Raw genomic sequence first — 144,179 nt, 5'->3', positions numbered from 1 at the left:
GTCCTATCTGAGAGGGTGTTCAGTGCAGCCGGTGGCATCATCACTGACAAGCGCACCCGTCTGTCAGCTGAGAGTGCCGACCGGCTCACTTTGATAAAAATGAACCACCACTGGATAGAGCCTTCATTTTTGTGCCCACCTGTGTAAAGCACCCCAACATGAAACTCCATGTCTGTACTCAACCTCTCCAATTCCTCCGCATCCTCATACTCATCCACCATAAGCGTTGCACAATTCTGCTAATACTAGGCTCCCTCCAACATGATTTCCCCCAACTCTGCTGGTTAGAGGCTCCCTCCACCCTGATTTCCACCAACTCTGCTGGTTAGAGGCTCCCTCCACCCTGCTTTCCCACAACTCTGCTGGTTAGAGGCTCCCTCCACCATGAATTTGCCCAAACTGGGCTGTTTAGAGGCTCCCTCCACCATGAATTGGTCCAAACTGGGTTTTTTAGAGGCTCCCTCCACCATGAATTGGTCCAAACTGGGCTGTTTAGAGGCTCCCTCCACCATGAATTTGCCCAAACTGGGCTGTTTAGCGGCTCCCTCCACCATTAATTGGTCCAAACTGGGCTGGTTAGAGGCTCCCTCCACCATGAATTTGCCCAAACTGGGCTGTTTAGAGGCTCCCTCCACCATGAATTTGCCCAAACTGGGCTGGTTAGAGGCTCCCTCCACCATGAATTGGTCCAAACTGGGTTTTTTAGAGGCTCCCTCCACCATGAATTGGTCCAAACTGGGGTTTTTAGAGGCTCCCTCCACCATGAATTGGTCCAAACTTGGCTGTTTAGAGGCTCCCTCCACCATTAATTGGTCCAAACTGGGCTGGTTAGAGGCTCCCTCCACCATGAATTGGTCCAAACTGGGTTTTTTAGAGGCTCCCTCCACCATGAATTGGTCCAAACTGGGGTTTTTAGAGGCTCCCTCCACCATGAATTGGTCCAAACTGGGCTGTTTAGCGGCTCCCTCCACCATTAATTGGTCCAAACTGGGCTGGTTAGAGGCTCCCTCCACCATGAATTTCCCAAAACTTGGCTGTTTAGAGGCTCCCTCCACCATGAATTTGCCCAAACTGGGCTGGTTAGAGGCTCCCTCCACCATGAATTGGTCCAAACTGGGGTTTTTAGAGGCTCCCTCCACCATGAATTGGTCCAAACTTGGCTGTTTAGAGGCTCCCTCCACCATTAATTGGTCCAAACTGGGCTGGTTAGAGGCTCCCTCCACCATGAATTGGTCCAAACTGGGTTTTTTAGAGGCTCCCTCCACCATGAATTTGCCCAAACTGGGCTGTTTAGAGGCTCCCTCCACCATGAATTGGTCCAAACTGGGCTGGTTAGAGGCTCCCTCCACCATGAATTTCCCAAAACTTGGCTGTTTAGAGGCTCCCTCCACCATTAATTGGTCCAAACTGGGCTGGTTAGAGGCTCCCTCCACCATGAATTTGCCCAAACTGGGCTGTTTAGAGGCTCCCTCCACCATGAATTTGCCCAAACTGGGCTGTTTAGAGGCTCCCTCCACCATGAATTGGTCCAAACTGGGTTTTTTAGAGGCTCCCTCCACCATGAATTGGTCCAAACTGGGCTGTTTAGAGGCTCCCTCCACCATGAATTTGCCCAAACTGGGCTGTTTAGCGGCTCCCTCCACCATTAATTGGTCCAAACTGGGCTGGTTAGAGGCTCCCTCCACCATGAATTTGCCCAAACTGGGCTGTTTAGAGGCTCCCTCCACCATGAATTGGTCCAAACTGGGCTGGTTAGAGGCTCCCTCCACCATGAATTTCCCAAAACTTGGCTGTTTAGAGGCTCCCTCCACCATGAATTGGTCCAAACTGGGCTGGTTAGAGGCTCCCTCCACCATGAATTTGCCCAAACTGGGCTGTTTAGAGGCTCCCTCCACCATGAATTGGTCCAAACTGGGTTTTTTAGAGGCTCCCTCCACCATGAATTGGTCCAAACTGGGCTGTTTAGAGGCTCCCTCCACCATGAATTTGCCCAAACTGGGCTGGTTAGAGGCTCCCTCCACCATGAATTGGTCCAAACTGGGCTGGTTAGAGGCTCCCTCCACCATGAATTGGTCCAAACTGGGTTTTTTAGAGGCTCCCTCCACCATGAATTTGCCCAAACTGGGCTGTTTAGAGGCTCCCTCCACCATGAATTGGTCCAAACTGGGCTGGTTAGAGGCTCCCTCCACCATGAATTTCCCAAAACTTGGCTGTTTAGAGGCTCCCTCCACCATGAATTGGTCCAAACTGGGCTGGTTAGAGGCTCCCTCCACCATGAATTTGCCCAAACTGGGCTGTTTAGAGGCTCCCTCCACCATGAATTGGTCCAAACTTGGCTGTTTAGAGGCTCCCTCCACCATGAATTTGCCCAAACTGGGCTGTTTAGCGGCTCCCTCCACCATTAATTGGTCCAAACTGGGCTGGTTAGAGGCTCCCTCCACCATGAATTTGCCCAAACTGGGCTGTTTAGAGGCTCCCTCCACCATGAATTGGTCCAAACTGGGCTGGTTAGAGGCTCCCTCCACCATGAATTTCCCAAAACTTGGCTGTTTAGAGGCTCCCTCCACCATGAATTGGTCCAAACTGGGCTGGTTAGAGGCTCCCTCCACCATGAATTTGCCCAAACTGGGCTGTTTAGAGGCTCCCTCCACCATGAATTGGTCCAAACTGGGTTTTTTAGAGGCTCCCTCCACCATGAATTGGTCCAAACTGGGCTGTTTAGAGGCTCCCTCCACCATGAATTTGCCCAAACTGGGCTGGTTAGAGGCTCCCTCCACCATTAATTGGTCCAAACTGGGCTGGTTAGAGGCTCCCTCCACCATGAATTTGCCCAAACTGGGCTGTTTAGAGGCTCCCTCCACCATGAATTTGCCCAAACTGGGCTGTTTAGAGGCTCCCTCCACCATGAATTTGCCCAAACTGGGCTGTTTAGAGGCTCCCTCCACCATGAATTGGTCCAAACTGGGTTTTTTAGAGGCTCCCTCCACCATGAATTTGCCCAAACTGGGCTGGTTAGAGGCTCCCTCCACCATGAATTGGTCCAAACTGGGCTGTATAGAGGCTCCCTCCACCATGAATTTGCCCAAACTGGGCTGGTTAGAGGCTCCCTCCACCATGAATTGGTCCAAACTGGGGTTTTTAGAGGCTCCCTCCACCATGAATTGGTCCAAACTTGGCTGTTTAGAGGCTCCCTCCACCATTAATTGGTCCAAACTGGGCTGGTTAGAGGCTCCCTCCACCATGAATCGGTCCAAACTGGGTTTTTTAGAGGCTCCCTCCACCATGAATTGGTCCAAACTGGGGTTTTTAGAGGCTCCCTCCACCATGAATTGGTCCAAACTGGGCTGTTTAGCGGCTCCCTCCACCATTAATTGGTCCAAACTGGGCTGGTTAGAGGCTCCCTCCACCATGAATGTGCCCAAACTGGGCTGTTTAGAGGCTCCCTCCACCATGAATTTGCCCAAACTGGGCTGGTTAGAGGCTCCCTCCACCATGAATTGGTCCAAACTGGGGTTTTTAGAGGCTCCCTCCACCATGAATTGGTCCAAACTTGGCTGTTTAGAGGCTCCCTCCACCATTAATTGGTCTAAACTGGGCTGGTTAGAGGCTCCCTCCACCATGAATTTGCCCAAACTGGGCTGGTTAGAGGCTCCCTCCACCATGAATTGGTCCAAACTGGGGTTTTTAGAGGCTCCCTCCACCATGAATTGGTCCAAACTTGGCTGTTTAGAGGCTCCCTCCACCATTAATTGGTCCAAACTGGGCTGTTTAGAGGCTCCCTCCACCATGAATTGGTCCAAACTGGGTTTTTTAGAGGCTCCCTCCACCATGAATTTGCCCAAACTGGGCTGTTTAGAGGCTCCCTCCACCATGAATTGGTCCAAACTGGGCTGGTTAGAGGCTCCCTCCACCATGAATTTCCCAAAACTTGGCTGTTTAGAGGCTCCCTCCACCATGAATTGGTCCAAACTGGGCTGGTTAGAGGCTCCCTCCACCATGAATTTGCCCAAACTGGGCTGTTTAGAGGCTCCCTCCACCATGAATTGGTCCAAACTGGGTTTTTTAGAGGCTCCCTCCACCATGAATTGGTCCAAACTGGGCTGTTTAGAGGCTCCCTCCACCATGAATTTGCCCAAACTGGGCTGGTTAGAGGCTCCCTCCACCATGAATTGGTCCAAACTGGGCTGGTTAGAGGCTCCCTCCACCATGAATTTGCCCAAACTGGGCTGTTTAGAGGCTCCCTCCACCATGAATTGGTCCAAACTGGGTTTTTTAGAGGCTCCCTCCACCATGAATTGGTCCAAACTGGGCTGTTTAGAGGCTCCCTCCACCATGAATTTGCCCAAACTGGGCTGGTTAGAGGCTCCCTCCACCATTAATTGGTCCAAACTGGGCTGGTTAGAGGCTCCCTCCACCATGAATTTGCCCAAACTGGGCTGTTTAGAGGCTCCCTCCACCATGAATTTGCCCAAACTGGGCTGTTTAGAGGCTCCCTCCACCATGAATTTGCCCAAACTGGGCTGGTTAGAGGCTCCCTCCACCATGAATTGGTCCAAACTGGGTTTTTTAGAGGCTCCCTCCACCATGAATTTGCCCAAACTGGACTGGTTAGAGGCTCCCTCCACCATGAATTGGTCCAAACTGGGTTTTTTAGAGGCTCCCTCCACCATGAATTTGCCCAAACTGGGCTGGTTAGAGGCTCCCTCCATCATGAATTGGTCCAAACTGGGTTTTTTAGAGGCTCCCTCCACCATGAATTTGCCCACACTGGGCTGGTTAGAGGCTCCCTCCACCATGAATTGGTCCAAACTGGGGTTTTTAGAGGCTCCCTCCACCATGAATTTGCCCAAACTGGGGTGTTTAGAGGCTCCCTCCACCATGAATTTGCCCAAACTCTGCTGGTTAGAGGCTCAATCCACCCTGATTTTCAAAACAAATGTTGGTGCCAACCTCAACTTACTACAAGGGCCAAATTCACTGCTGGTGACAAGCTCTCCTCACTGCAAGTGCCAAATACACATGTTTCAAGGTGTTTTCCTACTGTCAGAGAGGTGGTATTGAGTGTGTAAAGTGTGTAGTTGTTAGGCTGTGATGTTGGGGTAATAGAGGGTCTTTGGTGTGTTAGATGCCCCCAGACATGCTTCCCCTGCTGTCCCAGTGTCATTCCAGAGGTGTTGGCATCATTTCCTGGGGTGTCATAGTGGACTTGGTGACCCTCCAGACACGGATTTGGGTTTCCCCCTTAACGAGTATCTGTTCCCCATAGACTATAATGGGGTTCGAAACCCGTTCGAACACGCGAACATTGAGCGGCTGTTCGAATCGAATTTCGAACCTCGAACATTTTAGTGTTCGCTCATCTCTACTGAAGACAAATCAGCAGCATAAAAATCAGCAGCCCGAGCCTGTATTGATGATGTATAATGTACGTGCTGGTGTCCTGAGTTTACTGAGTGCAGCATGTATTAAATCTATCAGTACACTGGAAAACTTTGTGACAGCTACGACAGCTACAAAACCTTGATGGTTTTGGAAAGCACACAGAAACAATTTCTGTTTCCCTATATATATATATATATATATATATATATATATATATATATATATATATATATATATATAATAGAAGGAGAGTCCACAGAGGAAAGCTTTGCAGAATTTCAGTGAAAAGTGCTGCAGGAAAAAACGCAATACATTGCTGTCGTGGTTTCTCCCACCGCACTTTTTTTTGCTGCAGCCCGCTACATGCGGCCTTAGCCTAAAGCTTTACATATCTAAAATACTACTTTTCTCTAAAATACTGACATCTATGCAGATTATGTTCATAGTTATTGCATACAAGTTGACACTTCAACTCCCTACTTACTGATATTTAAGCATTACATTTTTTTATTTTTTATAAATATTTTTTGTAATTAGAATGTATAACATCAATATAATATAATTAGATATCTGTCTTATTTTGCAGTGGCAGTAAAATAACACTGTGTTATTCGACAATATATGACTAGTGTACCAACAATCTAAACTATTGTAGAATCACTGACTTTCAAGACTATCTTACCGCTGTTTGTATAGTAGAGAAATAAAGTATGGATATTTCTGATTTTCCAGTATTTACAATATTTTTGCTCCCAATATTTCAGCCTTTTAAGCATTAACCATACGCATTCAGTAAATCCAAACTTATAGATTTTGGTAGGATCACTAGATTAGAATTTCTTTGTTACTATGGGAAATAAACTTATGGCAGCTTATTATTACCCTTTCCCAATGAAAAATGTATACACGTCTAGAGTCTAGACAAAATTGTGGATTACTGTATATGGCTGGTTTAAGACCATCATGACTTTGATGGGTCAGAGATTAACTACAGGAACACCTGAATGTTGTTGTTTAAAGTAGATTATACATTAAAGGGGCTCTATCAGCAAAATTCTGCTGTATGAGCCCCACATATGCGTGAATAGCCTTTAAAAATGAATAGCCTTTAAAAAGGCTATTCAGGCACCAGTAATCTTATTTAAAACCCCTGTCCCGTTTTAAACTAAAACTATAAAAACATATATGTAAATCATAACTGAACGTGCACGGTGGGCGGTCGTGCACGATCCGACGTCATCTTCTGGCATGCCTACCTCTTCTTTCTTCTTGCAGCGACGCCCTCTGGTCCTGGCTCTTCCACACCTTCAGCGTCCTCTTCTTCCGGCGTGATGGCTTCAAATCCCGCGCCTGCGTAGTAGTGCTTCCCTCCGGGCACCATTTTTAGCAATGGCAGTTCACGAGCGTACTGCGCATGCACAGTACGTTCGTGAAGTTGTAAAGGGAACTGAGCATCCTGAGTGCCGAAGCCTCCAGAGGGAAGCACTACTACGCAGAAGCGAGATTTGAAGTAATCACGCCGGAAGAAGAGGACGCTGAAGGCGAGTAAGAGCCTGCAAGAAGAAAGAAGAGGTAGGCATGCCAGAAGATGACGTCGGATCGTGCACGACCACCCACCTTGCACTTTCAGGTATGATTTACATATATGTTTTTATAGTTTTATTTTAAAACGGAACGGGGGGTTAAAATAAGATTTTTAAAGGCTATTCAAACATATGTGGGGCTCACATAGCAAAATTTTGCTGATAGAGCGCCTTTAAGGCTGAGGTTTGCTGCAGATTTTGCTCCCTTTTTTAGACCCAAAGCCAGGAGTGGATTAAGCAGAGGTATAAATACTTCCTATATACTTCCTTTTCGTTGGCTTTGGGCTAAAAACAAAAATCAAAATCTGCAACAAAAAAAGCTGCGTTTCCGCAAGGTAAGGCCTCAGCCTAAGTACTGTTTTTGCCCACAGACATTATTGCTATATAACTAGGCAAAGTGTGAAAATATTAATTTTCATTATACTTATGGGGGTCTGCATGTACAATCTTCAACTGAATGTGCTACAACAAAACAATTGCACACAGTTACTGCACTTGAAGGTATTGTCCCCAACCATAACTTATCAGATATTCACTGGATAGGTGATAAGAGGAAGTCCTCTGTCTTTTGATTGAATAAAGATGACCACCTCATTCAAAGCAAAGTCTCTGCTACTAAAGATAGCTGAGTGATATAATCCTCAGTCCCTATCAGTCCCATGAAGAATGAATAGAATGGCACCACCATTGTTTCTGCACTCAAATTGAGGACACAATGCCTTCTTATTGATTGGGGTCCCAGAGGTGGAGCCACTTATCACATGGACAAATATAAGGATTTTGGGTTGGTTTGGCAAGTTTTTTGGCAAGGTGGTATTTATTTATAAATACATTGACTGTGCAGAACATGAAAATATATCTTGAAGGAATAGGCCAGAAAAATCCAGTTCATAAAAACCAAGTTAAAAAACATATCAATATAAAACAATGGTTGATGAAAGATCGTGTACCATAAATTAAAATGGGCAATACCCTATTTCCAAGCATTTCTGCCTTGTTGAGTGAGCGTGCTGATTCTTCAGAGGCAGTAATGAAAGCAGAGGTAAAGAACTGCTCCTACAGACATCTGGTGTTGCTTATAGCATCTTAGGGAAACAATGATACTGGCTATGAAAAGTCAACCCAAGCATGTATTGGGTTAGGTTATCTGCCTGACTCAATAGTATGGTAGGGAGTATGGTCATATATTATGTCAGCAGTCTGTACAACATCAGCTCATATGAGCCGCCTTCATAATATCTTAGTTGGCTAGAGTCAATAAAATATGACACAATATATTTATACTTCATTCTAGCTAATATAATTTATGTCATATCTAGTGTTTTATGCTTATTACAGGCACATGTAAACCAATGCACAATAACAGCGAGAAGTTGCCCATGACAAATAATGAAGTCACTGATCTTGTCTTCCAACCGCTTTCAAATGATCAAAACTGTAATCTAATTGGTTGGTAAGTGGGCGACTAGCTTATATACTGTACATATAAATATATTTATAGCATATTTGTGAGCTGGCACTTAGGAAGTCATGTACAAGTTAGGATTGCTCATGTGTATTTTTGGCAGCACAGATTTTGGCACCGTGATAAGAAGCTTAGGCAGAGCATGTGTTTAGAGTGCGGCTGTTGTTAGATCATTCCTGGCATACGCTTGTACTAGAATTTATATATGTATGTTTTTTATGTCTGGGTTACCTGTCTCTTTAGTAAGTCATCTGTCCTATTGTTTCTACCATTTAGACCAGATATGTCCATGTCATCATTATTATGTGGCTACTCTGGATCATTAGCTAATAGCCAATCCAATATGAGGTTATTGTTGTGTGCTAGAGCCCTAATTTAGTTTTCATTAACTTAAAGGGGTATTCCCATCACAAAACTTTTTTTTTATGGGTGAATCATTGATTAACTAGGTCACTTAAAGGGATTATCCAAATGAAAACTATAACTTGCCTATTCTAAGCCTAGGCCAACAATATCAGATCAGTGGGAGTTTGACACCCCCACCAGCAACAACATCAGTTGTTCTCAGTATCTGATACTGAAAGAATGGAGCAGGATGCAGACAGCTCGATTCTCTGTGCAGTGTAGTCTGAAGACCCCATAGTATGATAAAAAGAGTCCAAGGGGAGGGGAGTAAATATAACAGGACATCCAGGACATCCTCCCTCCGTCCAGTTCTCTATAGCATCCCCTTTGGGTTCCTCCTGCCTGTGACTGATGTCACACTGCCCAGGGATCAGAACTGGGGCCAATAATTGGGCCCCAATGTTCATGTGGAGCACGCTGATGTCATTACACTAGCATGCCCCATGTGACTGGCCTAATCACAGGACCCAGGGATGACCCCTAGAACTCATCACATCATTTGCAGGCTGGAAGAGCCCTGAAGAGCAAACTGAGAACTGCTGAAAGCCCAGGAGAGGACAGTATAAGTATTTGTTATTTTTACTCACCTCCCCCTGGACTTCAGTTGGAAAGTCCATTAACGGCGCTGTCCACAGGCAGCAGAGATGAGTGACGACCTTTGCTGCCAAGATGTATGAAACCAGGCTTTCCCCGAATGCTATCATGGTCCATTGCAGTGCCTTGTATTAGTGATCAAGCCTCTAGGTCCATGATGGTGAACCTATGGCATGCGTGTTAGGGGTGGCACTCAGAGCCCTCTCTGTGGGAACCCATCTGTGGAACAGATTATACTGTGTGGTACCAGTTTGCAGCAGATTACAATGTATGGGGGTTACTGTGTAGTGTATATCAGCCACTGTGGAGCAGATTGTACTGTGTGGAGGCCCTTCACTATTTTTATAACATAGTATCTGTTTTATAGCAGACAAGTGATATTATTACAGACCATCCATAACTGTCCACAATTGTGGATCCCCACAGTATTGAGGTTAAATTGTCATGTTGGCACTTTGTGATAAATTAGTGGGTTTTGGGTTGCAGTTTGGGCACTCGGTCTCTAAAAGGTTCGCCAACACTGCACTAGGTGTTCTAAAAATAACAGTATAAAATATAGCAATACAATTTAAATGAACTAAAAGTTCAAATCAACCCCCCTTTCTCTAGAAAACATATATAAATAAAGTAAAACATATATACATTAGGTATCCCCACATCTGAAAATGCCCAAAGTACAAAGTTTTCAAATTTATAAAAATGTGATTATTTTTCCTATATGGTAAATGCTCTAGTGGGAAAAGAAATCATAGGAGCCAAATCACTGTTTTTTCGCTGTTTTACCTCCTATATAAATTTGAATAAAAAGTGATCAAAACATCAGATATTCCTTAAAATGATATCAATACTACAGCCCCATACTTGGAAATATAAAAATTTTTTAGATTTTTTTGAAAATATTACATTTTTTTTCAAAGTTTTGAATTTCTTTTAAGATGTTAAAAGATAACTAAAACTAAATAAATAGTCCAACCCATGGACTATAGCTTACATGTCACATTGGTTGCACAGTGAACGCTCTTGAAATAAACCCTTAGGAAAGTGGCGCAATTGCAGATTTTCTCTAATTTCAGCCTATTTTGAATTTTTTTCCAGCTTTCTAACACATCATATGGAACATTAAAAGATACCATTACAAAGAACAATTTGTCCCACAAAAAATAAGGCCTCGTATGGCTCTTGTGAACAGAAAAATAAAAATGTTATAGCTTTCGTGGGAAGTAAAATTTTAATCCGTACTCTGGCCAATCAGCACTGGCTAATGCATTGTATTGGCATGATGAAGCAGTGCTGAATGTGTGTGTTTAGCTCAACTACACCGGTGGAGTAGTTGAGCTAAGCACACAGATTCAGCTCTGCTTCAATCAGCGCTGGCCAATGCATTCTATTAGCTTGATGAAGCAGAGTGTGCACAAGGGTTCAAGCGCACACTCGGCTCTGATGTAGCAGAGCCGAGGCTGCACAAGGGTTCAAGCGCACCATCAACTCTGATGTAGCAGAGCCAAGTGTGCACAAGGGTTCAAGTGCACCCTTGGCTCTGATGTAGCAGAGCCGAGGGTGCACAAGGGTTCAAGTGCACCCTCGGCTCTGCTACATCAGAGCCGAGGGTGCGCTTGAACCCTTGTGCAGCCTCGGCTCTGCTACATCAGAGCCGAGTGTGCGCTTGAACCCTTGTGCACACTCTGCTTCATCAAGCTAATAGAATGCATTGGCCAGCGCTGATTGAAGCAGAGCTGAATCTGTGTGCTTAGCTCAACTACTCCACCGGTGTAGTTGAGCTAAACACACACATTCAGCACTGCTTCATCATGCCAATAGAATGCATTGGCCAGCACTGATTGGCCAGAGTACGGAATTCGGCCAATCAGCGCTGGCTCTGCTGGAGGAGGCGGAGTCTAAGGTCGGACCAGAATGGAGACTGGTGTGGAGCGATCTTAGACTCCGCCTCCTCCAGCAGAGCCAGCGCTGATTGGTCGAGTTCCGTACTCTGGCCAATCAGCGCTGGCCAATGCATTCTATTAGCCCGATTGGCCAATCAGCGCTGGCCAATGCATTCTATTAGCGTGAACTGAGTTTGCACAGGGGTTCTAGTGCACCCTCGGCTCTGCTACATCAGATTGCTACATCTGATGTAGCAGTGCCGAGTGTGCATCAGATGTGTAGTTGAGCAGAACTGGCTCAGCACTGCTAAGTCTCTGCATTCGCATAGGAATGCATTGGCCAGCCTTCGGCCAATCAGCGCTGGCTCTGCCGGAGGAGGCGGAGTCTAAGGTCGGACCTGAATGGAGACTGGTGTGGAGCGATCTTAGACTCCGCCTCCTCCAGCAGAGCCAGCGCTGATTGGTCGAGTTCCGTACTCTGGCCAATCAGCACTGGCCAATGCATTTCTATGGGGAAAAGTTAGCTTGCGAAAATCGCAAACTGACAGGGATTTCCATGAAATAAAGTGACTTTTATGCCCCCAGACATGCTTCCCCTGCTGTCCCAGTGTCATTCCAGGGTGTTGGTATCATTTCCTGGGGTGTCATAGTGGACTTGGTGACCCTCCAGACACGGATTTGGGTTTCCCCCTTAACGAGTATACAGTCCTATGAAAAAGTTTGGGCACCCCTATTAATCTTAATCATTTTTAGTTCTAAATATTTTGGTATTTGCAACAGCCATTTCAGTTTGATATATCTAATAACTGATGGACACAGTAATATTTCAGGATTGAAATGAGGTTTATTGTACTAACAGAAAATGTGCAATATGCATTAAACCAAAATTTGACCAGTGCAAAAGTATGGGCACCTCAACAGAAAAGTGACATTAATATTTAGTAGATCCTCCTTTTGCAAAGATAACAGCATCTAGTCGCTTCCTGTAGCTTTTAATCAGTTCCTGGATCCTGGATAAAGGTATTTTGGACAAACAATTCAAGTTCAGTTAAGTTAGATGGTCGCCGAGCATGGACAGCCCACTTCAAATTATCCCACAGATGTTCAATGATATTCAGGTCTGGGGACTGGGATGGCCATTCCAGAACATTGTAATTGTTCCTCTGCATGAATGCCTGAGGATTTGGAGCGGTGTTCTGGATCATTGTCTTGCTGAAATATCCATCCCCGGCGTAACTTCAACTTCGTCACTGATTCTTGAACATTATTCTCAAGAATCTGCTGATACTGAGTGGAATCCATGCGACTCTCAACTTTAACAAGATTCCCGATGCCGGCATTGGCCACACAGCCCCAAAGCATGATGGAACCTCCACCAAATTTTACAGTGGGTAGCATGTGTTTTTCTTGGAATGCTGTTTCTTTTTGGACGCCATGCATAACGCCTTTTTTTAAAACCAAACAACTCAATTTTTGTTTCCAAAATGAAGCTGCCTTGTCCAAATGTGCTTTTTCATACCTCAGGCAACTCTATTTGTGGCGTACGTGCAGAAACGGCTTCTTTCTCATCACTCTCCCATACAGCTTCTCCTTGTGCAAAGTGCGCTGTATAGTTGACCGATGCACAGTGACACCATCTGCAGCAAGATGATGCTGCAGCTCTTTGGAGGTGGTCTGTGGACTGTCCTTGACTGTTCTCACCATTCTTCTTCTCTTCCTTTCTGATATTTTTCTTGGCCTGCCACTTCTGGGCTTAACAAGAACTGTCCCTGTGGTCTTCCATTTCCTTACTATGTTCCTCACAGTGGAAACTGACAGGTTAAATCTCTGAGACAACGTTTTGTATCCTTCCCCTGAACAACTATGTTGAACAATCTTTGTTTTCAGATCATTTGAGAGCGGGCTGTCCATGTTCGGCGACCATCAAACTTAACTGAACTTGAATTGTTTTGTAGAAAGAAATGGTCCAAAATACCTTCATCCAGGATCCAGGAACTGATTAAAAGCTACAGGAAGCGACTCGAGGCTGTTATCTTTGCAAAAGGAGGATGTACTAAATATTAATGTCACTTTTCTGTTGAGGTGCCCATATTTTTGCACCGGTCAAATTTTGGTTTAATGCATATTGCGCATTTTCTGTTAGTACAATAAACCTCATTTCAATCCTGAAATATTACTGTGTCCATCAGTTATTAGATATATCAAACTGAAATGGCTGTTGCAAACACCAAAATATTTAGAACTAAAAATGATTAAGATTAATACGGGTGCCCAAACTTTTTCAAAGGACTGTATGTTCCCCATAGACTATAATGGGGTTCGAAACCCATTCGAACACTCGAACAGTGAGCGGCTGTTCGAATCGAATTTCGAACCTCGAACATTTTAGTGTTCGCTCATCTCTAGTAACAACCCTAGTTAACGGTGAAAAAAAGTAATGTCAAAATGCTCCTTATGGAAGACATAATAATGAAACCCAACGTATCACCCAAAAAAACCTATTTGAATAGCATGCACAATAAAAAAAGTTATAGCTTTCAACACCACGGGCAAAAAAAACAAACGTGTGTCTGATCATTGACTAAGGAAAAAGGCATGGTCATGAAGTGGTTAACTGTATCTTAATATAATAGTATTATCAATGATTTCTTATTTTCTAGAGGCACAGTTAATAGAATACAGCACTGCTTTTAGGAGCCTGAACTCGGCCAATGCAATGTTGAAAGAGACTGTTGGATCAGCAAGTGGACTTCAAGTACTTGCATAGTAATCCAGGAAACACCACTATGCACGAACTAGGGCACAACTTTAAACATAGCCATCTCTAATGTCAGATTGGATTTAACTTTGACAGCTTCTATACTGGGCAGACGTAAGAGGTACCAAAAAAAAAGAAAGCAAATACTATTAAAACATGAATTTCCCATGAGTTCATGTAAGTTTTGAACACTTTATCCTCACGAACACATGATAAAGTTTTCAGCAACTCCCCGACGATCTTCTTAATTCTTGTTGTTTATAGTATGATGGAAGACTTAAGGCCTGTTGCACTTCTTCATTATACCGACACTCTCAGCCAGAAAGCATTTTGTTTCAAGGATTTACATTTATTTGGCACACAACGTGCATGCAAAGAGATCATGTAGAAATATCCTCACTTTTATGTTTGGAAAGTGTGTCCTTTACTTCGGAGATGACGCAAGTCCGCATTACGCTAATGGAGAGTCTTTGCAGAACTAGTTTTCACACTACATAGTAATATTACATATTACATCATAGTTCATAGTCTTTGGGACATACTTATAAATACCGTTGATCTTTGTACTTTCTAAAACTACAATCCCAATCATAATTCGGTCTCATGGATCTTCAAAAATTTGGTGGGCCAAAACTCTGTCTCATTTTCTGATGTGCCAAAATTCTGTCTCACTTTCTTACCACACAAGAACAACAAATCTAATATTATCAGGAATATTTAATTAAAGAGAATATTTTAGAAATTGAGGACAGCAGTGAGGGAAGATCATTGCAATGCATGAGCACTACTCTGGGTACGTAGTGTACTGTGTAGGGGCCGCAAGGGTACGTTTCAATGTTCTGAGGTACAAGCTGACATTACACTATGTTATGGGCCAGTATTGGGAACTTTATATTGCATATTTATAGTAGCTATGGTATAACTCTATAGTATAATATCTTTCATATGACGTATACAGTATATACAGTATAAGTATATATCTATGTATATAGAGTGATCTATCTAATATCTATCTATATACACATAAAAAAGTGAGACAACACAAATTGGATAAAAAAGGCCAATTTATTCCATAAGTGGGACTTATGGAATAAATCCACCCTTTGCATTTTTTCATCCACTTTGACTGCTGCCTCACTTTTTTGTGTGTATATAGATATCAGATATATTACTTTCTATATATATATATTTGATGTGCACCACAAATTTTGGCACAAATGAATAGAAAACTGTCAAACTGTCATTTGTAAAGGTTTTGCACAAGCAGACAAAGACGAAAACATCTACATGTACTATTTCTAAACTATGCAGAGCTGTATCACTGGGACTACACCCAAGATTAAGCTATAATATCAATGGATTCTTCAATGTTGGGCAAGTACATTTTCAGAGGAATTTAAAGATAAGTTAATTACATCAATAATTCTAAAAAACAAAGTTCTGATGCCAAAATGTAATGTTGCTAGGATCCACAAATCCCCCCCCCCCACACTTAATTATTTGACCATAATCATTTCACAATTCTATATACAGATATAGCAGTGTTAACCCAGATTTCTGCAATTGGTTAAACTACTGCAGCATGATATCTTATCACAGAAGACAACAAAACCCAATGAAAACTCATTGCAAAATGTTTTTCCAATGGCTCATCATTGTGTAAGGGAATTGCTAGAGAAGCAATTCCCCAGTAGCTGCTGGTGAATCCCGTGGGGAGGGGCATAGAGACAGCGAGCCTTGAGCTGAAACCCCTCACTGTCCCTTCCTGCTTGCCGGTCCTCTCCTAGGTAATAAGCGGCAACTGGGCAACGGGCCCTTTCCTATATACGTGAAAACACAAAACGCAGACAAGACAAACAACAACAAAGGGAGGTCAGCTAGTCTAGGGTCCAATAAACAGTTGAGCAACGCAGTACAGAATCCAAATCCAAGGGTCAACACAGTGGCTCAGTGCTTAGCACTGCAGCCTTGCAGCGCTGGAGTCCTTCGAATCTCACCAGGAACAACATCTGCAAGGAGTTTGTATGTTCTCCCCGTGTTTGCGTGGATTTCCTCCCACTCTACAAAGACATACTGATAGGAAAAAAAGTACATTGTGATCCCTATATGGGGCTCACAATCTTCATTAAAAAAAAAAAAAAATCAAGAGAGTAGTCAAAGGGAAAGCCAGAGGTCAGAGGTAAGCCATACAATAGTAGCAGAAGGGGAGCTTAGCAGGGACAATGTCACAGGACAGAGTCTCAATAGCCAGCAAGGCTGTGTTGGCTAATGGCTTGTATATAGGAAGCCCAAGATCCACCCTAGGCTGGATTGGACGACAGTCTGTCAATTGCACAGGCAAGACTAGAATTAACCATTTCATGAACAGAGGGAACCAAGGTACAGGAGATGGGTGTGGTGGAAATTCAATACAGAGATAGACAGAGCAGTATTCACACAGCGCAACGAAAAACACTTAGCAAGGAATCAAACTGAACTCGCCTCCTGCGCCTCAGCGTGAGAGCAGAGGGTGGCGCAGGGATGTTACACATTGTTTTTTGTTTTCTTCTGTGATACGACATCAGGCTGCAATACTATAACCAGCTGTAGAAGCTCAGTTTAACTCTGCTACATCTGTATATATATATTCAATATCTACTATGTATAGTACTGTGCAAATGTTTTACGCAAGTTTAATAGTTTATATTTGTCACAAACTGCAAAGCAAAGGAACAAAAGACAAATCTAACTCAAATCAATACTTGGCATGATCAGCCTTTGCCTACAAAGAGGCAACGATTCTTCTAGATCATTTGTAAGGAACCTCCGCTGTGACTCACTGTTGCCTGCAGACATTCTTTATTGTAACACTCTCCAGCCATTTGGCAAACAAACTGCCTTTTGTTACAGCCAAATATTGAGTACATTTTGACTAATCAGTCCAGGGTACCTGCTGCCATTTTACTGTACCTCAAGTTTGGCAGTTTTTTGCTCATAGTTGAATCACTAGGGCTTGTTTCCACATTGAGGGTGTATTCACATGAAGGAAAATGGTGAATGGGAGGCTTTTTTTTCAGCGCTGAAATTCCACACGAAATTCCTCAGCATTTTCCTCCGTGTGAATGGACCCTTAGGCTGAGGCCCCACATTGCAGAAACGCAGCTTTATTTGTTCAATGGGAGCCGGTCAGTTCTTTTTTCTGGGAGTAGTTTGTTCCAGTTCCCGGAAAAAAGAAGCGACATGCTCATTCTTCAGGCGGATTCGCCTCGCGACATCTGCCTGAAGACACTTCCTCCTCCCGACTAGGCCCTTTCATTTGGGCCTAATCCGGAGCGGAGTGCCGCGACTGGATGCCGGTGCACTGTACTAGCATCCAGTCACTGCTACCTGTTTTTCGGACCAGAATCTGAGGCGGCCTCCTCGTTAAATTCTGGTCCAAAACACCCCATGTGAACACGGCCTAAATATACATATACTGTGGCATCATTCTTTACTCTGACATCACTACATTAATTATGCACATACTCTGAAGTTATAGTGTTTATTGCTTCGGTACAGTGAGATCATTGTGTGCACTATCCTTGTACTCTCATTACATTTATAATTCCCGTGCTGTGACATCTGCAATAGTTTTCAATGGGCTGAAATTCCTTGTTCTCATTACCTCTGTGCTGTGACATCATTGTGTGCATTATCACTATTTTTCCCATCCCTATGTAGGTACATTAATATATACCTCTGATGGGATTGCAGTTTGTGTATTTTCATGGAAATAGTATGAGACAAAAGATGCAGTTGCATCTGGGAACCAGTGACTCAAGCTCATAAGAGGATGCAAGTACTTTGAGGCTGGGTTCACACAAAGTATTTTGGTCAGGCTTTTGACGCAGAATCCGCCTCAAAATCAGCCTCCAAAAAAAGCCTCCCAATAGAACTCTATTGGGAGGCTTTTTTTGGAGGCTGATTTTGAGGTGGATTTGACGTCAAAAAAGTCTGTGCGCACTGACCCTCACAGTAGAGTCCTATGTAATGCACAAGTGGTTTTTTCCCGCTAGCAGAAAAAAGAAGCGACATGACCTTCTTCAGGCAGATTCCGCCTGAAAAAAACAACGGGAGTCAATGGAAGATGGAAAAATCGCTAGCAGTTTTTTCAAGGTCCATACACTGTGTTGGAGGAAAAAAACAAAAACTAAAAATGCCTCAAAAAACACTCCAAAAAGTGCCTCGTGTAAAAAAAAAAAAAAAAAAAAAAAAAAATCACTTAAAAAAACCCATTTCCTAATTCCTAAAGCAGAATTTTTCCTCTCCAAAATCCTCGCCAGAAAACTCTCTGTGAACCCAGCCCAAACTGCAAACTGCACAGGGGTTTGGGGTGATATTGCAAATTAAATGAGCGCCTTTTTTTGTGTTTTACACATTCTACATGACTACTATACTTTGCAGTGTATAAAAAAAGTTACAAGGCTAAACTGAGTTGCCAAATACTCTCTATTTAGTGGCATAAAATACTAGTGTAAATGTAGAGTACTCCAGAAATATGGAGGCATCAGGAACAGAAACGTAGCTAACATTCCTAGTAGTTGCACTATTTTGACAAATATGGCACAGATTGTACCATGTTTTACGGCGTAGCAGGAAAAAGAGTCAAAAGTGCCAAACCGCCGTTTTTTCACTGTTTTGATTCTGATAAAAATTTGAATAAAAAGTGATCAAAGCAAAAACATTTCCCGAAAATGGTAGAACTAAAAAGTACACCCGGACCAGCAAAAAACGACGCCCTATGCATCCCCGTACATGGACGTATAAAAAGTTATAGCTGTCAGAATATGGCGACTTTTAGAAAAAAAATTTTTTAACACAGTTTGGGATTTTTTTTAAGGGGTTAAAATGTAAATAAAACCATATAAAATTGGTATCCCCGGAATTGTACCGAAACACAGAATACAGGGGACATGTCATTTTGGCTGCACAGTGAACGCCGTAAAACCAAAGTCTGTAAGAAAGTCGCAGAAATGCATTTTTTCTTCAAATTCACCCCATTCTGAAATTTTTTCCAACTTCCCAGTACATTATACAGAATAATTCATGGTGGCATCATGAAGAAAAATTTGTTCTGCAAAGATTAAGATCTCATATGGCTCTGGGAGCGGAGAAATAAAAAAGTTATGGGGTTTAGAAGGAGGGGAGTCAAAAACCGAAAAATAAAAATCAAAAAATGCCATCGGCGGGAAGGGGTTAAGGCTAAGGCCACATGTACAGAAGCGTAGCTAAAAAAAACTCTGCGGAAAAACAGCAGCAAAATCGTGTGCTTTTCATTTTTACATCCTCCAGGTCTGTGTTTCTGCAAGTAAAATAACATGATGCATCGTTTTACAGGGTCTGTGAGGTGTTTTTTTTTTTACATGGTAGGAGTAAAGTGCATCCTGTTGTATATGTAATTCTTATTTCTTCATCTCCAGGTCGCAGTAGATGCTACTCAGCAGTGGCGTAACTAGGAATGGCGGGGCCCCGTGGCGAACTTTTGACATGCCCCCCCCCCATCCGACACCGAAGACCTCAACCGACCCCCTCCTACGCATTTCTGCGCATTCTATTATGCCCCATAGTGGCCCCTTAACACAGTATTATGCCCCTTAGTGGCCCCTGCACACAGTATTATCCCCCATAGTGACCCCTGCACACAGTATTATGTCCCTTACTGGCCACTGCACACAGTATTATGTCCCTTACTGGCCCCTGCACACAGTATTATGTCCCTTAGTGGCCCCTGCTCACAGTATTATGTCCCATAGTGGCTCCTACACACAGTACTATGTCCCACTGTGGACACCCATAAACAATTATTATACTCTGGGGTCTTTCCTATGCGGTCTTCTCCGCTGCCGTCCTTCTGAAATGACGTCAGACGTCACATGACCCGGTACGCAGGCCGAGTTCATGTGACGTCAGAAAGGACGTCAGGAAGGAGGCCTGGCAGGATTGTGGAGCGGTAAGTAACAGTGTTTTTTATGTTTCTTACCTCTCCCGGGCCTCCGATCATTATACTCGGGGGACTGCAAAGACCCGGGCCCTGTGGCAGCTGCCTCCGCTGCTATGGCGGTAGTTACGCCACTGCTACTCAGGTCTTCAGCTCAGTATTCTGGGCAATAGTCTTATATTACTTATAATCCTTATTATTCGCCAAGGTCATCTAATGTGTCCAGAATAAAACCTTGGTTGCCTTTGCGTTTTGGATGCTTATCCTAGAAAAAAAAAATTGGCAAGCCTGAATGTAACTTTGATAAGCCCCTATGCTAGAGACACTGCATCTAATGCCATCTATATGCAGAATAAACTGGCATTCACCTCATGTACAGGAATTTAAGTGAGTTATAAAAAAACTTGTATGAGAAAACAATTGCTGCTGCTGTATTGTTTAGCAGTGAGCACAGTTTGTGAGGTAATACAAGGCGCAGCAGGCTGGGGACACCCGACCCCGCTCCATGCTGTGACTGCCTCTAGTGCCTGCAGTGATGTCACTCGGTGTGCAGTTCAGGCTTCCAGCTCGGTATAAGACCATCCGTATTGACTATTCCTACCAATGGACAGCTCCTTCCCCTTCATCCATCTGTATGTGACCGTAAACCATAACTACAGACAAGCCATCTTTGTGGGGTCACCACAGCTTTATTATTTAAAACATTTATTGTGGTGTGTGGCCCCCGTGTGCCAGCCACCTCCTGGTAGGCACACGTTGGATTTGTCTCCAGTGGGGCACGTCTATGGTCCTCTTTATCGCTGAGAAAGGGGGCCAATGCTATATGCCACCAGATCTCAGTGTAAGCCTACAATGAGGTCCGACTACAAACCCCCACTTCCTAGCAGGAACAGCACCCTTTCTACTCCACACAAAAACCAGAGCAATAAAGGTATCAAAATGGGTGTGAGGTTTTTTGTTTTTTTTTTATTTATAATCAGGCCGTGCCTTAACATAGCGCCTGTAGCAATTGGAACGCCATCGGCCAATGCACTTTACTTCCTCCTCTGGTAGACCTGCTGCATCGGCCGCTGTTGCAGCACCGATCCGGAAGGAATGGGTACAAAATTCTACTGGCGGTACCCCAATGGCCGTTAGGTGCCTTTTGAACAGTGTCTCAAACTGATACTTTGTCAGGGGGGAACCATCCTTGTGGGCTAAGAACTGGCTGGTGGCTAGTTAGGATGCCGCATAGTTTGTAACCTTCTGACCGGGCTGTTCAGGTTTGCTATTGATAACCATATCCCTTGTCCATAGATGTCGGTCTTGGACCAGCGGACCTTAAGCCTTAGCAATTAGGGGAGGATAACTAAGTCCCCTGCTGCTAGACCTGTTGCTGCATTTTGTGTTCTTGCTACTAGCTCCCCGATCCTCAGCACTCCAAAAAATTCTAAAACTAAGGCACAAGACATAAGTCCTGCTTCGTATGGTGTCATGCAGACTGTCTCGGTTGCGCCCACTTGGTACCACAATAGGAAGAATGACACCGGGCGCCGGTGATCATTTCTTCTGCTTGCTTTCTTTAGTCCCTTAAAGATCAACTGAAGGGGGAACTCTCTTGTCACATCGGGGATTCCCTTTAACTTAGTCCAAACGCCATGCCAGATAGGCGCCTTGCTGCGGTTGCCACAGACACCACTGCTGATGCTAGCCTGGACACGTAACTGTAAGTTAAATCCCTGCAACCTTCTATATCTATTGCCCTGTCTGGGGAGCCCAAGGATAACCACTCTTTCCCCGATTTCTTAAGGTCTGCCCAGGTAGAAGCTGATTGCACCTCCTTCAGCAGCCATGTCAGTTCCGGAACGCCATGTCCCACAGAAAGTGTGGGTACAGGGAGCCCACCAACTCAGCCTTTGGATGGTAATCTCTGAAGCATTCCCACTGGAAACAAGAAAGAGAGTCAGCAACAATGTTGTCAACACCAGGAACATGTCTCGCTTTAAACACTATGTTAAATTGTAGGCAGCCTACAACAGAGCTAGGACTGGTAGAGAGCTGGATGATAAATGGTTTTCAGCCAGGACCATGCTCTCATTGTCGCACCAAAACAAAATGCGCTTGTTGGTCATGGTTGACCCCCATAATTCTACTGAGACCACTATGGGGAACAGTTCCAGGAGCATCATGTTCTTATTTGCACCACCTGTTATCAAGTTCTGTGGCCATGGGGCCGCTGACCAGCGCTCACCGAACACTGCACCATAACCTGTTGTTCTGGCCACATCAGTAAAAGGCTGGAGGTCCGAATTGGACAACTCCTCCTTTGAGAAGCATGATACACCTGCATAGTCAATCAAGAATGATTTCCAGAACTTTAGGTCATCCCGCAGGACTTTGGTTATTCGGACATAGTGGTGGGACAGCTTTTTTTCCAGCAGTGGTCATGGCCAAATACAGGCAGAAACCCTGCCCATGGGAAATATTCTACATACGAAGGTCAATTGTCCCAGTAGCGACTGCAACCGGACCAATGGAACTTTCTTTAATTTGTGAGACATGTCTATGTCCTGTTTTAACCTGTGAAGCTTGTCCTGCGGGGGCTGTAGTACCATTCGGTCAGTATCGATCAAGATTCCCAGGAAGCAACAGCATGATGCAGCGCACTCAGTTTTTTAACTGTTTGCGCTGCTTGACTATCTTTCTTTTAAGGGTGCGCGCAGGAGCCTTAACCCTGCTGCGTGGAGGAGGGGGGCTTGGGGAGAGCCTGGCCATCCTAACGTGGGCTCTGCCGGCTTGGGGGGAACGCTGGGCTGGTGTCCCGCTCTCCTGGAGCAGGGACTCCAGCCAGGCTGTCCCTTTCTAGCTTACTTTTAGTAGCAGCTGCTCTAAGAGCAGCTGGTGATGCTGCTGCTGCTCCTCTTGCCTTCTCATTATGGCGTGGCAAGCAAGGGTTAACTGCAGAGGAAGGAGGGGTCCAGCAGCCAGTCTCCGAGAGTTGCTTCCTGGTTGATCTCTGCTACTGAGCCTGAAGCTTCAGGAGAGACAACAGACAACTGCAGCTGCTTCCAAAGCTGCTTCTATTGCAGAGAGATAGGAGGGGTTGAGCAGCCGGACCAAGCAAGCTTCTTTCTGGGTGATGTCTGCTACTAAGTGCAGGGCTTCAGGAGAGACACGTGCAAGAAGCTGCTTTCTGGGCTTCCCGCACTGCATATGCTGGAGGGAGGCCTCGCCCCATCCTCGACACCAGCCAATGAATGTTAGCCCAGCGAAGGGGGCGGGAGCTCCCTACACACGGCCGGTCAATATCTGGCCAGCTTATGCAGCCGGCTGGCTCGCATAATGCAGTGTGAGATGCTACAGGCAGTGAAGTGAGGCAGAGAGCGGAGACTGTCACTCACCTCAGCACCAGTTGTGTCACTCACTCTTGTTTACCCTGGAATACTTCCTACCCCTGCCTGCTAGACCGAGGACTTACTGTACATCATGGACATCTCCCGGACCTGTCTGCTCATGTGCTCCCTTATGTGCACCCTGCAGCTCCTTAGTGCGGCCAGGCTGGGGAAGCAGCAGCAGCATCAGAGCTGTCCCAGCTCTTGCCTGTGTGAACAGGACGGGATGATGATGCGAGTGGACTGCTCAGACCGAGGGCTCACTGCGGTGCCAGCTAACCTTAGCATCTTCACGTCCTACCTGTAAGTGGCACATGTGCCCACTCCTCAATGACTTCCAGCCTTTCAGGGGTGTCCTAATGTTACTGCTGTTATGACTGTATCATTGTGCTTATTATTAGGGGCTTCTGAACATTGTTAGTGATGCCTGCCTAGTCCATGGTGCAGTACAAATCTGGGTATTATAGGATGTAGTGCCCAGGGTATCCCTGCATCTTGCCTTATACATCACATGATACACACATCCTTATGGATCACCCAAAAAGTTCAATCTAAAATTAGACTCACATAGAATTGGCTCTTTCTTGATCGGTACCACTAATCTTGGGTACTTATTTATAAAGTTCCATCTTCTGGTCTGAAGTGATATGGTTGGAATAGGTCATTGCTCCCTTTAAATTGTACAGTGCTGTGGAATATGTTGGCACTATATAAATAAAATGTATTATTATCATATTATTATATACTTATAAAGTGTATACAGATGTATGAATTGATTTGGTAGATGTGAATCAGAATCATCACGTCTAGTACTGGAGTAATGGGGTCACTTTACTTATTATAGGACTTTACAGGTGGGTACCACTTTATGCTTTACATCCAAAAACTCAATAATTGCCCGATGAAACAACATTCTATATTGACACCAAAGACATCATCATAAATCAAGGAGGCATATTTACTGCGCCCAGCTGCCCCCACTATAAGTCAGGGATCACAGCCCAGAAAAAGGGAGGACTATCCGATTATAGCAGGAATCGGAGCAGGAGCAGCCCGGTTGTAAATCAGGGATGAGCTCCCTGTGTAAATCAGTGATCAGAAGGAAGATCAGAAGAATCCTGGTGTCTGCGTATGAGCCAGATAAATCAGATAGTCACATGAAATGGTAGTAAATAGGTACGTTACTAATCCGAGGTCAAGTTCAGTAGCAGACCATGTGTGAAAAACAAAGGGTGAGTAGAAAACAACAGTGGAAACATTACAAGTTTATTATATTAGTATACTATTTCAGTAGTGAACTACTACTATGGAGAACAGTCTGTCAGGAACCAATATAGACCTTGGGATTGCAGAATAAATTGGGTCATGGTGGTGTAACCCCATAAATTGAGGTTCTCAAAAAGTGCTACGTCTTCTAGACAGTTTTGTGGTGAATCGATAAATGTACATGATATATGAATTTATCGACCACCGCTCCTGTACCAATGGGTGTTATCTGTGAATATACAATGCTTTGCTGTACTCCTGCCAATCTAGAGCCATTTGGCAGCCACAAGCCAAGAATATTGTAAATACGTTCCTTATCGCATGGTGTTAAGAAAACAAGATCCTAGACTGATTTCTCAGAGGAGTTGTATTGATCTTTAATAGTTACACCTTTGTGAGATATTTCTTATGCAATCGTGGGGCTTGACTGTTAAAAGTTACACATAGCCTGTAAAAAGCGGCCATATCTGAGATCACTATAATAATGGAGTAAACATCCACAGAGAAATCTCAAGATGCCAAGTGAAGGCGGCATATCTCATAACATAACTACAGGTTCTACTTTCAGGAATTATTCTTTTTGGAGGGGGTCGATTTGGACTTCTTCCTGGAGTTATCCAGTAATATGCTCTTACCAAAATTTTCCTTGCACCTTTCAACCTGTTACCTTACTGGACATCCAGTGTCTTACAGTCATGTAAAGGGTTACTCCGCTTGGGGAAGGGGGGCTGTAATATTATTTGCTTTACTAATATTGATACAGTGTGAACTTTCAGATGATCCACAATGCAGTCTCTCTCCTAGTCAGGTCTATTGCAAGTGAGCCAAGGGGAAATGTTGATTACAGTTGCAAAACCTTTATCTCTACCTTTGGTTTATGAGACGTCTTTGAAGTGTGCAAGTAATCTTTAACTGTGATATTAAGACAAAGGAGACAAATGAAGTTGCTGTACAGGAAAACGCGCTGAGCGATCTGAATGTTAAGAATGATTGTCACATACTCAATATATATAATGCAGAGGCTGCAGGTGGCTTATAGCACCTTTAAAAATGGGAACCCTTGCTCAACGACCATGCTAAAATGCGTGCAATGTGGAGCATGCCATTCAGTACAATTCATCATGATATCATGGAGTCTTATCAATGAGTTAGCAAAGAAATGAGGGTCTGTAACATACATTTTCTGATACTCAAGAGTTCAGTGACAAATCCAGCTCCAGTACACGTGTACAGACCACAATACCATCGAGTGATATCATCTACATATTTACATGATGCTGGAAGTATACAGAAATCTCAGGCTATTTGTCAATAGGAGCCTGTGCTCAGAAAATAATATTGGATAATAAAAGTCAAATTTAGTTTATATACGTCCAGTAAGAACTGCTATAGAATACGGGTTATGTAATGTAATGCAATGCATTAAAATCTGTGCTCTCTTTCGTATCTCCGTGGCGTTGTCTCTTATCTGTTGCATGTGTATCTGTCGGTCGGTGTATGTACAGTATCTTTCTAGCATTTGTTTTAGAGGATGTTTGTTGATATTATTATAAAGAAAACCGTCGAGAACTGTGTGGGGTCAGTGTGTTCTAGCCTGTATTTGTCACTAGCATTGGATTGTAGTCATACTGCTGGTCATATGGCTGACAGTAAATTGTTATTTGGGGCTACCCATGGTGTTTATTATGTTTCTGAAGAATCTTCATAGTCTGCGTTGTTTCATGGTTTATGTGTCTGAGGATATGGCTCTGTTATGAAGAAGAGCTTCTTCTCTATGCTTGTGTGGTCGCTCCCAACATCCTGCTTTAATGTGATGTGTTTGTTTTGATGCCCTAATCCCTGGGTTCTGTTTTCTTGTGTGAAGAACGTTGAATCTTCCAGATGCACTGAATTGCCGTTGTTTTATTTCATTTCTGCTCGGATTCCTTGCTACAGATGAGGTGCTATTAAAGCTGGGGAAGGTGGGAATGGCTTGAGTAAATATGATACCTTTGTCTGGTAACTTCTATATACATCAAAGACGCTTCTTAGACCACTCAGGTGTCTCCTTAGAAATTCAGCTTTGCTATTTTACGTGATAATGAACGTATTGTGCAAATGTGATTATTCTGCTCCCACAAGCAAGAAAGGCTCTAAATATTATTTTGTGCCGGCTGGATAATAGAATGTATTTATTGCTAATATGACCTTCTGAGAAGTAATCCTCTAGGTGTAATCCTACAGCATGTACAAATTAATTTACGCTGCCTGAAGCATTTCAGGATAATGAGACTTGCCAAAGATGACAAGAGGCTGACTGGGATTGAAATGAAATAATCCTACCAATAGACAAACTATTTTCAAGGGTTTTAATGTGATATCCCCTTTCATAGCGCAAGTCTGTGGCCTTCAAAGCTTGTTTGTGATGTAAGAGGAGTCATCGGATAGTTTACTCACTCAAATTCCATTAAGAATATGGAATCGTCTCCTAGACGGTAACTTTTTCCATTCTACCGACCCCTTCAAAATGTAGCCATACTATCTAGAATGTAGCAGCTATCCCAAAGAGAGCGGATCCGAGGAATGTTGTAGGTGAAATAGTTGCTACCCTGGTGTGACTTTCATATATGACAACAAGAGCTCCAGAATATACAAGGTTGTTATACCAGTAAAAATACACTATCTACATCTTTAGCTACTAAATCATTGTCAATAACGTCTACTAATACGAATTGCTGCCAAATTCAACGGGACGAGTATCGGTTTTGCAAGGATTACACAATAACTTGCATTTCTGTTTGTTCACAGTCTGATGTCAAATAGTTTGGGGTATTTTAAGCTGTCAATTCCTTCTCACATAGGTGCTACATTTTGAAAGTATGATATCACCAACTCCTCAGGCTTTAGTACAGGATAAATATTTATTCATGCGAAAAGGAGAATTTATTTACTTATTATCATTTTTTTTTAATGTAGATTGTGAGCCCCATATAGAGATCACAATGTAGATTTTTTTCCTATCAGTATGTCTTTGTAGAATGGGAGGAAATCCATGCAAACATGGGGATTACATACAAACTCCTTGCAGATGTTGTTCCTGGAAGGATTTGAACCTCAGACTCTAGCGCTGCAAGGCTGCAGTGCTAACCACTGAGCCACTGTGTTGTTCCTTTATTTACTTATTATCTATAGTGACTGTAAATGTGGATTTAGTTATTAGAGATGTCTTTATCACCTACGTGATATGGGGGAGATTTATCACACCCAGCACTCCAGAATTCTGTTTGAGAGATTTGTGACTTTTTCAGCTTATTTCCACAATATTTTGTAACATTTTACACATTTTACACCACTCACTCCAATTTTGAAAGTGTCAAATATTTTTAAAAAGGCGCAAAATAGTTGCAGGAAATTTTCACCAAATTTAACAATCAACATGCGATATTTATTTCATTTGCCACAATTTAGGGCAATGTAAACTCCAGCAAAAGTGACCTTAAAAATTCCCCCCATTGTCACTTCCAACATTCCTGCAGCTCACCAATGTCTTCTCACTACAATGTTTAGTGGATTAACTTACTCTCTTTGAATGAGCCCAAATGTAGCAGAGAAAACTCCCCTTCACTTTCTCATACTGTAAAAAGCCAGAAAAGGTTTGAACATCGGAGGAACAATAACTTCCAGCATTAGCGTTATGTGATAACACTTCAAAAGGTAGAAAATAGGAAATATCAGTGTGACAGCTTTTGTGTAGTGCACACACCTTTTAGCAGTCCTGCTCTTGTTCCAGCCTATTCCCGCTAGGTATGCTGCTCTATTTATTTCCGTGCCACTATCAGGATTCATAGTAAGTGAGTTGCATAATCATTTACTTTGTAGTATTTTCCTATGAGTAAGGAGAGGTTGTCGCAGTTAATCATCATCCTGGAGCCGTACACACCGCTGTTAATGAATGACACTTTACTGCTTCATATAAAAGCATTTTTGATGTAGTATGCAACACAATAGTAGAGCGCACTTTTCTCTTTTCACATGCTCCTGGGAGTCAGTGTAATAGTGTAAACATGTGTGAAATAAGCCGCGTGGATTCTGACGACAAGGCATTTAAGCTGCAGCAATATTGTTATGTTCAATGGACACATTGTTTCCTTTTATGATGTTGTAAAGACTCTTCTTGTAAAAATTTGTATATAAGGTATAACATAAAGATATGAGTCTAGGCCCTATGTAAAATAGTTGAATATCAAGCTCATCCGTGTTAATGTTTTGAAATGATTTTTGTTATTCTGGCAATTTTAGTAGGGACAGTAGAAAAGTAATTTATACTCAGGCCTCAGAAAAGTTGTATATACCTATGGAATAATAGTACACAGTGCAACACAATATTTTTACTGTATTACAATGTAAAGAAAAAAAATAGTTAAACGTTAACGCCATCAAGAAAATGAGAAGTCAGTGTTTTGCTTGGGTTTTACCACTTTCCAGATCCTCAAATTTCTTTAAAAGTGGGTAGTCTGCCTTGTACTGCGCAGACCTGGCAGCTCTACGCGCAGAGAATGTAGAAAGCATTCTGTAAAATCTGTTTTATACACGGGACAGGGTTGCGGGCAGGTTTATGGAATTGGTTGGCCAAACCACCGCCTCCAGTTGCACTATTTCTCTACAGCCCTCTCCTCTAATTCATTGAATTGAATTCCTATAAAAGTAAAAATGCCGCAAACTCTGCAACAAATTAATTATTAAATATTAATAATTGTATTATATCATTGATAATAATGAATGCCCATGACACAAAAAGCTTTCAAACTGCTATGAGAGCAAGAATCAGATAAGGTAAGTGTTATGGAATTGCTAGGACAGCAATTCCCCAGTAGCTGCTGGAAACCCTGGGAAGGGGCACAAGAGACAGTGAGCCCTAAGTTGAAGCCCCCCACTGTCCCTTCCTGCTTGCCTGGTCCTAGCCTATGTAATAGGTGACAACTGGGCGACGGGCCCTTCCTATATACATGAAACACAAAACGCAGACAAGACAAACAACAACAAAGGGAAGTCAGCTAGCCAGTGTTCGGTCATAGTCAAGCTATGCAGTGCCAAATCAAAATCCAAAGAATAGTCAATAGGGAAAGCCAGAGGTCGGAAGTCAATAATATAATAGTGGAAGAAGAGAAGCTTAACAGAGACAAATTCAATAGCCAGCACGTCTATGTGGGCTGATGACCTGAATATAGGAAGCCAAAAACCAGCCCTAAGCTTGATTGGAGGAAAGGCCATCAGCCACACGGCAAAACCAGAATCAACCACTTCATGAACAGATGCAAACATAGTGCAGGAGACGGGTGTGGTGGAAATTAAATTATAGAAATAGAGCCGTGTTCACACAGTGTAACCAAAAACTCTAAGAAAGGAATCAAACTGTATAGGCCTCCTGCAGCGCAGCATGTGAGCAGAGGGTGGCGCAGTGACCCAAACAGGCGTTACAGTACGAACACAATACTGAGCAAAACTCTCTTGTAGACCTCAATGAACATTTCCAGACTATACTGTCTATGATACATGAGGCTGCTGTAAAGCATACCTCTGTTATTTAACTGCACCATAATCAATTACAGAAAGCGGAATAAAAAATCCTCAATCAAAAAATTCAGACTGTTTAGAAAATAAGTTGTTTACCTATCTGGTTTGAAACGAATTCTCTCAGCTCCAAAATGCCTTCCAAACTAAAATGGGCATTTAATACGATGAGACATACAACTGTTGCCAGAACCTGATGAAGCAATGCAGTAATAATCATCTTTTATGGACATGTAAATTAGCCTGCAAGGGCATCAAAGATGGACCCGATTTGCCGACAGACAGACATGATACCAGCAAAGTTTGAAAATGTGAACCATGGGTGATGGGTGATCATTACATCAAATCAGGTGATGGTTCAGAGGTGACTTGTGACTGTCTGTAGGCACCTGGTAAATCAGGCCCGGCCCCTGTGAGCCTTCATTTAGAAAAAAGATGATTATCTCTGTATGGCATAAGCGGTTTATGGCACAAAGGTATGTTCCTGCTCCGTAAATAAACCCCTGCACTCTAGTATTATTGTCATTTTGGACATGGTCACTCCCTTTAATTAGTTATAAAAATATATAGATGATACATTCCCTTTAAGGACTAATGGACTAATCAGGCTGTTTTGATGGACTAATCTATGTTTTATGTAATTTATGTACCAATGTATTGTATTTATTACTTACATAATGTACTTATGTACTAACATACACAGCTGTAATACAGTATCTATAAAAGTCTATGGGGAAGACAGATTTTTCTGTAAAGGGTTTGAGTGTGACAGAAAGGAAAAATTGTGACTTGCTCCATTGTCATCCATGCTATACTAAAGAGACATTGCTTCTAGTGAAGAACAACCCTGTGATATAGTGCCATGAAATACTCGGAGTACCTACAGGTTTGTAAGGAACCATAGGGCAATATGTATATGTGTTTCCCATCATGCTCACCTACCCTGCCATTTTTACTACCCAAAATAATTTAATACAATTTTTATATTCAAGAAACTGATCAGGGTGTACAATTTTACTATTGCATTTTTATTTGTAGTAAGTTTTTTTTTTATTTATATTCAGAACGTCTATGAGAACCTCCTCTCTCCCCAGAAGATACTTGTATTATATGTTGTTTCTAGATTTATAAATAGTATCTCCCCTTCTTGGTAATACTTGATATTTAGAAAGGTCTTAAAATGCTAATCCTTTCATATCAGTATAAAGTTACACATAGACATTGTGTTAGCCTCTGACAATGTACTAATTTCACCTTCTCCAAGTTGACATTTGTTATAGAATAACTTGTACTATCCTATATTTGCTTATTTGTCATTAGATACATACTATCCTAGTGGACTGGTCAGTAGGGTCCTATGCCTTATCTAAGCCTCAGGATAACACAATATAGGAAATAATACTGATGATAACTCTGTATATTAACTTGAAGAGTTTGCATGACAAAGTCTCTCCAAATCTGTTTTCGGTCCTGAAGTGCGGAGGACAATTGTCCTGGCATAGGGAGCCTGTTTCCAGCTGTTAACGCGTGCACCAAGCTGACCTCTTCAGTCTACACGCCAACCTAGATTAGAGTCTCCTCAAGTGTTCCTTATTAACCTAGCGTCACTTCCCTATGGTAAGCCACTATTTTACATCTTCCCTGGCTTCTTGGATGAAGGTTATGCCAGCGATTTCATTCCTCTCTGGAAAGATGGATTTTAATTGCAGTTGTGCCCTTTATATGATAAAAGTGTAAAACCAGAGTGCTAAAATGTAATTGGGTTAGCCAATAAATTGAGAATAGGGATATTTTAGAATTTCATAAAATGTCATATGACCAATTCCTGGCTGCATATTACTTAATAATAGTTTTAATTTTGTGTCCTCTTGTGTCCTATGCTCTTATATTCTGCTTATATATGCGGACTATCCACAGGAAAGGAGATGTTACTTATTGTGGGTGACCCACAATCATAACAATGGAGAACCCCAGGTTCCCTGTGTAAGTAGAGCATCTGTCTGTGATAATGATAACATTCATTATTATATGACTGCCAGAGATAGCTCAGTACAGTGCTCAGTCCCATGTATGTGATTGTCCTTTCATATTATAGCATCTGAGTTAAGCTGATCGGGATATGCTTCACAAGGCAAGTAGTCTCTGCTGGTCAAGTAGTCTCACTAGTAACCAGCAGAAATATGAGCATTGAAAATAATGATCAGCAGTAGAGATGAGCGAGTACTGTTCGGATCAGCCGATCCGAACAGCACGCTCTATAGAAATGAATGGATGCACCTGGTACTTCCGCTTTGACGGCGGCCGGCCGCTTAACCCCTCGCGTGCCGGCTACGTCCATTCATTTGTATGCGAGCGTGCTGTTCGGATCGGCTGATCCGAACAGTACTTGCTCATCTCTAATCAGCAGACGATAATTAACCCTTTCCCTAGGATGGTGGCTGCAGCGGAGTAACCTCCATAGCCGCTGAGTTTCTGCTATATTGCACAGTGGAGACCTCGATCTAATGCCCGCGATCAGAGTTCACTCTGATTGTCATAGCAATATATTCGTATTGCAGTCTATGGGACAGTCAATCAAAATGTAATTGAACAAAAGAATTTTTAAAAATATAAAACCACTAAGATTGATATCAACCCTTTTCCCTAGATTTGAAATAAAAATTAACAAAAAATTTAAAAAAAGATACATCCTCGCATCTGAAAACATCCATCTGCAAACACATAGAAATATTTTTCCCCTGCAGCAAACGCTGTAGGGGAAAAAGAGAGCAAGAGCCAACCATTTTTTTTCTCCATTTTGCCTCCCATAAAAATTTTAATAAAAAGTGACCAAAACATCAGATATCCCCAAAACTAAAATGCACATACTTGAACATGTTCATATAAAAAGTTACGGGTGTCAGATTATAGCAACTTTCAAGAATTTTTTTAATTTTTTTTTTTTTTAAGGGGCTAAAACATAAAAAAAAAAAACTTCATAAATGTAATATACTTGGAATTGTACTGATCCATAGAATACAGATGACATATAATTTTAGCTGCCCAGTGAACGCCGTAAAAACAAAGCCTGTAAAAAAAAGTTGCACAAATATAGTTTTTCTCTATTTTCACCCCATTGTGAATTTTTTGCCAGCTTCCCAATACATTGTACAGAATAAAAAATGGTACCATTGCAAAGTACAATTTGTCCCACATACATTAAGCCTTCACATTCCTCTGTGAACAAAAAATAAAAAAGTTATGGGATTTGGTAGTCAGGGAATCAAAAGTTAAAATCTAAGATTGAAAAATGTTCTGCGGCGTGAAGGGGTTAATACAATGGGCCAGATTTTTATTAAACTATTTAAAAGCAAAGCTGTCTTACTTGTCCATAGCATCTAATGCAGCTTTTATTTTTATTTTCCTCCTAAGAATTAAAGCTGCTTAATGATTGGTTGCTATGGGTAACTAAGAAATTTTTGCCTTTTTTTGCATTTTAATAAATCTGCCCCAAATTTACTTACATTTGCATATACTATATTTTTCTGTGTTGTGTGTACTGAAGTATTTTAACCAATACATTGCTTTATCCATCTTGGTCTGTTTGTCAGATACAGATAAAAATTCCTCCCCAATATTTCAGTTCAGTTTCAGTGGGAATGATGATTCAATCCCAGTCTTGGCTGTCTATCCTCTTCATTCCCTCTTTCTGCATAAAGCTTTCAGTTTTTAAGCCTTGATAAGGCCTAGTCAAGTTTCATGGAGAAGTGTCGTGTTATCTCTGTATGTAAATCCAGAGACAACTGTGCTGTTCATAACTGGCAGGAGCTTTGTGCAAGAATGAGCTGAAAACAGGGAAGTGGAATAGAGAGGAATAGGGTTCAGCGATCAGGATCGGAAAAGAACGGATCTCGATCGGCGATCGAGTTAATTTCACGATCGCGATCGGGTTCCAATCCTGCCTAAAGAAGATCGGAAACGGAATTCCGATCCCGATCGCACAACTTACCTGCACAGAAGCACTGCTGCTGCCACTCCCCGTTGTACTCACTCCTCTTCTCTCTACTTCACATACCTACAGAGCACCGTATGCGCCCCTGCCTCCCAGGCTAGTGTTAGAGATGCTGGGAGAAGAGGGGCTTATGGCTTAGGAGAGTGTGGGCGGGTACTGGGAGGGGAGACGTGAGTGATGCACTCACATCTCGCCGCCCTTTAGCCACCCACACTCTCCTAAGCCACAACAAGCCCCGCCTACTCCCAGCAACACTAGCCTGGGAGGCAGGGGCGTGCACGGCACTCTGCAGGCATGTGAACTAGAGAGAAGCAGTGCTTCTGTGCAGGTAAGTGAAGGGGACTACGTAGCCTGGGGATTTCTTAATCACTACACAGCGTGGAGTCCAAAAATTGAAGCCTTCACTTTTTGAACTCCACGCTGTGTAGTGCACAGGATCGTTTTTAAAATCCGATTTTCAATCATTAAAAAATCCCATTGACTTACATTAGGATCGGAATTGGGATCGGGATTGGGTTCGGATGGAAAATGATCAGAAATCGGATTTTAAAAACGATCCTGAAATCTCAAGATCGGCTCAACCCTAGAGAGGAAACAGGAGGGCAGCTGAAATGTAGAGATGTTTCCCTTGTAACTGAGTCCCAGCAACTCATTCATTTTTCATCCCCTGGTAGTCATGTGACCGCAGGGCCGGAAGTGATTCACCTCCCATAGCTGTGTATATAGCGATTAGGAAATAAATGGTAATAAACCAGGGTTAAGAGTGGACCGCCCAGACATATGTAGTCAATGGACGCCCCAGAAACAGTTAATATATTTTATATATATATATATATTTGTATTTCTCTGATAGTTTTATCCATGTTGTGTATGGCGACCATTATATATGTAATTACCGTATTTTTCGGACTATAAGACGCACTTTTTTTCCCCAAAATTTTTGGGGAAAAGAAGGGTGCGTCTTATAGTCTGAAGGTGGCGCCTGGCATCCGCTGTAATAGAGAGGCGGAAGCCGGCAAGTGATAGACGCCATTACAGGTGCCGGGGCCTGAGACATCGCTGCACTCCTCTGCCCTGCATGAAGCCAGCAGCGGCAGGGGCTCCTCCGTGCCCCCGCCGCTGGCTTCATCCAGGGCAGAGGATCGTAGCGATGTCTCAGGCCCCGGCGTCTATCCCTCCCCGGCATCCGCCTCTCTAGTACAGCGGATGCCGGGTCAGTATCCGTGGCCCCTTCTCCCCCGGGGCCGGTCCCCACCGGCCCCGTACCTCTGAAGTTGCAGGCCGGCTCCTGCGCGGCGATATCGCAGGAGCCGACCTGTTCGGGTGACAGCCGGGAGCCTAATGAGGCTCCCCGGCCTGTCACGGCTATATTAGTATTGCGGCTGGTCTCTATGACCAGCCGTAATACTAATAGACAGAATGTCCCATAGACAGCAATACAGTTGTATTGCCGTCTATGGGACTTGCGATCAAGTGACCGCAGGTTCAAGCCCCCGGGGGGGAATAAAATAGTAAAAAAAAAAAAAAAAAAAGCTTTAAAAATATGAAATAAATAAAAGTTCTAAATCACCTCCTGTTTTTTTTTCAATACAAGGTGATCTAAGCAATAGATATCCCCCAAAATGGTATAACTAAAAATTACAGCCATTACAGGTGCCATTACCCGGCATCCGCTGTACTAGAGAGGCGGATGCCGGGGAGGGATAGACGCCGGGGCCTGAGACATCGCTACGATCCTCTGCCCTGGATGAACGCTCTATGCGTCCCCGTACAGCTGCAGGGTCACCTGTCAATGTGGCCTTGCAGCTGTTGCAAAACTACAACTCCCATATATTAAATATTTTACCAGTTTTTGCTTCAAAATTTTTTTTCCCTATTTTCCTACTCTAAAACCTAGGTGCGTCTTATAGTCCGAAAAATACGGTATATTTACATGTGTTTAGGAGCACCTTTTAATCTGGCTCGATGGGTTTTTTGGTTTTGTATGACTGTTTATCTTGTCCTTACACTGCTATTATGCCATGTGGGCAGTAAACATAGCAACTGTGGAGTTTACTTCTTTCCCACTATTTGCTTTGTAACTAGGGTACTTGGTCATAGAAAGCCTTAGATGATGTTGTGATAAAACAAGGATACTGTTGGTTCTACCCAATTAATTCTAAGCCAAACATTTTACTATAGATCAGATTGGGTTTACTTCTCATGGTACGGGGATTATTATATGCTGGGACTTCTTTGCATCTAGAATCTGGCCTTTCAAGTATATCAACACTGTATTACTGTTTGTGGACCAGGTATATTTATGGTAAGTTATCACAGCAGAAACTAAATTCTCACCCTCCAGCTTCCCGCAGTAAGATCGAGCAGGACATTTATTTTTTGTCCTGCTTTGCTCTCTGCCTCCATTTGAATACATTGGAAGGCTGATTCAGAACAGATTCCGGTACTGATTTTTGATTCCTTAATGGAATCTGCCATTTCATTAAGGGTTCGTTCCCATCTGCATTGCTCTTTCCATTGTTCTGACCCATAATAGGAGCAGAACAGTGAAAATACTGGCAGTTTTGGATGATGGGCACTAATGGCACCCAATAGACTCTATAGAGTCTGTTATATTAATGGAATCTGCAGGATTTTATATGGAATCTGCCAAGGAGGCTTCTAAAGTAACCTCTAAAATATACTGGAATCCTCTGTATGGAATAGTATACACACTATATACTGTCATATACCAACATCTCTCATAACTGTACTCTTTGTGTGGACTATGACAGGAGTACAAAAGCTGAACGGTTTTTGTTCAGTAGTACCCGTGACTTCTACGGGTTGGCGGTGATGATGAGCCACTTATATTTAGCCAATCGCTGTCGCTTGTGATTCGTGGTTCGCACATGTGCCTACCCCTGCGCACCTCTGGCCCCCATTGCCCCTCGCTTGGCACCGCAGTCTCTCTACCTACCGCCTGCCTCTGGCTCCCCCTCTGTGCACGTGCCCCCTTCGACTCCCGGGCTGATGTACCTTCCCACCCTGGTGACCCCGTCCTCCCTCTGTCTTGCATGGGCCGGGCCCACCCCCACCGCTGTGTCCCCATGGCAACCCCAACCTTGCAGGGCCCCCCATCTCTTCTGCTGCACCCCGGCTCTCCCTCCTCAGCCCCTCTGTCCCGTGGCACCACCCTTAATCTCCCGCAGCCCCCACCCGGCTGCCACCCCCAACCCCCCCAAGCAATCCCCCCCTTCCCAAACCCGGATCCCTAACCCCCCTCCCCAGCGACACCCCCAACCACCCCCCTCTATCCAGAAACCCCCCTCCCCCCACAAAATCCCCTGCCATGCCAACCCCACTCCCACAGATGAATGACGCGCCGTACTTACCAAAGCTTGGCCTGCGACAGTGTGTGCAATTGCAGACAGAGGCTGCATGGTTGGTACATGCTGGAGTGTGTGGCAGACTGTATAGGCTGCAGTACAGCCAGCCAATGCGAGGTTCCCGACAGTGGCGCAGGCGAGCACTTCCCCGGCCGTGGCGGAGCATGTCTGTTCCCCCACGTGCGCATAGAGCCAGCACCGCTGAACCTCCTCTTGCGGCTCCACAGTACGGCCGCTAGTTCGGTACACTCCGGAGCGTTGACAGCTGCCATGTTATTTTGCTTGGTGGCCGGCTGATCGCTCCGCCCACACAGTCTCGCCAGCCAACCAAGGAGCGCAGCTCATGGTCTGTGATGATGTCATCTAAGGTCCTTGAGCGAATTTCGGAGTGCAAATCGCCGTTAGCGCCCGTGAACTCTGGTGGTCTACGGTGATATTAAGTAGCCTATGTTTCAATCCAGTACCCACGGTATGTATGTGTGAAATTTGAGGCAAATCCTTTCAGCCTTTAGGCGTGATTGAGGAACAAACATACAAACACACAAACCCACAAACATCCAAACACACATACTTTCACAGTTATAATATTAGTAGGATTTTCTGTTGCTTACGTAGCAAAATCATTTTATCTTTGTACCGTATCAGCCAGTGGATATGAAATATAAAGATTGAGAGTCCTCAGTAGTTGATACCTTTTTTAATGGCTAACAATAATGACAGATTGCAAACTTTTGAGACTACTCAGGTCTCTTCATCAGATATAAATGTGCTTGCCTTCAGATATTGTATTATACCAGCCTGATGAAGAGACCTGAGTAGTCTTGAAAGCTTGCAATCTGTTATCATTTTTTGTTAGCCATTAAAAAAGGTATCAACTACTGAGGACTCTCAATGTTTATGTGGCAAAATCAAGCAGTATTGTATGGAGATTGCCACCATTCACAGTGTCCTGTCTCCAGTTAGACTTTCTTATTTCCCAGACATACTCACCTGACTGGATACTCACTAGGGCCTATTTATAGAAAAACAATTGTCACTATGTTTTTTGGGTGTGGGAGGAACTACTTCAGGTGACCTTGGTTGGATTGAAACCCATGAACCCAACGCTACAAGGCAACAGTGCGTTCTGTATTCCTTTATATCCTTGCTCTGAATACACTTTAATTACTCTAAATGTTAGATTTTTCTAAACTAGTGAATATTTGTACATATAGTCATACAGAATATGTTTTCCAAATGACAGTAGCAGCTTCTATTGAAGGTAGCAGGAGACTTTGTAGAATTTAACAAGTGTAAAGGGAATATTTTAAGTACAGGGACTCATGTAGAAAAATAGTAATTTTCAGTACAGAAATAAACCCACAAATACTATAATTTATCTCCAAATATAACCAGCCATAGTCAACGACACTGGATACTCCATGGATTTCTTCCTAATGCTGTCTAGCAAAACTATTTTTATTATCACTGGAAAACTTTCCTTTTTTTACACTCTGTGTATTCACTAGCTGTTTATATTTCCTTAACATGCTCATCTTTATTGAATATTATGTTTTTGGGTTTTTGTTTATTAATTTATGATCAACTTTCATTATCTTATCCTTTGAAATGACCTACAATATAAGGTTGAAATAACATATAATGGAGCTGATATATATATATATATACAGTCCTATGAAAAAGTTTGGGCACCCCTATTAATCTTAATCATTTTTTGTTCTAAATATTTTGGTGTTTGCAACAGCCATTTCAGTTTGATATATCTAATAACTGATGGACACAGTAATATTTCAGGATTGAAATGAGGTTTATTGTACTAACAGAAAATGTGCAATATGCATTAAACCAAAATTTGACCAGTGCAAAAGTATGGGCACCCTTATCATTTTATTGATTTGAATTCCCCTAACTACTTTTTACTGACTTAATGAAGCACAAAATTGGTTTTGTAACCTCAGTGAGCTTTGAACTTCATAGCCAGATGTATCCAATCATAAGAAAAGGTATTTAAGGTGGCCAATTGCAAGTTGATCTCCTATTTGAATCTCCTCTGAAGAGTGGCATCATGGGCTACTCAAAACAACTCTCAAATGATCTGAAAACAAAGATTGTTCAACATAGTTGTTCAGGGGAAGGATACAAAAAGTTGTCTCAGAGATTTAACCTGTCAGTTTCCACTGTGAGGAACATAGTAAGGAAATGGAAGACCACAGGGACAGTTCTTGTTAAGCCCAGAAGTGGCAGGCCAAGAAAAATATCAGAAAGGCAGAGAAGAAGAATGGTGAGAACAGTCAAGGACAATCCACAGACCACCTCCAAAGAGCTGCAGCATCATCTTGCTGCAGATGGTGTCACTGTGCATCGGTCAACTATACAGCGCACTTTGCACAAGGAGAAGCTGTATGGGAGAGTGATGAGAAAGAAGCCGTTTCTGCACGTACGCCACAAATACAGTTGCCTGAGGTATGAAAAAGCACATTTGGACAAGGCAGCTTCATTTTGGAAACAAAAATTGAGTTGTTTGGTTATAAAAAAAAGGCGTTATGCATGGCGTCCAAAAAGAAACAGCATTCCAAGAAAAACACATGCTACCCACTGTAAAATTTGGTGGAGGTTCCATCATGCTTTGGGGCTGTGTGGCCAATGCCGGCATCGGGAATCTTGTTAAAGTTGAGAGTCGCATGGATTCCACTCAGTATCAGCAGATTCTTGAGAATAATGTTCAAGAATCAGTGACGAAGTTGAAGTTACGCCGGGGATGGATATTTCAGCAAGACAATGATCCAAAACACCGCTCCAAATCCTCAGGCATTCATGCAGAGGAACAATTACAATGTTCTGGAATGGCCATCCCAGTCCCCAGACCTGAATATCATTGAACATCTGTGCAATGATTTGAAGCGGGCTGTCCATGCTCGGCGACCATCTAACTTAACTGAACTTGAATTGTTTGTCCAAAATACCTTTATCCAGGATCCAGGAACTGATTAAAAGCTACAGGAAGCGACTAGAGGCTGTTATCTTTGCAAAAGGAGGATCTACTAAATATTAATGTCACTTTTCTGTTGAGGTGCCCATACTTTTGCACCGGTCAAATTTTGGTTTAATGCATATTGCGCATTTTCTGTTAGTACAATAAACCTCATTTCAATCCTGAAATATTACTGTGTCCATCAGTTATTAGATATATCAAACTGAAATGGCTGTTGCAAATACCAAAATATTTAGAACTAAAAATGATTAAAATTAATAGGGGTGCCCAAACTTTTTCATAGGACTGTATATATATATATATATATATATATATATATATTTTATTTTTTTTTAAACATAGATTGTGAGCCCCATATAGGGATCACAATGTACTTTTTTTTTTTCCTATCAGCATGTCTTTGTAGAATGGGAGGAAACCCAGGCAAACACGGGGAGAACATACAAACTCCTTGCAGATGTTGTTCCTGGTAGGATTCAAGCTCAGGACTCCTGTTCTGCAAGTCTGCAGTGCTAACCACTGAGCAACCGTGTTGCCCCTAATGGAGTATGTTATAGCATACAAGTCATGAAAAAGTGGCAATATGTTTGCATAAAAATTGCAGCTTTTCAAAAAGTGGGCAAGTGGCAATCTAGGTGGGCCAGGACGGGGACATTTCTGGCTGTCAGATTTACTATAACTTACGCTAGAAAACTGGAGTGTGTTATACCAGAAATCTACACCAATCTCTGCTTGTTGTAGATTTCATTTGGCATGATGGACGTCCCACGATGTGCCTGTGGCCAGAAAATACATTAATGTCCACAGTAAGACATTGAAGTCTACAAAAGACAGAGAGCGAAGACCCAACAGATGAAGTGCTCATAAAGCCTTTTTTAGCATAAGAATAAAATCCTGATTTTCGTGAAAGTGGAGCTGCAATACAGAGTAAGGCCCCGACTGTGGTTTAGTTGACTATGCTATCCCGGTTTTTGATTAAATGGGATCCGCAGAAGTATGGACATGGTTATGTGCAACCAGCATAAGAAAGCCATCATTGGAAAGTGTAGAAACAACCCTTGAAGGTACTGTCATAAGTTTGATACCAATTTCACTGCTGGCAGATTCCTTTTAAGTAGGTGGTACAGCACTGCCTGCCATCTTATTGACTGGTTGCTAAAAAGGATAATCCAATAGCTGAAGCTCCTGAACTCTACAGTAGTTTGTCCATCCATCTAGTACTAAAAGTGTTATCACATGAAAGTCATTTAAGTAGCTATGGTGTGGAAAATGACGCATCTTATTTTTCAAGCCTTCATCTTCATTTTTTGCACATTTTATTGGGGGTTTCTAGTCATATTAAAATAGCAAGTGAACTGCTAGGAAAAAATGCCTGTATAATGAAACCAGTAATAAAATTGTGGCCTCATTTACTTGCTAATTTTCTTTATCTGTAAATGAATTGTTGGTGACATTCCTTTATTACCATTGTATGCCTAAAAGAAACACATGCATTGACCTAATGAGGCGCCATTTAGCTCCAGTGACAAATTCCCCTTCCTGCCCACCACCATACAGAGAACATGAGTGACACTCTTAGCAGGTCCTGCCAGCCGCACATTATATCAAGTAACAGAAACCAGCAATGGGTTTTAATGGGGGAGTTAGTGAAGGCAGATTGAGCATTTTCAATGTACACGTTTTCTCTTTTAATCTTAATGGTGGAGGATTTGGAACAATTAAGAAGCGTCTGGACCTCTTGGATAAAGATGTCATTTCAGGAATTAGTGGAAGGAATCTTGCAATTAAATCAATGAGAGCAAAGTCAACCACAGAATCTGTTTCCAAGTGTTTTATGGATGAGTAGAACTGTAGTAAACATGGGAAAGCACTAAATATACTGTCTTATTCCAAGCTAGCCATTGCAAGTCATCTAATGTATCGGACATCAGGCTCTATCATGAAGCAAATCTTATTCTATACGTTTTAGACCTTCTTCCAGCCTTGTAATATTTTATAAGGGTAGCTGAATTGTGGCCCTACAGACCCACATTATTATTCTCATAGATGTGTGCTTTGTTAAAGCATTGTTGTTGCTAATATGGCAACAATTGAGCATAGAAGGACTTGGACTTGGACTAAGCAATGCTCTATCCTATTATTCTGACAGTGTAGCACATTTAGCTACATTGGGGAAGATTTATGAATAGAAGTGTTAGTAATGCCTGCCTTCATAGCACTGGAGCTGGTGGAGGGTGTACCTCAAATAATACGAGATGCACACCTCCTGATAAATGTGGTGCATCCTATGCCAGGCTGTGTACCTTGGAGGTAATATATGCCAACTCGTAGCTGACGTACATTACCCACGTCACTTGCGCAAGATTACTGGAATAAATAATGGTAAATTTGGTGGAGTCATAGGCCCCTCCCCTGCACATATTTCTCAATCCCCCTTTTAAGGAAAGTGGCAAAGGTAGTACAGCTTTTTAAAAGTTGTTATTTCTCTGCACCCATTTTAATGCCTTATATGCCAAAAAACAGAAGTTCAAGGCATCATAAATCTGGGCCATTTTTTTTTTTTTGCTACTATGAAGCCATGGAAGCACTAGCTCAGCTGGGCTACGTTGTTTTCAGAATTTCATTTAACTTCATAGGAATTACGGGAACATTGCAGAGCAGTAGCATGGTGGTCAGGACTTGTGAGCATTCTGAGAGGGGAATAACACTTTAAAGTGTCATAGTCTTCCCTAGCTACATTGTTGCTGTAGAAGAATGTTTGGTTCAGAGGTACTCAAATTAGGGCTCACACATAGACCCCTTGCTAGTACACGTGTCATAAGTGCGTCTCTCATGCCTCTCTGGTGATGTATATATAACTTGCACTGACTTTAACATGACAGCAGCATTTTACTTTTGCTGAGAGGTTTTCTGCCACTGGTAAGTTGGGGACAGATTTGCTTATTTCTGACAAGTATTCATCTTAGTTCAGTACATAACATTTGACAAGGCTGCGGTATTTTCTGCACTAGTTTGCTTGTTTGTTCTCCAGCGCTGACTGCCGTCAGTGCCAGTCATTTTCTTCTGAGCAGTAATCCATTTGGCACATCTCTATACGTGGATATAGACATGTACATTCACTTAACAATGTCTAGTAAAGTTTAACAAGTCTCTTTGTTATTATTTGGAACAGACATTACCTACCTCAGAGTTATTATATTCATGACATTTTCTATCCTTCTCATTTATTTCACATCCTTTTACTACACACCATGATCCTAGATATTAGGGATTAGAGGTTCAGTGGGCAGAGCAGTTAGGGTCAGTGCACACACAGTTTTTTGGTCAGGATTTTGACGCAGAATCTGCATCAGAATCCACCTCCAAAAACCGTTTCAAAATAGAGTCCTATGTAATCTGCTAGTGCTTTTTTCCGTAGCGACATGACCTTTCAATGGGAGGCGGAAAACCTGCTAGCGATTTTTGACGTGGTTTTTTCAAGGTCCATACACTGTGTTGGAGGGAAAAAAAACAAAAACTAAAAACACCTCAAAAAACACTACAAAAAAGCCTCATGTGAAAAACTGCTTCAAAAAAACATTTCCTAATTCCTGAAGGTCCATTCACACAGTTTTTTGGTGAGGATTTTGGCGCTGAAAATCTATGTGGAAAAAAAGTCTCCCATTGACTTCAATGGGTTCCATTTTCCGCTAGTGGAATCCACGTGGATTTTCAGTGCCAAAATCCTTGCCAAAAAACTCTGTGTGAATGGACCCTGAAGTGGATTTTTTCCTCTCCAAAATCTCGTCAAAAACTCAGAGTGAACCCAGCCTTAGGGCTCGTTCACATGGAGTAAACGCGCGTGTATTTTGGAAAATTACACATGTAAAAAATACACGTGTAAAAATAAGACATATTGACTTCAATGAAATTTTACACATGTATTTTGACGTGTATTTTGACGTGTTTTTTTACATGTGTAAAAAAATGTCATTGAAGTCAATGGGAGTCTTATTTTTACACATGTATTTTGCCAAAATACATGCACGTTTACTCTGTGTGAACGGGCCCTTACTTTACTGTCCTGTTTTGGGCTGGAATTTGACATGGAATCCGCGTCAGAATCTGGCTCAAAAAATTGCCTCCCATTGAAATGAGCCGGTCATTTCCTTTTTCCACAAGCAACATGCCCTTTCTTCAGGCAGATTCCGCGGCTGATTCAGCCGTGGACGTCCGCCTCGCGACACTCCCTACCAACTAGGCTTATTCACTTGGGCCTAATCCAGAGCCCAATGCCGCGACTGGATGCCGGTGCACTGTATGTATTTTTGGACTGGATTCTGAGGCGGCCACCGCGTCAAAATCTGGTCCAAACAACCCCATGTGAACCTGGAATTTGGGTGTTTTTTTCCTCTCAGGTAACTTTTGATTTCTTCCCACACACTCAAGACATACTGATAGGTGAGTGAAATTGACTCTAGCTTGTGTGCAGGTCCACTTGGGGTATGTGGTAGTGTGCAGTCTGTAAATAGGGTTGCTATATTATATTAACATTATATAATAAATAAGTCTATTAAGTGCACATTTCCTACAATATAGCGTCACTTTAGTCTTTGACCACTCTATAATAGTAATAACGGAACACCCTGACACATGTGATGGTTGTGTAAACCTGTTTATACAGATTAGTGATCTGCATCAAATTTTGCTGGCTGTTATATAGTGGAAAAATACAACAATTGGAAACATATTGCTGTAGTCTGCAATCATATTTCCCCAAATAAGAAGAAAGAAATAAGCCAGACATATTGCTCAGTTCCCAAGTTGGTGTTAACATAAAATTACAAAAACATGGGAAAACAAGCTTCGCATGTGTGGTCCTTTTCATCTCCACTTCTGGGTCAGCCTGGGAGTTAACAATGGATCAACAGGTGACAAAAGCAAGGACAGAAGACATGACTGAAACCAGTTACATCTCTTGTTCTCTGCTCTATAGAGGAATGTTACGGCTTTTCATTCATATTTTTCCGAGGCCTCGTTACTCTCTCTTCTTCAATCATTTACTTTGCACTTTAAGTACTTTTATTTCATTTATGACGATTCCCACTTTTTCTCATAAGGCAAAAGTAAACTAATTGTCAGACGTAAGTGAATCTATTTAAAGCTTCAATTCTTTGCTGCGAAATAAAAAAAATACTTTTAAGGCCGGGGTCACACACAGACTTTTTGTGGCAGGTTTTGATGCTGCTATGTAAATGCCTAAATAGATATAAAGATATAACATAAGTATAAGGATATAACAGAAGTTGAAATCTTTCCTTTATACTCCTCCATTTTTTTGGGGATCCACTCCTGGTTTTGACTCTATATGGTGGAACAAGACTATTTGTGACTCCAGTCTTAGGCCTCATTCACATCTGTGTCAGTAATCTGTTTGGGGGGGTTCCCATGCGGAATACCAAACACAGATAGCAAGCGGTGTACAGTGAAAGTACACGGATCCCCATAGACTATAATGGGGTCCGTGTGCTTGTTGCGAGATCTCCGCAGGGAACATGCGGAGAGGAAAGTACTTCACAATCTACTTTCCTGTCCATGTGACTCATGTGGGCAGTGCTCGGCAAGCACACGGACCCAATTATAATCTATGGCGTTCGTGTACTTTCACTGCACACCGCTTGCAAATGCATTCGGTAATCCGTTGCGGACTCCCCGAACGGATTACCAAGGGTTAGGGCCTTTTTTTTTTCTCTTGTAAGTGCCAGACATTAGAGTCATGGTTGGATATTTGGAGTATGCTTTTAACATATGAAACTTTAGATCAAGTTCATATATGGCAGTTTATTGACATTGATGGTCCATGTATAATTACACAATGGCACCTATTTTGCATAGTCTTCAATATTCAAAAAAATAACCTCTACATCTCTGTCCTTATTTTGTTGGACAGGAAAACGTAGTCTGCCACATTATCCTGTCTTACAAAAAACGGAAAGCAAAATACACTTTTTTTTTTTTTTTTTTTAAGCGTTGTCTGTGTAAAACACATGACCTTCCAGGCAATATTTTTCTGCCTAATGTATTTTAAGGTGTGCTTACTGAGGTCCCCAATCACCGGGCCACGGTCCAGTAGAGGGCCATGGATCACCTGGTACTGGGTCACATGATGTTTTTTCTAGTTCTGGGCAGCTCTCAGTGAGTGTAGTTGCGTGCGGAGAGCAGCAGCCAATGAGTATCGCCCTGGGAGGTATCCTACATTAGTTAGTTCCCAGTCAGGGTGCTACAAATTGGTTGCCACGCCCCGCATACACTACTCACTGGAAGCTGTATTTTCACACTACCAAGTTTCGGATGTGAGAATTGGTCCATGTGAATGGCGGACTTTCCAGCCGGTACATTATACTGGGCCCCTGGCGCAGTAGTGTGAAAGTTCTCAGCAGAAAGCCACTGAGACCACAACACTGATCGCCCTGCCTCACAAACCCCAGCACCTAGCTAAAGGGTAGTTCCATGCACAACAATTTTCTCACGAACACCTCCCCTCCCCCTGCCAGGGCCATGCAAAAATTGTCTTGCTTGAAACTGGTCCATGGAGCAAGGAAGGTTGGGGACTGATGCTTACATACAAGAGTAAGACTACATTCACACAACTGGGTGCTTCATCTTGCAGCTGAGGTGCACCCATTTTCAGGCATCCCCCATGCATTTTGAGCGTAAGGAGGGGTCCGTGAAAATGAACAAAAATAGGACATGACCAATATTTTGACAATCCATTACTGCGTGACGTGAGTAAAAAAAATGGATGTCACATGGCCTTTATTCAGTGTCATGTGAATATACATAAACTTGTCCAAACTCTCCCAACGATCAACTTTCTCATGTCTATGGGGATGTTCCAATTCTTCCCCAAAAGATGACGTTAAGGGAAGAAAGGACTGAATGTATTGAATTTTATCATGGCTGATTCTTTGTTCTCACAGGAAATAAGCTGGCGCCAGAAGTGTAGAGAGGAATAGCTGTCAGCCAAAAGAGTGTTTGGTTGATGAGTATCAGCTTTAGATATAGTTGTGGTAGTCTGTCCATCAACCATTGCGGTAATACATTGAAAGCAATAGGGAAAAAAGCCTCCCATTGATTTCAATGGGGAGCGCACGTATGCCGGCACCAATTCAAGTCAATGGGAGCTGCCTTTTACGCGTTCATTCTGAATGTGTTTTTACGTTCAGAATGAGCGCAGCGTAACTCTGTGTGTAGGCTCCTTAAGGAGAGATTTCTTGTGTCCCATTAGTTACAATACAGAGAGTAATTTACAGTACCGTGTATAGCCATTGTATGTATATATCTTATTAAAGGGGTTATATAAAATTAGAACGAGTCTTCTTGTTTTTAGAAACAATGCCGTTCTTGTTTATGGCCATTGTATAGTATTGCACCTCAACCTCATTTAGGAGTTGGACTTTTTTTCTTATGTTATACAAGCTTTTAAATCTGAGTATCCATAAAAGGAGGTAGAAATACAGTATTTTTATTTTCCTCCATTTCGTGGCTCTCTTATAGTATTCTGCATGCGTACTATAATTTACATTTTTGACAGTTATTCAGAGTGACTTCATTTGTTTTTTCGTTTCATATACTCTGCAGGTAGCCTCAGATGTCCATTCAGTTTGTTAACATTAAGTCAACAAGCAGAGCTTCTGAGCCTCTTACAAGGGCTGGAGTAATGGGTTTTGGCAGCACTTGTGCTGCGTGCTATATGGCCTCTTGCTGAGAACGCTAGCAAGCTTGACTAATTCCCAGTGGTGATAACTTCATAACTTTATTTTCTGCTTTCAAGTCTAAAGGTAATGACTTCATGCTGTTACCTTTTGGTTGTATGATACTACAGAAAGGGATCAAATATTATTTATGTATGCATAAATAAACATATCCGATTAAAAGCATTCATTCAGCAATTACATTTATCAGATGAAGCCTGCCTTCTTTAAGCCATTAAAATGTGAGATCTATGTCTTCCAGAAATAGAAATGTGAATGGGCTGTTTTATGCAGTGGTATTGTACTATAGTGGTATAGTACTGTAGTCTTAGTTGCATTTTGGTCAGGGTAAAATTCTGTCTTGAAATAATTTATTAGGATTAAGGTTAGAGTTTTTTGGCAGCGGATTTTGAGGCGTAATTTGCCTCAATATCCACTGCCAAAAACGGCTCCCATTGACTTCAATGGGAGCCGCTCGCTTCTTTTTCCCACTAGCTAGTAGCGGAAAAAAGAAGCGACATGCCCCATCTTGCCACAGATTCCGTGGTTGAGTCAACCACAGCCTGAGACTCCCTCAAAATTAGGCCCATTCATTTGGGACTAATCCAGTGCGGAATTCTGCGACGGGATACCGGTGCACCGCATTGGCTAGCAGCGCGGTATGTTCACTCGTGAAATCCATTTTCTGCCATGTGAACATACCCTTAGACTGTTGTTTGTTATTGACTGTAGTCATATTGGGGCAGATTTGTCAAAACCAGTATTTTCATATATGAAGCGTGTCCTACAGTAGTTTGTGCACTGATACTGAAATGTATGCCAGTTCATAGCTTGTATACAATTTTATAATTTCCACTGCAAAACCGGGGTTCTAATGCAGTATATTTACAGTACTTGCAATGTGAATGGGATTCTGGCTAATCCCATCCACATGTTGCAGAAAAAAATCTGCAGAAGAAATGCTGTTTTTCAAAAACACCCCCTATGTTTTTGTAAATTGCAGCATGTCATATAGACCAATGGAAATGCTGGTGTTTTCCATATATGTTCAACCCCTTCCCAACATCCGCCGTACTAGTACGGCGGATGCTGTGTGTTTAACTATGGCGGCCGCCAAAGCCGCCGGGTGTCTACTGTTTTGCTTTGCTTTGCCTTTTGTAAATGAAAGTATTATACTAGGCAGGTCCTATCTGTACCCATGTTTCCCTGGGGGCCATCTAAATTGAACTTCATTAATACCAGGATTGCCTGTGACAATTTCCTGGCCCATTCATACATTACATGCTATGAAGAAAGCAGAATCCAGGAATTGTAGCAATGTATATATTAATCGTGCCGGTTCCTAAAGTTTAATGTGATCCCAGAAATAATCCTATATTCCTATCGAGGTGGATTCATGTAATAAATAGTGATATCTGCTAACTGTACATGTTTCCGTATTCTCTAGACGTCTAATGGTTGGCAGCATGCACTCTATAGAATGCATTGTGAATGCAAACTATGACTGAAACATGGTCATGAAAAGATCGTAGACATGAGTTTTTAGACATTTTGTCCCTTTACAAGATGTTTGTCCCTGTGAGACCTGCAGAAGCTAGTGTATAGTTAGTGGAAGAAAGCTTGGGGAGCACTGGATGCTTTTATTCCTAATTAACACCTTCAGTCTAGGAAGAAGACTTCCAGAAATACCATAAAATGTTGCAGCTGCATTGTTATTCCGCTTGGTTGGTTTGTTAAAAGTCGGCAGCTGAAGTAAAAAGGAACGCTCAATAGATGTTTTGTATTGTGCCCAAGGAGGTGGAAAAAGGCAACCATTTTATTTCCAAATAGGCAGCTGGCAAGATTGTGTTAAATACAGCTAAATGCAAGTTTTACTATTAATTTCTAGTAATTGATTATAAATAAAGATGGGGTTAATCTAGATCACCTCTTCACAGTCATTGCACACATGCCATAGCCAGAAGAATTCTGGAAAGGGTGATTTTTGTGGGCTTTTTATGGCATGAAATGGTAATGTGGAAGGGAGAATTTTTCACATATAAAAATATAATGGCCCCATGTGTCTAGCACAGTAAAAGTAAATCATTATTCTAAAAGCAACATGTTCACATAGAAAGGTACAGGGAAATGTTTATTCTTTCCAGCCGCCTGTCTGTACCCCTCACACAACCCTTTTGGAAAAAAGAACAAGACTGCGCACTTCTAAATGAACAGATATAGAAGGAGAATCTACAAGAGGTTGCACGGTTCCTAGGCAGTCCTCTGTGCTCGGGTGAGAGAAGAAAGAAAGCATTTAACTCTGTTCAGATAAATCTTACTCACATTCAAGAAATGCAATTAGAGAAATATGTAAATCTAGATGTTCCATCAAATGCTGGCGAAGGGGTTACCAGTGCTCTGCTCATACAATGACTGAACTAAAGAACTTTAGTGTCTGTGTAAGCACCATTGTCTCAAAGGCAGCGCTTGTTGGAAGCAGAGTCCGCCCTGGCCGTGGGAAATACCTACATATTTGACACAAGCCCTGTTTCAGAGAGAAAAGGCAGTGGAATAGAAAAAGTATGGAGATTTTACTGTTGCATCCTAATCAGCCATGATCTGTGTAATTTGCTTTGATCAAGAAGATAAACTCATTTTCCTATATGCCGGATCAAAGCAATTAGCAATCCAATGCTTTTATGTGTCTTCAAGAGAGCTCGGGCAGAGCAAAGTCCTTTGGTTTTTGGCTCATCTGAAGCCATTGTTGTTGGAAATGGGAAAGTAAGACAAGTCCTGTCAGCTTTTAGGGGTAACAAACAGAGATGATCTTCAACATTAAAATATCATGACTGTGTTTCGATGGGAATTATTAGGATAAAGGTCTTTACAGATCATGTAATGTTGAGAGTCTCTTTAATGAGTCCAATGGACAGTCCACTAATCATACACATTGCTTACTATATATATATATATATATATATATATATATATATATATATAATGTATTTATCACTATGATAAAAGAATGTCATATTTGCTTTGACCAGCATAGCCATATACGGGAGATTGTATAGTGTATGTAGAGCCTCAGGGGGTCTTTGTGCCGCGCTGAGTTGGTGCCATGAGATAAAGAATATTTATATGTAATATAGCAATGGAAAAGTTCAATTCTGTTGAATTTGAACAAAATATATCAGAAAAAATGAAATATGCTTCCATGAAAAATTGTAGGCATAACATGTATATAGTAAGTTCACATGCACTTCTATGGCTGTCAGCTTTATATTGAGCTGTATTATGACCATGTGCAAGAGGCCTAATGACACAAGACATCAAGGCTTGAGCTTCTACAGGATATATGGTAGATTAGGGGTTGATGTATGAAGCTTAAATGATCCCATTAACTTTAATAGAAGCTGTCAGGTTTCCTTTATTTTACTGGTAGTCTGCTTGCCAATTGAAATATATTGTGAGCACAATGGTTTTTTTTATATGTATTCAGCCTTATTTAGGGCACATTCACACAGCTGTATTCTGTTTGTCAACTATTTCCCATCCTGACTGATGCTGTAAATTCAGTTCACAGGAATTTCTCTGACTCTCCTACCGAAATGTTAAGAGATCCCACTGATTTTAACTGTTGTGTGAATATAGAGTAAGGTCTATATTCACACAACAGTTAAAATCAGTGGGGGGGTTTTTACAGCCATCACACAGCCGCATTAATTTTAATGTGAGTGGGGGTTATTCACATGATTAATATTTTGAAGGTCCATTGTAACAAACTATATAGGTCATGCTCTATTTTTGTCCATTTTCACAAATTCCCCATACACTGCAATGTATTAGGGATCCTGGAAAACGGGTGTAAATTGGTATAAATGTCCATTTTTCACAGCCGCTTTCATCCATAGAAATTTCAATCTAGGTGTAGTCTCTGCTGCTACATAACTTCGCACTTCTACCTCATTTCTTAATAATTACTTAAAGGCGTTGTCTAATTTTAGCAAACAAATTAGTTGTGTAATGAAAAGTTATACAATTTTCCATTATATTTTTTGCATCAATTTCTCATGATTTTCTATGTTGCTGTTATTAAAATCAGCCCATGATCATATGATATACAGTCCATAGTCATGTGACATACAGTCCATAGTCATGTGACATACAGTCCATAGTCATGTGATATACAGTCCATGGTCATGTGATGAGCTCACATGTCTATAGCTGGTTACAATCACTGCAGGATAATCAGAAATCTGTCTTGTAACGACCTGTGAACCTGTGTGTCCATCACATGACCATGGACAGAGTTTTAGTCCCTGGACTTAAACAACGAAGAAGCAGAGATAGAAAACAATGAAGAATTGATACAGAAAGTATATAGGAAAATTCTATAACTTCTCATGATATAAACCAAGAGTCTGCTCAATAAACCAATGTGTATTTGCAAACCTACATTACTTCAGTTATTTTGCACCCATGCCTTCCTGTCTCACACAGCCATCAGCTGAAGGATTTTCCTCCAACCATATCTTATTCAATCAGGTTTACTGACAAGTTAATAACCAAAATTCTGTGGCATTGTGTGACATATACATATACCCTGTTTCCCTGAAAATAAGACAGTGTCTTATATTAAATTCTCTTCCGAAATATATGACCTGTCTTATTTTCGAGGGATGTCTTATGCAGCGGCTGGGGGGTGGACAATCAGCAGTCATGCCGGCGCTTCCTTAGCAGAGCGACGGCATAACTGCCGGTTGTAGGTAGTCCAGGAGGTAAAGGGGGGTGTCTTATTTTTGGGGAAACAGGGTATGTACAAAGGGAGGTATCCTAAAATAATCATTCATTAATCATAATCCAGATGAAATGTTAAAAAATAAGGATTTTGATTTAGCTCAGAATTGCCCGGCCCTACAAACAATAACATTTATTTGCTTAGACTGGACAACACTTTAACTTTAATATGAAGAAAAGTATCATAATAATACCAAGACTAGAAGCAAACAATCTGACGGCTGGGACCAATTTGCCTGATTTGCCAGCAGACATATGTAATGCCGGCACAGGCTAAAAATGTCATTCACAGCCAAAGAGGCAGCCAATTCAGACGAGAACCAGTGCACCAGTAAAAATAGAATTCTACTGCTGCATTTTGGACCTGATAGTCTACCTCTGAATATAGCCTAGTTAAACTGCAAAAATGTCAATTTTCTAGATCGTCTTTGATATCCGTAAAGAAAAAAGCCTATGCTACCAAGTGAGTTTCCAGGCATGTGAGTGTTATAATATGAAAATCACCTGTAATGTAAACTACAGAGACATTGTATAATACAACATATGTATATTGTGTATTTAGCATGCTGCCTCACCAGCCCATGAGTTCAACATTGCATAGCATCTTTTCAGACCGTTAGGAAAAGGCTTCCGGTAAATGATTTTCCATCCCATAAACTCAGATTATTTCACCACCAGAATAATTTTATTTCAGTGTAGATTTTCCCTAGGTTATAATAATAGTTTAAATATAGTTATATACTGTATAAACACATATATAGTATAATAGTTCATATAAATAATGTAATAAACAATGGGAGAGATTTATCACTCTCTTCTGACATAGAGGGTTGATATTGTGACACACGTTCAATGCAAGGCCTATTCATGCGGCAAACATTCACCACAACCCCTGTTCTGCTCATCGCTCGCCACAATTATGGCGAGCAATAAGAGAGCTTCTTGATAAACCAGTTGTGTATTGCACCAGTGTCTTCTTGCCAGTAAAAATGGTGCAAATGGCCAGTCAATTGCAAAATAATTGAAATGGAAAGTCATCTTAGTTAATTGATGGATTATTTCAGTTATGTTGCATCCAGACCAGGCAGATACATTAAAGGGATCCTATCTTTCAAACACATTTTTTTCTGAGTAACACGTCGGAATAGTCTTAAAAAGGGCTATTCTTCTCCTACCTTTCGTTGTCTTCTCCATGCCGCAGTTCCGTAGTAATCCTGGTTTTTATCAGTATGCAAATTAGTTCTCTCACAGCACTAGGAGCGGGCCCCAGCGCTCAAACAGCACTAGGGGCATCCCCAATGCTGCGAGAGAACTCTTCAGCACCGCCCCCATCTACTTCAACAACGTCCTCTTCACCCATCTTCTTCCGGTGCAGGTTTCAGACTTCTAGGTTCAGACTTCTAGGCTTCAGACTTCCAAGTTCACATATGCGTTGGAGACTCCTCAACACATTCCATCTAAATTGGCAGAGAGAAAAGTCCTGTATAGTGGAAACTCGATGGTTAAAGTCTATGGGTTCTGCGGGTAGCCACTATTTTAGTGGATGATCTAGACCAACACTAGTTTGAACCTTGTGTAAATAGTATTTTTACATCTCTGCTTGGTTGGTGTGACTTATAGTGCTAGCTGCAAGCACCAGCGTTCTCTACACTGTATGACTGTAAGGAAATGATAGTCCTATGCAGAGTAATATTTCAGTTAAGGTCTTTAAGAGTGTATTCAGTTGTAGTCTCTTTATTTTGGAAAGAGATAGCGTTATCTTTCTTTTTAATGTATTTCACAAAAAAAGATCCAAATGATTTAGATGTTACGCAACCTAAAGCGGTTTCCAGCTTTATTGTCTGTGTCTGTTCTTAAACCTGTTTAGTGTGGAGGATCCTATAAACCTTTGTTCCTAAATACACTGACAGGCTATGCCGTACCAAAGATGGTCATTGTCCTTCAACACTAGCTGACTTTGAGATGCCCATCAGCTGCTTAATCCCCTCTGTTATTGTTGGATCTTCATTCGGCTGTTAGTGACAGTTACACAGAAGCACAATCGTACAGTCATGAAAGATAAATCTGTTAGGATCTACTTACATTCATTTTTCATTGTATCTATACTCTAAAGTTCTCTATTTTACGCATTATTCTATTACTTTTATATTCAATGAAAACAACTAAAGGGTTTGTCCAGCCAAGAGAATTTTTTATTTTTTTTGCAAACTCATAATGATGTGCAAAATAAAAAATGTCATTCCCACCTCACTGATCCACTATTATTCCGACTCCAATGTGGCTGGTCCTGCCAGTCTCTGTACCTTGACAACCTGATACACAGACATGTGGCTGCTGCAGCCAGGCTCGGGTCGCAGTGATGACGTCCTACAGACAGTGATGAGCTGCAGTGGTCGCATGTACCTGACTTGACATCTCACCACTATAGCAGGAAGTAAAGAGACCAGCAGGGATTGAGTGACCAAAGTTGGAATGGGGGTGGTAAGGAGCTGAGTTTTTTTATATAGTTCATTCTGATTTGTTTTAACATTTTATTTTGGTTGGGCAACTCCTTTAAATTGCTAAACGATCATCAGTAAACCAGAAAGAATGTATCTGTGAGTAAAAAGACACACATTATTTGGATAAGAAAGAAAGCATTGAAGGCATTAATTAAATTTTTTTGTTTTAGTTGATTTTCTTGGTTAAAAATAAAATAACATGACAAATAGAGGTGCCAGGTTTTACTAATTTGCAATAGAATGACCCTTCCATGCTTTTGTCGCAGAAGGTCCTGTTTGCAGCTATGCCTTCAAGTTGAAATAACATCACATGAATGGCCACTAGTGAAATGGCTATGTACACAAGACGAATGCTAAAGTGTTCTTTCTGAACGGACCTATTAATCCAGTCATTATTCTGCCTCTGAAAAACTTTCCAGGGGAAGTACGTACAGATTAATGGGAAAAGCAGAGTCTCAAGGTTGAGCTATTTGCCGAATCGGTTTTAAAGATCCACTGATGGTTGACGAATACCATTTTAACTTTCAATGCCATCAATATGCCATTGAGGGACTTGAAGGGAAGTGTCCTCCCACTGTAGAAAAAGGGAGACTTTGAAGGATCTCTCTGCAGTAGTCTTCTTTCACTGCCTTCCTTCTAAGTGCTGGTTTTTGGAACGCGTGGCTGGAGAAAGAGGCAATGGGCGGCCTCTTCTAGAAAGTGCCAGTACTCTATTGTTTATGTGCAAGAATTGAATAGACTTAGCTTAATGGAATGCCGCTGCCATTTCTAACTTATTTATTGAAATCCTACAAAATGTAAAAACTATGTGAAAGAGAAATCAAGAAAAAAGTAAATCTACTGTATCTATAGAAATACCATATACTCCTTGTGATATGGTTGTATATGTATTTGGTACAGCTATGCATCCCAAATCTACAGCTTTTTTTGTAGGAAAACAAAAAACATACTTAAAAAAAATTGTATATATCCAACATTATCATAAAAATATGGATTGTCAATTACCAGCAAAAAATGTAACCGGTATGCTACATTCATACGATAGTACTTTTTTCATGACCAAGTGTACATCTGAGAGTAAATCCGTGTTCAAGGATCTTTCATAAAGTCTATTGAGGGGTATGTGAAAATGGTCCAAGAAATAGCAAGTTCTCAGGCCATTAAAACGAAGGTTGTGTGAATAGATCCATAGAAGTTTATGGGGCCGTTAATCCAACGCCCAGCACATGACCATGAAACCCTGTCATGAGAATAAGATCTAAATATGTATCATGTAGTCCTCTTCTGTGTTTCTCATGCTACATGGACCTCTTTCCATGCATACTGTATACAGTGCTGATAACATCTTATGAAAGGGGAGCTGTCTGTGATTTAATGTGTGCGGTATTACAGATCAGATATTACCCTGCTCTATCTATATGTTTTTCTATTCAGGGAATCCTATTGAGAAGTTCATGTGATGAGTGATCAGGCTCAGGAACAGGATGAATAAAGGTACATTGTAGTAGTCCTATAACTCTTGGATTAGACACTGTAGTGTCTTATATAAACTTTCTGGGAGATTGCATGGATTGCATTATAAGATTAAATTGCCTCAAGGGTTTGTACAAGTTGAGGATCTAGCTGGTGTTTTCTTAGTCTAAGGATAAATGATATTAGGAAATAAAGTGTGTGTGCTTGAGCTGTCCAAACTGAACATTTTGATCTATTGCCCTTGGTTGTTTGTAGAATAAAAAACTTAAATTAAAGAATTTCTGTCATTTTAGTTATTTTCTACTGTTATGTCGAAGAGTTGTTTGGGATATATATTTATACATTTTTATGGATTTTTTTTTTTTTACTTTTATTTAAGAAACTGGCTCAAAAGTTTCTCCATAGCAATGCTCTGAGCGTTGCTAAAGAGAGTCTGTACTTGGTGTTTATAGAATGTACTTTCAGAATGGGACTTTTGAGGCCAGAGCCCAATAAGTTGGAAAATACGTGTTGCAATTTCCAAAAATGTTTCGGTTTTGGAAATCACAGCATGTCAAATATAACTACGGAAACAGTGTCGGTTTTCCTATAGGTATAATTGAAGCAGTAAGTCCACAGAGAAAACCTCTTTGGACTTTCTATGAAAACCTTTGCGGGAAAAACCGCAATGCATTGCCGTCACGGTTTTTCCTGCAGAGTTCTTTGCTGTGGGACACTTTCGTGGGGCCATAGCTGTAAAGTCAGTTTTGCTACAGCCTGCATTGTTGTCATTTTCTCCAAATTTATCAAATGCTGCATGATGTTTGATAATTCGGGTGCATCAATAAGTTACTTATGCCCTGAAATGTTACTCCACTGGGGCACACTGGGCACATCTCGTAACCAGGCAGATGGCAAATTACTGTGATGTGAATATACTGTAATACACCTGTTTCCATCACATGACCATGGACTATATATCACATGACAATGGACTGATTTTTTTTTACTGGAGGTAAGGTGAATGAATGACAGCAAGCAGATATCTAGAAAACTCTGAGGAATAGATACAAAAAGTATATTGGAAAAACTTTTCATTACACAAGCAATAACATTTGTCTTTAAATATTGGTCTGTAAGTGGACATCCCTTTTAAATATCAATAATTTAAAGTTGTGATAGTGGGTAAAAATCATAAAATATGTTTCATAGCTATAGAGACAACATAGATTAATACAACCACCATTATGCCAGCAGTACAGAAGAAAAGCATAAGTTAAGATGTATACCAAAGCTCTAAAATATAACTTCCAATGTAATAAAACCTTTAGTGAAAAAATGTGGAGAGCATAGAGAAATAGATAAAACTTGGTAGCAGCCGTAATAGTCAGATGTGTCTTTAAAGGGTGACGTTCTTTTTACTTTTACCGCCCTCCTCCAGCAATTTTTTCAGCAACTTCTTCCACGTGGATAACAGTGTTTTGTTATGATCTAACTTAAAGGGATTCAATCATTAAAATGCTATTTTTTCTGCCTACCATGTAGGAATAGCCTTAAGAAAGGCTATTCTTCTCCTACCTTTAGATCTCTTCTCGGTGCTGCCATTCAATAGATATCCCGGTTTTCTTCTGAATGCAAATGAGTTCTCTCACAGCACTGGGGGTGGTCCCCAGGACTCAAACAGCACTGGAGGCATCCCCAATGCTGCGAGAGAACTCTCCAGCGATGCCTCCATCTTCTTCTGGAATGGCCTCTCCCTGCGCTGACTTCAAACTTCTAGGCATGCGCAGTCGGCTATGCCGTCGGGCCTTGGGCAAGCCGACTGCGCATACCCGCGGCCATTTTCTTGTGGCTGCTTACCCCAGTTTACTGTCAAGCAATAAATATTAACACATGATACATTAGTTTTACTGAGGTCCCATCAGGACCCCAAATGTATGTTAGGATAGAGAATCTGATCTATATAGTGGATGGAGCTGTAGCTCCACTCTTATTACTTGAATACAATTTTTGTTGCTAGTAAATTTGCAAAAAATGCTATAAGGCATATAGAAAAGAGATGTGGATCCAATAAGGAATTGTATTTATCTTCTGGTACTTTTAATCTGAAGTTCACCAAAGTGGAATGCGGCAAATTTCTTTTTAGGGTGAACACACCTCTTCATAAATATGTTGCATCTTGGACTCTTTGACAGTTCTAGCAATTGATATTGAATATAATCTTGATCTGATTTGCAGTACAGTTTATGCCATATATAGAGATGAGCGAACAGTGTTCTATCGAACACATGTTCGATCGGATATCAGGGTGTTCGCCATGTTCGAATCGAATCGAACACCGCGTGGTAAAGTGCGCCAAAATTCGATTCCCCTCCCACCTTCCCTGGCGCCTTTTTTGCACCAATAACAGCGCAGGGGAGGTGGGACAGGAACTACGACACCGGGGGCATTGAAAAAAATTGGAAAAAGTCATTGGCTGCCGAAATCAGGTGACCTCCATTTTAGACGAATAGTGGATTTCAAATCCGGGTCATATGAGAATGTGAACTTTGTGACTATGAGACAGGGATAGCTGTACAGGCAGGGATAGCTAGGGATAACCTTTATTTAGGGGGGAATGTTATTAAAAATAACTTTTTGGGGCTCTATCGGGTGTGTAATTGTGATTTTTGTGAGATAAACTTTTTCCCATAGGGATGCATTGGCCAGCGCTGATTGGCCGAATTCCATACTCTGGCCAATCAGTGCTGGCCAATGCATTCTATTAGCTTGATGAAGCAGAGTGTGCACAAGGGTTCAAGCGCACCATCGGCTCTGATGTAGCAGAGCCGAGGCTGCACAAGGGTTCAAGCGCACCCTCGGCTCTGATGTAGGAGAGCCGAGGGTGCACTTGAACCCTTGTGCACCCTCGGCTCTGCTACATCAGAGCCGAGGGTGCGCTTGAACCCTTGTGCACACACTGCTTCATCACGCTAATAGAATGCATTGGCCAGCGCTGATTGGCCAATGCATTCTATTAGCCCGATGAAGTAGAGCTGAATGTGTGTGCTAAGCACACACATTCAGCTCTACTTCATCGGGCTAATAGAATGCATTGGCCAGCGCTGATTGGCCAGAGTACAGAATTCGGCCAATCAGCGCTGGCTCTGCTGGAGGAGGCGGAGTCTAAGATCGCTCCACACCAGTCTTCATTCAGGTCCGACCTTAGACTCCGCCTCCTCCAGCAGAGCCAGCGCTGATTGGCCGAATTCCGTACTCTGGCCAATCAGCACTGGCTAATGCATTATATTGGCGTGATGAAGCAGTGCTGAATGTGTGTGCTTAGCACACACATTCAGCTCTACTTCATCGGGCTAATAGAATGCATTGGCCAATCAGCGCTGGCCAATGCATTCTATTAGCGTGAACTGAGTTTGCACAGGGGTTCTAGTGCACCCTCGGCTCTGCTACATCAGATTGCTACATCTGATGTAGCAGTGCCGAGTGTGCATCAGATGTGTAGTTGAGCAAAACTGACTCAGCACTGCTAAGTCTCTGCATTCGCATAGGAATGCATTGGCCAGCCTTCGGCCAATCAGCGCTGGCTCTGCCGGAGGAGGCGGAGTCTAAAGTCGGACCTGAATGGAGACTGGTGTGGAGCGATCTTAGACTCCGCCTCCTCCAGCAGAGCCAGCGCTGATTGGTCGAGTTCCGTACTCTGGCCAATCAGCACTGGCCAATGCATTTCTATGGGGAAAAGTTAGCTTGCGAAAATCGCAAACTGACAGGGATTTCCATGAAATAAAGTGACTTTTATGCCCCCAGACATGCTTCCCCTGCTGTCCCAGTGTCATTCCAGGGTGTTGGTATCATTTCCTGGGGTGTCATAGTGGACTTGGTGACCCTCCAGACACGAATTTGGGTTTCCCCCTTAACGAGTTTATGTTCCCCATAGACTATAATGGGGTTCGAAACCCATTCGAACACTCGAACAGTGAGCGGCTGTTCGAATCGAATTTCGAACCTCGAACATTTTAGTGTTCGCTCATCTCTAGCCATATATTTCCTCGAACAACGATGACTTTCAAAGTTTGAGAGAAAAGTTGCAAATTTAAGCACACTTAATGTAATGCACCAAAAATTGCTAATTTCTATATAGGAACACTGGTGCAAAGCTGTTGAAAAATCATATGTTATATGAGAAAACGTTTCACTAAATTTTTTTATAAAAAATAAAATTGACAGAAATGACATATTTGCAGAACATTTCATATTTTGTCAGTAAAGTTCAGTATTTGGTTTCTCCCGTGCTCGGCTTTATTTACCCTATGATCCTTTCTTTCTTGTTCTTAATTGTTTGCCTGCTCCCTCTGCTGGAGTCTTGGCTCAACTGAAAGAAAAAAAAGGTTTCCTGAAGATTAACCAGTTAGGTGGTGTTTGCTTTGCAAACAGATCATACGTCTGCTGAGCCCTACTAGCTCTTTGATGCAAATAGTCTTTCATGTTCAAAGGAATTTTTTTTTCTTCCCTTTTCTTTATAATGGATTTTACAAAAGGTAACCTGAGCAATCCTCTGCAAAGGCAGACAGTTTTACAAGACGTCTTTGGATATGCTGTTGCTATCAAAGTCTAGAAAACATTAAATATATGCCAAATGGAAGGAATTCAGACTCATTCCAAAAGCCTTATAGTAGACAAAGCACTTAGGTGCAACTGCTTGGAAATGGGATCAAACCAATAATGGGGTTGTTAATTCTTTAAACAGTATTGGTAACGTTATAAAGGGTAATAATGTATCCAGAAGCACAGGTTTCATTTCTATAGGTATAAATGCAGTAAGTACAAGTATAATCCTTTTTATTAGGACGACATTATGTATGTACTGAATGGGTTGTCCAGGTTGGTGCATCACAGTCGTGTTCTGCATCTGGTGGTTTTATGATACTAGAGAAACAATTTACCAACAATTTCCAAAACAAGGCTCCTACAGCGTTCCTAAACCTTAGCTCCATTGTAACGAAACATATGGTAAGTTTCCTTCATTATTTTATCATAAAGAAGGAAAGACAAGAATACCAGTCCAGTACATTACGTCTCATATAATAGATATACAACTGTGCTGTCTCAATACTCCAGATCATCAGGACATTTACTGACTCTTCTGAAGTCATTTTGTGGTTTGCACTTTTGCCTTCCTGTATTGTTATCATGGATTCAATTCTCGCTTTGGATACACTTTTTGCACGTTCTCCACATGGTGCAAAGGATATGTGTATGTACATGACAGGGACCCATTTCAATGAAACGTTATGTTCATGTTTCCAATAAATAGAAATTAAAAATATCATCACGATATTAGAAACAATTTTCACATTAAGTCAACCGATACAAATTACAAAACTTGTTTTCTTTTTTTTTATTATTAATCCAACGTTAAGTTATTATGTGTGCCAATTCTCAATTTGGGTACTTTGAAGAGTAACTTTTTTTTAAATAAATGTGCTGGGTACTATAGTTTATTTCAAACTCATTTCTAATATAATTTATTAATGAATTTTGGCTGCTCTTACGAAAACTATAGGTGAAGTCAACAGGTCTGTTAGCCTTAACAGCAAGTGATAGGCAAGGACGGCTCTATAAATATTATATTAGAAGTCAAAAGCCTTCTTATACCTATGTATGTAGGCAGGTAGAGGAATCTGCTTCTGGATGTAATGCTATTCCCATTCAGCGTGTACATGCTGAATACAGGCTCTCCTTAGGAACATTCACTTAGAGTTTGGCTACTAAAACACTTTACATTCGGTTTGTAGCCAGAATTAATGAATAATGTATATTAGAAATACGACATGTGTAAAAGACGTCCTGCAGATTTAATTTACGCTTAAAAAGCAGTTACTATTTAATATTATAAGACAAAATTTGTGGGGAAATATTATGCGTCAGCCTTATGTCTACTTAGAACCATTTGTACTGTGTAGAATAAGTCCAACAAGGATGTTTACCAATGACTTTCAGTGCTGCCTGATGATCCTAAAAGTGATCTGTCATATTCAGATTGGCTAACAACATTAGTTTAGTAGTAGTGATATGCTTGCAGGGTTCCTCTGTCCGCTTGAGAAGTCGGACATCTTCTCTTGCGGACAGGGAAGGACGGGCACGGAGTGCAAAAGAACGCACCCGATGCCCATTCAAGTGAATGACAGGTGTCACGGACACATCTAGTGTCCGCTCCTAGTGTCCGTGACAGATTTTGAGCGGACACTACATGTCAGACACCGACGGTAGTGTGAACGCCCCCTTACTTGCCATAACTGAACGGTTGTGAGTAATATATCCTGTAACCGTTTAAAATCTATGGGACAACTCTGCAGAACCCATAACATAAAGAATATGCTGAAGGGATGGGGTCGGGGGCCCTGTTCAAAGTTTGCGCCATAGGACTTTAGTTATGCCACTGAGAATAAGCTCTTATTTATTGTAAAACTTTGGCTGCTCTTCGCTTTGATTGTGTAACATTATCAATTAAAGTTAATGAATTACTACACGACAAAACAAAGACAGCAGATGAAGAATTCTAGGAAGACTATAAAGAACGCCATTCTTAGTAATTCGAGAATGTAGATTGTGTGAGGTGATCTTCAAAACTAATGCCCTGTTCACATCTGCTTTGGTATTCCCTCTGGAGAGAGTCTGTATGGAGACCCCCGAACGGAATACAAACGTAATTGCAAGCACTGTGCATGATTTGTGCGGGCAGTGCGCGGAAAGCACATGGACCCCATTACAGTCTATGGGGTTCGTGTGCTTTTACAGAACAGCACTTGCAATTGCGTTTGTATTCCGTTCGGGAGTCTCCATGTGGACTCCCCCCGGACAGAATACAAAAGCAGATGTGAACCAACCCTAACACTGAATTCACACGTGGTATTTAGCTGAGGTTATTTTAGTACTTTGCACCATATTTTATTTATTTTTTTGGTATCCAGATGTTTACCTAGTTTTTGGGTGTCTTGTTTTTGTTTTCTTAAATATTGCATGCTTTAATTTTTCTACCCATAGACCTAAGCCTTGATTGACATCTGTGTTCAGGTTTCCGTTAACTGGTCTGCTTGGGGACCTCACGAATGGAAATCTAATCTGCATAAAAAAGTCGTTACCTGAGGAAACCCGCATACCCCATAGACTATAATGGGGTCCGTGTGGTTTCCACTTAAAAAGTGCTGCTTGCAGTGCTTTTCTCTCTGTATTTTTCATGCGGAGAGGGGAACAGAATCCTTGAACACAGATTTGAACCGAGCCTCAGTTTCAACAAATACTGCATCACAACTACATATATGAGTACATACAGAGATTGCAGTTTTTTAATTCAGTTTTTTTTTTTGTTACTTTATTTAAGTGTGTGAAGGATTCCTATATCTGTTCAATTCATCTAAATAAGGATTGCAGAAATCCATGTGCTTGCTGGTGAAACAACCCCACTGAAGTCATTTACAGTTGCAGAAATTTCTGCAACAAATCTGCCCTATGTGAAAATACCCAATAAAGGTTGATTTCCTACTAAGCATTTTAGTGCTGACACTCTGCTTTTCACAGAACTGGAAAACTGAATGGCTTTGATGATGTTCCAACTCTTGGCCACTTGGCCAACCCAGATCTTCCCTTGCTGCTTGTACTTGGTGTAGAGCAGAGTCAGCCACGTCATTAGGATTTGGACTAAATTTACTATTAAAAATGGCTTAAATTATTGATTGGAGTTTTATCTATTCCTACCACTTATTTAAACCATTTTTTGTTGGTAAATTTAGTTTGAATTTAGACCACACAAATTTATGTCATTAGGATTTGGAGCATCAGCAGAACAGGCTGACATTGAAGGCTTTCATTTCCCCAGCAGTGCTATTGGTATTAAGGGAGTCTATATTAGCAAGCTGACCCTCCTACTGCATGTAAAATGCAGACAATGATTCCTCCCCATAGAAACCCCTTTGGATATCTATAGTTCTAAGCTAAGGATGCTGAAGGTATGGCATTTTTTTTCCTGTTGTCTTCTTTCTTAGGCCTGGTTCACATCATCATTCGGGCTTACGTTTGGGGAGTCCGCTTGGGGACCCCCTTAAAAAAGAGAAAAGTGTTGTTTGCTGCATGTTTCGTATTCAGCTTCTGGCATGTATACATTACCAGGAGTCGCACGGTCCAGGAACAGCAAATCTAATATAAGGATATAGGCCATGAATATTAGGAAGTAACCCCTTTAAGTCAGCCAGGTGAGTCAGAAAGCCTTGACTCTAGTGTGAATAAAATCTATTATGTAAGGTTTACACAGAGTATTATAGCATTCAATCAGAGTTTCTTCCCGCTGTTCAATAGTAATGTCACATATCCATCAGTTTGTTTTCCGGTTTATTGTGCATGTGTAAACTGGGAAGGGTGGGTTCATCTAAGTGCAGAATAGAAAACACAGAGACATCTCTAGTAGAGATGAGCGAACAGTGTTCTATCGAACACATGTTCGATCGGATATCAGGGTGTTCGCCATGTTCGAATCGAATCGAACACCACGTGGTAAAGTGCGCCAAAATTCGATTCCCCTCCCACCTTCCCTGGCGCCTTTTTTGCACCAATAACAGCGCAGGGGAGGTGGGACAGGAACTACGACACTGGGGGCATTGAAAAAAATTGGAAAAAGTCATTGGCTGCCGAAATCAGGTGACCTCCATTTTAGACGAATAGTGGATTTCAAATCCGGGTCATATGAGAATGTGAACTTTGTGACTATGAGACAGGGATAGCTGTACAGGCAGGGATAGCTAGGGATAACCTTTATTTAGGGGGGAATGTTATTAAAAATAACTTTTTGGGGCTCTATCGGGTGTGTAATTGTGATTTTTGTGAGATAAACTTTTTCCCATAGGGATGCATTGGCCAGCGCTGATTGGCCGAATTCCGTACTCTGGCCAATCAGCGCTGGCCAATGCATTCTATTAGCTTGATGAAGCAGAGTGTGCACAAGGGTTCAAGCGCACCCTCGGCTCTGATGTAGCAGAGCCGAGGCTGCACAAGGGTTCAAGCGCACCCTCGGCTCTGATGTAGGAGAGCCGAGGGTGCACTTGAACCCTTGTGCACCCTCAGCTCTGCTACATCAGAGCCGAGGGTGCGCTTGAACCCTTGTGCACACTCTGCTTCATCAAGCTAATAGAATGCATTGGCCAGCGCTGATTGGCCAATGTATTCTATTAGCCTGATGAAGTAGAGCTGAATGTGTGTGCTAAGCACACACATTCAGCTCTACTTCATCGGGCTAATAGAATGCATTGGCCAGCGCTGATTGGCCAGAGTACGGAACTCGACCAATCAGCGCTGGCTCTGCTGGAGGAGGCGGAGTCTAAGATCGCTCCACACCAGTCTCCATTCAGGTCCGACCTTAGACTCCGCCTCCTCCGGCAGAGCCAGCGCTGATTGGCCGAAGGCTGGCCAATGCATTCCTATGCGAATGCAGAGACTTAGCAGTGCTGAGTCAGTTTTGCTCAACTACACATCTGATGCACACTCGGCACTGCTACATCAGATGTAGCAATCTGATGTAGCAGAGCCGAGGGTGCACTAGAACCCCTGTGCAAACTCAGTTCACACTAATAGAATGCATTGGCCAGCGCTGATTGGCCAATGCATTCTATTAGCCCGATGAAGTAGAGCTGAATGTGTGTGCTAAGCACACACATTCAGCACTGCTTCATCAAGCCAATACAATGCATTAGCCAGTGCTGATTGGCCAGAGTACGGAATTCGGCCAATCAGCGCTGGCTCTGCTGGAGGAGGCGGAGTCTAAGGTCGGACCTGAATGGAGACTGGTGTGGAGCGATCTTAGACTCCGCCTCCTCCAGCAGAGCCAGCGCTGATTGGTCGAGTTCCGTACTCTGGCCAATCAGCGCTGGCCAATGCATTCTATTAGCCCGATGAAGTAGAGCTGAATGTGTGTGCTTAGCACACACATTCAGCTCTACTTCATCAGGCTAATAGAATACATTGGCCAATCAGCGCTGGCCAATGCATTCTATTAGCTTGATGAAGCAGAGTGTGCACAAGGGTTCAAGCGCACCCTCGGCTCTGATGTAGCAGAGCCGAGGCTGCACAAGGGTTCAAGTGCACCCTCGGCTCTCCTACATCAGAGCCGAGGGTGCGCTTGAACCCTTGTGCAGCCTCGGCTCTGCTACATCAGAGCCGAGGGTGCGCTTGAACCCTTGTGCACACTCTGCTTCATCAAGCTAATAGAATGCATTGGCCAGCACTGATTGGCCAGAGTACGGAATTCGGCCAATCAGCGCTGGCCAATGCATTCTATTAGCCCGATGAAGTAGAGCTGAATGTGTGTGCTAAGCACACACATTCAGCACTGCTTCATCACGCCAATACAATGCATTAGCCAGTGCTGATTGGCCAGAGTACGGAATTCGGCCAATCAGCGCTGGCTCTGCTGGAGGAGGCGGAGTCTAAGATCGCTCCACACCAGTCTCCATTCAGGTCCGACCTTAGACTCCGCCTCCTCCAGCAGAGCCAGCGCTGATTGGCCGAATTCCGTACTCTGGCCAATCAGCACTGGCTAATGCATTGTATTGGCTTGATGAAGCAGTGCTGAATGTGTGTGCTTAGCACACACATTCAGCTCTACTTCATCGGGCTAATAGAATGCATTGGCCAATCAGCGCTGGCCAATGCATTCTATTAGTGTGAACTGAGTTTGCACAGGGGTTCTAGTGCACCCTCGGCTCTGCTACATCAGATTGCTACATCTGATGTAGCAGTGCCGAGTGTGCATCAGATGTGTAGTTGAGCAAAACTGACTCAGCACTGCTAAGTCTGCATTCGCATAGGAATGCATTGGCCAGCCTTCGGCCAATCAGCGCTGGCTCTGCCGGAGGAGGCGGAGTCTAAGGTCGGACCTGAATGGAGACTGGTGTGGAGCGATCTTAGACTCCGCCTCCTCCAGCAGAGCCAGCGCTGATTGGCCGAATTCCGTACTCTGGCCAATCAGCACTGGCTAATGCATTGTATTGGCTTGATGAAGCAGTGCTGAATGTGTGTGCTTAGCACACACATTCAGCTCTACTTCATCGGGCTAATAGAATGCATTGGCCAATCAGCGCTGGCCAATGCATTCTATTAGCGTGAACTGAGTTTGCACAGGGGTTCTAGTGCACCCTCGGCTCTGCTACATCAGATTGCTACATCTGATGTAGCAGTGCCGAGTGTGCATCAGATGTGTAGTTGAGCAAAACTGACTCAGCACTGCTAAGTCTGCATTCGCATAGGAATGCATTGGCCAGCCTTCGGCCAATCAGCGCTGGCTCTGCCGGAGGAGGCGGAGTCTAAGGTCGGACCTGAATGGAGACTGGTGTGGAGCTATCTTAGACTCCGCCTCCTCCAGCAGAGCCAGCGCTGATTGGTCGAGTTCCGTACTCTGGCCAATCAGCACTGGCCAATGCATTTCTATGGGGAAAAGTTAGCTTGCGAAAATCGCAAACTGACAGGGATTTCCATGAAATAAAGTGACTTTTATGCCCCCAGACATGCTTCCCCTGCTGTCCCAGTGTCATTCCAGGGTGTTGGTATCATTTCCTGGGGTGTCATAGTGGACTTGGTGACCCTCCAGACACGAATTTGGGTTTCCCCCTTAACGAGTTTATGTTCCCCATAGACTATAATGGGGTTCGAAACCCATTCGAACACTCGAACAGTGAGCGGCTGTTCGAATCGAATTTCGAACCTCGAACATTTTAGTGTTCGCTCATCTCTAGTTTTCATCAATGGACCGGATGTGGCTATTATGTTAAGTTTTTGTCAAATGAAGGTGTGTGGCTGTCATCTCAGATTGGAGTATATCCGATTCAAAAGCTACACAAAATTCTCACAGAGCGCACAAAACCTTCCTTTTTGTAATATTAAAAATGGCTTGGAGACCTTGTCCTTTTTTGGTGTGGTTGTCATATTGGATTTCACTAGTGAAGGAATTGGACACCTGATATTGCTAGCTCTTTTTATCTTACTGGTGAGAGTGCCCGGATTTCGTGGGTGATGATCACAGTGCAACCCAAGGCAACCTGTATACAAAGTCCTAGCCTGGAGCACATCCACAATATGATCTCACTTAGGCGTATTGTATTGTTAGGCTGCTCTTGTCATTTTGTCCTATCAGTGTCATGAATGTGCTATAAATGAAAACTGGTGTCATTTGGTTCTCTTACTATCAGCTGACTTAGAGAAAAAGATTCTGGGAGCTGTTGAAATCCTCAAACTCCTACCATGTTTATTAGCTAGATTTATTTCTGTAATATATATGATATCTAACATATGTATCATACTGTCGTTGATCACATACGATTAGGCTAGTTGGTGATATTAATAGGAAACATAAAGCATTGTAATTGGATGTCCTACATATAGTACCGTAACTGACCCACTAAAAGCCCGTCTGAAATGTTTTCAATATGGCTCCCGATTTGTGTTTACAAGAAATGTGCAATACATATGTGCAGACAAGATTTCCTGTCTCTAAATTGTTACATATCTTTACATCTGGCAATGACGTTAGATCCATCTGATTGTAAAATCCACCAAGGACAAATTCCTTTAATAAAGTAGCCTAGACCCTCAATTTTAGGTAATTGTTTCAAATGCGGGATTGCATATGTTTATTTAATACTGAGTACATGTGTGAATTATATTAATTTACAAATGTCTTTTCCTGCTTTCATATTTACCTCCTACAGCTGATATTTAAGAAGGTCACATTTATGAAAGTAGAAAAGTGATATGTTTGTCTTGGCTACTATCCTAATACCACCCATATGTCCAGTTATGGACATAGGATCATTTTGGAGAAATAAAGTTACCTAATAGCACATATTTACCTACCAAATAGTCTTCTGTAAAAGAGAAAGCTAGTATGAATGTTCTTTTAGTGAATATCCAGAGTGATAAAAAGTGCGCAAAAGATGATATTATTTAGTTATATGATCCTAATATGAACTCTATCCTTGGCTCACCATGTTTAGGTGCATTCACAAGATGTAATGCGGCACTGATTCTTGCACAATAACCCGCATAAGAATCAGCACTGCAAAACAGAATCCCATTGACTTCAATGGGTTGCGATTAGCGCACATAACACATTGAAATCAACGGGTTAAAAAACCTCCTCTTTCAATGTATTACGCACGCTAAACGGAACCCATTGAAGTCAATGGGATTGTTTTGCAGGGCTGATTCTTATGCGAGTTATCATGCAAGAATCAGTACCGCGTTACATCGTGTGAATGCACCCTTACTGCCAACAAACTGGTGCAGATTTACTAATATTGTCTAATATGTACTTAGGCAAGGCATTCTTAAGATGTTCTAATTTTATACTGGTTGTGTTACGGAATTGCTGAGACGATAATTCCCCAGTAGCTGCTGGAGAACCCTGGAGGAAGGGGCACAAGAGACAGTGAGCCCTAAACTGAAGCCCCCCACTGCCCCTTCCCTTTGCCAGACCCTATCCTATGTAATAGGCGGTAACTTGGAGACAATCCCTTCCTATATATGTGACACACATAAAACGCAGACAAGACAAACAACAACAACAAAGGGAAGTCAGCTAGCCAGGGTTTGGTAACAGTCGGGCAATGCAGTGCCAAATCAGAGTCCAAAAGAATAGTCAATAGGAAAAGCCAAGGTCAGGATTAAGAATACAAGTAAAATAACAGCAAGAGAAAACCAGCAAGCATGAGGCAATAATGGGTGAATGTGAGCCAAGAATAAATAGGGGAGGATGAACCCGCCCTGGACCTGACAGGAAGACAGGCTGTCAATCACAGGGTAAGACCAAATTTAACTACTTCATGGACAGAGGTAGACAAGGGCAGAAGACGGGTGTGGTGCAAATTCAATTAAAGAACTAGAGCCGTGTTCACACAGTGCGACCAAAAACTCTAAACAAGGAACTGAACTGCACACGCCTCCTGCACCGCTGCATGCGAGCAGAGGGTGGCGCAGTGACCTGAACAGGCAGAGATGTTACAGGTTGATACTTTTATCTAAATTTACCCTGGGGATGAGCGATTAATAGAAAAATAACCAAAACCAAACACCAACCAGAATAACCAACGTGATTTTATTCAGGTCGGTTATTTCAGTTCAGTTCTTACAATATTTCCAAGGTTGTTCCCCATGTGCCGCCTGTGCACAGGCCATGTTTCCATGGCTCTTTTCATTAAATGAATAGGAGCCACGGAAGCAAGGGCCGCAAAATAGGACAAGAATAGGACCTGTTCTATCTGTTTCGGACTGAGAAAATCACAGTAGCATGTATGGGCCCATAGAAATTAAATTGTGTCTTAGGATAACATAACACTTTGTGATGTTTATTCAGAATCATATCACTTTATTCCTAAAGTCCAAACATTTTCTCGGCCGGTTTATAGATGTCAATTTACAACTAGATCTGCTTAATTGGTTATTGTGATGACATTATGGTAATAACTAGAGATGAGCGAGTCGTACTTGATCGAGTAGGTATTCGATCGAATACTACATTATTCGCCTTTACATTTCCCGCGTGGTATTCGACCGAGTATGAGTATTTTGAATACCGTAGTATTTGATCGAATACCGTAGTATTCAATCGAATACCTACTCAATTGAATACTAGTCGCTCATGTCTAGTAATAACCTCATTTTTGGACTAGACTGGAAAGGTGTAAAGTTGTTACCATATGGGCAACATGATAGATCTAGTTGTAGAAAATATCCAGCTTTGTAAGGTGCATGGGAGTTCTACTAATATGCCACATTACCAACGTTCAAAGTAATGTTCTTGGCCGACGGGACAGGCTAATGGTTGTGCAAACCAGTGATATAAAGGGGACATGGTTTGGCTGCCAAACGTCCATGCTTGAAACCAGAACTATTTCTAAGTAGTAGTAGAGTTTTGGTTTAGTTACACATTAACTTTCCTTTGTTTGAGGTTGGCACATTTCCCCCTAGGAACATTATCTGACCATTTTATTCCTCCAACGTTTGTAAGGAAAGGTGTTGCTAAAGGAGCATTATTTTTCATTAGTTACCTATTAACAAAGATTTTATGGTGCCTGCAGCTATCACCCGTGACACATTATGAGCATACACTACAAACATTTAATAAGGGAAGCAGCGCCGTTTAAGCAGCACATTTTACTGAGGTTTATCACAATGGTTTGTGTGAGCCGTGAAGTTATAGCTTAGATTACAAGGCAGACACTGTGGGAAACTTGCCAATAAATTGGGAAAGAACTGCAAGCTATATCCATGGAACCAAGTCAGGTCCAACTGAGTTCTGTAGACATGACTTGTGGTTTCCTTTGCCAGGAACTACTGTGTAGCCCTATCAGGAAGTGTTCTCCACAGCAATATCTCATTACACTGCTTTTTTATGGGTCATTTCATGTACTTAAGGTAACCTAAACAAATCTGTAGAAAAGGGTGAGATTAATGTGGAAATACATTTTATTTTACGTTTCGCTAGCATAGGAATGTACACATGGGTCACACTATTAAATACACTGGTGCTTGAAAGTTTTGTGGACCCTACTAAATTTTCTATATTTCAGCATAAATTTGATCTAAAACAACAGCAGATTTTCCTAAACGTAGAAAAAGAGAAGCAAATCAAACAAATTAACCAAAAATATTAAACTTGGTAATTTATTTAGAGAAGAAACTGATCCAGTATCGTGTGTTGAAAATGTATGGGAACCTTTAGGATAAACAGATAATTTGTAGGTGAAGTTAAAGTCCAGTGTTCGATCAATGGGGTGACAAACGGCCGTCATCTTCAGAACAGAGATCAAAGTCTGATATTCACAACATAGGTTTGTGGAATTGTATCATGGCACAAACAAAAGAGATTTTGGAGAATCCCCAAAGGAGACTTGTTAATGAGGCTGGGAAGTCTCTAAAGAGTTGGCCTTCACCAATCCAGTCAGACAGATTGTATACAAATGGGGGAAACTGAAAATCATTATAACTCTCTCGAGAAGTGGTCAACCAACAAAGTTTACACAATGAACAAGTCGTATAATAGTCCGAGAAATCACAAAGAAACCCAAAATAGCCTTTAAGAAACTAAAGGCCTTTCTCACATTTTCTAATGTTAATGTTTTTGAGTTCACCATTAAAGGGGCACTGAATGGCGTGCATGGCAGGATTGCAAGGAGAAAGCTGCTCTCCGAAAAGAACATTGCTACTTGTCAGCAATTTGCTATAGACCGCCTGGACAAGCCAAAAGGCTATTGTAACAATGTTTTGTGGGTGGATGAGACCAAAATAGATCTTTATGGTTTAAATGAAAAACATTGTGTTCAGACAAAAGAAAATACCACATTCCAGCATAAAAACCTCATACTATTTGTGAATCAAGGAGGTGTTAGTGTAATGGTTTGGGCCTGTTTTGCTAAACCTGGATCAGGACGGTTTGACTTTATTGATAGAACAATGAATTCTGAATTATATCAACCTAAAGGAAAATATCTGTATGTGAAGTGAATCTCAAGAGAACGTGTGTCATGTAGCAAAGCAATGACCCTAAGCCCACAAGCCCAAAGAATGGTTGAAGAAGAATAGAGTGAATGTTTTGGAATAACTAACAGAGCTGTGAGTCGGTTGGCTAAGCCACCAAAGCCCGACACCAACTTCTTCTAATAGCTGAAAGTTATGGATAGACAGAAGCTGTGATTGACTCCCCATTAAATTAAATATGTAACAAACCATGTATCTAATTATACAATTTTAACAATTGTGTAATATAATTAAAAATAATTATTTCATTTAGAAGCCAGATTCAGAGTTTCTCACTTTTTTCTGACTCCACTCAAAATTGGTCCCGGTTCCAACTCCAAGTCTGCCACCCTTCAAGATTGTTGGGGATCTCAGAGGTCGTACTTCCACCAATCAGCTATTTACCCCCCTATCCAATATATAGAGGATAAATATGCTTTGTAGAATAACCACTTTAAGGACTCACGTAGCAAGCCGCAGTAAAAAAAGTGCTGTTGGAAAAAACACAGCGGCAAAGCATCGCAGGTTTTTCCCGCAGCCCTTAACACCAAGAGTCCACATAGGTTTCCTCTTTGGACTTTCTGATCCCATTTTACATTTAGGGAAACCATCACATTTCCGTAGGGACCGTTGACGAGGGTTTTGGAAATGTGTCCACTGCGTATATTTTTCCACAATATTTGGATGAGATTAGTTTTGTTCCACCTTGGCATTTACGCCACTTGGAGCCACAGCCTAAAGTGTGGCAGTAGAAAATATCAGTGTAGAATAATAAATATGTCACGTATTACACTCCATAGCTTTAAACTGTAATAGCTACAGATTCTGAGCAGAAAAGTCATGATTTAGCCATGCTGATTCGCAGCAGAGATAATCCATGTGTAGATCAGCTGGGACAACCATGGAATTTTCCCCTTGGATTTCTGCAACAGATTGTTTGACATCATATTTGGTTCCTCTAAGTTTAATGTGTATGGCTGGGGCTTTACATGTTCTGTTTAGAAAACGTATCTGTTTGATGGATCTGTCCTCTCCTGCTTAGTGCTACAACATGCTTTTGTATTTGTGTATTACTCTTGTGTTACAGCTTATAACATCACTGTCTGTATCATTTGTATCATTTCTGTGCCGTAATGCCACTAAGTAGTTTATCCTTGTATTATGTTATTAGTGTTATTCCTATGTAGTGACATCATGGTGCATGTTTTTATAGTGTGACATCAGTGTTTCCATAATTTTTGTAACTTAATTTGGTTCATCACCTCTTTACCCTGTCATTTCTTCTTGCTGTTTGCAGTATCCCTGTACTATGACATTATTGTCTTATGTTCATGTGTAGCAATAGACATGATATATTAATCAGCCAATTAAAGGAATTTTTATTCCTATCCTTAGAATAGACCATAAATATCTGATTGGTGGGCTATCTGCACAGATCAGTTATTCGTGGGTTCCTTTCAATGGCCGTACTATGCATTGCACGGCCATTGGATTGTATAGTACAGTGACCGGACACACCCCTGAACAGCTGATCTCTGTGGGGATTGGCTGTCGGTCCCTCCACCATCAGATATTTATAGCCTATCCTGGATAACCCCTTTAATTGTATATATAGACTATTTAGTAGTATCTGCTATTAATCTTGATGTGTATAGACATCAGATTTCGCTACTTATAGCTAGATCTGACAAAGTTCTGCAGTTCTTATGTGTATGGCCAGCTTAAGACACCTGACTTTTGTGTAGACCAAACTAATAATAAACTTTTCATGTTCTGAGTGGGTGGTCATAGTGGAGCGGGCCCTATTCCAAACTTTGAAACGCTCCACTGTACACCAGCAGAAGTGTAACATGTAACCTCATAGCAGTCCCAATTTATTGCATGCCCACAAAAGGTACAGAACATTCCTCATACTATTACAAGTATAATGTAAGTGTCCGATTGGTGAAAATGTTGAACTTTTAATACATTACTGACTGAATTTCTTTTTTCTGTTTCGTCCACAGTGATCTCAGTATGAACAACATAACCAAGCTACCCCCCGGGACTTTGCATACCTTGCATTATCTTGAGGAGCTGTAAGTCTGTTTTCCAAACTTTAACAATACTTTAGGCCCATGTTCTTGTACTTGCTGTGAGAATAAGATGAACACTTCACAAACCATCAGCTCTGACATGTTCAGCGGACACATTGGAAACATTTGTTCAACCAAAAAAAAAAAATCCTTGTGATTTGTAGAGAGAAAAAATACACGAGGGACAGGGCTATAGGTTCTTGCAAGCAGTGGCTAAATCATGCAAATATAAAGTTAAAACCTAAGCTGGAAAGTTTCTTGGAAATACTTAAGCAGCAGGATATTAAAAATTTCAGGGCTTCTCATGTTTATTAAAATAGACAGTAAAGTTATAATGAAAAACGGTTGTTTGGGTTTGATTATGTCATGAACATTGCAACGCAAGTTTTATTGCAGCATAACTCAAACTAATTTCTTTTAATAAAGAATTTTCTCTCTATAAATGTGACTTCAGGAGAGCCCCATGCTAATTTTATATACAGTAGACGCACTCATATACTATATTCATGTAACTAATTTTCAGCTTTGCACTGGGGAGTTGAGAACTATATAATGTCTTTGTCATATTCAAAATACAGTCCAATCTGCAGGCGGTATGTTAGGCTACATGCACTGCTAAGAGGGTTTGCTGCACAGTTTAGTGCTAAGTTCATGGAAATAGAGGAAGCAAGTCTATAGCAAAATCTGCACAAAGAATTGACATTAGAAAATCCAGTCTGCTAATTCCGTGCAAATAAAATCTGCATAGTGTTCACAAGGTTAAGAAAACCAAATTCAGGCCCGTTTTACATCTGCGTTTGGGTTTCCGTTTGAGGAGTCCTCTTAGGGACCCCTCGAACGGAAACCTATCCGCATAAAAAAAGCAAAGGAAACCCGCAGAGCCCATAGACTATAATGGGGTCCGTGTGGTTTCCGCACAAAAAATGCAGAGAGAAAATTGTTGCTTGCAGGACTTTGCTCTCCGCATATTTCATGCAGAGGGGAGAACGGAATGGCCTGAACGCAGATGTGAACCGGGCCTAACTTAAATACTACTGAATTATGCTGCAGATTTTCCACCTTAAAAGCCTTGCATAATCCTTAACATGTAGTTAGAAAAGTTTCAATATAAATGTTATTTTTCTGCTCCTTCTGGAATTAAGAATTCAGACTACTACTCTGCAGCTGACACGCTTGCCTATAGGACTGTGAATGCACAGCAGTTATTGAGTAGAACCCCACACTTGACTCCTGAATGAGCAGACATTAACAATTAAATTGCACTTGGAGAATAGAAAATACCAGGCTGCGGCACTCACCAATCCTCTAAAACCTTCCTTTTTTCAGGTATTTATTAACAATGAGTGGCAGGTAAAATGCAAAGTGCTCAAAGGGCATTAGCTGTTTCACAGCACTGTGCTTCTTTTGGTCCTAAGTTGCTTGGCTGTTACCAACAGCCTCTATACACTAGCACACCATGCGTAGTTACCAAAGACACAGTATAAATAGCACATCTGCTTGCAGAATAAAAAACAAGAAAAGTGTCAATTCTAAGAATACACTGAGATCATTCCAGTCATTTAAGCGGAGAGTACATTCAGCAGCCAAAGAAATAAACCACCTTGCTTCCTTCTTAAGCAGTTCCTTATCCCTCTCCTGTCCACCTCTCAAAGGGTTAACTATCTTAAAACCAGCAAAACGTAACACAGTACAAACACCTCCATTGAAACCTTTCTATTGTATTTTAAAAAGGCTAAAGCCTCATGTAGTGGGCCACAGCGGAAAAGCGTTGCAAGAAAATCCGTGGCATAAAAAGTCTGCAGAGGTTTCGGTAGGTAAAACAAAAAAACTTTTGTTTCCACAACATGGGGTCTCAGCTTATGGCCAGGGCTTCATGTAGTGTAAACACCAAGTCAAGAAACATGGCATTTGGCAGTACTTACAGAGTGGATGGGATTCGGATAGCATGACCCATGGGTCATGATGTTACCATATCCCCTAAGTCCAACATTAGTGGTCCCCGGGACCAGTTAAGGAAATTACTACTTCCTGGACAACACCTTTAAAGAGGACCTTTCATGTCCTCATGAAATTGCAGTTTTATATACTGCTAGAAAGCCGATCAGTGCACTGTCGGCTTTCTCGGTATGTGCCCCACTGGTGGAGATATTTGAGCTGTTAGTTTCGGCACCGATCTCTTCCCACTGTCAGAAGGGCATTCCTTACCGCCCAGCGTCATCGCCGGGCCGTAAGGAACACTCACTTCCTGATAGTACTCACCCTTAGACTTACACTGGGGGGGGGGGAATTCCTCAAGGCTCAGCGTCATCCCTTGGTGGTAAGGAACGCCCCTCTTACTCTTACAGTACAATGTTATGTTAGGGTACCATTGGATGATGGATGATGCAGGGTGGTAAGGAATGCCCTTCCGACGGTCGACAGATATCAGAGCCGACACTAACGGCAAAGTTAGTTGCAAAGTTTGGATTTTTTAAGGGGTTAAAACTTAAAAAAACTATATAAATTTGGTATTGATGGAATTGTACAGACCCATAGAATACAGTTGACATGTCATTTTGACTGCACTGTGGATGCTGTAAAAGCAAAGCCCACAAGAAAGTTGTACAAACACAATTTTCTTCCAATTCCACCCCATTCTGAATTATTTTTTCAGCTTCCTAGTACATGGGATGGAATATTAAATAATTATTACAAGGTGCAAACATTAAGCTCTGTGAACAATAAAATAACAAAGTTATGGGGTCTGAAAGGCAGGGATTCAAAAACAAAAATTTAAAAATACCAGCGGTGGGAAGGGGTTAGAGGAAGCTAATACTACATAGTATTACAAAATGATTATTAAATTACTCAATAAGCCTGAGAGCCGAAGAATCCAGAGACCAGAATCATTGCAACTGCCATGCTTATTAAATGGTTCCAAATTATAATATTTCATGTGTCTCTTCACCAGAGCTGCACTTTGACTAGTTTACACTGGCATTCTTCTCAGAGTGATGTCAGCCTGCTTTGACTGGCACCAGTTGAGTGTTGGAATGTGGCACAAGTGAATTTGATTCTTTAAGGTTATTCATCCACATAGTAAAATGTCAGTGTTATTTCTAACCAGTCTTCTTGTGGGCAGTAATGGCAATGAAATATGGAAAGTAGAATAAATTACCTGTTTGGATACTATGCACGACACATTCATATTTCCTTTGTACCAGTTTTTAAATCTCTTCCCGTTGTGCTTATTTGGTAACATGTACACTAAAGCTGAGTTCACATTTACATTGGTTTACAGACCATTTTTAATATGTGAGTGGTTGGTATGAGTTGGACACTTGCACACAAGTATTTCCCTTGGATGAAACAAGTTTCCATAGGATACATATGATTTCCAATTTTCTCTCAAACCATCCTTGTAATCATACTAGATAGCTAGTTGTGGTCTAATAGCCTGTTCCAATGATATGTTGTTTTATATTGTTAATAACAGGCCACTCTCATCAGTTTTTTTTCCTCAATTAAAGCCAGTTGTGATGGGTAAAAACACAGAATACAAAACATTTTCAGACTAAGGCTTCATTCACATAGCTGTATGAATGCTTTCTGTGACCCCTCGTTCACACATATGTTTCCGTTCGGGGGAGTCAGTATGAGGGGGAGTCAGTATGAGGACCCCCGAAACGGAATACCAAACGCATTTGCACGCGGTGTGCAGTGAAAGCACATGGACCCCATAGACTATAATGGGGTCCGTGTGCTTGCCACGTGCTGCCCACACGAATCATGCGGACAGGAAATTAGATTGTGAACTACTTTCCTGTCCGCATGTTCTGTGAAGAGATCTGGCAGCAAGCACACGGACCCCATTACAGTCTATAGGGATCCATGTGCTTTCACTGCACACCGCTTGCAATTGCGTTTGATATTCCGTTCGGGGGGTCCCCATGTGGATGTGAACCAACTCTGAATGCCATGTCATTTCCTTAAATGAGAACAAATCTTCTTTAAGTGAATATGGAAGTTCAGGAAAAATTTAGCCTGCGATATTGTTTAATTGGTTCCAATGACATTTTTGGTATATACAAGATTTATAGGGATCATTCATATCGCCGTGTGAATGAACCTAATGCAAAGTTCTGTTCTATAGTCGCTGTAAAAAAAATGAAGGATCATGATGGTTCCAAAGGAATTCTAATAGAACAAATGCAAGCTGTTTATCACCACATTGAATGTAGAAGAAATGAATGAGATGTGCTGATAGAGTCGTCCTTATTAAACAAATATTGTGTCAAAAGTAAGCAAAAAAGCTAAAGTGAATGAGGCTGGAAACTAACAGTCTTATAGAACTGCTGAAGATTCAGATTGTATTCTTACAGATATTTAAGAAATATCCTTGACAGTTATTCCTCCCCTGTCAAGTCTGTGAGAGATGATGGCACACAAGGTTGTATAAACACATTATTATCTTCTGAAACCATGATTTATTTTCTTCTGTACTGACATGGAAAATGTGTTTCTAACATATGGATATGAAACAAATGTGGCCAATTTCTGAAATAAAACTGGAGTGTTCATGTGTCTGCCTTAACAAATAGTGTTAATAAACCAAATCCCAGGCACGGTTACAAAATAATAGCCCTTTTTTGACCTCACGGTACCAGATCACATTAGTTTGCCTTAACACAATTTTGTTGTTTTTCCAAAGTGAAAAAGTTCGGCAAGACACTTCTGGGTACTTTAGTGTCTTCTTTAGACTAGAGGTACTAGAATGTCATGTCCAAAATACTGCTCAGCTTATTGGACGCTATTGGACGCTTATCGCTATAGATGACAGCCAGTTATATGAAACGGGAACTACCTAGTAGAAAATGGCACCATCACCAAGTTTTGTCTAGTTGAACTGAATTGAGTTAAACTGTTACCATGATGTAGAGAAGGGGCTATAGAATATGTACATGTCATGACGCTGCAAAATCTTTTTGTTTTTTCAACTTACCTGGAGTATTTCTAGAAAAAATATATAAACTGTATTTATGGTGGGTTTCTTGTAGTTTTCTGTGTCTATATATATATATATATATATATCAGCTGCTTGAAGGGGCTGTGGCACTCATATGAGGGCCATGACTTGTTCACTGTATACATTATATATTTTCTATTGCATAGTGGCTGTGTAATGTAGTTACAACTTGGTCTCATTCACTTTTATGGGACAAGGCTGTAATTACAACACATGGCCGCTATGAAACATGTGCTGTTCAGTGTAACGCTAGGACCAGAACAACAGAGAGGCGGACCCCCACCTATCTCTTATTGACGATCTATACACACATGATACCAAACTCTTACTTTGCAGCTTCATGAGCACTCTCCAAATGTCTGATTGTTTTAAACAAGCCATGTACAATTTATGATAGAAATACAACTTAAAGGGATTCTACCATTAAAATGCTTTTTTTTTCTCGATAACACGTAGGAATAGCCTTAAGAAAGGTTATTCGTCTCCTACCTTTAGATGTCTTCTCTGCGCTGCCATTCGGTAGACATCCCAGTTTTCTTCAGTATGCAAATGAGTTCTCTTGCAGCACTGGGGGCAGGCCCCAGCGCTCAAACAGCACTGGGGGCGTCCCCAATGCTGTGAGCGAACTCTCCAGCGATGCCTCCATCTTCTTCAGGAACGGCCTCTCTGCGCGTCTTCTTCTGGAGCTGGGTTTCAATCTTCTAGGCTTCGGACCTCAGGCAGAACAGACTGTGCATGCCCACGGCCACAAGAAAAATGGCCACTTACACAATATATATATATGCCAAATATTTATATAGGGTTATTGAACTAAATAAATAATCTAGTACAAGTACTTGCTAAGTTAAAGGGGTATTCCAACGAACATAATTTTTTTAAAATTTTGAGATAATTAAAAGTTAAACGTTTTTGCAAATATAAGTAATTAAACATTTTGCAGAGTTTTAAAGATTTTCTCTAAATATCTTGTGGTTACAAGTTTTTATCTTGATCGGCTGCCAGTGGATACAACCATGAATGCAGGACCTTTCTAAAGTCAGAAAATCATCCATGATTGCCTTATTGTAGCCGGGATATCTTCAGATACATGTAGTGTCCATGCCCAATATTCCAGCTACAATAAGAAAATCATAGCTGGGTTCCTGACAAGACCCAGACCATAGAAAGCTTCTGCATTTGTGGTCGTAATCATTGTCAACTGATCTAGATAACAGACTCTCACCACTAAGATGGCTAGAGGAAATCTTTAAACCTCTAAAGAATTTTTAAATACTTATATTTGCAAAAATGTTTAACTTTTAATTATCTACAAATAGAGATATGATTATTAGAGATGAGCGAACAGTGTTCTATCGAACACATGTTCGATCGGATATCAGGGTGTTCGCCATGTTCGAATCGAATCGAACACCACGTGGTAAAGTGCGCCAAAATTCGATTCCCCTCCCACCTTCCCTGGCGCCTTTTTTGCACCAATAACAGCGCAGGGGAGGTGGGACAGGAACTACGACACTGGGGGCATTGAAAAAAATTGGAAAAAGTCATTGGCTGCCGAAATCAGGTGACCTCCATTTTAGACGAATAGTGGATTTCAAATCCGGGTCATATGAGAATGTGAACTTTGTGACTATGAGACAGGGATAGCTGTACAGGCAGGGATAGCTAGGGATAACCTTTATTTAGGGGGGAATGTTATTAAAAATAACTTTTTGGGGCTCTATCGGGTGTGTAATTGTGATTTTTGTGAGATAAACTTTTTCCCATAGGGATGCATTGGCCAGCGCTGATTGGCCGAATTCCGTACTCTGGCCAATCAGTGCTGGCCAATGCATTCTATTAGCTTGATGAAGCAGAGTGTGCACAAGGGTTCAAGCGCACCCTCGGCTCTGATGTAGCAGAGCCGAGGCTGCACAAGGGTTCAAGCGCACCCTCGGCTCTGATTTAGGAGAGCCGAGGGTGCACTTGAACCCTTGTGCACCCTCAGCTCTGCTACATCAGAGCCGAGGGTGCGCTTGAACCCTTGTGCACACTCTGCTTCATCAAGCTAATAGAATGCATTGGCCAGCGCTGATTGGCCAATGTATTCTATTAGCCTGATGAAGTAGAGCTGAATGTGTGTGCTAAGCACACACATTCAGCTCTACTTCATCGGGCTAATAGAATGCATTGGCCAGCGCTGATTGGCCAGAGTACGGAACTCGACCAATCAGCGCTGGCTCTGCTGGAGGAGGCGGAGTCTAAGATCGCTCCACACCAGTCTCCATTCAGGTCCGACCTTAGACTCCGCCTCCTCCGGCAGAGCCAGCGCTGATTGGCCGAAGGCTGGCCAATGCATTCCTATGCGAATGCAGAGACTTAGCAGTGCTGAGTCAGTTTTGCTCAACTACACATCTGATGCACACTCGGCACTGCTACATCAGATGTAGCAATCTGATGTAGCAGAGCCGAGGGTGCACTAGAACCCCTGTGCAAACTCAGTTCACGCTAATAGAATGCATTGGCCAGCGCTGATTGGCCAATGCATTCTATTAGCCCGATGAAGTAGAGCTGAATGTGTGTGCTAAGCACACACATTCAGCACTGCTTCATCACGCCAATACAATGCATTAGCCAGTGCTGATTGGCCAGAGTACGGAATTCGGCCAATCAGCGCTGGCTCTGCTGGAGGAGGCGGAGTCTAAGGTCGGACCTGAATGGAGACTGGTGTGGAGCGATCTTAGACTCCGCCTCCTCCAGCAGAGCCAGCGCTGATTGGTCGAGTTCCGTACTCTGGCCAATCAGCGCTGGCCAATGCATTCTATTAGCCCGATGAAGTAGAGCTGAATGTGTGTGCTTAGCACACACATTCAGCTCTACTTCATCAGGCTAATAGAATACATTGGCCAATCAGCGCTGGCCAATGCATTCTATTAGCTTGATGAAGCAGAGTGTGCACAAGGGTTCAAGCGCACCCTCGGCTCTGATGTAGCAGAGCCGAGGCTGCACAAGGGTTCAAGTGCACCCTCGGCTCTCCTACATCAGAGCCGAGGGTGCGCTTGAACCCTTGTGCAGCCTCGGCTCTGCTACATCAGAGCCGAGGGTGCGCTTGAACCCTTGTGCACACTCTGCTTCATCAAGCTAATAGAATGCATTGGCCAGCACTGATTGGCCAGAGTACGGAATTCGGCCAATCAGCGCTGGCCAATGCATTCTATTAGCCCGATGAAGTAGAGCTGAATGTGTGTGCTAAGCACACACATTCAGCACTGCTTCATCACGCCAATACAATGCATTAGCCAGTGCTGATTGGCCAGAGTACGGAATTCGGCCAATCAGCGCTGGCTCTGCTGGAGGAGGCGGAGTCTAAGATCGCTCCACACCAGTCTCCATTCAGGTCCGACCTTAGACTCCGCCTCCTCCAGCAGAGCCAGCGCTGATTGGCCGAATTCCGTACTCTGGCCAATCAGCACTGGCTAATGCATTGTATTGGCTTGATGAAGCAGTGCTGAATGTGTGTGCTTAGCACACACATTCAGCTCTACTTCATCGGGCTAATAGAATGCATTGGCCAATCAGCGCTGGCCAATGCATTCTATTAGCGTGAACTGAGTTTGCACAGGGGTTCTAGTGCACCCTCGGCTCTGCTACATCAGATTGCTACATCTGATGTAGCAGTGCCGAGTGTGCATCAGATGTGTAGTTGAGCAAAACTGACTCAGCACTGCTAAGTCTGCATTCGCATAGGAATGCATTGGCCAGCCTTCGGCCAATCAGCGCTGGCTCTGCCGGAGGAGGCGGAGTCTAAGGTCGGACCTGAATGGAGACTGGTGTGGAGCGATCTTAGACTCCGCCTCCTCCAGCAGAGCCAGCGCTGATTGGCCGAATTCCGTACTCTGGCCAATCAGCACTGGCTAATGCATTGTATTGGCTTGATGAAGCAGTGCTGAATGTGTGTGCTTAGCACACACATTCAGCTCTACTTCATCGGGCTAATAGAATGCATTGGCCAGCGCTGATTGGCCGAATTCCGTACTCTAGCCAATCAGCACTGGCTAATGCATTGTATTGGCTTGATGAAGCAGTGCTGAATGTGTGTGCTTAGCACACACATTCAGCTCTACTTCATCGGGCTAATAGAATGCATTGGCCAATCAGCGCTGGCCAATGCATTCTATTAGCGTGAACTGAGTTTGCACAGGGGTTCTAGTGCACCCTCGGCTCTGCTACATCAGATTGCTACATCTGATGTAGCAGTGCCAAGTGTGCATCAGATGTGTAGTTGAGCAAAACTGACTCAGCACTGCTAAGTCTGCATTCGCATAGGAATGCATTGGCCAGCCTTCGGCCAATCAGCGCTGGCTCTGCCGGAGGAGGCGGAGTCTAAGGTCGGACCTGAATGGAGACTGGTGTGGAGCGATCTTAGACCCCGCCTCCTCCAGCAGAGCCAGCGCTGATTGGCCGAATTCCGTACTCTGGCCAATCAGCACTGGCTAATGCATTGTATTGGCTTGATGAAGCAGTGCTGAATGTGTGTGCTTAGCACACACATTCAGCTCTACTTCATCGGGCTAATAGAATGCATTGGCCAATCAGCGCTGGCCAATGCATTCTATTAGCGTGAACTGAGTTTGCACAGGGGTTCTAGTGCACCCTCGGCTCTGCTACATCAGATTGCTACATCTGATGTAGCAGTGCCGAGTGTGCATCAGATGTGTAGTTGAGCAAAACTGACTCAGCACTGCTAAGTCTGCATTCGCATAGGAATGCATTGGCCAGCCTTCGGCCAATCAGCGCTGGCTCTGCCGGAGGAGGCGGAGTCTAAGGTCGGACCTGAATGGAGACTGGTGTGGAGCGATCTTAGACTCCGCCTCCTCCAGCAGAGCCAGCGCTGATTGGCCGAATTCCGTACTCTGGCCAATCAGCACTGGCTAATGCATTGTATTGGCTTGATGAAGCAGTGCTGAATGTGTGTGCTTAGCACACACATTCAGCTCTACTTCATCGGGCTAATAGAATGCATTGGCCAATCAGCGCTGGCCAATGCATTCTATTAGCGTGAACTGAGTTTGCACAGGGGTTCTAGTGCACCCTCGGCTCTGCTACATCAGATTGCTACATCTGATGTAGCAGTGCCGAGTGTGCATCAGATGTGTAGTTGAGCAAAACTGACTCAGCACTGCTAAGTCTGCATTCGCATAGGAATGCATTGGCCAGCCTTCGGCCAATCAGCGCTGGCTCTGCCGGAGGAGGCGGAGTCTAAGGTCGGACCTGAATGGAGACTGGTGTGGAGCTATCTTAGACTCCGCCTCCTCCAGCAGAGCCAGCGCTGATTGGTCGAGTTCCGTACTCTGGCCAATCAGCACTGGCCAATGCATTTCTATGGGGAAAAGTTAGCTTGCGAAAATCGCAAACTGACAGGGATTTCCATGAAATAAAGTGACTTTTATGCCCCCAGACATGCTTCCCCTGCTGTCCCAGTGTCATTCCAGGGTGTTGGTATCATTTCCTGGGGTGTCATAGTGGACTTGGTGACCCTCCAGACACGAATTTGGGTTTCCCCCTTAACGAGTTTATGTTCCCCATAGACTATAATGGGGTTCGAAACCCATTCGAACACTCGAACAGTGAGCGGCTGTTCGAATCGAATTTCGAACCTCGAACATTTTAGTGTTCGCTCATCTCTAATGATTATGTACATGGGAATACTCCTTTAAGGCACTTTTCTTTTCTTTTTTTTTTAATGTAGATTGTGAGCCCCACATAGAGCTCACAATGTACATTTTTTCCCTATCATTATGTCTTTTTTTTTTTTGGAATATGGGATGGAAATCCATGCAAACACGGGGAGAACATACAAACTCCTTGCAGATGGTTTTATGCCCTTGGTGGGATTTGAACACCAGGACTCCAGCGCTGCAGGGCTAACCACTGAGCCACCGTGTGGCCCCATCTTTAAGGCACTTTTCACAGAAAGTCTGTCAAGTTTTCCTCTGTGGACTTATATAGAAAACACCAGCAATTCCATAGGTACAATTGACAGACTGTGACTTACAAAAACTCTTACGGTTTTGAAATTGCAGCATTTCCGCTGCAGATTTTTTTCTTTAATGTGTGAATGGGATTAGCCAGAATTTGCTAAATTGCTGCGTATTCGCAATGTGGGACCCTGGCCTTAATGTGATCTGATCTTAATCTTTACAATGAAAATGACCTGACTTGCGGGAACAAAATTTTCCATCATTAATGCAGAGTGAAAAGGTTGTGTGCAATATAAATGTATACATTAATTGTAAAATGATAGCATAACTGACAAGTGTGTGTTAGAAGCATGAGCTAGTAGTTTTGTACATTGACATCAAACAGATCTTTGCTCTTCTCTGAAATGTGAACCATGTAAGATTTTAATGTTGATGTCTATAGTCACCAGCCGGAGTAGCTAGACTTCTCATTCTCACTCTGTGTAATATCATTTTAGGAATTATACTTTCTCCTCTCAAGGCAAAATAGGTCTTCTAGTAGTGTTCACATTATTGTCTAGGTCATGGAGTTCTGCAAGTTTACTATAAACTTCGCAGTAATGCACACCTATAATTAAGATGCTTTATAATATGAGCAAAACAGTTGAGTTAAAGGGTTGAGATGTCATAAATAAACTTGAGATGGTGTGAAATACATTAGATAGGTAATAATGGGTTCTTAGCTGGCAGACACTTAATGACCTGATCCACGTGATAGTATCTTGTTTACTCTTGGTAGACAAATGAGAATTATTTTGAGCCATTACCACAGTAAATAATTCATTAAAGTATCCCATGTATATGGGAGAACACAGAAAAATAAGAAAATTTCATGTGCTGTTTAGTTTGGAATGCTAAAAGTTGGATCAGTATATTATTTTTTTTATTGTTTTGGTTGTGTATAGTAGAATAGAAAACTCTGTACAGTGTGCATCTGCCTTTTGGCTATCAAATGTAGAATATACTGTACTTTTATATGTAGTTCCCATTTTCAGAGAATGCGGTATACAGCCCTTTGTTCTGGTGGGTGCACCTCATATATGATCAGATGTATACTACCGGTGGAACGGTCTGACAGCACTAAGATCCACTTCAGTTCATGGCTGGTATAGATTTCAGGCGTCATTTATGCCAGTAGATTGGTTTCAATGATAATAAACCTGATGTGGCCAGTGGCTTTGCCTGCTACATGCCATTAGCCATGCCCCTTTAAGGCAATTTTGTCAAGGGTGGTGTGTAGAAAGTCACAAACCCATGGTTTGTGACCTTTTTTGCATCACAACAGTGGCATAGAACATTAATACATATGCCCCAGTGAGCTCCATTTGGATTGGAGAAAGCTATGACCAGATATCGCTGGCATCAGCTGATCTCTCATAATGATTGGACATGTTAATTTGCCTAATTATTCGCTGCCCCAACATCTGCCACTGGGATGGGTCAGTAGACAATCTATAGACATTATATAGTCAGCCATGAGATTAGGTTCCCATTTTTAACTTGCCAGGCTACAAAATTTAGTAGGCCTCCTAGGGTTAGGTTCTCTGTGGGTAAATTCAAAATGGCAAAGGAATAAATGTATATATCAACTCACACCGTTGCAGAAAGTAGGTGCATTCATTCCAGGGGATTGATGGGGATTCCAGGGGATTCATCGAGAAGGAGGAGTCATCAGGGGGTTTCTCGGGTAAGTAGTAGCAACAGGTATCTTGTAAAAATATTAAAAACACAGTTGGGGTCCATCAATTACTTATAGAAAATGCTAGTGTTTTCTGGCTTTTATGGACGTGCTCCCCAGTTTATGTGTTTTTTCAGTAAAGTCTGGATATTTTTTACAAGATCATGGTGCTGGAGCTATGCCTATTACTATATTCAAGATGAACAGAAAGGTCAGGATAGGATATACGGCACCTGCAGAGAAGAACTTTAGTCAAGTCTGGGAATTATTCTGGAATTTTAATAGAGGACTAGTATCTGACTCAGATTGTAATAAGCAGATGTAGTCACCAAATGGTGACAAGACATTTATTTGCCAGACACAAAGGTCGCAAAAAAAAAACCATACTGAGGAAATTTATTGTCACCCAAGGCCTGTGTCAGACACCTATAATCACCATAGGACCGTATAGTGCTCTAAATTTGGTTGAGTAGAACCATGGTATGTGTGTGTCCATAATCTAGACGCTAAGATGTGGTTGCCTTACTGCTCTGACGAACGGGCCTCATAAATTTGCCCTTGGTATGGTGTTTTTTTTTCAGTCTCAGATTATTTTATTCTTGAAATAATTATTCTATATACAGTGAGTGTACACTGAACTACACATGAAATAACCTTTCAGTACCTGACCACTTAGCTGCTAAGGCTTACAATGGTTGTTATTCTATATTCTTTTGCGGGAATATAAAGTAAAAGTGGGTCAGTTTCCTGCACTCCAATAGCAGGCGTGACACTACCTCCAAAAAACTGTTTTGCATGCCCTGCGGCAGAAATGGAGCGTACCTGTTTGTTAGCATCTCAGGTTCTATACAAGTCTATGTTTCCAATGTTTAAACAAAGCACAGATATCCTGTCCGATAAGAAAGGCATTGGAAGTAAAGACTATGGAAACAGGGAAGGAGTGTTTCTGATAGTAACTCAAGCTTTGAAACGTTGCCTACAAAAAAAAACTTGACTAAACGAATCAGAGTATCTGTGAAGTCTAATGAAGAAAGCCAAAAGAATATGCTGCCAAAAACAGTTGATCATTGTTCAAAGGGGGACATATCCACTTTCTTTTGAGATATTAAAGAGTTTGTTCTTCTCACACAAAGGTAGGGCAGCGCTGGAGAGCTGCCAAGTGATTCTGTGTTCCTCATCACCATTGTGCAGTCATTGGGAGCAGGTGCTTTCACGGAACAAGGCAGAAAAGTGAAAACACATGCATCTAGTGGCTCTAATATGTAGGTGTTATCAGTGATCCCTACACAAATTAGCTTTAAGTTCACAATAACACTTTTTACTTAAATTAAAGGAGACAAGAGGCCTTACACTAAATCCAAAGCCAGTGCAGCTGGACAGAGATTGAAATCTTTCATTTCTAAGAGCTTTGCTAAATTCTTTAGTTATACATATTTCCATATTGAATCATATTGTGTCCGGGAATATTTTGGAGATGACATAAACACCTGTTCACAGAGATGTTGCAGGAGAGCAAGCAAATAGTTTTGCAACACCATAGGATAATATGGGAAATAGGTGAAATGTATTTTCTCATTCCGTTATCTTAAAGGGAATCTGTCACTAGTATCAACAGATCAACTCAGATAGATAGGTTAGGATCACCTGAATCAAATACTGTTTTCCCTTTTGAATCGCCATCTGCTGTCCAGAACGTACATGCATCTCTCCCATCCTTACTAGGATCAGTTCTCCTGGGCCCTACAAGAAATATATTTGTGCTAGATATGCGGCAGCCATCATAATTTCTTATTCAGATTCTAATTGCCTGACTAACGGCTCTCGCAGCCCAAAAAGTTGCTCTCAGCTCTTTGTTCTAGCAATATCTACACCAGGGGTACCCAATACGTCGATCGCGATCTATCGGTCAATCGCAAAGGACATATGGGTCGATCGCGGGATGCAGCCAGGGACCCCTGGTGTCTGCTTGTTCACAGTGCAGGCTGAGAGTCGACTCTCAGCCTGCGCTGTGAACAAGCACTCCGGACACTTGCAGGCCGGGCAGCAGCAGCTCCAGGGGATGGCACGCTCCTCGCTCTTAGGGATGGAGGGAGCCGGGGTGCTGCTTGTTCACAGTGTAGACTGAGAGTCATCTCTGGACACTGGCTGGCGGGGCTGCTGCAGCCCCAGCCTGCCAGTGTCCAGAGGTAACTCTCAGCCTGCGCTGTGAAGAAGCAGACAGCTGGGATTCCTGGGCGGCCGCAGAACGCCGCTGTCTCCTGCTCTCACACTCTGCCCGACCCCGCCCACATGCACGGCCCCACCCACCGACACGCCCCATCCACATGCCCGCCATGGGCCCGCCCACAGGTCCGCCCCAGCCCCACCCACAAGAAGTGGGTATTAGATCTTTTGCCTTGGTCAGTTTATAAAGTAGCTCACATGCTGAAAAAGTGTGAGCACCCCTGATCTACACCCTGTATATGATGCTCTCGGCTCTTTGCTCTAACAATATCTACACCCTCTATATGATATATTGGTCTAACATGAAATAATATAAAATTAACAAGCAAGCTTAACTTGCTGTCCATTCCCTAAAACAATCTTAGGGTACATTCACACAGAGTTTTGTGGCACTGTTTTTGCCACAATAACTGAAGTAAAGAATTCATCGCTGAAAAACAAGACTCCCATTGACTTCAATGGGTTCTGTCTTTCGCACGGTACACATTGAAATCAATGGGTAAAAAAGCCTCCCATTGATTTCAATGTGTACCATGCGGAAAACGGAACCCACTGAAGTCAATGGGAGTCTGTTTTTCAGCGCTGATTCTTTACTCGAGTTATTGTGGCAAAAACAGCACCACAAAACTCAGTGTGAATGCACCCTTAAAGGGAATTTGTCACCAGTATCCAGTATATTAACTCAGATAGATAGGTTAGGATCACCTGAATCAAACAGTGTTTTCCCTTGAGAATCGCTCCCTTCATTGCCCAGATATCACTGCTTTTGAGAATATTGAAGTTAGCTATTTGAAGCAAACTAAAGCAGCCACATCCAAAAAGCGCTGCAGAAAAAACCACAGTGGAAACGAATCTCAGCTTTCACAGAAAGTCCGCAGAGTTTTTCTCTTTTGACTTTCTGTCCCTATTATACTTATACAGAAAACGCCAGTGTTTCCGTAGGTATAATTGACATGCTGCGATAGAATGAAAGACACCGTTTTTTGAAATTGCAGAATTTCCACTGCAGATATTTTTCACAGCTAGAATAATGGGCCATAACGGTCTAATGGAAGAGACAGTAAATGTGAACAATTACAATCAGAGACATTGACACATTTTTCCTGTACTGTAGACACTTAAATGGTCTGCAGAACCCTGTGTAGACTCAGTATCTACCATTATATGGTCACTATATGGTGTAATATTGGTATGGGAGCACAGTCAGATGTGTTTGCTGCCTCTCCTGTGCCAAACTCGTGTGCTTGTTCCTAACCGTGCTTTTTAAATGTACGTCCGATAAGCATAATGACTCAGACACAGGTTGTCTCAAGTGCCAGGAAATACATTGATCAATCTAATCTAATATCTCAGTAGTAAACATTACAGTTTAGGAAGCAATCTATAAGTCAATACAATATTATATCTTATTATATTGCCCTAATAACAAGCCCATTATTGGTATCTGGCAAATAGTAGCTTTCTTTGTGTACCATAAATGAAATGTACACATGTATATATGTTACTGTGTTTAGCATGTACATGAATTTCTGTCCCTATGAACAGTGAAGATCTGATTGGTCATTCAGGCCTTGTTGAACTTGCTGGCATGGAATAGATGAAAATATGAGTACAATAGGTGCGGTGAACCAAGGCAGACGCCCCAAGAACTGATTAATGTCTGCCAACTGGTCGGAATCCCGTAACATTTTTATCCTCAACATTTCCATCCCATCTTTAGTACAGACATTTAATAGTTTGCAGGGATTAATGGTGCACATATAAGGAACCATTAAAAATGTATTATCGTGTTATTCATCACCCAAAAGTAAAGTCCAGGTCGATAAAGAAGTGCGCAATATGCAACATATATTCAATATTTTCCTTAACCACAGTATAAATCCTAGTATTGCTGCGGCATCTTTTACGTTTCTCTGAATATGATATAGCCCAAGGCTTGTTACAGCATGTCAGTACTCCTATTAAAATACATTAGGTGTCACAGGAGAAGCCATCATCTCAGGAAGACAAATCAAGAGCTTTTTATGTCAGGAATCTCACAGGGCTGCTGAATGCTGAGAAATATGTTCCAGATAGTTTGTGGAAGATGAATGAAGCACTTTGGAGTCCAGCAAATGACTTCATCTTTTCAAGGAAAGGCAGTGAAGAACAAGCAGATAGTATCTCACACTTTGTGATGATAAAAGTGCTGCATTTAAGATGTCCACAGCTTTATCCAGCTGTACATGACCCCTCTCCCTGCCCATTATTCATTGTCAGTTTGGAATTACAATTATAGAAGGATTATTTCCTAGGGCCGCCCATAAAACCAAAGCAGATTTACACATTTTTTCAGACATTGCTGTTTATGTAACAATTAAGATATTTCTTTATGTCTCTTAAAGGTGCAGAAACATAAAAAATAAAGGTTTATATCTTTATAATATGCTGTGGTAACCAGTAACACATGCCATTTACATGGACATAACACAAGCCAGTCCTCTGGAGGCATTTACAGTGTCTATAGGCTTCCTCCATTCACTTTCTGCTTTCCGTAGGTATCATTCCATAGGTATAATATGCTACGTTGCCGTTTCCACTGGGCATATTTTTTTGCAATGTGTGGATGGGGTTCGCTAGAAGGTGTTCTCTTTAGGATTACAATTTACTATTTAATCTATATTAATGGCATATTAATTCAGTGCTGACCTTTTACCGCTTCCTAGAAAGAAAACAATATATGACATGTACCTACTAGACCTCATATATACGATTAAAAACATCTTCACCTCCAAAGGCTGCTGACAGATGACCACCTTATACCACAGACATTACTATGATGTGAAGTCACGTCACAAGATTCTTAGATTCTGACACAATGGGTTGCTGCGGTTTATTGTCAAGGATGACTGTTTTCTACTGAACTAAGCAACTACTATAATAGTCAACTATTACACAGACTCCATGCTGTCACTATATTGTTTTGTCTACAGATGTGAGATAATGTCAAATGTGATGTGTTGAAACAAAGACGGCTTGCAAAGTATTCAGCTGATGTGTGTGATATTACATAGGACAAGCCTGTAAACCAATAGAGCTATTCCACACTTGCAAGATTTTACTTTAAAACTGCTTAAGGATTGACGTATACAACAAGAAACCAATCCATAATTTTTCATCGTTTTTTCAATCTTTAACCAGTTGACCTTATTTATGCCATGTCCACATCTCCATTTTTCTGTTACTTTATAGGAACAGAGAAATAGAGATCCCGTCAGAAAGGGATCTATCATATTATAAATATAAACAGATCCCAATGGACGCCATTGACTAATCAGATCCTGCATTCAATCCATTATTTTGCATGCAGTGTTTTACACCCTTGATTTTCATGGAATCTGTGATGGAGGCTCCTTCTGTCACTTTTAACACCGATATGAACATTGTCTAGTAATAAAAGTTCATTATTTATGTACTTGACGACATCAGTATGACTTCCATAGAAATGCATAGGTTCTGTCTTTTTTTATCATATAAAAAGTCACAAAAAAATATTTTAAAAAGCTGTAGCAAAATGGTGCGGCCATAGCAAAAGTCTGGTCTTTGACCCAATCTACTAATCCATTTTTAACAGACATAAGTCGTAATTCCATTTTGGATCCATTTGTATTGGGTCCATATGTCTGTCAAAACAAAGATAGAGTATGTCCATTTTTTTTTAACTGTCAGGCATTAAAAAAACAATTATCACACAGCTGTTAACTGTCATGTGAATAAGGCCTGAGGCAAGTTATAAAGCCCATGAATGTCTATGAGTCTATTCACATGTACGTTTGGTTTTTTTTATGGAATGTTTTTCATGGTCATCAAAAAAGCTGTTCTGATGGATCAAAAATAGGCATATGAATAGACCCATAGACTATTGTGTAAATAAGCCCCAGATCCATTTTTAGCTGATATTTGGTCTGTGAAAAACACCATGTTCGTGTGCATGAGGCCTAATACTTCTGTGTGGGGCTCTGTACTGGGCAAATTATTTTTTGACTATTATAAAGATACCTTAAGACATTAAAGGGATTGTTATGGATTTACTAAAACTGAGCCAAGAGCAGCAAAAGGGAAAAATAATCAGGCTTGGTTTTAGTGGTATCGTGAGACTTTAAGGTACGCCATCGCCACCAGATGTTGGGAAGGAGGGGGTGGACCACCTGAACCATACAGCTGGACGAGCAGGGGGACTGAAAAAGTGAGTACAGTTTTTTGGGAGGGGGGGGGGGGGGTTGGTAGGGGAAATGTTTAATTTTTTTTTATTTTAGTTTATTTCTTGCTTTAGGACCAATTTTTGTAAATCCCAGACAATCCCTTCTCTATCTCATATCTAATTTAGTAAATTATTCTTGAAATTCTAATTCAGTTAACAATTTTTCTTCAAACTCTGTTGCATCATTATGCTCTTCTTTAAGGCCGGGGTCCCACATGGCATAAACACAGAATTTTACAGTCACAGCAAAGTGGATATGGAATTCTAGCGAATCTCATCCCCACTTTGCGGTAAAATACGTGCAATGGAGATGCTGCGCTTTCTAAAAACATCACGGTTTTGGAAATCGCAGCATGTCAGTTATACCTATAGAAGCACTGGTGGTTTTCCTATTGTAAAGTAAATCTTCAGAGAAAACCTCTGCGAACTTTACATATAAAGCACTGCGGGAAGAACCGCGATATGTTGCTGTGGAATGCCACATGGGGCTTTAGCCTAAAGGGTCACTCTGCTTTTTAAAACGGATTTCTTATTCAGACTTGAATGGTACAACCACTGCAGTATTCACTTTGGCCACTATTAGGCTTTGTTCTCACGGAGAAACGCGCTGCTCATTTAGACACGTATACATGTGTCGGAGTGCGGCGATTCAAAACAGATCCCATTAATTTCAATGGGTGCCGGCTTACGCGTGTAACACATTGAAATCAATGGGCTACAAAGCTTTCCACTGATTTCAATGTGGAGCGCGCGTAAGCCGGCACCCATTGAAATTAATGGGATCTGTGAGAATGGAGCCTTAAAGGTACAGCAAATGAGCACTGCAGCTCACACTGACATGGGAAAACAGGTTAAAGGCGGGCGGGGATCACAGCACTCAGACACCCCTATCTAAAATCGATGTCCTGCTGAATTTAAAAAAGCTGGATAACCTAAATTAAATAAACAGAATGGTGTTTGATGAACTTTAAGGCAATTCAAAGTGTAAAAAAATAAAGCCCCCATCTCTTTAACAAAAAAAAATATGGCAAACATTGTCTAACAAATAAAACAGTATATAGTTGCCAAACCAGCACGTACCTAACATCTATAAACTGTGCCTGGCCATAAAGTCTGAAGATACCCAGGTCATTAAGGGTTAATGTGTCTGTGGTTTTAGTTTATGACCTGTCCTTGTTACAGTTTCATAGTAGAATTACCTGTCTGTTCTATGGCTTCAATCATTCCAGTTCAATAAAAATATATAGCCTTGACATTTTGCGTCCTGAAGTAGATGGTTGTCTGGCATGTGTCTAGAAGTATGTGTGTCTGTATCTGGGCCACTCAGGTATAATTAAAGATCACTAGGTACTACCATAGGGCAAAGTACTATAAACATGCAGACCATGATGCAATGTATCCTTCCAACAGCTCCCTCGCAGGTAAGACTGACATTGCTGAGGGGCAGATGTAAGCTCGCTGCTTGTACTTCAAGGACGCATGTATGCACAGGGAAAAACGGACATAAGAAAAGGATGAAACTCAGTTTATTTAATTTTGTGCTAGTGTGTCACTTACTTTTCAGCAGTTTTCTGGCCGTTTTTCATGTTTTTACAGATGAACCAAGCCAATTTTAGTGTCCATGAAACGAATGCAAATCTACAGATGGATCCATTCATTTGTATTAGTCATGTTCTATTTTTTTAACGACCCATTAATGACTATCTAATGTGTATAGCATCCCCCCAAATCTTGTTTGCCATTCTCAGGGAGAAGAATACGCCTGTGGCTTTCTCCACTCTCCCCATATGCTGCCAGGCTTACATGTTTGTTCACAAGAGTTGTGTGTTGGCTGAAGGAGTGTGGCTGCCAGCTATCTAATATGTAAACCCAGCTTTAGTAATCCACTAGCAGCTTATAAGAACACATGTTGGTCCTGTTGGACATTGACTTTCTGAAGTGGCCAGCACAAACTGTAATTCACTTCTATGTTTAACAAGGCTATTTTTTCCCTCTCGGATTTCATACATGAGATACATACGAAGGGTCATAAATACGTAACAAACTTATAGACATGCATTTTTGCTATTCTAGTAAATTGGTCAGTCCTGTTAATATTCTTTAAAAGCAAAAAAAAAAAAAAAAACAAAATGTTCCAAATAGTTCAAGTTTTTTCTAAAGCTTTAAAGTCAACCTCTGGTGCGGTGCCAGGTATTGTAGTGTAAAGAAGAATGACCATAACTGATTGTCGCATTAAGCCGCCTCTGTGTCACTACACTACTATACAGCAAACCGAGCAGCTGTTTCATCCAATCTTTCCCCTATTAACTAAGGTCATTTTAGGTTGAAGAAAACAATATGTTTGGTGCTGTTCCAAATATGGACTTATACCCAGTGTCAAAACCACTGGAATTTCACAGGCAGTCCATGTGGCATGAAGGATTTTCTCTTTTTCATCCTAATGGTCCTCAGTCTAAACCATTTAAAATCAAACAAGCAGTGAAAGTGATGAAGTGAAGTTTGGGAAAATGATTAACTATGTGAAATGCTGAAAAAGTAGCCGTAAAGGCAGCACCAGGCAGCCGTACACATCAGTCACTGACCGGCAGGACCAACAGCAGATGTAGACGAACACTAAAGAGAAGCTGAAAAACAGTTCAAGTAAAATATAAAAGGGACGGCATGCTGCTATTACCCAGTCTAGAGAATGGCGCGCATAATATTATATGGTGCTTCTGTGAAGTGCCCTATTCTGACATAGAAGCAGTGATTCTATATCTTATGGAATATGCAACAATCATCATCATCATCATCACAGATTCTGTGTAAGGCTGAGGCCCCATGATGAGGAAATGCAGCTTTTTTTGTTGCAGATTTTGCTGCAGTTTTTTGAGTCCCATGTTGGCTGAGGCCCCATGTTGCGTTTCTTCAACAGGGGCCTCAATCTAACTTGGTGGGAGAAAACGTTTTCTTCAATATGAAGTCAAAATAAGTTTACATAGATTTCATAAAGATTGCCTGCATATGGCCTTAAAGAAGACCTCTCACCAAATGCCAAAACCTTGGTGACATAATCAAATTATGTATAGCATTTTGTACTTGGTAACATGTCCACCTTAGGTACGGGGTCCCACCTACTGTAGAAATGGTTGGGGGGGAAAATGTGTTGCTCTACAGTCTCTACAAAGTGGATAAAATTTTAGCAAATCCCATCAAAAATTGCGAAAAAATACGAGCAGCGGATATACTTTGATTTCCAAAACCATCGCAGTTTGGAAATTGAAGCATGTCAATCATACCTATGGAAACACCAGAGGTTTCCCTATAGGTATAATAGAAGCAGAAGGTCTGCAGAGGTTTCTGTGAAAAGCGATTCTGGGAAAAATCGCAATTCACCACCATGGTTTTTCCTGCACCACTTTTTTGCTTCAGCCCACAAAGGCCCCACACTATGGAAACACAGTGTTTTCTTTTGCAGATTTTGCTGTATTTTTTGGAGCAAACGTTAGGAGCGAACATCTAGGTTTTTCATTTATATTTCCCGTTCCTTGCCACTCTTGACTTTGGCTCAGAAAATACAGTAAAATCTGTATCAAAAAATGCTGTATTTCCACAACTTGGGGCCTTAGGCTAAGGCTTCATGTAGCGAAGTGTAGCAAAAAATGCTGCAGAAGAACGTGGCGGAAATGCATCACATTTTTCTATAATGTTTTTCTCTGCAGAGTTTCTGCACTTATTATCACTATATGGAAACCGACAGCATTTCCATAGGTATAATTCACTTGCTGTGATTTTTGAAAATGCTGCTTTTTCTCTTATAGACAAAATCCCATCCACTTTGCAGGTATCTTTTAAAAATCCAGCAGTTTTTTGCAGCAGAGCCTCCGCTGCAATGCTTTTTTCGCAACGTGGGGCCCCGGCCTAAAGAAGATTCTTCTTTTATGTTATTGACGCTTACGTACTACAGAATGAGAGTTTCTTCAATTTTCCTAAGTACTTTGTATCATCATTTTCAAGACATTTCTTTTGAGCTGACAGGTGGATAAAATTGCATCCATCTGTAAGTTAAATACATCAACAGATAAAGATGCAATTTATGCCCATATGCAATATATCATATACTGGCAACACGGCTCACAATACTGAACTGGATCCAAGTATAGGGTTCATTGAACTGTGTAAGGAGCAGGCTGGCAATGCATAGAAATATTGTTCTGAAGGTTTGGCAGAATCCCATATGGCCATACTTCTCAGTCCTTGGCAGATCTTAAGTGCCGTCTTTACTGTTTTCATTTCTATTAGATTTTTTGTATTGTTGACCCCTGGGAAAGCTGGATATGCAGACAACTTGACCTGGGATTGTCTGTATTCTTTATGATATTTTTGGATTGTATAGATGCCATGTTTGCATATACTCTTCATGTTATTGCCATTATCTTATATTCCTTTCCTCCTTCTATATTGTGTTAACAGAAGTATACTTTAGAATGTTACTTTTATGTTGTCTCCCTATAGATGAATTGCTGTGTATGTGTTATGGCATGTATATACATCAATTTATTTATCATTTCATGTATGTCATATTTGTGTAGCATTCGCTTAGAACAGCATATGGCAGGGGAAGAGAAACTCAGCTCTGAGATATATGTGTTTATATGACTTGGAGATGGATATTTGAGTAAATCCGGACAAGACTTCTAGAAGAGACAATGAGAGTCCTGTTCACACACCCACATATGACGATTGACAGCCTTCCCTGTATCAGTGTGTACTTTAGGTATCATAGAGAAACTGACGTCCTGTCTCCTTAAGGAGCAAGTATGGATCAGCAAATCAATGTGGCGATCATATGACTCAACAAGGGACCCAGAAGGAGGCTTTATGTTACAATGCGTCTGGTGAGCAATTGTCAGTTATCTTTAATTTGGAAGAAACTACTCCATATACTAACTCCTTTTTCACCGCCGTGAACCATTGGTATCCAGAATGAGATGAAGCAGGAGGCAAAAAAGCATAGTGAAACAGAGATAAATGTCAGAAACAGTGGAGCAAAGTCAGGTCATAGGCTTAAGAATGGGATCTCAGAGACTGGAGAATAGGTTTAAGGCTAGTTTCACTAGCATTCAGGTTTCCGTCATTCAGGTCTACATGGGGACTTGAAAGACGGAGTCCACGTCCACCTAAAAAGAGGTTACACGTGGAAACCTGATAGACTATAATGGGGTCTACCAGGTTTTTGCCTGATTTCCTTTTTGCTGGACTTTTTTCTCTGCGGATCTCTGTGGTGGGGTCTCCAACACAAGTGTGAAGCCATCCTTAACAAAGTAACACATGCTTTTAGGCATCTAGATCATTTGATTTCAATTTTATGGAATCAGAATAACATACACATAAGGATTCACAGTTGAATATTCTAGAGCATCATGTACTCCAGAAGGATACACTGCATGTCTTGGTGATAAGCACCTTGGCTGGGAACCACTGCTCTGGAAGTGACACATATAGTGAGTGCTCAGGTTCTGAAGCACTTGCAGGGGAAGCAGTTAGTGTAGCCAAACATTGCTACCTTCTTCAGGTACTGAGGCACAATGGCTGCCAAGCAGAGGCAGGCATCGGAGAACAAATCAGGATTAGGGGTGTGAGTCTCCTCTACAGCAACGGGTAGTCTGTGCTGAATAGACAAATAGCTTCTGATCTATGATCTGATCATGGTGTGTATCTGCCATAGGAGCTTCCACAAGATAAAGGATTTGATTAGCGCACTAGTATTTCTTTCCCACTTGACACCTCAGACACCTTAGTGAAATAAGTTCCTCCAATGAACACTAAGGGGTCATTGGCTTAAAAAGGTTGAGGAACATTGCACTGCAGTACTTACTATTCAAGCCAGTGAAATGTATATTAAATGGAAAAATCACCTGATATCCTCACATATCTGTCATATGAAGTCATCTACTGTCCATATTTGTATTGTGCTTCAGCATCCTGGATTGGACTGTATGGTTATTATATATGATGATCTGATTTATTACCTGCATTATACATTTCTAAATTGAGAAGAACAATGTTTTCCAGCTTTGTGTTCCTTGGTAGTTCTATCACTGCCGCATTCCAGACTTATCTAGTGCAGCTGCACATCTCATTTGTTCCTTGACTGATGTCATTGCAATTATTAGGTTACAAGTATGTCTAAATGAACGGAGTTATGTTGTCATCACAGGGTTTGGCTTAAAACTGGAGATTATCTATTGCAGACAGAACAGTGCTTAGTCTATTACTCAATGCAACATGTAAAACCAGCAAGGATGCCATGTAACTATTGTGACTATTAGCTGCAAGAAAAGCTGAACTGCTCCAAGTATCATTGATTCATTTGTGAGATCATCTACATAGAGCAATCCAGTCTTATCATCAATCGACTGGTACCTATATAGGCGGTTGACCGCCAATGGGGCTATAATATTAAGAGATCCTGAGGGATGATATACCCCTACTTTGGCACTGACTTTAGCGCTAAGGTGTTTTGAGTGTTCTGATATTTATACACTATAGCAAATTTACTGAATATTGTGTGTGCAGTGACTTACTTGCAACACTCAGAGGGGAGGTGGTCATCTTTAGACTCTCTCTGAGAATACATGTATCCTTATGTGAACCCACAGCATACTTCAATTGTCTTACTCCATTGTGAGACGTCACTAGTATTTTAATGAGTTTTTAATTGACATCAATAAAAGTTATATTTTATCTATTTAGTTATACCTTTACCTGTAGTCCCCTTTGAATTAAACCATATTAGACCTCTGTTGTGACATTTCAAACATTTGTATTAATTCTAAACATATGAAACGTCATAAGGTATTGGTATTAGTGATAATGATTTACTACTGGGGAATGGCTAAGAAATTTCTGACAGATGGGGAAACTTTTTCTCAGTCCAAAAAAAACAAACCCATTTTCATCTACTCTCGCCATATTTAATCATTTTTACAAACAAAATCAGTATTTTGTATTATAGGTGCTTTTTACCAGTCAAACTACGGACACAACACCAGCTCCTGTGGTTCATCGGTACCAGACTTCTGGCAATATGATGAATCACAGGAGCTTCAGTTGTTCATAATTCCAGACAAATAAAGCACCCCATTACTCCCCTCTGACCCTGACCTTATTCATTACATTACTTAACGTTAGGAGTCTATAATTATTCATTAGATTTACAGTTTTAGGGTGCATGCACACTACGTAACGCCGGGCGTGTATGAGATCCGTACACGCCGGCGTTACAGCAGGGCTGCCGAACACTTCCCATTCACTTCAATGGGAACGCTCGTAAACGCCGCTGTTACGAGCGCTCCCATTGAAGTGAATGGGAAGTGTTCGGCAGTCTGCTGTAATGCCGGCGTGTACGGCTCTCATACACGCCCGGCGTTACTCAGTGTGCATGCACCCTTAAAGGGGCTCTATCAGCAAAATCATGCTGATAGAGCCCCACATATGTGTGAATAGCCTTTAAAAAGGCTATTCAGGCACCGTAAATGTTATATTAAACTGCCCCCCCCAGTTTTAAAATAAAACCCTAAAAAAGAATGTGATCTATTTACGCATTGTGCACGCTGGCATTCAGGTTATGTCTTCATCTTGATCCACGCCTCTTCTTCCTCCGATGTCCTCCGGTCCTGTCCTCCTCCGGCGCTCGCGAACTGACATTGATATAAAAAAAATGGCCTTTTTTTTTATCAATGTCAGTTCGTGAGCGCCGGAGGAGGACGGGACCCGAGGACATCGGAGGAAGAAGAGGTGTGGATGAAGATGAAGACACACCCTGAATGCCCGCCCAGCGTGCACGATCCGTAAGTAGAGCACATTCTTTTTTAGGGTATTATTTTAAAACTGGGGGGTAGTGTAATATAAGATTTACGTTGCCTGAATTGCCTTTTTAAAGGATATTCACGCATATGTGGGGCTCTATCAGCATGATTTTGCTGATAGAGCCCCTTTAAGAATACATTTTGTTTGCATAAGAGATCTGCTTTAACACACATTTTATTCAAAAAAATTTAAAAAAATTTGCAATATTTTGCCTATTATCGCTGTTTGCTGCAAAGTTGCATAAAAAGTGGATAAAAGCTGCAAAATTGCATAACAGTGGATGTATGTATACATTAGTATGTGGTATCTTTATACATTGTATTCTCTGCGTAGATTGTGGCAGCATAATAGAGGTTTGTGGTGTAGTATATATTTCATCACATTTGTAGTTAAGGCCATATATTGCATAGCTTCTGTTACAAAACAAGCTGTTGTTTATGGCGATGCTTGTGGTACATACATGGATGTGAATTTTTAGCACAAATTTATATTTTAAGGTATTTTAATTCCTATATGTTACAAAGTTACATGAAGGTGGAATTGCTGCAATATATAGTTACAACACGGTGTCTGAGTAAAAGTCAACAGTGGCTTGAATAGGAATGGAAAGTATAAAGAAAAAATGTATACTTCCCCCTGCCAAATCCAACCCCGGTTTCAGCTACAAAAAAAAAAAAAAAAAAAAAAAAGCGCAGCAAAATCTGCAACAAAAAAACATACATGTTATATTGTAAGGTCCTTACGTCACTCTTTTCAGTGTTGTGCAACTTGGTCGCAGTGCACTGCCAGGTCATGGTGCGTGACGCTGACCTGTATCTTGGCACTCACATTGAAAGCATATATGAGAATATATACAGGATTTAGACAACAGTAAACAAAAAACATTTACATTTCGTTTTGCTGCTTACTTACAGAGATTACTGTTACGTGTTTACTTTGCTTTGTCATAACAAGACAAGATGGTAAGATAGTTATGCCTGGCCTGCCTGTTTACCAAATAGATGTTACGCACTGAGATGAATCTTGCTCAAATGAGTTCCACATGATGAGAAATGGATTTACATATGTTTTTTTTTTCTCAAAATCTGTGCAGACGTCTTGCAGGAAATGACTTGACATACATTCCCAAGGGAGCTTTTGGCGGACTCAGCAGTCTCAAAGTTCTGTAAGTAGATGAAGCACTTGTTATGTATATTTCCGATTACTGTTCCTAATTGCCCGGGGCCACTAATTATAGTCTTATTGCCTAAATTGCTTGAGCATTTAAGCCAATAAAGCAGAGCACTTGCTGTAGCTCATGATCTCTGCACATAGCCTGCTAGGTACAATGTAGAAATGGATGTAAAAAGTGAAAAGACAGAAAGCAAAGCTATGATATGCTTGCTAATAAGACCATCTTGAGAAAATGGCTTCCATTTGGCTAGAAGAGCATCATGAAAAGATTTAAAATGGACACAACCTAATATTATTTTATATATTACTTACATTACCATTGACAGGAATCCCCTTGCAAATAGCTAGGAAGGAATAAGAGGTGAATATGTATATCCATATTTGTCTGTTTCACACATGGGTGTCACAGCTCCCCCTGAGCAGTAGGTTTCTATTCTAGCTAATGGTATAGGTAGTGATAAGATATCCCACCATAATACCTCCATCTACACTGTAAAATTTACACTTAAATCAGAATATTTTGTACATCTTGGTAATGTGAGTTGTCAATTGAATAATCTATTTCTTCCAGTGGTTCCCCAGACCACTTTGGAGGTGTTTTCGGCTCTAGTCCATTTCTAGTTAATATAGGGTGTTTCATATGCATTGAGATCATACCAATCTTTGTTGACTCTTGGAAATGTCTGTCTAACCAGGACAATATGAGGTCTAAAAAAACATATAATAGTGTGATACTGGAACTCTTAAGGACTGGTGACAAGGTTCTGAGTCTTGTAGATAACCCCTCTTTATATGGCTAGTCCACAAGCATGTAGCAAAGGGAAGTCCCTCAAATAGGAAGCTATCTATTATCCAAAGCAGAGAGCTGCTGCAATGAGTTACCTCATCTATGTATTACATAGAGAAAATAAGAGTCACTGACCACTTCATCCAGCGATACCATCCACAAATGAACATGGCTGTCATACCCAGACTTACCTTTTAAATGAAACACATGTCCAGTATTCACTGCTATCATCACATCTGAAGAAACTACATCTGTTCATTCTAGTTCACATGACATACAGTGTATATCTCTTTTATGCAATGGCATTGAATATGAATATTTAGTTTATATTGTAGCAGCTACACCAGCTCTGGATCCTAATGTCAGACAGTCTGTTTCAGTAAATATGTTATACAATGACATTAAGTCTGAACCCGATGTCATGTTGTAGTGACTTATGCAGATTTTCAAATGAGAATGCCTTCCTTTGTAAATGCAGCTGAGTAAATATGTCTGTATGGTGTGTTTTTATTTCCATTGTGTAACTAGCAACTGCTATTGAACTCATTTTGTTTCTAAACAGGTGAATACCTGCCAGAGACCTACAGGAATCTGCTTGCTGATGCATCCTCCTCTAGTTTATCTTTAGGTCCCGCAATCCTTTGGAGAATGCCCAGACTGGTGTTTAGATTAAATATTGAAGAATGAACCTGATTTCATTGTTTTACTTGTTTCATGTCATACCTATGTATAATGATGTCATGTACCTTTTTTGTTGTTTTCTTTAGGATGTTGCAGAACAACCAGTTAAAACAAGTTCCAAGTGATGCTTTCCATAACCTACGCAACCTTCAGTCTTTGTAAGTACAATAAGATGAATGTGACACCAACAGAGTCATCTATGAGTTGGTCAGAATATGGGTGGCAATCCCAGAAGTAAATATATTATAAATGTCTCAGATGGGAATTCTCCTTTCTGAGTTAGGAATAATTTTATAGAGCAGAATACATAAGTTTGTCGGAAAAGATTCAGTATAACATTTTTTCACTTGAATCCCTGCTCCTTCTATACTAAGGAGTCCAGTGGGTGGTCCTATGTAGAGATTAATAGCCATCCATCTATGCATACACAGATAACTGCCAACTGATGTATATCTCCACCTATTGGACTCCTGTGTGCACAAAAAGTCCAGATACATAAAAACAAGTGATACCGAGAAAGTAGAAAAACAGACAGCACAGAGCACTAATAGTGTAATACAGTATGCTTAAAGGGATTCTACCATTAAATGCTTTTTTTCTAGATAAGACGTAGGAATAGCCTTAAGAAAGGCTATTATTCTCCTACCTTTAGATGTCTTCTCCGCGCTGCCGTTCGGTAGAAATCCCGTTTTTTGTCGGTATGCAAATGAATTATCTCGCAGCACTGAGGGCGGGCCTCAATGCTCAAACAGCACTGGGGGAGTCCCCAATGCTGTGAGAGAACTCTCCAGCACTGCCTCCATCTTCTTCAGGAATGGCCTCTCTGTGCGTCTTCTTCCGGAGCTGGGTTTCAGTCTTCTAGGCCTCGGACAGAGCACCAACCCCCATGCCCGTGGCCACAAGAAAATGGCCACTTTATTCCAAATAGGTGTACCACACAACGCGTTTCGGGTAAAACCCTTTCTCAAGTGTGCATCTCACAAAAACAAGTTACTTTGAATATTTTTCCACAGACCTATGTATGAATCTCCTTAGTCCTTAGTGCTCTGTACCATACTCCCCACAGACTGCACTGTATGCATAACATAATAAAAAATGACTTTTACAGTTTTTTCGGAAAACAGACCCCATTTGTGGTGCTTCACTGACTTTCTTTAGTGAGTCCATTAGACAGAGTGTCAGTAAGGAGTGCCATTTCTAAGCAGCTGTGTTGCAGCCATGAGATGGAACGATAAGGCTTAGAACAGAAAGGGCACTATGGCAAGAGGAAGAATATTGGTTGAAGCCTACATTGCATTGTTCATTCAAGCTTGTCTGTGCCCCTCACAAAAAGGTGGGCAACTTTTAGTTTCCTGTTTCTTGCTGCTTACCAGGTGCCTATTGCATTTTGGATGTGAACAAGGAATGCAATTTCTGGAACAAGTTAATCAATTAGGAGGACAGTGGATGGGGTTAAGAGCTTTAAGGCAACAAAGTAACCTTCACAGAAATTCCCCCCAAATGGAGGCTTTTGTTAGAATCTGCATTTGAAGTAGGTAATGTTTTGTGCCCATTGTGTAGCAGAATTCGCAAAGATCAGGTAACCCCTATTTAAAGGCAGGAGCAGCTGAGAAATGGTAAATGGTAAACGGTAGTTAACTCACTATCACAACTCCTATCTTGTCCTTTGTTCAGAAAGAAAATGACTTGTATTTGTCTATTATGGAAAAATTCCTGAGAGGAACTAAACTCCTAACTATTCAGAGAAGAAGAAGACTGCTACATTGTAGCTCAAGGGAAACACTTGCTGGTGGCCTAATACACATTTCACTTGGAAATAACACAATGTGTTGTGATACTTTTCACATATATTACCTTATATATTAGGACAGTTTGACCTAATTCTCTGTTTTCCTACATGCTATACATTCAGTAGATTCCTAAACAGGAAAATATGAGAACCTCATATTTATTTTCTGATAAAGTGGTATAGATTAGTACAAAGGAAAAATATACAAAGATTTATTCGAGCAGTGTAGGATCTTTGATATTACTAAAGATCTGGGAGCCTTTGGTGATGACTAGAGATGAGCAAACAGTAAAATGTTCAAGGTTCGATATTCATTTCGAGTAACCCCTCAATATTCGACTACTCGAATCGAATATTGAACCCTATTATAGTCTATGAGGGGAAAATGCTCGTTTCAGGGGTAGGCAATGTTTGATCAAATTATACTTACCAAGTCCACGAGTGAGGATCGGGCTGGATGCTCCGAGCAGTCTTCTCCTTGCAGCGTCCCCGCGGCATCTTCCGGCTGTTCATTCACTCTGCCAGGCATCGGGCCTGGGCAGAGACGACTGCGCATGCCCACTCTACAAGCGGAAATGCGCAGTTGGCTCTGCCCAGGTCCGATACCTGGCAGAGTGAATGAAGAGCCGAAAGATGCCACGGGGAAGCTGCATGGAGAAGACTTCTAAAGGTAGGAGAAGAACCAGCATTGATTGGCCGACTGTATAGCATTTGGCCAATCAATGCTGGTTCTGCATCGAACTTTTACATTCGAACAGCGAGTGGTACTCGATCGAGTACGAGTATTTCGAATACCTACTCGATTGAGTGATGACCTGTGTACTGGTCGCAAAACAGATCAAACTTAAGTCACATTCAACATTCTGTCTAATCTGCAGACAGCGAATTATAGGGAACGTAGACCTGAGCGGATTGATATTTAATTGCATGCCAAAAGATTCAGCGTAATTTGGAATCTCTACTCATTCTGATCTTAGACATCCAGTGGCGCCCTCACACAGTGATTGACAGTTGTCATTGCATGAGCTTGCATGTTGGATGCCATCTTCAATAACTACTTTTGGCTTTACAGAGGAGCCTCCCTGCATTGTTTGTTCATAGGACCTGTGTGAATTTTCTGTGGCCTCTACAATTAGGTTTGTTTGGAGACTAGTCTTCTAGTTCATTCAGATTGTAAGTAATGTTTGATTGACAGATGCAGTCAGAATGAGATAATCTGGATGATGGGTGCCATTTGTTGATAACAGAAGACATGCTGCTGGGTAGAACTGGTTGTGCTGCATGCTTTGCTATACTTAACACCAATTGTTACCCTTGGTTCACATCTGCGTTTGGTAATCCATTCGAGGAGTCCGCATGGGGACCCCCCGAACGGACTAACGAATGCACTGGCAAGCGGTGTGCAGTGAAAGCACACGGACCCTATAGACTATAATGTCCGTGTGCTTTCCGCGTACTGCCCGCACACATCATGCGGACAAGAAACTAGATCACAAAGTACTGTCCTGTCCTCATGATTCATGCGGAGAGCACACGGACCCCATTATAGTCTATGGTTTCCTTGTGCTTTCACTGCACAACGCTTACCAATGCTTTTGTTATTCTATTCGGGGGGTCCTCATTGGGACTCTCCCAAACGGATTACCAAACTCAGATGTGAATGAGGCCTTAGAGCAGGGGTTCCCAATACGTTGATCGCGATCTACCAGTCGATCGCAAAGGATGTATGGGTCGATCACGGGATGCAGCCAGTTATCCCCGATGTCTGCTTGTTCACAGTGCAGGCTGAGAGTCGACTCTCAGCCTGCGCTGTGAACAAGCACTCCAGACACTTGCAGGCCGGGCAGCAGCAGCTCCGGAGGATGACGCGATGCCTGCTCTTAGGGATGGAGGGAGCCGGGGTGCTGCTTCTTCACAGTGCAGGCTGAGAGTCATCTCCGGACACTGGCAGGCAGGGCTGCCGCAGCCCCAGCCTGCCAGTTTCCAGAGATAACTCTCAGCCTGCGCTGTGAACAAGCAGACACCAGGGATCCCTGGGCGGCCACAGAACGCCACTGTCTCCTGCTCTCATGCTCCGCCTGACCCCGCCCACATGCCCGGCCCCACCCACAGACACATCATGCCCCACCCATGGGCCTGCCCCGGCCCCGCCCACAAGAAGTAGGCAGTAGATCTTTTGCCTTGACAGTTTATAAAGTAGCTCACATGCTGAGAAAGTGTGAGCACCCCTGCCTTAGAGACTTCAAGCCGAACCTTAAACAGCTGAATGAACATAGTCTTACAGCGGAATTATTTTGTCTATTTATTAATAGTTATAATATTTTACTGACCTCAATTCCATAAAAAGCTAATAATAAGCATTGGTCATTTATAGTACAGTGTTCATATTCCAGGATTTCCAAGGTCTGTGTCACCTTCTTGTCATTTCTAAATACAAGATTAATTAATATGTGTGTATATTTGCATTGTCCGTACATGTGCACACATAACCAAATACTCCAAAATCATGTAGAGTCTTCAGCCAGTAAAATAAAACAATTCTTGCCTTCAAGGTATGTCTGGATGAAGCATGTAAACATTTCAGCTTTGTCCAGTTGTTGATAGACGTTTGACTTGTTTGGATTTATAATCTACATTTCCATTACAAACATTCGTCAGAATTTTGACACCTAGAGCTTAATGAAAAGATCTTGTTTTGTAGTGGTAAGACATTAGAGGAGGCAACTGTGCTTTCTAATATGTGAATGCACGTAGCAATATAGTCGGTTTCTAATCATCTGGAATACACATGACCACATCAATTCCATAGTAAAAGATTTCTAGAATTACAATGGGGTTGTACAGTCAATTCAATTTTTTAAAGGCCCATAAAGGTGAAAAATAAATTAAGTCCTACTCCCCTATTACTGATGCCCCCCCCCCCTTAAAAAATGACTGTTCATAGCCGAACACACTCCCATATATAGTTAAACATTTCCTGTTAAAATGAAATTCAATACACTCCAGTAATCTGAGCAAAATAAAATGAGTTATAGATTGTTCCATCACGTGTCACTTACCTGTATCATACCTAGCTGTCATACCTAGTATACACATGTGTTCTTTAGAACACTCTGCCACCCAAAACGTGTCCGAAAAAGAAAAATGTAATTGAAAAAAGTTTATAGAAAACAGGCATGTGACCAGTAAAAAGAGCATTATTATGTATAAGCCTGCAATGTGTTTCCTTCTCTAATGTCTCAATGACTGGTAAGTTTCAGCTAATTATTGGCTAATTGGCTGCTTTTGTGTGAAAGGTCCCAAGTCCAGGTCAGAAGTCACTAGTGCTGTGCTGTGTGAAAGGAGGGCATGTAGGAAGGTCTTATGGAAACAAATTGCTTTGTGTAAAACTGAATAGGAGGTCAGTAAAGTGTCACAGAATGACCCTTCTGACTTCTGTGTTGTGCTAGATCAGAACTTTTCTTAAATAAGAAAAAAAGCTCACAAAGTATTTAGGACTTTTTAGTCTTTTCCTACAAAGAAGAGTGCCTCAATAAAGAAAAGGTCTTTGGAAAGTTGTGATTTGTAATTGCTCCATGACTATAGCTAAACATTGTCAAAGGAGTTTGGTCAGATCACGTGTCAGATTACCAGGTAAAATGGCAGCAAATATTAACACCCAAGACACAGCAATTTTCCATCTTGTGTTTTTTACTCCCGGCCTTCCTCGAGCTGTAACTTTTAGTTTTCTGATCACAGTTCTATGAAGGCTTATTTTTTGTGGGGCAAACTGTACCTCATAATGACACCATTTAGTATTCTGTACAATGTACTGGGAAGGCAGGAAAAAAAACAGAGAATGTGGTAGAATTGGAAAAAACCAAACAATTGTGCCGTTTTCTTACAGGTTTAAGTTTTATGCCTTTCAACGTGTGTTAAAATGATATGTTATCCATATTTTGTGGGTCAGTGTGATTACGGCAATATCAAATTTATATTGTTTTTAATGCTTTAATACTTTTAGGCTAAGGCCCCACAGGACGATATGCAGCCGTAAAGCGCTTTGGGAAAACCCCTGGCAGGAACGCATCACGGTTCTTTCCGCAGCCCTTTGAACAGAAAGTTCACAGAGTTTTCCTCCGCAGAGTTTCCCATTATAGCTATGGGAAAGCCGTTGTTTTGAAAATCACAGCCTATCCGCGCTGCGGTTTTTACCGCAAAGTGGCCATGGGATTCACATGACTCCCATCCACTTTGCAGTTACTGTATAACGCTGCGATTTTTCAGGGAAATTGCGGCGTTTCAGGCCTTACAAACATTTATTTGAGTTAACATATTGTGACATCTGTAATTTTTTCATATTTCCATGTACGGTGCTGCGCAATGCGTCTTCTTTATGGTTTTTTTATGACATTTAAATCACTTCTTATTCCATTTTTTGGGAGAGAATATTATTTAGGATCACCATTTTGAAATCAAACTCAGGAGTAGTAGAAGCGCAGAAGTATATACCTGTCCATTATATTGTATTTTCATTGTTTAGGATCCAGCCCTGACCTTGGTTTTAAAATAGAGTTGCAAAATAGTGACTGGCTCTACAATGTGTGAAAATGGTCTAAAGGTAACAGCAGTGTGAACTATATTGATAATCTGCAGTGATAACATAAATCTAATATTATTAAATGATATGTTATGCTTTTTTTCTCCCTCTAGGCGACTGGATGCAAACCATATCAGCTATGTGCCCCCAAACTGCTTTAATGGTCTAAATTTACTTCGTCACCTGTGGTTGGATGACAATTCTCTGAGTGAAATTCCAGTTAGGGCCCTGGAAAGTTTACCAGCTCTTCAGGCTATGACACTGGCATTAAACAAGATTCACCATATACCAGATCATGCTTTCAAGAATCTCTCCAGCCTTGTGGTCTTGTGAGTATTTATGGGAGGATTCAGGGTCTATTTTACTCTTGTACCCTAAGGCTCAGCCCCAACGTAGCGATCTACAGCCAAAAGTAATGCGGGGAAAAAAGCACTGGAAACACATCACAGTTGATGATTAAGTAAAATAAAGGTGCTGGCCCTGAAAACAAAACATTTTAAGCCCCTTGCACATGACCGTGTGATAGGTCAGTGTGATATCTGGGTTTTTCCAGATAGCACACTGACCCATTCATCTCTGTGGGCCCGTGCACATGACCGTGAACTACACAGTCCATGTGTGGGCCGACCGACTGAGCCTCAAAACTCAGGACAGGTCCTATTCCTGTCCGGTTTTGAGGTCGTGCTTCCCCGGCTCCTATTCATTGAATGGGGCCATGGAAGCAAGGGCAGTGCACGGCGGAACACAGATGGCATTCGTGTGCCATTCATTCATTTGTGTGCAACCCACTTAACACCTATCTACAAGATAGTTAAGAAATGTAAAATCACTGGGAGTCTGGACTCTATGATCCCTACAGATTGCAAGAACAGCAAACCCATACCTCTATCAATTCATTGAACAAATGGGAATGGCGTTCCTGTAGCCCCATTGCTCCATTTAATTAGGGAATATATTTTTGCATCCCAGCAGTCGGACCCCCAGCAATCATTCACTTACCATCTATCTTGCGGATCAATATTAAATGTTTTTCATTGGCCAACGCTTTACCCGAATATTCCTAAGGAACTATTAAGGTTAGGAGAAACTAATAAATATTCATACACATCACAATATTTGAATAGAAAAAATTGGCTATGGAGATCACCGTGGACAATGCTGTATACTTTTCGAGGTGCACGATCAGCTTCCTGGACTACGAAGCATGGACGTGAATATTGACAAGTAGAGAGAGATCGGCATCACTCCCAGGAATTTTTCTTTAAAATGTAACTGGGAGTGATATCTATCTATCTCTACTTGTCGATATTCACATCACAATATTTGTACAAAAACATAGGAAAGAAATATTTTTGGGACAGATATTTATTAATGAAGTCATTAGGCATGTTGCATGTAACATACAGTATATAGAATTCTTGTGAATTCTATATTGTATATCTGTGGACCTAAAAACAGACATTTTCAACCAAATCATGATCCTGTCCAGCAGTAGAGTGTGACAGATGTATACTACAATGAGCCATCTTGTTTGAAACTTTGTAAGTTTGCACATTATCCTGCTGCATTTTAATACACCTTTCAGGAAATTGTATGCCAGCAGGAATTTCCATTTCTCTTTGGCGGAAATATTTCCCCAAGTAAAATGTGCCGCAGGCAGACATTACATTGTTTTTTTTTTAGTTGCTGGAGCCTCATGAGACACATAAGAACATTTTGGTTATTAACATCGAGTTACAAAGTTTCTTCCACAGGTCTAAAGTTATTGAGTTTTTTTTCTTTTTTACACCAGAGTGTAATAAGTTTCTAATAATGTAAGCTGAATTTTAAAAACAGACCCAATTTTATAGGTTGATGATAAATTTTATATTGCAGCAAAGCTAATGTTGTCATAGTGTAGTAATGTGCCTGACATACGTCAAAGGTTGCACCTTTTGAGACTATTGTCCGGTATGTCACAATCTCATTTCATAATAGTACGTGTGTGCTGTACTTTGTTTTATTATACTGGTTGGACTTTACATACCGTATTTGTATGGCGAAATAAAAACTGGTTGTGGTTTACATATTTGTATGGCAGAATAAGAAGGTACATAGAAGGTGCAAGACAGAACATCCTCACTTCAACTTCTTCTTTTTCTCTACAACAGCTGCCAATCTTTTAGAAGGAGGAAAGTGAAAGCCTCAGGAGCATGCCCTCCAATAAATTCTTTGGCAGTGCTTGACTTGTATACAATAAGTGCATGGTTGAAAACACGTTTCTTTAGAAGCCTTCATTGAAGACGTTTGCATAGGTTCACTGTGCGCAGCATGCTATCCTGACTGTGCTTTTAATGTTCCCCTGCAGACATCTCCATAACAATAGGATCGACTCCCTGGGAAAGAAATGCTTTGACGGGCTCCACAGTCTGGAGACTTTGTGAGTTGACCTCTTATTTGTTTCAGTCCTTTCACTGTTTTCATTGATATTCTAAAAAGAATAAAAATAGCTCAAAAGCCAAACATGCTTTTTGGCTTGCCTAATTGCCAAGTGTTTAGTGCAATTGTTCATATGATGACTGTATAAAACAAATCCTGTATCTAGTAACAATGCCTTGGAAATATGCCTTCTGTACCATTTGTGAGCTATTGCTAATGTTAAAGGAGACCTATGAGTAGTTTAAAGGGGTTGTCCAGTTTCAGCAAGTGAATGTCATTGTTTGTATAATGGAAAGTTAGACAAGTCTCCAATATAATTACTGTATCAATTATTCACGGTTTTCTAGATCTCTGCTGGCTGCCATTCTTTTTAATTTCAATGGATAAGAATCATGTGATGAACTGTCCATGGTCATGTGATGAACAGTGCATGGTCATGTGATGAACTGTCCATGATCATGTGATGAACAGTCCATGGTCATGTGATGAGCACATAGGTGCACCTGTGTGTCTATCACATGACCATGGACTGATTTCCATCCCCTGAAAGTAAACAAAAGGTGAAAGTAAACAAAAGCAGAGATCTAGAAAACTGTGAGGAATTGATACAGTAATTATACTGGAAAATGTCTAACTTTCCATTATACAAACAATAACATTTATTTGCTGCTATGTGGCAACCCCTTTAAGTATAAGGTCTACTGTACAGCTGCTATATTTCATTATTCATATTTGAATTTATTGTCTTCACTCTTAAAGAGCACCTTCCCTATCTCCAACAACTTCAACTCATTTCATCATTTAATAGGCACCGCTCCACTGATTTTGGCACAGTTGGATTTTTTTCCCACCATTCCCAAGCAATAGGTACTGCTGGTTTGAGTGTAATTATAATCTTTACTATCTGTTGAATGGTCCCTTTCTTTTTGCCCCCAGCCTAGGACTGCCAACCTGACAGTGAAGAGCATAATTTTGATGAAAGTATGAGAAATATTTGCTCGGGAATGGTGAGGATTAGAAATAAAAATTGCAGATGTACCAAAATCAGTGGAGTGGTGACCATAGAAGGATGCATTTAGATGGAGTTAGTGGGGGTGTTCGCAAAGTCTTCTTTAAACCGACTCTACACATAAAGTTAAAGGGACAGAAGGGGTTGATATTAACACCCATTATAGGAAATTTGCTTTATAGAAATTTATCCCAATGTGTTACAGAATAAAACAAGCATTACTCTACAAGGCGATGGTTTTATGCATCCTTCCCTTGCAGATGACAAGGCAGTATCAACTTTGGGCTTAATGGCATTGCCTGTAGGGAAGGGGGAATCTTTCCAGGTTCATGATGCCCATTGTGGACACTAATGAGATTAGTTGGAGAACAATCCTGCCCTGTTCCTTATAGCAGCTATAGGTGCCGCCTTTATTTTACATAACGTTTCCACTTTATATCAGCTTTTATGTAATCTAAGGAACAATAACAGTAAAAGCTGAAGGAAACAACTATTCCATTTAGCTTTGATCCTGTTTCCTGCTGAAATGGTTTTATGATCATGTGAAATGACGACGTGTAATGATTAGCGATTACCTTGTAATAGGCGGGATAAGGAATATAGTGCTTGGCGAGATAGTGACTGTACGCAGGTGAGTGGTTTATAGGGCTAGCAGACATTTCTCTGCTCCAATCTGAACTAGGTAAGGTGGAAGTGGAACTCACTTCATGTCTCCTGAAATAATTGGACTGTCTTTAACTCTGAAGTGGCACCAGCCAGCTTAGAAAGGCTTAAACAAAGTACATATTTTTTGTTTTTTTGGCAGCACATTCTCAGCGGTAGCGCTTTCTTTTACAAGGATTATGCACATAAAAGCCTCTCTCAGACTCTGAAAAGTGATTTTTTAACTGTGTTTATAATAACATAGCTTTTAAATCCAGAGATGAAGTGTAGTTTCCTCCCTAGTAAATAATATAGTGATAAAAAGAAGATTGCAGATTCTAGGGCAAGACCTTTCATTTAGCTGCTCGCTGCACCACACAGGCTTGAAATGTGAGCATGAAAACATCACATGTAAAAAATACAACCAAGTGGAGAGCAGGACCTAACTCTTACTGTACCATGAAAATCAGCATGCCATTAACTCCTTACTACCAGCTGCATACCTACTGTATGATCATAGCAATATTGTGGTCAGAAGAATGGACACTTTAATAATATTAATGTAATATTATATTATAAAAATATAGAATAATTGTACAGTGCTGCGGAATATGTTAACGCTATATAAATAAAATTTATTATTATTATATTATTATTATTATTATTATTATTATTATTATTATTATTATTATTTAGGAGCTACTTAAAGGAGCTCTAGCATTTTTAGATAAACATAGCTTTTGGAGAGGCTATTTCACACATATCTTTAGTATGTAAATTGCCTCAGTAGAATTTGAATAAGTCCGTTTTTATTCATATGCTAATGAGCTTCAAATGTGCATCGGAAGTATCTGTGTGCACTGTCTGCTCTGTGTATGCACAGGAGAGGCTGCTGTGCTGATGACTCATCTATGATGTGCATACACAGAGCAGACAGTGCACACAGACACTTCCTATGCACGTTTGAAGCTCATTAGCATATGAATAAAAAAGGACTTATTCAAAATCTACTGCGGCAATTTACATACTAAAGATATGTGTGAAATAGCCTCGCCGGCTTTAGATTACATAAAAGCTGATATAAAGGTAGGTGTGGAATAGCCTTTCTAAAGGCTATGCAAGGATGTGCTTATCTATAAATGACATTTCCCAATGATAGAGCCCCTTTAAACGCATCATAAACACATTGTAAAATGCTTCACTACCTTGCAGACAACTGTGGTGTGGGTCAGTGTGCTACCCATGTATTTCATGACATTCTTTTCTATGGGCCCGTACACACAACCATGATTTTCAGTCTCGTGTGCAGGCCAATGTCCGGGCCGCATTACATAGGACAGGTCCTGTTCCTGTCCTATTTTGCTGCCCGTGCTTCCATGGCTCCTATTCATTTAATCTAAGGAGCTGTGAAAGCACAACCTGTGCACGGGCAGCACACGGGACAAAAAAAACTAGTCATCTTGGACATACTTCTTAGGATGTGTTGAGACAAGAGAAAGGACTCATCTGTATGGTGAACCTGAAAATCTGTCACAGGAAATTTGAGGAAATTCTCAAAGAGGTGGCCTTTGGGAGAGGTTTCTCAGTAGTGTGTGGACATTGATGATTTAGAAACTGTCAGATGACATAAAAGAAGTGTTGTCATGATGATACTGTGTATCGATATCTTGGACTAGTGTTACAGTAGTGACGTTTTCCATATAATTTTATTTGCAGTTTACTTAGTATCCGAATATAATTGTATGGTAGAACTTATAAAGAAAGAAAACATAAGTTTCTGTGTGGGATTATTTAGCATTTCCAGACGGTACAAGCTCCAGTGTTTGATCAGCTATGTGGAAATGTTTGCATCAATGCGCCCTCTGCTGGGATTATTTGTGTCAAGGTGTTTTTTCTCTTCCATTTTAGAGATCTGAACTACAACAATCTAGATGAGTTTCCTGCAGCTATCAAAACCCTTAGGAACCTTAAAGAATTGTAAGTCATTGTACAATATTTACAGCATGTGTTACAGCTATATTCTATATTGCAGCTACAATAACATTTTCTCAAATGATAATATTGTCTAATTTCAATCAGAAATATGAAGGTGGACATATACATGCTATAGGCCCTGGACATATACATGCTATAGGCCCCTGTAGAAATGGGGCCCATGTCAGATTAGTCATAACTACACAGGAATGTGGTCACCACCGGTGCTGCACTGTTATACAAAATAGGATGAAGTCAGCTACTACCACAAGTGTTTAAGCTACACCTAAGGCTAGGGCTACACAGCAACAACAAAAAAGTGGGCGCAGAAGTTATAAGAGAAAAATTTCAATGTATCTCTATGGTCTCATATTGTGACAAAAGTCATCATTCGATTGCAATGCAACAGCCACAAAAAATCCAAACCTACTGGATATTGGTTATAAGTTGCAACCATCTTTTTTAGCATAGACTTCAAAGAAAGTCACTTGAATGCAAACTAAGCTGCAGTGGTTCAGCTACTACACAGAGAACAGGGTTGCCAGGTGTCAAAACCTCTTCAATCTAATATTCATGTCCTATATTTATCTATATTTATAGCTCAAAAAAAGCCTGGGGCCCCACATAGCATAAACACCAGGTTTTATAGTACCTGCAAAGTAGATGGGATTCTGGCTAATCCCATTCACAAATTGCAGAAAGATATCTGCAGCTATAAATGCGAAATGCTGCGATTTCAAAAACTGTTGTTTTTTTGTAAGTTATACCTATGGAAACGCAGGCATTTTGCGGATAGGTATAATAGGGATAGAAAGTTTGCAGAAGAAAACTTTGTTGACTTTCTATGAAAAGTGCTGCGGAAAAAAAACACAATGCACTTCCGCCATGTTTTTTTTCTGCATTGCTTTTTGGCTGCAGCTCGGTACATGGGGCTTTTGCCTCATGATGGTCTTGACTGGACTGGACTTTGTTAATCCCTATTTACTGCTAGGGTATTTGAAATATAATACACCAAACAACCCCAGAAATAACAACAGAGCACATCTATACAACAATTACATAAATCTGAAAGTTTGTGGATACAAGTATGGAAATATTAATACATGAAGCAATGTTTGCATCATCCTTAGGGGGCATTCACACCAGCGTCGGCGTCTGACAGCTAGTGTCCGATGCTAATGTCTGCGCAAGATTTTAGCATCGGACACTAGCTGCATCCGTTACAATGTGCATTATTTTAAATGGGATATCATGTAGTGTCCTTTACTGTCCATGCCTGTCCTTAACTGTCCATTTACAAAGATGTCTGATTTTTCAAGCGGACAGCTAAATCGTACATGTAGGATTTAGCTGTCCGCTTGAAAAATCGGACATCTTTGTAAATGGACACTTAAGGACACACACAGACACTAAAGGACACTGCATGATATCCTATGTAAAATAATGCAAATTGTAACGGACGCAGCTAGTGTCTGATATTAAAATCTTGCGTGGACATTCGCATCAGACACTAGCTGTCGGACACCGATGCTATTGTGATCCCAGCTTACTGAATTTTTCCTATCCATACTGGTGGTTACCTAATATCATTGGCTACAGATATGATTAGATGTTCTAAGATTATTCTTTGATCTTGTAGGGGATTCCATAGCAATAATATCAAGTCTATTCCTGAACATGCATTCATCGGGAACCCTTCACTTATTACTATGTAAGTGGACATTGCTTATATTGCTTATCTTATGTCGAAATGTAATATATATTTATTGTTCATCTTGTGATTATTATTAGAGATGAGCGAGTAGTGAAATATTTGAGATTCGATATTCGTTTCAAGTAGACCCTCAACATTCGACTGCTCAATCGAATATCGAATCCCATTACAGTCTATGGGAAAATTGCTCGTTTCAGGGGAAACCACTATTCGACTAAAGGAGAGTCACCAAGACCGCGAGTAGCAGGAGGAGAGTGTTTAGGAGGAGCGCTGTGCAGTTAAAGCACACGGATCCCATAGACTATAACGGGTCCGTACGCTTTAACTGCACAGCGCTTGCAGTTGCACTGATATTTTTTTCAGGGGAGTCCTCCTGTGGACTCATTCCGGACGGCAGGCAAGCGCTAATGTGAACTGGCCCTTACTCGTCCTGCAGAACCAGCATTGAATGGTCAAATGCTATACACTGTATAACATTAGGAAAATCAACGCTGGTTCTGCAGCAGGCTCGTCCTTGCTAATCGGGAAAGCTGGCAGCTTGCGGTTATGCAGGAGCAGACTTTTTCTCATAGGAATGCATTGACCAGCATTGATTGGCCAAATGCTATACAGTGTACAGCATTCGGCCAATCAACACTGATTCTGCCGGAGGCTCGTCTGTGACGAGACGGATTCTAAAATCGGACCACAATGGAGACTGCTGTGGATCGATCTTAGACTCCGCCTCCTCACAGACAAGCGTCCGGCAGAACCAGCGTTGATTGGCCGAATGCTGTAAACTGTATAGCATTCGGCCAATCAAAGCTGGTCAATGCATTCCTATGAGAAAAAGTCAACTCCCGCATGACCGCAAGCTGCCAGCTCTCCCGACTACCAAAGACGAGCCTGCTGCAGAACCAGCATTGATTTGCTGTATGCTATACACTGTATAGCATTCGGCCAATCAATGCTGGTTCTGAATCGAATCTTTACTGCAAATAGGAGTAGTATTTGAACGAGTACGAGCATTTCGAATACCATAGTATTCTATTGAATACCTACTGGATCGAATACTACTCGCTCATCTCTAATTATTATATTAGTTCCTCAATGACTAACTAGCTTCTGTCTAGTATTGTTACTAAGATATATATATATATATATATATATATATATATATATATATATATATATATATATTATATTTAAAAATGTATACCACAATCTATACTAACAATTAAAAAAAACAATTAAGAATTAATAATGTAATATAATTTGGTAAATGTTTATATGTACCAATGTAACGTTAACTTTTGAGGTGCCCTGCACAATAATGTTACGAGAATAATAATAATATTGCTAACAATAACTACTATTTATTAGAGCTCAGGAATATGTGACAAGGTATTAAAATATCAAAGCAACACCTAAAGGATTCAAAGGAACATGTAGAACATGAAGTCATTTAACTAGCTGTCATTTCCACATGGGGCCGACCAAAATGTGATTAATGTAAAACAAAATAGGAAATAAAATTGACATTTTCCAGCTCAGTCTAATCACATTAGATACAGGCTTTGTGCTGCACATGGATTGTACTCAGGCGATTGTTTCAGAACGTAAGGGCGAGTTAAAAAAAAAAAAAAATTCACCACAGTGTGGCTGTATAATCCTATAACCAAAACCACATTCCACACTGGAATGATTAGGCAATTGAGCAAGACATAAAACAGTTCACAATACTGGTAAATCAAAGAAGACAATTGTAATTCAGATGCTGAGCAGCACACAATGTTAAAAAGCACAACCCCAAGGGTCAGAACACCCAAATTATAAAATTTAACCCCTTTGGTAACACCAAAAATGGTAGCCAACACTTTTCAAACTAATATTGTGGGTATTATTCATGTGTATAATGAATAATATATGGTATAAACTACATTACAGTTTGTTTCAGTGTATTACAATTTTTTCTTCCATAAATATTACTGAAAAAAACAACAGCAGGACTTGTCTTACTATCATCGTCTAGTGGATATATATATATATATATATATATATATATATATATATATATATATTTTATTTTTTTTTTTGCAAAAGTCTATGCGCCCTGTATCAATACATTTTAAAACACATGCAAAGAGATGGGAATGACCGAGGCTGACTGGTTACAAATGCAAATTCTGGAATAACATCATACATCTTAAAATGTTATCTTTGTATTATATTTTAACAGCCTGTGTTTTAATTGTTGGGTTTTTATTTTTTGGTTGATTTTTTAATGTCTATGCTGCTTTTTATTGGGTTTCTTGCAGTCACTTCTACGACAATCCTATTCAACATGTTGGGAGATCTGCATTTCAGCACTTGCCGGAGCTCCGGACTCTGTAAGCTGTTAGGATGTTATATAAATCATTCACAATAGCTCAAGTCTGTCACAAACAAAAATGTTATCATGGAGGCCTCTTCACGCAGCCAGAGTAACTGTGTAGAGAACTACGGAATAATGATTTCTTACTGGACACTCCAAAAAAATCTTTATTTTGCTCCAAATGTCAAACTCACTCAGTCACATTGATAGAATATTCTGCCAGATTCTCAAGAGTATTTATATGTCCGTCCATGACATACTTTTATGTTTCTGCTAGTCTGTTTTATGTCCAAATTCACAGCCTTGTCACAGTGCATGATGGAAGACAAAAACAGCCATGTTCTTCACTTGTGTAACATGTTCTGCGAGCCTTACAAATGTGATAAAAAAGGATTCAGTGTTTTCAGGCTAAATGTATCTTACATATTATGTGACAACAGCAAACTGTAAAGACACACAGAGGAAATCTATTAAAGCTTTTTAAGTTTATTTGTTAGATAAAATTGCAACATGAGTTTGTGATCAATTTCCATACACACATCTAGTAACTACTGTATATACTCCAGATAGATGGACATTTCCTTCTCTCTTATAAATAGAAGACTGCCAAGGAAGCCATCCACATATATCAAGGGTATCTCTGTCCAACCTACTGGTAGAAGAGGGGTATACCAATACATACTACCCTGATGGAGGTCATGAGGAAAGTTGGCCTATGTTGGTTGAAAATAACATTATGGATACCTTTTATAAGGGTTCATTCACAAGGAGTATTTTGGCACAGATTCTGACGCGGAATCCACATCAGAATCCATGCGGAAAAAAAGCCTCCCATTGAGTTCAATGGGTTCCATTTTCTGCGCCAGAAAACTCCATATGAATGCCCCATTAAGTATACCCCTCAGGCTTTTCCTGGCTTATAAACATAGTGTACATAGAGCCCAGGACAAGGAAATTGGGCCATAGATGTATACTAATATTGCTGCTTATTATTATTATTATTGTTATTATTATTGTTATTAATAAACTATTACGCTGCAAATTCTGTGACATTTCATATCCTGCAGTTTATTTGTGTATGGTAAACAGTTGTGAACTCTTAGGCCTGGTTCACATCTGCGTTTGGTATTCCGGTTGAGGAATCCACATGGGGACCCCCCAAACAGAATGCCAAATGCATTTTCAAGCAGTGAGCACTGAAAGCAAATGGACCCCACAGAGTATAATGGGGTCCGTGTGTTCTCCGCGTGGTGTCTATACGAGTCATGCAGAGAGGAAAGTAGTTCAGGAAGTACTTTCCTGTCCACATGACTCATGTGGAGATCGCGCGGGAAAACACACAGACCCCATTATAGTCTATGGGGTCTGTGTGCTTTCACTGCTCACTGATTGTCAATGCGTTTGGTATTCCGTTCAGGGGTCCCCATGCAGACTCCCCGAACAGAATACCGAACACAGATGTGAACCAGACCTTAGTAATGGTATGGTCAAAACACTAATTTTTCTTTATTGTGAATTATAAATATACAAATTTCCATAAGGAATATAATTGTTTCCATCATACATGATATCTTACATCCCCCTAACAGGAACACCTAAAAGAATACATTCTTCCCTATATGTTCCCAATGGGATTACTTGGGTTTGCTTTGTGTACAACTAAACAGAAACCTCATCTTTTTGGCCCTAACTTGTTGAATGTGTCCATTTGTTCATTATGCTTGTGAAATGCTCATATCGCATTGATCTTCAAAGTTGTTTTATGATCTACCACCACCTTAAATCATATCTATTACTTATAGGATCCTCAATGGAGCTTCTCAAATTACTGAGTTTCCTGACTTAACCGGAACCACAAGCCTGGAAAGTCTGTAAGTCTTTATCATCTGGCCATGCGATTCTTATATGGCTGGTATGTAATATTAATAAAAGCTCTGTACTGATCGCAATATCATGATATTTCCACAGAACCTTGACAGGGGCACAACTGGTCAGTCTCCCAGGTATAATGTGTGATCAGCTGCCGAACCTTCAGATCCTGTAAGTGTTACTTTATGGCTATCCGGTAATATTCACACTTTGGCCTGTATTAGTAAATCAATTCCTCTATGGGAATAATTCTCTTACCACAATTAAAGTACACATCCTCCCCATCTCAAGTAACTGTTGTTTTATTCAGGGGAAAATGTGCCTGAAGTTGAGATAAAAAGTAATGTAAGCACTTTCAAGCGATTATTAAAATATATGCAGTAACCAGCCATTAGAGGAGTATTATTTGCTACCAATAAAAACAATAAATCATATGAATCAAAGTATAGTTTGCCATGAATGTGACACTTGGTTTGATCTGAGCGCTGCGTTTGGCAGTTCATGCTGGGAGTGCAGTACTCTTATGGGAGAGGGAGAATCAGATTTCAGGGCAGATTATCTGTGTGCTTTAGGAAGGAATTTAACAGTTTTTAGCGTACTGGAATAGCTGCCCTACATTAAATCCTTAGCCCAGCTCGGTGCATGCAATGTCTTAGCAGAGGGAGGGGGATTGTTTTATGGAATTTGTCTGTGCTTGTTAAGATACGGTTCAAAGGTAGTGAATGGTCCAAGAAATATTGAGAGCAGCCATGAAAAAACACAGTTTGTTCTGTCTTTACAGCAATTAGAAAAGAAAAAAAAACTTAGCGCAGAACACAGAGCCCCGAACTGCTCATTTACCCAACTCATATTGTGTGTGTGCAAAGCTCTTTGTGTATGAAAATCACTGACTGCCACAGTGTTCACTGCCCACCATAAAGCATCTCTTCTGTACACCATGCTATCCTGAGCTCTGCTATTCACAATCCGCAATTAAAATTCATTCAAGACAAAGCTTCCCAGCTGCAGACTGCAGAGGAATCTGGACACCCCCTGTCACCCAATATGTTCTCCCAGGCTTATGACATGAAACTTGGCTGGCACTGCAACCTGTCGCCATAGCTTAACTCTAGTCTTGGATGCTATCTACCCCAACATCAATAGCAATAGCATAAATCCTGCTTGTATCTGCGCAAGGATAGAAACTTGGAGGATCAGTCAAAGCCCTGTAGAATCTGGAACCTGGATGTATAAAGTAACCTGCATATATCATTATGTACAAATGACATTTGATAAGGATTAGACATGCATGACTTAACTTCAGACTCCCAGAGTGCCGATTTATTTTGTCTTTAACCTACACGGAAAAAAAATTGATAATTTATGACAGCAGCTATTAGATCATTGTGAATACATGTGGTGTTCCTTCGCTTGGCATTTGGTGTATTAACACTGATTACAATTTATTGCTTTATTACTAGTGTGACTGTTGTAAAACTTTCCACAAATATGCCGTACACATTTGTGTTTTAAAGAGGAAAAATTATATTTATAGACCTGTTGTGTTTTCGGTCTGTAACGCCTGTATGTGTGCAAAGACTGAGATCCAAGTTCAGTGTTCCAAAGAGACAAAAAACTGTCTTGCAGAAACATTAAGCACATTTGTGATGTACTGAAAGCCAAAAATGTGGAGCATTTACAAGAATAAAATTATTAGGCGCAGATCTTTATTATATTTATTACAATCATTATTATACTCCCTCTATTATTAGTTTGGAGACACAGCATTACACTATGGATGGAAGTTTGTTTGTTTTGTGGAAGTTTATTTCTCTAAACACATGGGTTCCCTTGTACAAAAGTATGTGTCTGGATTAATGTGCAGCAAGAGTTCCTCCTTCTTATGCTCATCCAGCACCCAGATGTCAAGTTTTATAGAAATAGATCTAAGTGTTGTTCTTTTCTGTAACTAGATAAAAGAAGAATAAAACCCTGTATTCACTAAATATAAATAGTAATTGTTGGCTCTATATAAAGATTATTATTATTATTATTATTATTATTATTATTATGGCTACACCCAATGTCAACTATAGAGGACATCTAATGTTAGGGGTCCTGGCTCAGGTTGCAGCCCCCAAAATAACAGATTATTACTATTATTATTATTGTTTATTTATATAGCACCATTAATTCCATGGTGCTTTACATTTGGGGGTTTACATACAATACACAAAATATACAGGTAGATATAATACTGACAGTGACCGACTGGCACGGTGGGGTACAGGGTCCTGCCCGCGAGGGCTTACAATCTATGGGGGAAGGAGATAGAGACAGAAGGAGAGGGGGAGACTGTACAGATGGTGGTGTGGTGATAGTGTTATTGGAGGTTGTAGGCCTTCCTGAATAGGTGAGTCTTCAGGGCCTTCTTGAAGCCTGTGATTGTGGGGGTCAGTCTTATGTGTCGTGGTAAGGAGTTCCAGAGTATGGGAGATGCACGGGAGAAATCTTGGAGATGGTTGTGTGAGGAGCGGATGAGAGCAGAGCGGAGTAGGAGGTTGTTGGAGGATCTGAGGTTACGTGTGGGCAGGTAATAAGAGATTAGTTCAGAGATATATGGAGGGGACAGGTTGTGGATCGCTTTGAATGTTAATAGCTGGGACTCAATTCGCTGGGCTATAGGTAGCCAGTGGAGGGACTGGCAGAGGGGAGCAGCCGATGAAGATGGGGGGGGGGAGAGGTATAATAAGTGAGCAGTACAGTTTAAGGTGGACTGGAGGGGGGCGAGGTAGTTTGCTGGGAGTCCATGGAGAAGGGTGTTGCAGTAGTCTAAGCAGGAGATTATAAGGGCCTGGACAAGCATCTTGGTAGTTTCAGGGGTGAGGAAGGAGCAGATTCAATGGATGTTCTTGAGCTGGAGTAGGCAGGAGGTGTTGAGGGTTTGAACGTGTGACTTGAAGGATAGGTCGGAGTCCAGGGTAACCCCAAGACATCGCGCCTGTGGGACTGGGGAAAGTGGGGTTCCGTTAACTTTGATAGATGGGTCAGGTGGAGGGGCCATACGGGGTGGGGCGAAGATGATGAAGTCCGTTTTCTCCATGTTCAGTTTGAGAAATATTATTCACTTTACCACTCTGGTGGTCCAAGGACCTTGGTTTCCAAATGACGCCATTTTAATCAATGGTTGCAATGGTGTCCTCAGTGTGGTTCCCCTATAAGGAAGGTGGAGAGCAGATCCAGTAATTGAACAAGGGGGCTTAGCTAAATCTGTTGGCAATTGAAGGCATCTGTCTTTGTGATCTGGAGTTCTGGCTTAAACTTTAGTTGACCATAAAAATATATGTAGATAATTATTTATCTAAATGATTTCAGTTTGAGCCCTAAAGTTGAAACCCGTGCCGAATCTTCTGGTGAGTCGGCCTAGTTTGCTAAGCTTGACGTTAAGCAAGGAAGACATAATATATTGAAAAAAAATGAAATTAATGGCATTGAAGATATGTTCGGTGCTGAGGAGGATATTGTGTCTTGTATTAGCCAACATAAAATAATAAAACACTAAATCCCAAGATATGTGCTTGAGCTCATCCAATGAAGTAATAAGTACGACTCCAACAATGTGATCACCAAACATGTCCACTATAAAGCAATCCAGATGTGTCTGACATGCGTTTAGTTATATCTGGCTCCTGTCCAGTACTCCATAACTATGATTAATTGTGAATACTGATATTTATTTACGTGCTATAGTAAATTTCTGTGATGCAAGGTAGCATTAGAGCACTTAAGAGGTAATTTCATTTGCTTTGAAGCTGCCGAAAAAGCCCAGAAAGCTCCTATCCATGTGGGAGCTTCATCTGTATGTAATTTCATTGCCTTTCTTGGATGCGCCTGAACTAGATTTCAGTCCTAAACTTCACTGTGGTTCTTCTCAGAACAGTATGGCTGGATAGATATGTGTAATTGACCAGCAGGATTAATGAACATTTCTTCCATTGCTTATCCTATTAGTTAGTGTCCTCCCGCCTGCAATTGTTTTCTATTACCGTACATAGCTCGTTAATCATAGATGTAGCATCACTCTGGAGCTATAACCATCATTTCTTCTTTTTTTACAGAGATTTGTCATATAATCTTATAAAGGATTTGCCCAGCTTCTCAGGGTGTCAGCGACTTCAGAGGATGTGAGTATTTATTACAAGTGCAGGTGTTTTACACTTAATTCTTTCACTCCTACTTAAGCCTTCCAAGCCATATCACTTCAGACATGAAATGCGTAATACCATTAGCCCCATCATGTTTAGGTTAAAGGTGATATGATTGTGCAGAAAGGTTTGTTATGAAATTTCACGCTTCGGCTCTGCACTTATAATTTGTCTTTCATTGTAGAGATTTGCGTCATAATGAAATCTATGAAATTAGATCCAGCACCTTTCAGCAGCTGACTGTCCTGAGATCCTTGTAAGTGCTTTCCAAATCTTTTACTTGTTTGATCCCATTTTATTGAAGGCCTTTAAGCACTATAATTAAATACATCATGTCGCTAACAATTTATTAAAAAGGACACATTCCTCTTAAAAACGGGTAATCTCTTGTGACAATTCATTGGCCATATAACCTATACATTACTGTTCAAGAATAAACAGTGCAGCAGATTTATTAATACTGCCTGAAATTGTCAGAGCTTAGAAGTAGACTAGATAATCTGTCCTCCATCCTCCTTGTCGCACAAGCTGTGTATAAGATGCATAATAAATCTGCAGTAATGCATGTATGCTATTTTATGGCATGAATTTAAGCCAGTGTTCTGGTGCATTTAACTTAATAAATGTACCCCAATATGTATACACATATGTCAGCTTCAGTAGCAATATTGTATATGTTTGATATATAATATATACAATATATTTATACATATATAATCACTATGTGTCTTTCTTTCTTTTTTTTTTAAACTGTTGGGTTTGTTGGTATTTTCTTGCAAGAGTCAGCTAATATGATAGTTAGGATGATGTTTGAACTGTCCACCACGCTTTTCACTGTATATACTTCTGTTTTGTGTTATATGATAGTCGCCATAAAATGCATTGTTGTCATTTTTGCTGTCTTCTATTTGCGTGTACAGGGACTTGGCCTGGAACAAAATATCTTATGTTCACCCTCACTCGTTTTCATCTTTGCCGTCACTTATGAAATTGTAAGTTGTATTTTAATAATACTAATAAAATTGAATTCATTGGCTGTTGTTAAAGGTATCATTTGTGTGTTCATTATGCTCAATTGAAACCTGAAAGTTTAAGCCGTGTTTTGAGCCACAATATACTGTATATTCATATACTATATATATATATATATATATATATATATATATATATATATATATATATTTATTTTTTATTTTGTTTTTTTTTATTTTATTTTTATGTAGATTGTGAGCCCCACATATAGGGCTCACAATTTACATTTTTTCCTATTGGTAGGTCTTTGGAGTGAGTCACAATATATTTTAAGAGAAAAAACATTCAGGAGTATTGATTGACATTTTATAAAAATTATCAAAACTATGAACAATCATTAACAATCATCATTGATACCTTATGATGTCATGTGGACTCTAGTGACAGTGGACCAGGCTGAATCAGTATCAGTAGAAAGGCAACATCCAGCCACAATAAGACTGTTAACAATAATTCTGTTATACAAAAATTTTTAGATGATTCCATAATACAGTAAATACATTAAAGAGGACCTTCATCACCTACCTCCAACTCCTTACATTACTTCAGCAAGTGCCACTCCACTGATTCTGGTACAGTTCAAATTTTTCTAGCCCCTACTGTGCTGGTGGAGGTGGTGAAAGGTACTCCTTAAGGTCTAAATCTGACCGTGCAGTTTCAATCAATCTTATCCAAAAACTAAATTCTACTTCTAATGGACTTCCCATACACATACATGCTCACTTTGGTCAAGTGTGCATGTGTTTTCACTGGCGGCTCACCTCTGACAAAGGCCTATCTCCCTGGAGAACTAAGATGCCTTATCCTTTGTTCCCCTATAATCTTAGAAATTAAATATTGTCTGGGTATTTTATATGCACAAAATCGGCAGGATTAGTACACTTAAAGAGGACCTTTCATGTCCTTCTGCACATGCAGTTTTATATACTGCTAGAAAGCCGACAGTGATTGCGCTGAATTCAGTGCAGTGTCGGATTTTCCATTATGTGCCCCCAACCTGGAGATATCGTTGCCGTTAATTTTGACACTGATCTCTGCCCACCGTTAGAAGGGCATTTCTGACAGTCTAGCTGGGCTGTGAGCAACGCCCTCCATGACAGTACTTGTCCATAGCCCTGTACTATCAGGGGGCATTTCTTACCGCCCAGGAATGACGCTGAGCTGTGAGAAACGCCCTTCTGCGGTGGGCAGAGATCGGTGCCAAAACTAACGGTACCAATATCTCCAGCCCTGGGGCACATATCAGGAAAGCTAACAGTGCACTGAATTCAGCGCACAGTCAGTCGGCTTCCTAGTGGTATATAAAATTGCATGTGCAGGAGGCCATGAAAGATCATCTTTAAGTCTAACATACTTACATATATTACTACTAGAGATGAGCGAGTACTATTCGAAACTCCCGTTTCGAATAGCACGCACCCATAGGAATAAATGGACGCAGCAAAGTCTGCGTGCCGGCTGCTTCCATTCATTCCTATGGGTGCATGCTATTTGAAATGGGAGTTTCGATTAGTACTCGCTCATCTCTAATTACTACCTATCCAACCCTAAAATATTATAATATTCTACAGTATTTGTCTGGAATTATCTAGGTGTGAACTGTGTTCTGGGCATTCCATAAAACATAAGAAATATCTAATAGTTCCGAACTGTAAAACAGTGGCGTTTTCTGTTGCCTTCCTTCTTCAGTCATTTTTTTGTTTTGAGAGCAGGTAGGAGAAGCTTTTACCTTTATGTTAAGAACTTTTAGCCACATACTTATTGCAACCATATCATAGTCCTAACAGATTCCCAACCAAAATAAATAAATAAAACATGAATATTTTCTCTCTTTCTAGGGATCTATCCTCCAACCATTTGACTTCATTTCCAGTTACTGGTCTACATGGTTTGACTCATCTGAAATTGACAGGAAATATTGCTTTGCAAGAACTGATTCCATCAGAACATTTCCCAAAGCTCAGGTGAGCAGGTCATTGTAGTATCTACATACTCAAATACATAAGTTCTATGTTTTATAGGATTGTTTAATATGGCTTATACAGGTAACTTTTTAAATCATACATTTTTAATTTATGTATTATGCTAATTGTAAGGTATAGTGACATATTGTCCAATTACCCGTATATACTCCACAATATACATGGCACTGGTGCAGTATATGACCTATGATAGATTTATGGTCACCCATGCAAGAGATTCATTAAAACTAGTGAAAACTTTCATTTCATGAGAATTGGAAGCTGATTGATAGTTATGGACACCACAAACACTTTTTACTCACATAATCCCAATATGCTGGCATCAAATCAAATAAAAAAAAAACTTACTCTAGTTGGGATTAATAATCTCTCAGCCTATTGGGGAGAAAACAGTTAAAGAAGAGGAGAATAGGACTGTAAGGGCTAGTTCATATGGGGCAAAGTGGTCAGGATTTTGCCACCTCCCATTCAAATCAATGCGAGCCCATCATTTCCTTTTGTTGCCGCTCACGGAAAAAAGAAGCGAGCTGTCCTTTCTTCAGGCGGATTCCACGGCTGATTCAGCTGCAGCGTCCGCCTCGCGACACCACCATTTGGGCCTAATCCGGAGCAGAAAGCTGCAACGGAATGTGTCATGTCCTAAAAGGCATTAAAGGGCTTTTTGTCATAAACGGTCCTAAAAGATTGTAATATACATTGCAACATACATTGTAAATAAAAAGTTATCATGGTGGAAAAGGTTGTGCACTGCAGCACTAGGACAGTGTTTATGGTATTTTGGGACCATCTAGTCCCATAATCTGCCAGTCCGTTATTAACCTTGTCACCTGAATGTTACCTCTTCACTGTTTCTCGATTCTTCTTTTTTCAAGGTATGTCCTATATCCTGTCCTTTCTCATATTTTTCCTTACACACGTCAGATAGTCTATTAAACTGTCATCAGGACCTCACTCCTCATAGTAAATGTGAAAGCCTCGTTGATTTTGTGAAATACATTTCTCTTGTACAATAGAGCAGAGACATGGAGTGCCTGAAACAAATAACTGTAATGTCATGGCATGTTATAGCATGCTTTGTTTTAATACATTTTCTAAGTTTGTAATTTATCGTTCCATTTAAGCACTGGAAATTACAATAAATAGCATAAAGAAAATATGTCTGCCACATTGTGTACTGGAGCAGAGAGGTAGACAATAGTTAGCACGCTAGAACTTCCCATTAATCTCACTAGTGCTGAAGCTTGCCATCATCAACATTCTTGCACTTGGGTAAAACAAAGGCTAATGTGACTGCGAGTACAAGTCCAATTACTCATCACAGGTACTGTTATTTACAGAAAACTACGGGGAAAAGCCAAGGAATGAGGCTTCAATTATGGGGACTATATCATTACCATGTTTTGCCATGTTTTATGGCATTTGTCCTTTATGAAGTACTGCCAGACTCGCTTCATGTTGCCCTAATGAACAGCTGTTGTTTACAGACAGATATATCCTAACACCACATTGGATTAACATTTGACAAATTTTACCACATTAAAGTGCCCTGTGGTACCAGTTACACTTTTAAGGGGGTTCAAATGTTTTAAAAATTTAGTTGTTCAGATAAGTCACTTTGACTTTAAGGGATTCTATCATTAGAATCCTGTTTTAAGCTAAACCCACGTCGGAATAGCCTTAAGAAAGGCTAATCTTTTCCTATCTTTAGATGTTTTCTCTGTGCTGCCGTTCCTTAGATATCCCGGTTTTCATCCATATGCTAATTAGTTTTCTTGCAGCACTGGGGGCGGTCCCCAGAGCTCAAACAGCACTGGGGTGTCCACAGTGCTGCAAGAAAACTATCCAGCGCCACCTTTTTCCTGTTTGCTTCCTCCGCCTCTTCTTCCTTGTCCCATCACGTCTTCTTCAAAAACTGCCAACTGTGCATGTCTGTTGCCAGTGGGCACAGTTGGTCATTTTCTTGTGGCCGAACAGATAAGAAAAGGCAGAGGCGGCGAACAAGAATAAGGCAGTGCTGCGTGAAAACTAATTAGCATATGGAAGAAAACCAGGATATCTAAGAAATGGCGGCACAGAGAAAACATCTAAAGATAGAGGAAGACGTGCGTTTAGCTTAAAAAGGGATTCTAATGATAGAATCCCTTTTAATACTTTTATATAAATTACTAAGAAAAGTGTATATAAGACCCCCATCAATAAAAATTTTTTATTAAAGATAAGCCATTCCATTTTTAAAGGGAGTCTGTCAGCAGGAAAATAAGTATTAGACTCATGACAGTACCTTGTAGGGCGGATTATGCAGTTTCCTAAAATGCCTTTCTTATTCTGCATTACGGCTCCATTTCATGAAAATCCGTGTTTTATTCATATGCAGATTAGCTGAAAAGCGCTTTTCTTATCCTGCTGAGGCTTTAGTTGCTGCTCTAGATAACCGCCAAGGTACTGTCATTAGTCTTATCTTGCCTTAGTCATATACTGATTTTCCTGCTGACAGACTTCCTTTAAGTTATTTAGCCCCTTAAAACTACAAACAGTGATGTGGACTTGCAGAGAATTCCCATTTTGTAGCCCCCTAGAATGGCATTGAAAGCTGGACGCAGCAGCAATAATGTGACACAGGCTAAAAAAAACTGGATTGGAATGTGGATACGACCCCAAAGTATAATAAGCAGAGGCCCAGGGTAGGTGAGTAAATATAACAAACACTAGATGACCCACGTGACTGCAGCTTTAGGCCCTGGGCTGCCACATCTTTGGCCCTTATTATAATCTGGTCCTGCCTGTAAAGAAAGCTTCTAAAAGATGTATTGTAAGAGATTTGGACAGAGGTGTGACCTTAAAGCAAGTCTGTCACCAAAACCAGCATATCAACCAAGCCCCGCAGATAGGTTTGGCTTATCTAAATCAAATGCTGTTTAACCCTTGCCACTCAGTGTCTTTGTTGCCGAGATTTTGACACTTTTGTCAATATGCAGCTGAGCTCTTTGGAGCAATGAGGGACTTTTCAATTACCACTTTGGGGTCAACACCCTCATTGCTCCAAAGAACTCATTTGCATACAGACAACGGCAATCTCTGTGCAATAGAGGCCCTGATTCACTAGAGGAATAACAACATTTGATTCAGGTGACCCTAACCTACCTATTTGTGGGGCTGGGTTGACATACTGGGTTTTGGTGACTTTAATGAAGTTTTATGGGCACCGATTTTCATCAATAAACTCACATAAAATTCAAGAGAAATTTATATGTAGAATATGTGACTCTGCAGAGATAAAATGGTAATTGTGGACAGTGGTGAGAGGGTTAATAAATAAGAATGCTATTCTGAAAGATTGCGGCATAGTTCCATCTGGAGAAGATCAATCAACTTCAGATCAATACTTAGGCCAATGCTTAGGATTGATCCTTTTTAATTTTATTGTTGCACAGTAGTTTTTTAATGTACCTAACGTGCGAGGGTGCAATATAAAACATTTTCCAAGTACCATTGCATTGAATGCGTGCACTATGCAGTATGGTTAGGCTGACATTTACTGATCTTTTTTTTACACAAGAGTTATTTAATGTACGTCAAGTATGAGGGTGCAATAAAACCCATTTTCCAAGTACTATTACATTGAATGTATTGGCTTTTGATCTTCCTCTCTATATAAACGAGGAACATCAGAGAGCTCCTCCATAAACACACTGTGACTATAACATCACTGTAATAATACACTTAACTGAGAAAGCAACGTGCTGTTACTCACTCTCTCTATTAAAGACAACTTCTGTTCAAGTTGGCCATGAAGTTCCACCAATTTACCTCTATAAATAACGTGAGCCTAGATAGCCTAACAATATACAAAGAAGGAGCGCTTGTAAAAGCAGAATAATTGTTTCCTGTGTTCATTCGTTACAATTATGTGATGCCCCATAATTCAGATTGGGAAAGCAAGGCTTGTGACACATTCATTCTGTGCCTTTGTACATTTAAATAAATAACAGGACATTAAATCATCCGCTTGCTGAAAACATGCACAAGATAGCTGAGATTTATAAGAGCGTTGGGCTGTAATTGCAGGAGTCCTTAAAAGAAAAGATTACATAAAATAACTGCAATTAAGTAGGGCAAATAAAAGTCACATAGCTATGGAAGAATCAAAGAGGTGGAACCAAATAATATGTTGTGAAGACACATACAGTCTATGCCGGGTGATAGAAAGCTGAATACATTCCGCACATTTATTTGCAACTGTCTGTGGCGAAATAATTCAGCACTGAGAAGGAAAACCATATATATCACCGCGCTCTGAACTCCTATATCCAGTGCTGTATCATATGAGTGCAGTACTCTAGAAGACGCTCTTACTGCCAATACTTGGAGATCACAGCAAGTATACAGCACAAAGGAACAAGCAGTCTTCCAAAAATTACAGACACATTGTTGATATAGCGATATATAGGAATTAACCTCGACAAAACATTTTACACTGAAACCAAGTCCTATATGTTATCCTACATTATTAACTATTTCAAGAAGTAGCAGGTGCTGCCTTCAATTCAGTTGGATCATTGGGTTAGAAATCTCCTGAGTGTGTACCCTATAGACATCTAAGGGTCTATAGGGTACACACTACCAAATGCACTGGCAAGTGGTGTGCAGTGAAAGCACATGGACCCCATAGATTATAATGGGGTCCGTGTGCTTTCCGAGAGATCTCCGCACTAGTTATGCAGACAGAAAAGTAGATTGTGAAGTACTTTTCTGTTCGCATGTTCCGTACAGAGGTTGCGCGGAAAGCACACAGACCCCATTATAGTCTATGAGGTCCGTGTGCTTACACTGCACACCACTTGCCAGTACATTCGGTAGTCCGTTCGGAAGGGGTCCTCATGCGGACTCCCCAAACGGATTACCAAGCACACATGTGAACCAACCCTCAGATGGAAAACATTAGATAACAACCATCATAAAATGGACTATGTAAACTGTGACCATCACAACTACTGGAGACTTAACTATCCAGTCTAAGCCCCTTTGCAGATGATCGTATGTCTGGTCAATGTGCTATCTCGGTTTTTCCTGGACAGCACACTGACCCATTCATTTCTATCTTTCCATACACATGACCATGAATTACACAGTCATGTGTGCAGGCCAACAGTCAGGGCCGCAAAATATGGAACAGGTCCTTTCCTGTCCGATTTTGCGGCCCTGTGCCGTTCATTTATGGCCACTAGTTAGCACACAGCTTTAGGAGGAAATAATTATTCAACTGATTATTGGTCCTAAAAATTAAAAATTAATCAAAAGTAGTACAAAACATATTTTTAGGATATTAGTTGTGTGTTATAATAGATTCCTGCACATTTTTTTCAAATCAAAGACTTTCCTCCCCGCAGTGGTTAGGCTGTACAATCAACACTGAGCTAAACGTAGATCACTCCATACAGAGACCTGAAAGATCCTTAAAGGAGTTGTCCCATCACAAGGATCCTATCTATACTGCTTGTTAATGTGGATGTAAGACTTTTCCTAAATACATTGCTTCAGCAAAACTGCTTTGTTTGTCCACTATCTTACTTTATTCAATTCATTGTGGACACAGCCCTTGACTTATCTGCTCAAAAGTCAAGTGATGTATCTGCTGCTCTCAGGGGGGGGGAGGGAGGAGGGTCTAAGTGTATGGGAGCGAGCCTGTGTATCTAGCTATTCCTGTGTCTATACAATGTGACCTAGCTTCCTGTTAGCAGATAGGGGAGAGCAGCTGCTTTCATTTCTTCTGTTCTCCCAGTTATCAGGCTAGCTAATTCAATTGTGTTCATTATGGCAGAGACAGGCAGTCTCTGTATGTAACACAGAATGGAGTTGCTGCTGCCTGTACTTCATAGTCCAATATGGGTGGTCGGAGCTATACACAAATTTGGGGGTGGAGCTAAACGGCAGGTTGCATGTGAAACCCCGCCCACCAAATGATGCAAGAAACCAGGAAGAAAGAAGATTTTACAGCAGTAAAGACTGATGAGTATGTGAGGTGGGAATACCCCTTTAAGTTTTGATATTCCTCCTACCATCTATATCTTCTTAGCTGTACCTACTGTCACTGTAATGCCTCTACCATTGAGCCTTTTGTACTCATGGAGCTTTTTTCCCCATGGTAGGACTGTTAAAGGATTATCCTATTTTATAAAATGTCTTCATGCACATTTCAATAGTATGCCTGACCTAGATATGGGAAATGTGGCATTTGTAGTGGAAGAGAATCCTGTAACTCAATATTAAAAGTACTGAAACTTTGCTGCACATATAACCAAGGATGCATGTATAAAATAAGAATTTGGGAATAAGAATGTGATTTCTAAGATATTATCTATATTATTCAGTATCACTATATTACCACAGTGTTTAGGATGAGAGGAACAATGAAAATGTATCACTGTCATCAATTCTATTTGACTTTTACATTCTTTAGGACAGGCCCTCAATTTGTGAGGGTCCGACACCTGAGACACCCACAGATCACTTTTACCATAAGCCATGCTGCTCACTCGCCGTACAAACTGTAGCAGTGATTGTAGGTTCTGCAGTGCTGGTCCACAATAGGACAGTGCTGCATTATCTACACTCTCCTCTACAGTTTGTATGTCAAGTGATCTACGGGGGTCCTGAAAATCGGACCCCCGAAGACCAAATATTGATGACCATTAATGTTAGAAACCAGATAGCCCCTTAAATTGTCTACAAATTTAAATATGGTTATGCTTGTGAGAAAATCCCATAACACTATAAATTACTAGGATTGGGAACCAAACTAACTTAACCATTTTTCTTATGATACTGGCAGGGTTATGGAAATGCCATATGCCTATCAATGTTGCGCCTTTGCAGTCTGTGAAAGTGTCTTCAAACAGTCAAGTCAATGGAACAAAGATGACAATAGCAGTGCTGATGAGTTTCCTCGAAAGGATGTGGGAATGCTACATCTGCAAGGTAAGACATATTTTGTTCTACTTATCACAACATGGATATTGTACGGACAGTACAGAGATCTTTCCTATGATCTCTTTATACTGAGATCTGTAGCTGTGACAAGGACGTATCCTCTACATCAGGGGTGCCCAATACGTCGATCGCGATCTACCGGTCGATCGCAATGGACGTATGGGTCGATCGCGGGATGCAGCCAGGCATCCCCGGTGTCTGCTTCTTCACAGCGCAGGCTGAGAGTTCTCTCTGGACACTGGCAGGCTGGGGCTGCGGCATCCCCGCCTGCCAGTGTCCGGAGATGACTCTCAGCCTGTGCTGTGAACAAGCACTTGCAGGCTGCTCTTAGGGAAGGAAGGGGCCGGGGTGCTGCTTCTTCACAGCACAGGCTGAGAGTCATCTACGGACACTGGCAGGCGGGGCTGCCGCAGCCCCAGCCTGCCAGTGTCCAGAGATAACTCTCAGCCTGCGCTGTGAAGAAGCAGACAGTGGGGATGCCTGGGCGGCCACCTCTCACGATCCGCCCGGCCACTCCCACATACCCAGCCAACCCCACAGGCCCGCCCCACCCACATGCCCGCTCTGGCCCCGCCCACGAGAAGTGGGTAGTCGATCTTAGGGCTTGGCCATTTAGAGAAGTAGCTCACATGCTGAGAAAGTGTGAGCACCCCTGCTCTACATCTAAAGGAAAAAAGGTTTCACCATACTGATAAGACGGGGCTTCTTTACAGTAAGGGCGGTGAGAGGATGGAAATCACAGCCACATGATGTGGTGATAACTTATATGAGTTCAAGATGGGTCTAAATGCAATTCTTAAAAGTAACAATATAAATAGTTATAGGAGTTAGTCATTTTTGGGATAGGATGCTGATGCAGGGACTTTTGCCATAGTCGAAGTTAGGAAGGATTTTTTTCTCTGATGGGGCAATTGCGCCCACCTCATGCAGTTTTCTTTTACTTCTCCTGGATCAACTTGGTAGGTTTATTGGTTGTTTTTGATTGACTTGTGTCTTTATGCAAATGCTGTTGCAGTGGGAAGCATCGTAGCCACTGCACAAGACAGCAGGACTGAAAATGCAGGATTGTCCCAAGGGGGCCCCGCAACCATAGGGCCCGGTGCAAGTGCAATTTTGGCCCTATCGGTAAAGTTAGACACATTGTAGGAATACTGGTTGATGGAAATATTGTATATATTGTCATGGAAGCTTCACTATACTAATACAAATTTACTTACTCCTCAGATGATCGAGACTTTGATGATTTCCTTCTTGATTTTGAAGAGGATGTAAAAGCCCTTCACTCCGTGCAGTGCACGCCGGCTCCAGGTATAATAAAATATGTGCTGTTATTTATAACTTAGATACTTGTTAGACAATACATACTTATATTTGACTTTATCTATTACCAGTTTGTAGTCATTGATGCATGTACTGTATGCCAGTTTGTATATGAAGTAATATTAGGACATGTTTTATTACTACAGGACCATTCAAACCTTGTGACCACCTGTTTGGAAGTTGGCTGATCCGAATCGGAGTGTGGCTGATCGTTCTCCTAGCCTTCATTTGCAATGCTTTGGTGATTGCTACAGTCTTTAGACATCTATCTTATATTCCATCCATAAAGCTTCTAATTGGCCTCATAGCCATTATGAACACATTGATGGGCCTTTCCAGTGGGGTCCTGGCGACTGTTGATGCTTTGACCTTTGGAAAATTTGCTCAGTATGGGGCTTGGTGGGAAAACGGAATTGGTTGTCAGATAACAGGATTTCTGTCGGTGTTTGCAGCAGAAGCCTCCATCTTCCTCCTCACGGTAGCTGCCCTTGAGCGAGGACTTTCTGCAAAATGTTCAAATAAGTTTGAATCCAAAACCTCATTTATAAGTGTCAAGTTGTCCATTTGCTTTTGCTTTATACTGTCCTTGGTGATTGCAGTATCACCTCTGTTGAGTGGCAATACGTATGGGACATCACCGTTATGTTTCCCGCTCCTCTTTGGTGATCCTTCCTCGATAGGCTTCATGGTTGCTTTAGTCCTATTGAACTCCGTATGCTTCCTTGTCATGACTGTTGCCTATACCAAATTGTACTGCACATTAGAGAAAGGGGAATTGGAAAATGTGTGGGACTGCTCAATGGTAAAGCATATAGCTTTGCTCCTCTTCACTAACTGTATTCTCTACTGTCCGGTGGCTTTCCTATCCTTCTCTTCGCTGTTAAATCTTACATTTATTAGTCCAGAAGTAATTAAGTCAATCCTTCTCCTTATTATCCCATTGCCTGCATGCTTAAATCCTCTGTTGTACATTCTCTTTAACCCACATTTCAAGGAAGATATTAGCGGTTTAAAGAGCACAGATATGCTATGGAGCAGATCTCGACAAACTAGCCTGTCCTCTGTTAATTCAGAAGATGCTGAAAAACAATCTTGTGATTCTACACAAGCCTTGGTGACCTTTGCGAGCTCTAGCATTTCATACGAGTACCCTCCCAGTCCTTCCTCATACCAAATGACTGAAAACTGTACGTTATCATCTGCAACATACGTGTCCTGTCACTGACCACATGACCACGCTGACGGTACTGGTTCATGTACTCCTTAAGGCACAAGTCTTTCCTTATTCACTATTATTGGGAGAATAGTATCAGTTTGTCTTTGCTGCATCCATATGAAACCAATCAGCTATGCTATTTCTCTTGGATATTGTCTGAAAGATAAACCTCAGGATTTATCATTAATCTTTTACAGGGTTATCTTGCCTTTCCATCACATCATTTCCTCTAATTAAACCAAAAACTGAATGTCCAGAACTTTGTCAATATACTCGCAGCTGCCAAGACTTCAGTTTTCATAATATATAAAACCTGCTGCAGAGCCGCCTGTAGAAAGGGATCAGCTTGACTTCAATGTACTACATGCAGAGCTTACAATCAAATACAATATCGCTGGATCCAAAACTCAATATGTTCAAACACAATCCTTAGATGCCACACATTTCCCCATATGTGATGGTTTTGCTTTACAGATCATGAATCTCTCTTTTGTGGAATTGATTCTAGAAGTAAGGACTTTTAATATGTGCAAGTGCCCTAATGGGTAGAATGATAGAAGAAGGACATGAATGATAGTTGTCTTTAATCCAGATTGTCTAACTCATCACGCTTCCATGCTATTGAAAAGCTTCTAGCCAGCACGTAACACAATGACTCTGAGGGGTTGTTTGGAACTAGGAAACAAAATGTCAGTTTTTACACAAATATCGGCAAACATGTCCGTGGTCTGGTTTTGCAGCTCAGTGCCATTCAAATAGTGGAGCTGAGTTGCAATACCAGACATAGCCCATGGTCAAGAGCGACACTGTTTCGAAAAGAAAAACAAACCCTCTTATCAGTCTAAGGACAGGTTCACACCTGCGCCTGCTCTGATCCACTTTTGGGTTTCTGTCTTCTGTCAAGAGAAACTGGACAGGAGACAGAAACCTGGCAGTCAGTTTTCAAACCCATTGTGACCACCTGTGAGCGTCTTGTGCCTCTCTGCGGCGAAACTGTATTTTTTTAACCGGACACAAAGTGTCCGGTTAAAAAAAAAAAAAACGGTTTTGCCATGGAGAGGCAGAAGATGCACACGGGCGGTCACTTTGCAAACCCATTCAAGTGAATGGGTTTTAAAACTGACCGCCGGGTTTCCGTTTCCGGCCCAGTTTCTCAAAGCAGAAGATTGAAACCCGAAATCGGAGATCGGGCGTAGGTGTGAAGCTGTCCTAATACATCCATACAAAGCAGCTTTAAGAATACTAACCCATTTGCAGCTAATTGCTGAAGCCTCAGGACAATGCCATATGGGCTTCAAAAGCAACATTGCACAAAGGTAAAGAACAACGAACTTACATACATACAATTAATGCACTTACCGTGCCAAGTGGTAACATCTATAGATTAAGTTATAGTCATTTATTCATTCATTTTCTGTATTCTAGATTATATTAAATTTAGATCGAAACATATGCTATGCTCATACACAAAAGTAAAAATCTCCATCCGCTATTCTGCAGTTTAGCAGATAAACCCAAATAGAATTGAAAATACCCTTTAAATGCCACCTGCTTTGGATAAGTGCAATGAAGTATAAGTTTATAATAAAAAACAACTTCTCCTAAATGAATAGTAAAGGTGTATATTCTATATATCTTATTAAAGAAATGTGTTATCCTCTCCATTTAGCAAGTTCAGTTACTTTTTGAATTGAAGTCTATGGAGAGGGAAGGGGGAGGAGGCTGCGGGAAATAACACACAAATGACACAGCTGCTAACCTCTGCTACACTCGGACTGATAGAACTGTTTTGACATTGATATCTTTCAAGATTAGACTCTATCACTGCACTATGGTAATGAGGCAATAAATCATTTACCAGTCTCTTCCTCCTTCTCCCCTCTCCATAGATTTCTGTGTGTGAGTTTAGTATACAGGGATTCTAAACAGATAAACCGTCTGAGTGAAGATAACGATTAGAGAATACTTATATGTAATATGTCTTTAGTAAGATATAATCTAAAAAAAAATTTGTTCTATTTCCCTTTACTATTCATTTATGAGAAGCGGTTTTGGACATACACTTTACACTATTATTGTCTGGCTCATATTGTAATAAGCACATAAAGAGCCAAGCATGTAGCAGAATTAGAATCATAAAGTTACACTCCATTTTGTCAGTGAGTGCCACTTACTAAACGTATTGTTAGCTGTGGAAAGTTCTAGTTAATCCCAACCTTTGCCCGAGCCATTGCTGGGCTCTTATTAACTCTTCTATCACAGGAATCGGGAATGTCACGTATTATTTTACTTTTCACTGAGGGTCCACACATTTTCATATCACTGTGCAGGGGACTTAAAGTGCCCTTGATATCAAAATAAATGTCATTTTAGCAGTATTTTTGTATAACTGTCATCATGTGAAGGAATATATAGAACTAAAACCCCATTAAACTTCATTTAGATGGGTGTACTGTACCTATATTCTACATGTAACACTTACCTGCACTATAGGGAATCTTATATGGTAGAATCACAAAAGGAATTACATCTGGAATATGGACTGATGAACACTAGGCTATATAAGTATAATAAATAAATAAATAAATAAATAAATAAATAAATAAATAAATAATAGGATGTCCATCTGAATGAACCATTTGGTGATTTTATATACCAACATTTTTGAGCACTTAAAGGAAGCTGTTACAAGATATGTGTTAGATGCTACATCTTCCTATCAATCTGACTGTAATGTTCTGTTATTGCACATGAAACATAATCTTTACTACCTATTGCTGCAAATGACTATTATCTGACATTACCTGGCTTGCCATGCCTTATATTCACTCCAGGACAGTGATAAATCCTGATCATGGAGATTCGGAGCAGCACCCCTCTCAATAGGTTGATCTTCAGTGGCCCAGAACTGGACAATCCCTCTAAATAAATTATATTCCTGTAAAAAAAATTTGTTAAACAAGAGCAGCCATCTCCTCGCACCAACACTCAATACAAGGTTTTAGCTAAATTGGGCAGATAGGTTTTTCCGCTCACAAAACTTGGAAACTTATCACTACTCTGAATGTGATCATAGGTTACAGATGTTACAATACAACTTTTTATGGCCGGGATTTAGATATTGCTAAATATAGGGTTCGGCTAGTTTTCGAAATGAAAAACAGAACAGACATATAATCTGAAGGTGGCACCGACCCCAACATCTAGCCCATACTAAATTCTAAATTCCTGTTAATCCATTATGGGAATCTTACGGTACTTTATATAATGGGGTTGGACGTGAATGATAGACTGGGGTGATGATGTTTGTGTTACATCATATATAATAGGTCTACAATCATATGTTTAGGAAATGGGGAAACATTTATGGGCAGAATATTGTATAAAATACATATACGTGAAGCTAAAGACTCTCCTATAAATAGACACAAGGTTTTATTTTTATAAGCATGTTTGGAATATTGTGATTAGATATTGTGTAACTTTGAAATGAGAAATACTTAATTTTTATGAGATTTGTAAATATAGAACTGTATTTATTACTTTGGCAAAGATACAATAACATCAAATGGTATAAGTGGAAACTGCTTCAACATGTTTAATCTGCTCATTGGTTTTATTGAGGTTGTTATCTGTATATACTGTATATAAAAGTCTAGTTTCTGTACATAGGTAATACCTGCTTGCTTTTATATTGGTGTAACAAATATATGCAATTTGTAATAAAATTTGTGATGAAATAATGAAGAAATTCTGATTTGTTTCTAAAATATGAAATCAGCACTAGATAGATATGATGTGCAGTATAGTCAGCAGAACGGAACA

At 41.1% G+C, this 144,179-nt stretch overlaps 1 protein-coding gene across 1 annotated transcript; it reads left to right on the top strand.

Annotated features, from left to right (window-relative positions):
- Positions 1-23,368: 23,368 nt before the first annotated feature.
- Positions 23,369-141,174, top strand: LGR5 (leucine rich repeat containing G protein-coupled receptor 5). The gene is made up of 18 exons (XM_075274414.1): positions 23,369-23,697; positions 75,584-75,655; positions 103,739-103,810; positions 105,373-105,444; positions 111,768-111,983; positions 114,002-114,073; positions 117,632-117,700; positions 119,337-119,408; positions 121,709-121,780; positions 123,567-123,635; positions 123,733-123,804; positions 127,731-127,796; positions 128,002-128,073; positions 128,738-128,809; positions 130,688-130,813; positions 137,661-137,806; positions 139,043-139,126; positions 139,285-141,174. The coding sequence occupies exons 1-18, from the start codon at positions 23,489-23,491 to the stop codon at positions 140,361-140,363; spliced, it is 2,712 nt and encodes a 903-aa protein (XP_075130515.1). The 5' UTR covers positions 23,369-23,488; the 3' UTR covers positions 140,364-141,174.
- The last annotated feature ends 3,005 nt before the right edge of the window (positions 141,175-144,179 follow it).

This window comes from Leptodactylus fuscus, chromosome 5 (genome assembly GCF_031893055.1).
Source record: "Leptodactylus fuscus isolate aLepFus1 chromosome 5, aLepFus1.hap2, whole genome shotgun sequence".
NCBI classification, from domain to species: domain Eukaryota; kingdom Metazoa; phylum Chordata; class Amphibia; order Anura; family Leptodactylidae; genus Leptodactylus; species Leptodactylus fuscus.
The sequence above is the reverse complement of the archived record's forward strand: the minus strand, read 5'-3'. Positions and strand labels throughout refer to the sequence as shown.

What these genes read in the sequence shown, in the direction of transcription:
- LGR5 (XM_075274414.1), top strand. Translation starts at nt 23,489, where the DNA reads ATGGACATCTCCCGGACCTGTCTGCTCATGTGCTCCCTTATGTGCACC. An exon ending in ACCACAAGCCTGGAAAGTCT is followed by an intron (nt 123,636 to 123,732) that starts GTAAGTCTTTAT and finishes ATATTTCCACAG; the next exon opens with AACCTTGACAGGGGCACAAC. An exon ending in CTGACTGTCCTGAGATCCTT is followed by an intron (nt 128,074 to 128,737) that starts GTAAGTGCTTTC and finishes TTGCGTGTACAG; the next exon opens with GGACTTGGCCTGGAACAAAA.